This window comes from Gorilla gorilla, chromosome 23 (assembly GCF_029281585.2).
Source record: "Gorilla gorilla gorilla isolate KB3781 chromosome 23, NHGRI_mGorGor1-v2.1_pri, whole genome shotgun sequence".
Classification (NCBI taxonomy): Eukaryota; Metazoa; Chordata; class Mammalia; order Primates; family Hominidae; genus Gorilla; species Gorilla gorilla.
This window is the reverse complement of record NC_086018.1, coordinates 40,529,386-40,668,130: the sequence shown is the minus strand read 5'-3', so window position 1 is coordinate 40,668,130 and position 138,745 is coordinate 40,529,386. Positions and strand designations below refer to the sequence as shown.

Below are 138,745 nucleotides of genomic sequence, written 5' to 3'. Positions count from 1 at the left end.
TCATTTGCCACCATGGCCAGCTAATTTTTTTGTATTTTTAGTAGAGACAGGGTTTCACCATTTTGGTCAGGCTAGTCTCGAACTTCTGACCTCAGGTAATCCACCTGCCTCGGCCTCCCAAATCACTGGGATTACAGGCATGAGCCACCACATCTGGCCCAATATAGAGTTTTTTTATTTTTTTGTTTTTATTTTTTGTTTTGTTTCGTTTTTGAGAGAGTGTCACTCTGTTGCCCAGGCTGGAGTGCAGTGGTGTGATCTCAGCTCGCTGCAACCTCCACCTCCCGGGTTCAAGCAATTCTCCTGCCTCTGCCTCCTGAGTAGCTGAGATTACAGGCATGCACCACCATGTCCAGCTAATTTTTTTGTATTTTTAGTAGAGATGGAGTTTCACCATGTTGGTCAAGCTGGTCTCGAACTCCTGACCTCAGATGATCTGCCTGCCTCGGCCTCCCAGTGCTGGGATAACAGGCATGAGCCATAGCGCCCAGCCCAGGAAATTACTATTGGATGCTGAAGAAAATAAGGCCCAGTTATGTAACCCAAGTGAGATATACTGGAACGCTTGTTTTAATCACCTCTCTTTACTTCATCAGTGCAGGAGGGATTCCTGACCTAGGATTATGGCAATGGCTGAACACAGGACACCCAAATCTGGATAGAAGAGATCCAGAGCAGTTTATGAGTCACATGTACTCACAGCTCAGGAGAGGAGGACATACTCTGCAGGGCCACACAGGGCTTGTGCCTGGTGCCAGTGGACCACAAGAGGCTTTGTAGTATCAAGAGGGTAAGGGTGGCCGGGCGTGGTGGCTCATGCCTGTAATACAAGCACTTTGGGAGGCTGAGGTGAGTGGATCATTTGAGGTCAGGAGTTTAAGACTAGCCTGGCCAAACATGGTGAAACCCCATTTCTGGCTGGGCGCAGTGGCTCACGCCTGTAATCCCAGCACTTTGGGAGGCTGAGGCAGGTGGATCACGAGGTCAGGAGATCGAGACCATCCTGGCTAACACGGTGAAACCCCATCTCTACTAAATATACAAAAAATTAGCCGGGCGTGGTGGCAGGCACCGGTATTCCCAGCTACTTGGGAGGCTGAGGCAGGAGAATGGCGTGAACCCAGTGGGCGGAGATTGCAGTGAGCGGAGATAGCGCCACTGCACTCCGGCCTGGGCGACAGGGCGAGACTCCGTCTCAAAAAAAAAAAGAAACCTCATTTCTACTAAAATATAAAAATTAGCCGGGCATGGTGGTGAGTGCCTGTAATCCCAGTTACTTGAGAGGCTGAGGCAGGAGAATCACTTGAAACCTGGAAATGGAGCTTGCAGTGAGCCGAGATCGTGCCACTGCACTCCAGCCTGGGTGACACAGCGAGACTCATCTCAAAAAAAAGAAAAAAAGTTGAGGTGTCCCCTGGTTTCATGGTGTACGTGATTGGCTTGTTTTTATAATTCCATGGGCTGGCAGGGAACTGAAACCAGCTACTCAGGGGGAAGCAGGAATTGTACCCGGTCCACTTGATAAGGAGGATTGCTTGGCACTTGGCTAGAGTACGTTATGTTGAAATGTTGAAAATGCCAGCTATTTTCTTTCTTTTTTTTTTTTGAGATGAAGTCTCACTCTTGTCCCCCAGGCTAGAGTGCGATGGCGCGATCTCGGCTCATTGCAACTTCTGCCTCCTGGGTTCAAGCGATTCTCCTGCCTCAGCCTCCTGAGTAGCTAGGATTACAGGCATCTGCCACCACCGGCTAATTTTTGTATCTTTAGTAAAGATGGGGTTTCACCATGTTGGCCAGGCTGGTCTTGAACTCCTGACCTCAGCCTCCCAAAGTGCTGGGATTACAGGCGTAAGCCACCGCGCCCGGCCAACCAGCTATTTTCTTTTAGCTGCTTATGATAAAATTCAAGATTATAATGAGTGAAAAAGGAAGGATTCAGGTCTCAGGTAGAATTACGAGGGCATATAAAGGAGCCAGGATTTGCTGGTTTCAAACATATAAACTATCATGTAATTTCTTTCTTTCTCTTTCTTTCTTTTTCTTTCTTTCTTTTTTCTTTCTTTCTTTCTTTCCTTTTTTCCTTCTTTCCTTCTTTCCTTCTTCCTTTTTTTTTTTCCTGAGATAGGTTCCAGCTCTGTCACCCAGGCTGGAGTGCAGTGGCACAATCTTGGCTCAGTGCAACCTCTGCCTCCCCGGCTCAAGCCATCCTCCCACCTCAGCCTCCTGAGTAGCTGGGACTACAGGTGCAAACTACCATGCCCGGCCAATTTTTGTATTTTTGGTAGAGATGGGGTTTCGCCCTGTTGCCCAGGCTGGAATCCAGCTCCTGGGTTCAAGCGATCCTCCCGCCTCAGCCTCCCAAAGTGCTAGGATTACGGGCGTGAGCCACTGCACCCCACCTAATTTCAGTTTTTGTTTGTTTGTTCCTTTTTTTTTTTGAGACCGAGTCTCACTCTGTCGCCCAGGCTAGAGTGCAGTGGCGCGATCTCTGCTCACTGCATCCTCTGCCTCCCGGGTTCAAGCAATTCTCCTGTTTCAGCCTATCAAGGAGCTGAGATTACAGGCACCCACCACCATGCCTGACTAATTTTTGTATTTTTAGGAGAGATGGGGTTTTACCATGTTGGCTAGACAGGTCTCGAACTCCTGACCTCAAGTGATCCACCTGCCTCAGTCTCCCAAAGTGCTAGGATTACAGGCGTGAGCCACTCTGCCTGGCCCTAATTTCATTTTTTAAGCAATGAGGTTAGTTTCTTTTATTATAAACTTAGCCTCGCAGTAAAAGATTTTAAAAAATATCTTGGCAGTTTTTGCGCCTAGAACCTGGCATGGTGCTTATCCACAATGACATCTGAACAAATGCGGTCTGAGACCTGTTCTTCTTCTATTTCTCAAGTTGCTGCCTGCAAACGGACAAGAATCTGTTACCTCGAAGAGAGCAAGAGCAGAGCATGTGACTCCAGCAAAAAGTAGGGCATCTGGGGAGCTGAGATGACTGAAAGCCACCAGGAAGGTACTTTCCAGGCAGTTAAATTTTTTCTTCTGGTATCCCCCCCCCCTCCATCAGCCACAGATTGCTCCCTAGAAGAGGTGATCTGTGATGCCAAGTGGGTGACGCTCAGGGCTGGGTACTGTGATCTTCCTCCAGGTGTCAAGGAACTTGCAGGAAATGGTCAGGCCAATTCGGGCTGCCACGACGAAGCAAGTGAGGCTCAGAAAAGTAGTCACCCAGCCAAGATTTGAACTGTGGTCTCTCTGAGGATAAACTCATGCTCTGTCAACTACATCAGGGGGTTTCAAGCTTTCTCCCAAAGGCCTTGCCCTGTGAATACCAGGAAACCCATAAAAGTCCCAGATCTCAGATGAGGATAAAAATACATGCCATCATTTGCATGTTACAATGCAAAACCTGTGGTACTCACGTGCTTCAGCAAGCAGGATGGTGTGTGGATGCCCTCAGACCACACCAGTCTGACCTGGGTACATCGGAGCAGCTGTGCTGGACCTCTACTCTACAGGCACTTTTGCAGTGTCATTCATTCAACTGTTATTTATTGAGGGCCACCATGCTCCGGGCCCTGGCATGGTGGACTGTACGCAGGGAGGCAGCCTGGGCACAGGGAGGCAGCCTGCGTACAGGGAGGCAGCCTGGGTAGAGGGAGGCAGCCAGTGAGGCCAGACTGCCTGCATCTGCAGCACGTTCAGCTGTGTGATGCTGAGTGTGTGAATTACTGGTCTGTTTTCTCTTCTGTGGGATGGCAGTAACATAGGCTTTCTCCTCCCAGGGTGGCCAGGAGAAATGGATGAGTTAAGGCACGTACACAGTGCCAGGCATATAGCAAGCAGTCTCATTTCTTTTTTCTTTTTCTTTTTCTTTTTTTTTTTTTTTTGAGACAGGGTCTGGCTCTGTCACCCAGACTGGAGCGCAGAGGTGCGATCTTGGCTCACTGCAACCTCCGCCTCCCAGGCTCAAGCCATTCTCCCACCTCAGCTTCCCACGTAGCTGGGACTACAGGCATACACCACCGTGCCCGGTTAGTTTTTGTATTTTTTTGTAGAGATGGGGTTTCACCATGTTACCCAGGCTGGTCTTGAGCTCCTGGGCTCAAGGGATCCACCTGCCTCAGCCTCCCAAAGTGCTGGGATTACAGGTGTGAGCCACTGCGCCCAGCCTCTCATTTCTTTATTACTATTATTTGATAACTGATGGATGGATTTAATTACAAAATTGTAAGATACACAGGAAAGGCCATGGTTAAGCACATTTTACAGATGAGAACAATTGAGGCTTGGGCCATTGAAAAAGGTTGCTGGGAATAGAGTAGGTAGAATTATTCCCACTTTATAGACAAGTAGACTGAAGCTCAGGGAGTTAAGTCACCAGCTCAAGGTCAGTATCAGTGTCAGAGCCCAGGCCCAGGCCCAGGCCCCTCCGGCCTCAGTAACAGCCCCTTCTTTGAACTCTGAACTAATGGGGCAGTGTTTCACAGAAGGCACAGGTGGCCTCAGTGATGGGAAAGGCCCAGGAGGACAGGTGGCCTGAGATAGCTGAGGTCCTGCAGCAGCATGTACTCCTCCAGCTGAATTGGCCTGGGCCTCACCTCCTTGGTCCTCACCTGCTCAGACTCTGCAGGAAGCCCCCTGGGAAACGGTTCAACCCAGAGTTTGTGCTCAGAAAACCCATCTTCCCACCGCCACTGGGCTCAGCACCTAGGCCTGGCTCCATGGCTGACAGCGATTTATTTATTTATTTACTTATTTATTTGAGACAGAGTCTCGCTCTGTCAGCCAGGCTGGAGTGCAGTGGCACAATCTCAGCTCACTGCAACCTCCGCCTCCTGAGCTCAAGCGATTCTCCTGCCTCCGCCTCCTCAATAGCTGGGATTACAAGCATGTGCCACCAAGCCCAGCTAATTTTTGTATTTTTAGTAGAGATGGGGTTTCACCATGTTGGCCAGGCTGGTCTCGAACTCCTGACCTCAGGTAATCCGCCCACCTTGGCCTCCCAGAGTGCTGGGATTACAGGCGTGAGCCACTGCGCCTGGCATTAATAGGGATTTAAACGCGTAGACCCCCAACACCCCTTCCTCACCCAGCAGCTCCCAGAGCAGCCCCTAGCTCCTGGCTGGATTAGAGGCACCTGGCACTGTGCCTGAAATCAACACCTCCTTTGGGTTTTGGGTTCTCATTAGCCAGAACTTTCTCATGAAATAGAAATGATACCCTGAGGGAAAACTGTTAAAAGTTTGTAATTATAGAAGAGGAGGAGCTCCTGTCTTTCTTTTGTTTTGTTTTGTTTTGTTTTTTGAGACGGAGTCTCGGAGTCTCGCTCTGTCACCTGGCTGAAGTGCAGTGGCATGATCTCAGTCGACTGCAACCTCCGCCTCCAGGGTTCAAGCGATTCTCCTGCCTCAGCCTCCCAAGTAGCTGGGACTACAGGCATGCGCCACCACGCCCAGTTAATTTTTGTAGTTCTAGTAGAGCCAGGGTTTCACCATGTTGGCCAGGATGGTCTCGATCTCTTGACCTCGTGATCTGCCTGCCCCAGCCTCCCAAAGTGCTGGGATTACAGGCGTGAGCCACCGAGCCCGGCCAAAAGGACGCAGACTCTGTTTTGAAGGAGGAGGTGGAAAGGGATGGAAGAAACTTCCAGAGCGTGCCGTTTTCTTTGTGACAGGCTCTGTCCTCGGCAGGGGCAGGCGTGACCTCTCTGAGCCCATGAGCGGGAACTGTTTTTGCCCTGGACACCCTGGGATGGGCCCTGCCATGTTGCCCAGGCTGGACTTGAACTCCTGAGCATCCCCTGCCCCGCTGCCCTCTCGGCCTCCATTCGGGAGCTTCACATCCCCCTCCCCTCACCCCCACGAGTCCTGGGGGACCAGCTGGGAGCTCTGCGGGGAGTAACCCCACGAGGGCAAGGCAGGGGAGGGCGCCGCCGAGCGCCCCGTGGGGCTTCCGCCGCCTCGAGGCAGACCCGGATCCAGAGGGCGCCTGGACAAGGTAGGGCCCCCATCCCGCCCTGGCTCCGCGTGCCCTCACAAGAATCACCCGTCTCCGACCGTCACCTCCTCCCGCTCCCGGGCCTCCCCGGCAGCCCCCACGACCGTCCACCCCGGCCCGCCCGGCCCGGGCTCCCGCTCTCTCGGCCGCTCTCCGCGGAGCCCCGCAGCCCAAGGGGCAGCACCCATCCCGGGACAGCGGCCTCTCTTCCCCACCGAGGCGTCTGCAGGGCTCCCCGTAGCGGCGCGGGGCTCGGGGACACGGACTCGAAGGAACCTGAACACCTCCAGAGCGTGGAGGTTGTGGGGGATGAGCCCCAAGAGGCGCACCCCTCCCAGGCTGCCGGGACCCAAGGTGGGCACGGGCCGGGTCCGAGGAAGGGGTAGAGGAGGCAGGATTTGGGGCTCGGCTGGAGCAGAGCAGCGGCAGAACCCCCAGCCGAAGCCGGTGGGAGTGGAGATTTCGGATGGAGCCCGCTGGACCCGCGCCCCGGGCGCCGGGAGCCTTTTCCTGGCTCGGGGGCGCCCCCTGGAGGCCGGAACCTGACATCAAGCGCGCCCAAATTTCTGGGATTACAGACCTGGCGACCGACCGTACCCAGCCCATCCTACTCAACTGCAAACGCCCCCTTTTATACTTAGGTCTATTTCTGGACGCTCAAAGATCCATTGAGATCTATTCTGCATTGGTTGGACAGAACCAGTTTTCTTCATCTACAAATAATAATAGAACTCTTCTTTTTTTTTTTTTTTTTTTTTTTTTTGAGACAGAGTCTGACTCTGTCGCCCAGGCTGGAGTGCAGTGGCGTGATCTCCGCTCACTGCAGCCTCCGCCTCCCGGGTTCAAGCGATCTGGGATTACAGGCATGCGCCACCACTCCAGTCTAATTTTTGCATTTTTAGTAGAGACAGGGATTTCACCATGTTGGCCAGGCTGGTCTCGGACTCCTGACCTCAGGTGATCCTCCCCCCTCGGCCTCCCAAAGTGCTGGGATTACAGGGGTGAGCCACCACACCCAGCCAAGTTAATTCAATTTTTAAAAATAAATAATTTTTTTTTTTGAAACGGAGCTTCACTCTTGTTGCCCAGGCTGGAGTGCAATGGCGCGATCTCTGCTCACTACAACCTCTGCCTCCCGGGTTCAAGCAATTCACCTGCCTCAGCCTCCTGAGTAGCTGGGATTGCAGGCGTGCACCACCACATCCAGCTAATTTTGTATTTTTAGTAGAGATGGGGTTTCACTATGTTGGTCAGGCTGGTCTCAAACTCCTGACCTCAGGGGCTACACCCGCCTCGGCCTCCCAAAGTGCTGGGATTACAGGCATGTACCACCCCACCCAGCCAAAAAAATAAAATTAAAAATATGTAAATAAATAATAATATATATTGTTAAATATAATAAATATATATAGAAATAAATAGGCCGGGCGCAGTGGCTCATGCCTGTAATCCCAGCACTTTGGGATGCCAAGGCGGGTGGATCACATGAGGTCAGGAGTTCGAGACCAGCCTGGCCAACATGCTGAAACCCCCGTCTCTACTAAAAATACAAAAATTAGCTGACCATGGTGGCGGGCACCTGTAATCCCAGCTACTCGGGAGGCAAGGCAGGTGAATCACTCGAACCCAAGAGGCAGAGGTTGCAGTGAGCCAAAATCATGCCATTGCACTCCAGCCTGGGCGACAAGAGCAAGACTCCGTCTTAAAAACGAGAAAAAGAAAAGAAAAAAAAAAGAAAGAAATAATGGACGGGGTTGGGAGAGCTTCTGGACAGCTGAACACTTGCTGGTGCCTGGAGCGTAGTGTGCCTGGAGAAGGCATGGAGGTGCCACACACTTCCCCTTCCCTTGCCCTATGGATCTCTTCCATCTGGTTGTTCTGTATCCTTCTGAATATCCTTTATTTTATTTTATTTTATTTTATTTTATTTTATTTTATTTTATTTTATTTTTTGAGATGGGGTCTCAGTCTGTCACCCAGGCTGGAGTGCAGTGGCAGGATCTTGGATCACTGCAACCTCCACCTCCCAGGCTCAAGTGGTCCTCCCGTCTCAGCCTCTCAAGTAGCTGGGACTGCAGGTACACACCACTATGCCCAGCTAATTTTTTGTGTTTTCAGTAGAGATAGGGCTTTGCCATGTTGCCCAGGCTGGACTTGAACTCCTGAGCTCAAGCAATCCACCTGCCTCAGCCTCCCAGAGTGCTGGGATTACAGGTGTGAGCCATCACACCCGGCCCCTGAATATCCTTTATGATAAACCTGTAAATGTTAGTATTTCTCTGAGTTCTGTGAGCCATGCTACCAAATTAATCAAACGTAAGTGGCGGGTCTTGGGAACTCCAACTTACAGCTGGACAGTCAGAAGTGTTACCAGCACACTGGGTTCTTGTAATCTTCCAGGATAGAAATCAAGAGAGATCACCAGACATAGCAGCAAAAAGAAAGTTTATTTTAGCTTGTGCACAAGGAAGCCAGCACTGAGAAAGGAAAAGGAACGGGCTGCTCCCCAGGGGTGTTGTGTGGGTTAGTTTTATAGCAGTGGTCCCCAGCCTTTGTGGCACCAGGGACCAGTTTTGCAGAAGACAACGTTTCCACGGATGGGGGGCTGAGGGGGTGGTTTCAGGATGATTCAAGCACATGACATTTATTTGCACTTTATTTCTATTATTATTACATTGTAATATATAATGAAATAATTATACAACTCACCATCATGTAGAATCAGTGGGAGCCCTGAGCTTGTTTTCCTGCAACTAGACGGTCCCATTTGGGGGTGATGGGAGACAGTGACAGATCATCAGGCGTTAGATTCTCATAAAGAGTATGGAACCTAGATCCCTCACATGCACCGTTCACAATAGGGTTCACGATAGGATTCTCCTATGAGAATCTAATGCTGCTGCTGATCCGACAGAAGGCGAGCTCAGGCAGTAATGCAAGCGATGCGGAGCGGCTATAAATACAGATGAAGCTTTGCTTACTCGCCCCCCACTCACCTCTTGATGTGTGGTCCAGTTCCTAAAGGCCGTAAACTGGTATCAGTCCATGGCCTGGGGTTTGGGGACCCCTGTTTCATAGGGTTGTGAAAGGAGAATAGGGCCAGGCACGGTGGCTCACGCCTGTAATCCCAACACTTTGGGAGGCCAAGATGGGAGGATCACCTGAGGTCAGGAGTTCTAGACCAGCCTGGCCAACATGGTGAAACACTGTCTCTACAAAAAATACAAAAATTAGACAGGCATGGTGGCACACGCCTATAGTTTTAGCTATGGGGGAGGCTGAGGCAGGAGAATCACTTGAACCTGGGAGGCGGAGGTTGCAGTGAGCCAAGATTGCGCCACTGCACTCCAGCCTGGGTTATAAGAGTGAAACTCCATCTCAAAAGAAAAAAGAAAAAAAACAAAAACCAACACCAAGCAAAGTGAGATGCTTCACACCCACGAGATTACTATAATCAAAAGTCAGATAATAAGTGTTGGTGAGGATGCAGAGAAATTCGAACCCTCCTACGTTGCTGGTGGGGATGTAAAATGGTGTAGCCACTTTGGAAAACATTTTGGTAGTTCCTCAATAAGGTAGACATACAATATATAGAACCCAGCAATTCCACTTCTAAGTATATATGCCCCAAAGAAATGAAAACATATGTCAGCACAAAAGGTACACAGATGTTTACAGTAGCATGATTCATAATAGCCAGAAAGTGAAAACAACTTAAATACCCATAAACAAATAAATAAAGTATATATCCACACCATGGCACCCTGTCACCCAGGCTGGAGTGCAGTGGTGTGATCCTGGCTCACTGCAACCTCTGCCTCCCAGGCTGAAGCCATCCTCCCACCTCAGCCTCCCTAGTAGCTGGGACTACAGGCATGTGTCATCACAACTGGGTAATTTTTTTTTTTTTTTTTTCGAGACAGAGTCTCGCTCTGTCGCCCAGGCTGGAGTGCAGTGGTACAATCTCGGCTCACTGCAACCTCCACCTCCCGGGTTCACGCCATTTTCCTGCCTCAGCCTCCTGAGTAGCTGGGACTACAGGCACCCGCCACCATCCCCAGCTAATTTTTTGTATTTTTAGTAGAGACGGGGTTTCACCGTGTTAGCCAGGATGGTCTCAATCTCCTGACCTTGTGATCTGCCCACCTCGGCCTCCCAAAGTGCTGGGATTACAGGCATGAGCCACCGCGCCCAGCAATTTTTGTGTCTTTTGTAGAGATGAGTTTTCGCCCTGTTGCCCAGGCTGGTCCTGGGTTCAGCTGGGCACAGTGGCTCACGCCTGTAATCCCAGCACTTTGGGAGGCCGAGGTGGGTGGATCATGGGGTCAGGAGTTCAAGAACAGCCTGGCCAACATGGTGAAACCCTGTCCTACTACAAATACAAAAATTAACCGAGTGTGGTTGTGCCAGCCTGTAATCCCAGCTACTTGGGAGTCCGAGGCAGGAGAATCGCTTGAATCTGGGAGACAGAGGTTGTAGTGAGCTGAGATCGCGCCACTACACTCCAGAGTGGGCGAACAAGTGAGACTCCGTCTCAATAAATAAATAAATAAATAAAAATAAAAATAAAGGCATTTCCGTCTTGAAGACCCTTCTTAGCCAGGCTGGCAGGAAACACGACTTCAGTTCTAGAGGCTCAGGAGTTTCAAGGGGAAGGACAAGGTGGGACTAGTTCTTGGTCACTGGTCCTCCCAAGTTTCTGCAGGGCTGCCCATCTTCACAAATCAGCTTGGGACAGCTTACATTGAGCAGCTCCGCACTGTCCTCCCATCCCCCTGGATCCTAATAGCCCATATATACCGGGAAGACCCCTGCTGTCTTTCAGCATTACCCCACCCAGGAAACAAGTGCAGCAAAAATCTTTCCCTTGTTGCACAATAACCCATAGAGGTGGGGAGTGGAGCTTGAAACAGTGTGACTACGTCAGGCCCAGGGAACAGGGGGGCAGAGGGGGGCAGTTCCCCAGAGAGGGCATCTTTCTCTAATTGCAGAAAGGTATGCTACAGGCCAGTAGGAAACCATTCAACTCTGGTTTCCCAGTCTAGCCCTGGCACGCTGTTGACCCTCAGTTAATGATACCTCGTGTGTGTGTGTGTGTGTGTGTGTGTGTGTGTGTGTGTGTGTGTGTGTGTGGTTTTATTTATTTGAGTCATAACTACATCTCCCACGTGGCATGGTTGGGAAGGCCCCTGGACTCCAGGATCTATAGACCTCCCTTAGCCTCCCCCTAATTGCCCCAGTCCTGGTGAGATGGTCTTTTTGAAAATTGTAACAGTGAAGGCCGGGTGTGGTGGCTCATGCCTGTAATCCCAGCATTTTGGGAGGCTGAGGTGGGTGGATCACCTGAGGACAGGAGTTCGAGACCAGCCTGGCCAACATGGTGAAACCCGGTTGCTACTAAAAATAGAAAAATCTTGGCCGGGCGCGGTGGCTCACGCTTGTAATCCCAGCACTTTGGGAGGCCGAGGCAGGCGGATCACAAGGTCAAGAGATCGAGACCATCCTGGCTAACATGGTGAAACCCCGTCTCTACTAAAAATACAAAAATTAGCTGGGCATGGTGGCGGGCGCCTGTAGTCCCAGCTACTAGGGAGGCTGAGGCAGGATAATCGCTTGAACCCGGGAGGCGGAGGTTGCAGTGAGCCGAGATCGCGCCACTGCTCTCCAGCCTGGGCAACAGAGCGAAACTCCATCTCAAAAAAAAAGAAAAGAAAAGAAAAGAAAAAAAGAAACTTTATGAATTTGTGTTGGGCTACATCCAAAGCCATTCTGGGCCACCTGCGACCCGCAGGCCAAGGTTTGGACAAGCTTGGTTTAAATGATCATAGCCTTTCCCCAGAACTGAACCACCTTTGTAAAGCAAACGAAAGACCTACCAGGTTAAGAGGATGAGGAGCCTGAATTTTGCTAACATGTAGACATAAGTCATTACCAGCCATTATTCCAGAGGCCACAAGATTTGCAACTCCCCCAGTTATTTCTGCAGATAACATCCCTACTGCAGAACCTAAGATTTGGCCTTTCAAGATGTCTTCTCAGGCTTTTGCCTTTCTTGTGACCGATGACTCCGCCCAGACCCTGACACCCACAGACTAGTTCCATGGCCACACTCAGAAGTTGACTCCCTGACCAGGCAATCCTTGAAAAACCCTCGCCTCTGAATTTTCAGAGAGATTGCTTTGAGTTGTAACTACACTTCCCATGTGGCGTGGTTGGTTTGGGATGGGTTCAAGCAATTCTCCTGCCTCAGCCTCCCGAGTAGCTGGGATTACAGGCATCCACCTCTATGCCCAGCTATTTTTTTGTATTTTTAGTAGAGACAGGGTTTCACCATATTGGCCAGGCTGGTCTCGAACTCCTGACCTTGTGATCACCCGCCTCAGCTTCCCAAAGTGCTGAGATTACAGGCGTGTGCCACCGTGCCTGGCCTAAACTCTCTCTTTATTGCAATGCCCTACTCTCAGTGAATTGGTTTTGCCTGTTCAGTGGGCAGCAAGAATCCACTGAGGGGTTATCTGGTCAGAGGTGGGAGCCCTTCTTCCTCCACATGTCCTCAAGGAGCTCTGCCCAGGCCAGGGAACTTTCTCTGGCTCACTCCTGGCAAGCTGCAGCTTTCTGCCCCACCACGCCATTTCCCTGGGGCAGCAAACACAGGGAAAGGGAAGCGGAAAATACAGGAGAAAACAGAGAGAACATCACGATCCTATCTCTCCACACAGGCAAAGCACCTGGCACCTGTCAGAAGCTCCGTGTAGCTCATCACAGGGCGCCACCCTTCCTCCATCGTTTGTATAAAATCACAACAGCGTATTAGGTCCTCAGAGCTCAGATGTCACCTCCCTTGATTTCACGCATCAGTGAAGAGCCTGGTGTTCCTCCCCACCGTTTTCAGCTTGGTGTCTATCTCTGGGGACTGAGCCTCTTTCATCTCTGGTTTCCCAGTCTAGCCCTGGGCACACTGTTGACCCTCAGTTAATGATACCTCGTGTGTGTGTGTGTGTGTGGTGGTGGTGGGGGGGGGGTATTTATTTATTTATTTATGAGACAGAGTCTTGCTCAGTCTCCCAGGCTGGAGTGTAGTGGTGCTCTCAGCTCACTGCAACCTTTGCCTCCCAGGTTCAAGCCATTCTCCTGCCTCAGCCTCCGGAGTAGCTGGGACTACAGATGCGCGCCACCATGCTCAGCTAATTTTTAGTAGAGACAGGGTTTCACCATGTTTACCAGGCTGGTCTTGAACTCCTGACCTCAGGTGATCCACCCACCTCGGCCTCCCAAAGTGCTGGGATTACTGCCACCACGCCCGTCCGTGTTTTTGTTTTGTTTTGTTTTGTTTTGTTTTGTTTGAGACAGGGTCTTGCTCTGTGGTCCAGGATGGAGTGCAGTGGCTTGATCTCAGCTCACTGCAACCTCCACCTCCCAGGTTCAAGCGATTCTCCTACCTCAGCCTCCCGAGTAGCTGGGATTACAGGCATGCACCACCATGCCTGGCTAATTTTTTGTATTTTTAGTAGAGACTGAGTTTCTCCATATTGGTCAGGCTGGTCTCGAACTCCGGACCTCAGGTGATCCACCCGCCTCGGCCTCCCAAAGTGCTGGCATTACAGGCCTGAGCCACTGCGCCCAGCCGTGCCCGGTGTTTTTATTCACTCAATCTGGCAACCTAGTTCCTGCACCTCTGACAGGGACTTAGGGGACTGCCTGAGTAATATAGCTCCAACCCAGGCCCAAAACTCTGCCCTTGCCTCTGCCTAGGAGCCTCCTTCCCAAACTCCCCCTCTTGGCCATGGAAGGGCTGGAGTTCAGAGATTCCTGAGCGAGTTGCTCCACTACCCTCCTGATTCTCTGCTCATTCTGGGCCTCATTTTCCTCCTCTAGAAAATGACTGTTTCTCTGCCCCGCCTACCTCCCAGCCTTTCCCAAGGATCAAACTCCTCAGCGGGATGGGTCAGAGATCCTCAGCTAACATGCCCGAAGTAAAAGGGGTTTGTAGGGAGTTTCTGAATCACAGCAGGACTTTGAGGGAATAGGACAAGGGTCTTTCTTTTTTTTTTTTTCTTCCCGAAGCAGTTTGTAAACCAGTTAAACCACTCAATGATAACTGACTCAGGCCAGGATCCTGGCTAGATGCAGAAACCATTATATGAAGTTTATTGGGGATCAGGGCATTCACAGGGTATCAAAGCAAAAGGTTATCTTACATCGGGGAGGCCTGGCAGGGGCCACCAACAATGGGACAAGTTGACATCACATACCTGTATCTCCCGATCCCATCGGTCTCCAGATTAAAGGAGACTAAAGAGACTTTCCAAGTAAATGCAATGCTTGACCTGGGATTAGAGCCTGGGTCAGAAAAAAAAAGAATAGCTAGAAAGGACTTTATGGGGTAATTGGGAATATGGACAGATAATAGCATCGGGTCAATGTTAAGTTTCCTGAATTTGATAATCACACAATGTAGGAGAGCGACCCTGTTCTTGGGAGAAGCGTGGGGAAGTGTTTAGGGGTGAAGGGTCAAGTGTCTGCAACTAATTGTCACATGGTTCACCAAAACCAAATAGAGAGATAGGGAGATAGAGAGAAAAGCAGGGAGAAAGAGAAAGAGAGCTGAAATGATAACCACTGGTGAATCTGATTGTTGTATTTATACTATTCTTGCAACTTCTCTGTACATTAAATATTTTTCCTGAACAAAAGTCTGAGGGAGAATAAATATAAAATATCAGAAGCAGAAGGAGCTTTAAAGCCTCGAGGTCTGCCCGCCCTCTCTCAGACAAGTGCCCTGAGAAGGAAAGGTCTTGGCCTGCGGTCACTCCATGAGCCGTAGCAGAGCTGGCCAGACCCAACCTTGCCAGCTGCAAACACGAGGCCCCAGCCCAGGGTCTGAGAGCTCCCAAGAACAGCAGGCGAGCATCTAGCCAATGTCCTTCCTGTTTCGTCTCCCCGCTCCCCGGGGCTGCCTCACAGTCAGCACCTTGCAGGAGGTGAGCAGCCCCCATGAGCTTCAGGGGAGAAACCTACCCCTCCCTTTCCAAAGAAACTGGACCCCCAACTTCCCTCAACCTGCTCTGCTGACCACACTGGGGAGAAATCCCTACCTCCCTGGGTGCAGGCAGGATTAGACCTCAGGGTAAAAAGCAGGGCTCAGAGCAAAAACGATATTTTTTTTTTTTTTTTTTTGAGACAGATTCTCGCCCCGTTGCCCAGGCTGGAGTGCAGTGGTGCAATCTCGGCTCACGGCAACCTCCAACTCTCGGGTTCAAGCAATTCTCCTGCCTCAGCCTCCTGAGTAGCTGGGACTATAGGCGCCCTCCACCATGCCTGGCTAATTTTTGTATTTTTAGTAGAGACGGGGTTTCACCATGTTGGACCAGGCTGGTCTCGAACTCCTCAGGTGATCTGCCTGCCTTGGCCTCCCAAAGTGCTGGGATTACAGGTGTGAGCCACCAAGCTTGGCAGAAAAAAGGACATTTTAACAGTGTCCCCTGGAAAGCAGCAAGTTCTGGGGCCTCACTTGGCTGTTGCAAGCAGATCCAAACCCCAGAAAGGAAATGTGTTGGGAGCTGAGGCCCAGATCAATAAATGGGCAAAATAAACACCCTTGGCACAGTCCCGTGCCAGGGTTGGTGGCAGCCAGAGGACAGGATTGCTGGAACTAGGGACCAAGCCAGCTGGAGGGTATGGACAATGAGGGATCTCCAGTGACCCCATCTTTTTTTTTTTTTTTTTTTTGAGAGAGAGAGAAATATGCAACTGGACAATTTGTTAGCTTTTCTTTTCTTTTCTTTTTTTTTTTTTTTGAGATGGAGTCTCTCTCAGTGGCCCAGGCTAGAATGCAGTGGTGTAATCTCAGCTCACTGCAACCTCCGCCTTCCGGGTTCACGCCATTCTCCTGCCTTAGCCTCCCAAGTAGCTGGGACTACAGGCATCCACCACTATGCCCGGCTAATTTTTTTTGTATTTTTAGTAGAGACAGGGTTTCACCATGTTAGCCAGGATGGTCTCGATCTCCTGACCTCATGATCCACCCGCCTCAGCCTCCCAAAGTGCTGGGATTACAGGCGTGAGCCACCGTGCCCGGCTAGCTTTTCTTTTCTTCTTCTTTTTTTGAGTCTCAAACTCCTGACCTCAGGTGATCCATTCACCTCAGCCTCTCAAAGTGCTGGGATTACAGGCGTGAGCCACTGCGCCTGGCCTGTGTGTTTTTCTTTTCCTCTTTTTGTTAGTTTTTCAATTAAAAAAAGACACCTAACCCATGTAGTGTCATCTTTCTACAACCAGTGTTCCCATGGGGGTAAAACTATTCAGATTACTTGCACGTAAAAAATAATTTAACCTTTAACATGAAAATATGTGGCAAAACCCAGAAAGATCCATCATGAATCCAAGATACTTTCAGCAAAAAGTTATACCAAAATAAATAAAATAAAATAAAATTGAAATAATGCTTAGCTGATCCCAAGTCAAGATTTACTTTTGTATTCTACGGCAGTAGGTCCCTCCCTCCACACTGCCCCCAGACTTCCCTCTTTAAAACCAGTAGGTGAGCTGGGCACCGTGGCTCACGCCTGTAATCCTAGCACTTTGGGAAGCAGAGGCGGGTGGATCATGAGGTCATGAAATCAAGACCATTCTGGCCAACATGGTGAAACCCTGTCTCTACTAAAAATACAAAAATTAGTTGGACATGCCGGGCGTGGTGGCTCACGCCTATAATCCCAGCACTTTGGGAGGCCGAGGCAGGCAGATCACCTGAGGTCAGGAGTTCAAGAACAGCCTGACCAACATGGAGAAACCCTGTCTCTCCTAAAAATACAAAATTAGCTGGGCGTGGTGGCGCATGCCTGTAATCCCCGCTACTCGGGAGGCTAAGGTAGGAGAATCACTTGAACCTGAGAGGCGGAGGTTGCGGCGAGCCGAGATCGCACCATTGCACTCCAGCCTGGGCAACAAGAACGAAAGTCCGTCTCAAAAAATATAATAATAATAATAATTAGCTGGGCATGGTGGCACGCACCTGTAGTCCCAGCCACTAGGGAAGCTGAGGCAGGAGAATCGCTTGAACCCCGGAGGTTGCAGTGAGCCGCGATTGCAGTGAGCCTGGCAACAGAGCAAGACTCCGTCTCAAAAAAGAAAAAACAAAAAAAAAATAAAACAAACAAACAAAAAAAAAACAGTAGGTCAGGTGGGTGGGTAGGCAGACGGGCATGGTGGCTCATGCCTGTAATCCCAGTGCTCCAGGAGGCTGTGGTGGGAGGATGGCTTGAGCTGCAGTGAGCCGTGACTGCATCACTACACTCCAGCCTGGGCATCAGAGCGAGATCTCTTCTCTGGGTAAATAAACCCAGTAAGTCACTCCCTCATCTACCTAGATCCTGCAGGGCTCCCCATTCTCCTTGACATTCCAGTTCTTTCCACCCGGGGCTCCACATTGCGTCCCCAACGTCACATCGCACCCCAGCTCGGCTGTATCAGCCTCTCTAACCTTGCCCATCAGGCCTCTGTTCACCTGTCTCCACCTCCAGGCCCTGCCAGCAAGGCGCTTCTCCCTTTCTCTGCCTGGTCTGTGCCACGTTGCCTGAACACACAGCCCACCCCATCCCCTCAGAGCACCAGGAGCTCACATCTGGGTCCAAGACCCTACCAGGAGAGCAAGGCGAGAGAATGACGCTAAGGCCCAGCATGAGCCTACACAGAGAAGGTGCCCACTGTCTGTCAAATTCATGCATTCAACAAGTATTTAGGCTGCTCATCGTGGCTCACGCTTGTAATCCCAGCACTTTGGGAGGCCAAGGTGGGAGGATGGCTTGAACCCAAGAGTTCCGGACCAGCCTGGGCAACATAGTGAAACCCGTCTCTACAAAAAAATGCAAAAATGGCCGGGCGCGGTAGTTCCCACCTGTAATCCCGGCACTTTGGGAAGCCGAGGCAGGTGGATCACCTGAGGTCGGAAATTCGAGACCAGCCTCACCAACATGTTGAAACGCCGTCTCTACTAAAAATACAAAATTAGGCCGGGCGCGGTGGCTCACGCCTGTAATCCCAGCACTTTGGGAGTCCGAGGCGGGCGGATCACGAGGTCAGGAGATCGAGACCATCCTCGCTCACACGGTGAAACCCCGTCTCTACTGAAAATACAAAAAATTAGCCGGGCGCGGTGGGGCGCCTGTAGTGCCAGCTACTCGGGAGGCTGAGAATGGCGTGAACCCTGGAGGCGGAGCTTGCAGTGAGCCGAAATGGCGCCACTACATTCCAGCCTGGGGGACAGGGCGAGACTCCGTCTCAAAAAAAAAAAAAAAAAAAAAAATTAGCTGGTTAGCCAGATGTGGTGGCACATGCCTGTAATTTCGGGAGGCTGAGGCAGGAGGATCTGTTGAACCCTGGAGGCGGAGTTTGCGGTGAGCCGAGATCGCGTCAATGCATACCAGCCTGGGCAACAAGAGCGAAACTGCGTCTCAAAAAAAAAAAACAATTAGCCGGACGTGGTGGCACGTGCCCAGCTACTCAGGAGGTTGAGGCAGGAGGAACACTTGAGCCTGGGAGGTTGAGGCTAAAGTGAGCTGTGATCAGGCTCCTGCATTCCAGTCTGGGCAAGAGTGAGACCCTGCTTTACAAAAAAAAAAAAAAAAAAGGTATTTATTGAGCACCTACTATATGCTAGGCTCTGTGTGGCTAGGCTCTGGGGATGTACGGGACTTCAAACCAGACAGGGCCTTGCCCTCCGGAAGCGCACAGTCCACTGGGATGGGGTGGGAGTGGGGAAAACACGCAGGAGGCCTTCAGCTAAGTGGGACAAAGATCACTCCACAGTGGGACAATGGCGTGGGGAGCGGAGGCGCCGCCGGGGAGGAGGCTCCGGGCGGGCCGGGCTGAGACCGCAGCATTTCACCCGGCCCAAGGCAGCTGGGAACAGTGCTGCCCAGGGAACTACAAATTCAAAGGCCCAGGGAAGGGCCGCGCTGAGCAGCTGCAGGCACAGGCCCAGGCCAGGCCAGGCAGGACCGGCCCCTGCAGTCTCGGAGGCCGGGGGAAGATTCCGCCTCTTATTCTCGCTCCCATCCGGGGGGCGCCATCTTGCTTCCTTTATGGCGGCGAACGAGGCCCAGAGAGGCCACCGTCCCGCCCGGGGCAGCACAGCGGCGAGAGAGTTCCGAGCGCAGAGGGGCGCATCCCCAGTTCCCAGTCTCCAGCCCCGGCAGAAGCAGGCGGAGCGATCCGGTCCCCGCCCCCGCGCCCGCCTGGCCCCTCGGCCCCGCCCCTGCTCCGGAGTGACGCGGGCCCGGGCGCGACGGTCTCGGCGGCGGCGGCGGCGGCAGAGCGAGCGCGACGCGGGGCCACCATGGGGGCCCAGCTCAGCACGGTAGGCGGGGAGGGGGCGCCGGGGCCGCGGGGCGTCGCGAGGGACTGGGACCCGGCGGCGAGGGGGCGGGCTGGCCTGCGGGAGGGGACGCGGGACCCGGGCCGCACCCGGCCGCACCCACTTCGCCCGCCCAGCCCGCCGCGCCCCACCCCACCCCACCCGGGCCTGGGCGAGCTACGCGGTGACCGCTACTTACGCCCTGGCAGTCTGCAGCGGGGACCCAGCCCTCCTGCCCGGGGGGCGCGCCAGAGCCCAGCATCCGGGGGCACCTGGGCCCTGCCCTGGCCGCCGTGGGGCCTTGGCTGCTGGAGGGACCCGTGGTTGTGAGCGTGCGTGCCGCTGAGTGTCAGTGTGTGAGCGAGCGTGTGAATGGCTTGAGAGTGAATGTGTGTGTGAGTGTGACCATGGGTGTGAAGGGCGGGCATGGAAACGTGTGATGGTGTGTGTGTGTGTGTACGGGAGTATGTGAATGGGCGATGTCACTGACTGCGACTGAACGTGTGTGTGTGTGTGCGATGTCACTGAGTCAGAGGGTTTTGCACGTTTAGCAACAAGGAACAGAACCCGGATGACACTGGGGCATCCTCCCAATGCTCAGAGGGCCAGGCTCCCAGCAAGGCCAGGCTCCCACTGACCCTGCAAGCTGTGCTGGGGACCTCACACTTTGTGGTGTCAGTGCTGTTTGCCCCATTTCACAGATGGGGAAATGCAAACTAGTCTTGGCCACCATCCCACAACGCCGCCCCCGGAAGGAGCCTGCTCCATGGGGTTTCAAAGTCCACTCTGCTGCTGTCACTCCTGGGCTGGCCTAGAGCCACCTTCCCTTCCCCCCAGGCCACCTTCTCTGCCCAGTTTCTCAAAAGTTGACCATGGTGAGGCTGGAGGCTTGAGTCTGTGTGGACATGTGGAGGCTGTGGCTGCAGAGGGCAGCTCTCCTGTCAACTGTGACCCGCTAGGCGTGGGGAGGCTGGCACAGGAGGAATCAGCCCAGTGCCCCTCCACCTCCACCTCTATGCCTGGCATCTGCCACTTGGAGGGCACCTGGGTCCTCCCTCCTTGGGGAGGACCTGGAGTCTCCTCCTTGGGGAACCAGGCAAAAGGCCTCTTGGCTTGGGTGGTTGCTAAGGAAAGTGTGGCCCAACCCAGAACTTCGGGATGTTCAGACCCCAGGCAACCTTGGCCAGGGTGAACCTGTGGGCATCACCCCAGCCTCCATGCAACACCCGGCCCATTTTTCCCCAGAAAGCATCTGCCTCCTTTATTGTTGAAATGTCCTGCCTGTGTCTCTAAAGCTTCCCCTGGTCTCCACCCAACCCTTCCCTGCTGTTTTTGGTGGTGTTCCTTACCTTCCAGCTGGTGGTTGGATTTATGGCCACATCCCCTGCACCTGGCTGCTCCATACATTTCTTTTTTCTTTTCTGAGATAGAGTCTCTCACCCAGACAGTAGTGCAGTGGCGCGATCATAGTTCACTGCAGCCTCAACCTCTTGGGCACAAGTGATCCTTCTACCTCAGTGTCCTGAGTACAGGCACGTGCCAATATGCCTGGCTAAGTTTTCTTTTTTTTTTTTTTTTTGAGATGGAGTCTCTCTCTGTCACCCAGGTTGGAGTGCGGTGGCATGATCTCAGCTCACTGCAACCTCCACTTCCTGGGCTCCAGCAATTCTCCTGCCTCAGCCTCCCAAGTAGCTGGGATTACAGGCACTCGCCATCACACCTGGCTATTTTTTGTACTTTTAGTAGAGACAGGGCTTCGCCATCTTGGCCAAGCTGGTCCCGAACTCCTGACCTCAGATGATCCACCTGCCTCAGCCTCCCAAAGTGCTGGGATTACAGGAGTGAGCCACTGTGCCTGGCCTAATTTTTTGTATTTTTAATGGAGACAATGTCTTGCTATGTTGCCCAGGCTGGCCACAAACTGAGCTCAAGTGATCCTGCCGTCCCAGCTCCTCAAAGTGCTGGGGTTACAGGTGTGAACTGCCGTTCTTGGCCTCATTCCATATATTTCTGTTGAATGGCTGAGCAGTCCTCTGTAAGGGGCAGAGCACTGCCTGGGAGTCGGGAGACCTCCACCAACCCTCCCCCGCCCAGCCCCATCTCTCCAAGGGTGGGTGGGGATTACCCTTTGTGGGTGCTGCTGGGATCCTCGCTTGGCCCAGAATGTCTCCAGCACATTCTGAGCCAGGCCTCCTGGCTTACGGGCTCCCCACAGTCTGGAGGAGGCTGGCTGGGGGCCTGGTGCTCTAGGTGTCTTATCTAAGACATGCAGGCCCCATGGGAGGCCTCTCCCAACACTTTGTGGGATCCAGGCCAGGGGTTGGTCCTGGAGTCTGCCAGCCACACTGGGAAAACATTGGAGCTTGGTCTGCCATCCTGAACTGTGGTTCTCCTGCCTCCCAGCCCGGCTGTGAGTGCTCAGCGACCCTGACAGGCTGACAGGTACAGTCTGCCGGGCTTTCCTACTGTCCCTGGCAGCCCCATGCTTACTCTGCGGCCCAGATCCCAGCTCTGTGTCCACCTGTTCCTTCTCCTGGGTTCCCTTCCCCTACAGTTCCCAGCCAAGCCAGAGCCCCCCACTGCAGAACTTCCTCCACTCCCTCCCACTTCCTCCCGGTTAGAACAGGACCAGGAGAGAGGTGCCGCTCAGATTCTGGCAGGACCGCTGGCGGGCAGGCAGGGGACAGGTAAGCAAGTCACCCGACTGGCTTGTCTAAGCTCCAGGGCAGGGAGCTGGCACCTGGGGAGGACCGGGCCTGCCAGGTCGGGGGCCCTGGCAGCTCTCTCTGCCCACCCCAAACCTGGCCTGGGCAGAGTGGAGGCCAGGGTCCCAGTGGGGAATTCCAGGGGTGGGCAGCTGCGCAGGGCATTCTATGTGTGGGGAGCAGAGCTACGCAGCCCCTCAGCTATGGTGCATGAGCTGGGGGCTCCCTGGGACTCTGGCACCCTGTGTCCCTCTTCCCCTCTGTGTTATTAGAGGCAAGGAGAGGCGGGTGATGGGTTCCCTGGTGGGGCAGAGCATGGCTTGTGGGCATTAGGTCAGGGGCTGGGAGGTAGCTGTCCCCTGGGCCCCCAGGTGGCTGGGGTGAGGTGGTCTGTGTGTGTGAGTGTGTGTGTAAGTGTGCACGCAGCACAGCTGAGGAGGCACAGGGGTGGGACCTTGGCCTCAGCCATCTGCTTCCTGTTTACTTGGCCCACTGCTGGTGAGGGTGGGGTGGTGCTGTGGACGAGGACGGGGCAGAGCCTGTTCCAACCCGTGTGGGTAGGAAGAGAGTGCACCCCACCGTGTGAGTCTGGCAGGGCCTCTAGCTTTCTGGAGGTGAAACCTTCGCCCCTCCACTGCTCCTGGCTGTGGTGCACCCTCTCTGCCGGTGTCTGTCTCCCTGTCTGGCTTGAACTCGGGTGGGGCCTCCTGGCCTGTGTCCCCCGCATTGCACATGGGACCTGCCACCTTAGTGCCCCTGGGGTTTGTGGACTAAATGACTGACAGACGGTGATGGTCTGCCTGTGGCTGCCTCCCCAGATAAGAACTTTTACCTATAAAAAGCCCACCCCTTCTCTTCAGTGGCCAGAAGGTGTCCCCGGGCTCAAGTCTGTCCCCTGAGGCTTGGTTTCCTCACCTGAAGTGGGAGGAGTCATGAACAGGCTTGAGGACTGAATGAGGTGGCGTGAGCAGAGGCTGTCCGCCTGGCTCCGGGCAGCCCCTGTTGTTGGGAGCGGACACTGGAAGGAAGGTCCCTGACTCTCATCTGCTGCCCACGGCGAGCCCGGCCTTCTGAGTGGTGCCTGACTCCCAGCTCAGCCACGGGAGCTGCGTGTGTCCTCTCTGAGTGTGGAACAGGCGTGGAAACAGCCTGGAGCCGGATCCTAAGCCCACCTCTGAGGCCTGTGCTCTTGGAGGACAAGCGGGCTTTTCTGACAAACAGGACAGGCTGTGCCCCGCCCTCATCCAGGAGTCTGGGCTCTTGTCCTGGTTCTGGAAACTTGTAGGCAAAATAAAAAGACTGGGAGGGTGGGAGCCTGTTGTCCCTTCACTAATTCATTCCACAAATATTTGTTGAGTGCTTTCTGTATGGAGTGTTGGGGATACAGTGGTGACGACAGACACAGATCCTGGGGTCTGCTCCAGGGCCACTTCTGGAGACTTGTGGGGAGCTGGTGGCCTGGGGTTGGAGGCCAGCATTCGGGGACTCGCCATCGGAGCCACTAATACGCGGGTGTCTTTTTCTTGGCCCAGCGCCCACCCAGGCTCACGTCCATGGGTTTAGGTTTAGGGCAAGGGAGGGAAGTGGGAAAGCAACAGAAAATCAGAAACCAGGCTCCACCCTGGGCCTCCTTGAGCTACATTTGTCCCCTCATTGTCACACAGGGAGCCTGGTTGTTCCCACCTTGCACCACTGTGGGAGGGCCAGGGAGGAAATGGGGGAAGGTGCCTCGCAGCCTGTGAAGCCAGCTGCCTGCGGAGGGGCCTTAAGCTGGGCTGTGCACTGACACAGCTGTGCTGGAAAAACAGAACTCCAGGGAGCACCAAGCACAACTCCAGCTCCTAATGTCATTCAAGTTCATTGCCAGGGCCCCCAACAATGGTGATTTCCTGTGAATGTAACTTCGGCCAACTTTTTCCCTAGACTCTATTCCACGTGGGCGTGGTTTCTGTGACTGAGGGAGAGGTCGATAGCAGAGGAATCCTCGGAATAGTACTTGCCCCAGGGAGTTTCCAGAAGGGACCAGGGGCTGTGAAAAGTCTACCAAGGGCCTGGTTAGCTAGGGAAGGGCTCATCAGGGAAGATTTGATGTTTGAGCTAGGCTCTGAGGAATGAATAGGAGTTTGCTGGTTGGATGCATGCAGAGCAAGGACATTTGGGGCAGAGAGGAGAGCATATGCAAACGCCTGAAGCAAGATGGGCTCGATGTTGAAAGAGCAAAGAGCTGGGAGGTGAGTCCAGAGTTGGGGCCATAGAGAGGGTGCCTTCAGGTAGGCAGTGGGGAGCTATGGTGGGTATTTGAGGAGGGGGTGGAGCCGCCTGTTGGTTCGGACCCCCGGGGCTGGGGGCGCGTGCTCAGGCCTCACTGTGGGAGGCAGGATGTCAGATTTGGGCTGTGAGCTCTGTGACTGGAGCAGAAAGAGTGCCCCTGTCCTGGGAGGTGGCTCAGGAAGAGCAGCACTTTGGGCTGGACATTGGGAGTCCACTCCCGGCCCACCCTGAATGGCTACATGACCTTGGCAGGTCACTTCATCTATCTGAGGGACCGATAACAGTGTCATGTGGTGAGCGATGCTTGGAGGGCTGGCTTTGGTGTACTCCGGCCAGGTCACTCCCCTTTCCTGGCCTCAGTTTCCTCACGTGCTGGGATGATCACAATGCCCGCAGCCTAGGGTTGAGGTGGGGAGTATCCCAGGAAACCCACGGCCCCTACTCAGAACAGTGCCAGCTCAGGAGCGCTGACCACTGTGTGCTTCCTTCCTCCCCACCCTCCCCATCCTCCAGGTAGGGCCCGGGGAAGTGAAGTGACTCTCCTGCCATCCTTAGCTGGGACTCAAACCCTGGTCTCTCTGACCCAACTCCACAGCTGCCAACTGGGGCCTTAAAGGAGGCCTGGGATGAGTGAAACACTTGGGCCATGCTGATTAAATGGGTGGTGGCCAGAGACCCCAGCTGGGTGGCCCTGGGCATGGGTGAGGGGTGGGCTAGGCATTCACAGTCCTTCCTTTAGACCCATGGGTCAAATACCAAGGGCCCCATGGAGCGAGGACTCAGCTGCACCCAGCATGGAGGCCCTGCCTGGGAGAGAGGCCTTTTGTTTTAAGCCCAACAAAGGACCTGTAACTGTAGCCAGGCAGCTTGGAGCTGCTGGGCCGTTGTGGGGGGGGGGGGGGGGGGGGGGCGGGGGCCAGGCCTGGTGTGAGGTTGTAGCACACTGCCCTTCCTTCACTTGGCTATTCCACTCCTCTCAGTTGGTAGTGGCCCCGTGAGGGTGGCAGGAAAAGCTCCTGTGTGTGAGCCGGGACTTCCCAGGTTATAGACCCCTACGTGACCTGGGCCCCAGCTCATTTCATCTCACATCGCTTCAAGGAGATAGGCCAGGCAGTGGCCCTCGCTTTCTACAGACAGGACACGTGGCTCCACCAGAGCACCCTCCTCAAATTGTTGGAGAGTAGGGACTCCTGGTAGTGTTTCCAGAAGGGGAGGGGCAATGGGGCTAGGCCTTGAGAGGTTAGGAGCATCTTACCTGGCTCTGAATAGAGCAGAGGCACTTGTCTGTGTTCTGCAGGATACACTACCTCAAGGGGCCCGTAGCAGGTCCCACAAAGGAAGTAGAGAGGCCTGCACGCATGCAAGGAACTTGTTTCTCAGCTTCTTGGCACTCAAAGTGAAAAGGGAACTTGTAGGGTAATGATAAGAGAACACACGTGCACATTTGCTGGGAGAACTACAGTCAGGGAGGTATATGGGGAGGGTGTATAAACAAGCTCTGAAACAGCTTTCTTGAGAGCCAGTGTTTTGTATGAACTTTGGCTTCTCAGCCTCTCTAGTTGAACTACCAGTATGGGCTTCACACACTTTTTATTTTGAAGTAATTTCAAAGTTACTGGCCGGGCGAGGTGGCTCATGCCTGTAATCCCAGCACTTTGGGAGGCTGAGGCGGGCGGATCACGAGGTCAGGAGATCGAGACCATCCTGGCTTACGCAGTGAAACTCCGTCTCTACTAAAAATACCAAAAATTAACCGGGCTTCGTGGCGGACGCCTGTAGTCCCAGCTACTCGGGAGGCTGAGGCAGGAGAATGGCGTGAACCCAGGAGGCAGAGCTTGCAGTGAGCTGAGATCGCGCCACTGCACTCCAGCCTGGGCAACAGAGCGAGACTCCATCTCAAAAAAAATAATAATTTCAAAGTTACTGTAAAAGAGCATTTATGGGCTGGACGCGGGGGCTTATACCTGCAATCCTAGAACTTGGAAGGCTGAGGCTGGCTGTTGGCTTGAGCTCAGAAGTTTGAGATTAGCCTGGGCAACATGGTGAAACCGCATCTCTACAAAAAATACAAAAAAATTACCAAGGCCTGGTGGTACGTGCCTGTAGCCCCACCTACTTTGGGGACTGAGCTGGGAGGATTGCTTGGGTACAAGAGGTCAAGGCTATAGTGAACTGAGATCACGCCACTGCATTCCAGCCTGGGTGATAAAGTGAAACCCTGTCTCAATAAAAAAAAAAAAAAAAAGAGCTCTTATGTACTCTTCACCCAGATGTACCTAATGTTATTATTTGCTACATTTGCTTTATTTCTCTCTATACAGTATATATCTAATGTATGTTAAATATATTAGATACTACATGTGTGCATATCCATACAGTGGACCCTTGAATGGCATGGGGGTTAGGGGCTGACCTGTATAGTTGACAGTCCACGTATAGGCTGGGTGCAGTGGCTCATGCCTGTAATCCCAGCACTGTGGGAGGCTGAGGCGGGTGGATCACTTGAGGTCAGGAGTTCGATGAGACCAGCCTGGCCAATGAGAAAAAACCCCGGCTCTACTAAAAATACAAAAATTGGCCAGGCGCTGTGGCTGTCTGTAATCCCAGCACTTTGGGAGGCCGAGGCAGGCAGATCACCTGAGGTCAGAAGTTCGAGACCAGCCTGGCCAACATGGTGAAAACTCGTCTCTACTAATGATACAAAAATTAACTGGGTGTGGTGGTGGGCGCCTGTAATCTCACCCACTTTGGACGCTGAGGCAGGAGAATCGATTGAACCCGGGAGGTGGAGGTTGCTGTGAGTTGAGATCTCACCACTGCACTCCAGCCTGGGTGACAGAGCCAGACTCCATTTTCAAAAAAACAAAACAAAACAGAAAATAAAAATTAGCCAGGTGTGGTGGCGTGCGCCTGTAATCCCAGCTACTTGGGAGGTTGAGGCAGGAGAATTGCTGGAGCCCAGAAGGCGGAGGTTGGAGTGAGCCAAGATCGTGCCACTGCACTCCAGCCTGGGCCAGACCTGTCTTAAATAAAAGAAAAAAAAAAGAAAATCCATGTATAACTTCTGGTTCCCCCAAAACTTTCCTACTAATATACTGTTGACTAGAAGCCTTACCAATAACATATTTGTATATTGTATGTATTATATACTATATTTTTACAGTAAAGTAAGCTAGAGAAAACTGTTATTTTAAAAATCATAAGGGGCCGGGTGTGGTGGCTCATGCCTGTAACCCCAGCACTTTGGGAGGCCGAGGCAGGAGGATCACCAGGTCAGGACTTCAAGACCAGCCTGGCCAACATGGTGAAACCCTGTCTCTACTAAAAATACAAAAATTAGCCAGGAGTGGTGACGTGCGCCTGTAATCCCAGCTACTCGGGAGGCTGAGACAGAAGAATTGCTTCAACCTGGGAGTTGGAGGTTGCAGTGAGCTGAGACCGTGCCACTGCACTCCAGCCTGGGTGACAGCAAGACTCCGTCTCAAAAAATAAATAAAGAGAAAAAAAATCATAAGGAAGAGAAAACATATTTACTATTCATTAAGAGGAAGTGGATCATCATAAAGGTCTTCATCCTTGTTCTCACGTTGAGAAGGCTGAGGAGGAGGCAGGGGGTAGTCTTGCTGTCTCGGGTGACAGAAGAGGAAGAAGATCCTTGTATAAGTGAACCACACAGGGTCCTGGCCGGGCGCGGTGGCCCACGCCTGTAATCCCAGCACTTTGGGAGGCCGAGGTGGGTGGATCATGAGGTCAGGAGTTCAAGACCAGCCTGGCCAACGTGGAGAAACCTTGTCTCTACTAAAAGTACAAAAATTAGCCAGACGTGGTGGTGCTCACCTGTAATCCCAGCTACTCGGGAGGCTGAGGCAGGAAAATCACTTGAACCCGGGAGGCGGAGGTCACAGTTAGCCAAGATCACACCACTCTACTCCAGCCTGGGTGATAGAGTGAGACTCCATCTCAAATAAATAAATAAATAAATAAATAAAGTGAGCCACGCAGGGTCCTTCCGGGGGGTGACCTTCAGCTGGCCATTCGGGATGATGGACTTTCCATCCCAGAACCATGGCTCCATTTGTCCGTAACCTTGTGGAGAAGACCCCAGCACTGGTGAATGCTGCTGTGACTTACTTGAAGCCTCGATTGGCCGCATTTTGGTACTACACCACGGTTGAGCTGGTTCCTCCCACCCCTGCTGAGATCCCTAGAGCTATTCAGAGCCTGAAAAAAATAGTCAGTAGTGCTCAGACTGGTAGCTTCAAACAGCTCACAGTTAAGGAAGCTTTGCTGAATGGTTTGGTGGCCACTGAGGTGTCGACGTGGTTTTATGTCAGAGAGATCATAGGCAAGCGTGGCATCATTGGCTAGAATGTTTGAAGACCAGTCTTAACATCTGATTATATTTGATTTATTATTTGAGTGTTGTTGGACCAGGTGTGATCAGACTGCTATCTGAATAAAATAAGATTTGTCAGAAATTCCAAAAAAAAAAAAAAAGTGAATCAAGCAGTTCCAACCTATGTTCAAGGGTCAACTGTGTCTATATTTTGAACCATTTAAGAGTAAGTTGCCCCTTTGCCCCTAAATATTTCAGTGTGTATCTCCTAAGAACAAGGACATTCTTTTGCGTAACCACAGAATAATTACAGGAAAGTAACATTGGTACAACACTATTATCTAATCCACAAGCCTTATTCAATTTTTTTTTTTTTGAGATGGAGTCTTGGCTCTTGTCACCCAGGCTGGAGTCCAGTGGCATGATCTCGGCTCACTGCAACCTCCGCCTCCTGGGTTCAAACAATTTTTTCCTGGCCCAGTGCTAACCTAAAACCATATGCTGGAGTTAGTCCTTCTGTCTCTTTGGCCTCTGTACTAGTTTACCAGGGCTGCCATAACAAATTTTCTGCAAACCAGGCAGCTGAAGACAACAGAACCTTATTCTCTTACAGTTCTGGAGGCCAGAAGTCTGAGATCCAGGTGTCCGCAGGGCAGGGCTGTGCTCCCTTTGAGGTGTAGGGGAAGATCCTTCTACCTCCTTCAGCTCCTGGAGGCTGTCAGCAGTTTTTGTTCTTTAATTTTTTTCGTTTTTTTTTTCTTTGAGAGGGAGTCTTGCTCTGTTGCCCAGGCTGGAGTGAAGTGGCATGATCTCGGCTCACTGCAAACTCCACCTCCCAGGTTCAAGTGATTCTCATGCCTCAGCGTCCTGAGTAGCTGGGATTGCAGACGCCCGCTACCATACCCAGCTAATTTTTGTATTTTTGGTAGAGACGCGGTTTTTCCATGTTGTCCAGGCTGGTCTCCAACTCCTGACCTCAGGTGATCCACCTGCCTCGGCCTCCCAAAGTGCTGGGATTACAGGCGTGAGCCACCGTGCCTGGTCCCCCCCCCCCCCCCCCCCGCCTTTTTTTTTTTTTGAGACAGAGTCTCGCTCTGTCACCCAGGCTGGAGTGCAGTGGCACGATCTCAGCTCACTGCTACTTCCGCCTCCCAGGTTCAGATGATTCTCCTGCTCCAGCTTCCTGAGTAGCTGGGGTAGCCTGCCACCACACCCAGCTAATTTTTGTATTTTTGGTAGAGACGGGGTTTCACCATGTTGGCCAGGCTGGTCTCGAACTTCTGACCTCAAGTGATCTGCCTGCCTTGGGCTCCCAAAGTGCTCAGATTACAAGCGTGAGCTACAGCGCCTGGCCTTTTTTTTTTTTTTTGAGATGGAGTTTCACTCTTGTTGCCCAAGCTGGAGTGCAATGGCACGATCTCGGCTCACTGCAACCTCCATCTCCTAGCTTCAAGCATTTCTCCTGCCTCAGTTTCCTGAGTAGCTGGGATTCCAGGCATGCGCCACCACATCCAGCTAATTTTTTGTATTTTTAGTAGAAACTGGGTTTCACGATGTTAGCCAGGCTGGTCTTGAACTCCTGACCTCAGATGATCCACCTGCCTCAGCCTCCCAAAATGCTGGGATTACAGGCGTGAGCCACCGCGCCCGGCCTTTTTTTTTTTTTTTTTTTTTTTTTTTTTTTTTTTATGTGGAGTCTTGCTCTGTCTCCCAGGCTGGAGTGTGGTGGTGCGATCTTGGCTCACTGCAACCTCCTCCACAGGCAACCTCCTGCCTCAGCCTCCTGAGTAGCTGGGATTACAGGCATGCGCCACTGTGCCCGGTCAGGGATTCAGGTTTTCTAACCAACTTTTAGGGTCTTTTTTTTTTTTTTTTTCCAACAGAGACAGAGTTTTGCTATGTTGCCCAGGCTGGTCGCGAACTACTGGGCTCAAGCAATCTTCTGCCTCTGCCATCTGAGTAGCTGGGACCACGGGCGTGTGACACTGTAACCAGCTAACTTTTTTTTTTTTGAGATGGAGTTTCACTCTTGTTGCCCAGGCTGGAGTGCAATGGCATGATCTTGGCTCACTGCAACCTCCGCCTCCCAGGTTCAAGCGATTCTCCTGCCTCACCCTCTCAAGTAGCTGGGATTACAGGCACCTGCCACCACACCTGGCTAATTTTTGTATTTTTAGTAGAGATGGGGTTTCACCCTGTTGGCCAGGCTGGTCTTGAACTCCTGACTTCAGGTGATCCACCCACCTTGGCCTCCCAAATTGCTGGGATTACAGGCGTGAGCCACTGCACCGGGCCTACAACCAGCTAACTTTTTATATTTTTTGTAGAGACGGAGTTTCACCACGTTGCCCAGGCTGATCTTGAACTCGTGGACTCAAACTGTTCACCTGCCTCCGCCTCTCAGAGTGTTGGGATTACAGGCTTGAGCCACTATGCCCAGCCCCCTTTTAGGGCCTTCATGAGGCTGAGATGTCGGGGGCAGGGGCTGGGGAGGAACAGCCTCTCAGGGCCGTGTGGCAGGGTCCACTTGGGCCTGAGGTATCCCAGCATGGTATAAGGGATGGGTGGACTCTGGGTCAGCTCCTCACCTGCCAGCTGTGTGACTGGGTGAGTCGCTTTGCCTTTCTGGGCTGTTTCCTCATCTGTGAAATGGTGGTGGTGACAGTGCCTACCACACGGGGTTGCTGCGAGGGCCGTGCCTGTGTGGTACCCGACGTAGCCCTGGGATCCCAGAGGCTGTTGGCTTTGGTGATCTGAGCTGTAGGGTCTCAGCTCTGGGGGCCTTGCAGATCACCTGGTCCACTCCAGTTGAGAGGGGAAGGGACTTTCTCGGGGTCACACAGCCAGTGACCTTCCCAGTGCCTGGCTCAGTGCTTCGCTTCCCCTTACACCTGATGGCAGAACCCCAGGGCTCAGGGACACTCATGGATGTCATTTGGGGGAAGTGGCTCAGTTTACTCAGCTTCACTGGCTTGTTCTAGTGTGCTCTGTGGGAGAGCAAAGAGGAGAGCATCAATCCCAGTGGCCCCAAGGGACTGGATTTAAAGGTGCCATAGAGCCATTTGGTCAGTGTAGGCCTTTCATATAGATTCTGAGTTGGGGTTATTATTTGTCTGTTTGTCTAAATCAAGCTAGAACTTGACATCACTTAATAAGACCGGGGAAGTTGACTGAAGGAAGCAAGAGAAGGAAGGAGCACAAATACATTATGCTCAAGATTAATTTTACTCTGAGCTTCCTGGTAGCCAAAGTGAAAAAGGATATGTGCTTACACCCACAGCTCTTTTTGGTCCTGGCTCTTCAGAGGAAACGGAGCTTTTTCTCGTGGTACTGAGCATAGAAGCCCGGGTAGTGCTCAGTGACAGGTGTCATGAGGCTGGTCTTTATAGCTTCTCCTAGTGGGCACCAAAATGGATGATGAAGCTTTCTGGATGAGGGTGGTGGGGAGAGGATGCTCCTGGCAGAGGGGGCAGCGTGAGCAGAGGCCTGGTAGTGTGGACAAGCCAGTGTGTTTAGGGAAAGGCAGGCTCCTGCACTGACCCCGCGGGTCCTGTCATTTCAGTTGGGCCATGTGGTGCTCTTCCCAGTCTGGTTCCTGTACAGTCTGCTCATGAAGCTGTTCCAGCGCTCCACGCCAGCCATCACCCTCGAGAGCCCGGACATCAAGTACCCGCTGCGGCTCATCGACCGGGAGGTGAGTGCCGGCAGCCGCCGCTGCCTCGTCAGCATCACAGCATTGCCCAGCACCTACTCTGTGCTCAGGGCATGGTCCTGCTCTGAAGTAGGTACTGTTGTCCACCCATTTTACAAATGGAGAAAGCAAGGTGATGTCTCTTGCTAAGGCCACCAGGAAGTAGCAGAGGAATTTAAACCCTGGTCTCTCTGTCCACAGAGCCCCTTCTCTGAACCACACTCACTGCCTCATGGAAGGTCAGAGTGGAAGGAACCCCTCAGAACTTTTAGGTTCAATCCCCCATTTATGGGGTAGGAATGCAGGGGGTGAGAGATTTGAAGATAAGGTCTCCTCCCTCCTCCCCCTCCCCCAGCGTCATTCCCCACAGCCTGGTACTGCTGGACCTGGACACCTTTCACATCTGTGCAGATTCCCTGGGTGCTCTGAGCTGTGTGGGCTTCCTCTGCCCTGTTTGATTCTTACTTTCTTTCATTAGTTAGTTCATACTTTTTTTTTTTTTTTGAGACAGAGTCTTGCCCTGTGTCCCAGGCTGGAGTGCAGTGGTGCGATCTCCGCTCGCTGCAACCTCTGCCTCCCCAGGCTCAAGTGATTCTCCTACCTCAGCCCCCTGAGTAGCTGCGATTACAGGCGTGAGCCACCGCGCCCAGCCTAATTTTTGTATTTTTTGTAGAGGTGGGGTTTCGTCCTGTTGCCCAGGCTGGTCTCAAACTCCTGGGCTCTAGTGATCCCCGCACCTCCACCTCCCAAAGTGTTGGGATTACAGGCATGAGCCGTGGTGCCCGGCCTGACTCCTTTTTCTCAAAGCTCTGATTATGATTTAAAACCGTCCTCTCCCTCTTTTGCCTTGCCCCAAGTAAAGGCTGCTTCCATCGGTCACTTGCCCTCTTCAGAGCCCCTCCCTTGCTCTATTTCTGGCCACCCCCAGCAGGCACAGGAGGGGTGTGGCAGGGAAAACTGAGTCACAGCAGAGAACATCATCTGCCAGGGCCCAGGGCCCAAGTCTCCACCCTGGGCTTGTGCCTGGTGCCTCTGACTCAGGCTTCACAGGAATCTCAGGCTTCCATGGCACGGAGCTGGCCGTTTCCTGTAACTGTTGGGGCAAGTGTCTGTAATTGTCCCAGGAGCTCACAGAGAAGTTGACAACCAGAGAGAAGCAAAAAAATACAAAATGAAAAGTAAATTATCGGCCAGGCACGGTGGCTCATGCCTGTAATCCCAGCACTTTGGGAGGCCAAGGCCGGTGGATCACCTGAGGTCAGGAGTTCAAGACCAGCCTGGCCAACATGGTGAAACCCCATCTCTACTAACAATACGAAAATTAGGCCGGGCGTGGTGGCTCACGCCTGTAATCCCAGCACTTTGGGAGGCCGAGGCGGGCAGATCATGAGGTCAGGAGATCGAGACCATCCTGGCTAACACGGTGAAACTCCGTCTCTACTAAAAATACAAAAAATTGGCCGGGCGTGGCTGGGCTCACGCCTGTAATCCCAGCACTTTGGGAGGCTGAGACAGGCGGATCACAAGGTCAGGAGATCGAGACCATCCCGGTAACACGGTGAAACCCTATCTCTACTAAAAATATAAAAAATTAGCCAGGCGTGGTGGCGGGCACCTGTAGTCCCAGCTGCTGGCGAGGCTGAGGCAGGAGAATGACGTGAACCTGGGAGGCGGAGCTTGCAGTGAGCCGAGATTGCGCCACTGCACTCCAGCCTGGGTGACAGCAAGACTCCGTCTCAAAAAAAAAAAATTAGCTGGGCGTGGTGGCAGGCACCTGTAGTCCCAGCTACTCCGGAGGCTGAAGCAGGAGAATGGCGTGAACCTGGGAGGTGGAGCTTGCAGTGAGCCGAGATCGTGCCACTGCACTCCAGCCTGGGCTACAGAGCAAGACTCTGTCTCAATCAATCAATCAATCAATCAATCAATATGAAAATTAGCCGGGCGTGGTGGCAGATGCCTGTAATCCCAGCTACTTGAGAGGCTGAGGCAGGAGAATCGCTTGAACCCGGAGGCAGAGGTTGCAGTGAGCCAAGATCACACCATTGCACTCCAGCCTGGGTGACAAGAGCGAAACTCCGTTTCAAAAAAATAAAAAATAAAAAGCAAAAAAAAGTAAATCACCACCTCCCAGATGAGACCACACTTAACCTTGCGATATGATTTTTTGTTTGTTTGTTTGTTTTTGAGATGGAGTTTTGCTCTCGTTGCCCAGGCTGTAGTGCAATGGCGTGATCTCAGCTCACTGCAACCTCTGCCTCCCAGGTTCAAGTGATTCTCCTGCCTCAGCCTCCCAAGTAGCTAGGATTACAGGTGCCCACCACCACGCCCTGCTAATTTTTTTTTTTTTGTATTTTTAGTAGAGTTGGGGTTTCAACATGTTGGCCAGGCTGGTCTCAAACTCCTGACCTCAGGTGATCCACCCGACTTGGCCTCTCAAAGTGCTTGAATTACAGGCGTGAGCCACCGTGCCTGGCCCTGTGATATGTTTTATACTTATGTAAGCAGGCACACATGTTTTTTTCTTACCCAAATGAAATAATAACATTTTGAAACCTGTTTTTTGACAGTATTTTCCCTTGTTATTGTTATTGGTGGGTTGTTTTGTTTTTGCTTGTGTGTGTTTTTTAGAACAAGGTCTCACTCTGTCACCCAGGCTGCTTACTGCAACCTCAAACTCCTGGGCACAAGCCTTCTGAGTAGCTGGGACCATGTGCATGCACCACTATGCCTGGCTCTGTTACTGTCGTTCCTTTTTGTTGTTGTTGTTGAGATGGACTTTCGCTCTTGTTGCCCAGGCTGGAGTGCAATGGCACAATCTCGACTCACCGCAACCTCCACCTCCCAGGTTCAAGTGATTCTTCTGCCTCAGCCTCCCAGGTAGCTGGGATTACAGGCATGCGACACCATGCCCAGCTAATTTTGTATTTTTAGTAGAGATGGGGTTTCTCCATGTTGGTCAGGCTGGTCTCGAACTTCGACCTCAGGTGATCCGCCCGCCTCGACCTCCCAAAGTGCTGGGATTACAGGCATGAGCCACCGCGTCTGGCCCTACTGTTTCTTAATTCCAGAAATAATGTATGATTTATATGTGCTCACAGCAAAAACTCTGTAAGGTATGACCTCCACCCCTGCCCCATTGCCGCATCCCAGGGCCCCGTGCAGAGGGCCCAGGTCACAGCTCAGCGTGAGCCTGCCAGACCCTATGTGGGTATCACGTTCATACACGGGTGTGTGGAGGTGCGGGTGTGTGCACACTCAGTTTTTTTTTTTGATAACCTGGTTTTTTAGCCAGCCATACAACGTGGATCCTTTTAGTATTTCATCATAGGGATGTTACACAAGGGAGCATGTGGCAGATGTCCTAGGATTGCAGCTTTGCCCCCTCGTTGTGCCCATGGTGGCTTTGCGGGGTCTGCAGCGGGCCTGCTCTGGGTGCTCTGTGCTTTGCCCCACCCGGCTGCCCTACTAGAGGTTGACCAGCACCATAATTGTTCGTCTCTTGTCCTCATTTCTATTCTTTTTTTTGAGACAGAGTTTCACTCTTGTTGCCCAGGCTGGAGTGCAATGGTGCGATCTCAGCTCACTGCAACCTTGCCTCCGAGGTTCAAGTGATTCTCCTGCCTCAGCCTCCTGAGTAGCTGGGATTACAGGCATGCGCCACCACGCCTGGCCATCTCATTTCTATTCTTCCTCCAAATATTTTCTGGTACATGGGTGTCTGACCTTGACCCTTAGGACCAGTTGATAGTCCTGGAATCCACTTCCAGAAGGCCTTGGGGCTCTGTTTGCCCCTAATGCAGAAGCTTCTGGTAGAGGCAGCTCTGAGGCCTGGGCTGCCTGGGAGAGGTTGGTGGGCCCCCTGCACACCTGATCCTGAGTGGCGTTTGCACCGTCTTTCCTGCGATTTGCCTCTGCTCACACGTGTAGGGACGGGTCTCTCCTTGAGGCAGCTGCTCTGTGCTGGAACACTGCTCAGGTTGGAGAGTTCTCGTACTGAGCCGAGATGGGCATCTGTGATGTCCTGCCCTGTTGGAGAGGTCTGTTGTCCCCCTCTAAGTGATGACACCATCCACATGTGGACTTTGCCACGTTTGGATGTGAGCGCCTCTGCAGCGCCAACCTTCCGCATGGCTTCTTCACACTCCCTCTCCTGGCCATGCTGGGTACTGGGGACCCCACAGGGAGTGCGCCCTCAGGGCGCTGGGTTTGGTTCCAGCTCCAACTGGAACTGATTATGTGACTGTCCCTGGCCTGAGTGTAAGACCCACTTAACAAGACCTCAGGGGTTTTAGTCTCAGCTCCTTCCCTGGCCCAATCTGGCTCTTAGCCAGCCCCCCTCCTCCTCTGCCGCTGTCCCAGCCACTGACCATGCCCTGGGTGCCCACCCTGTGCAGGGTGGAAGCCTGGCTTTGGGCTCTTGGAGTTCCTGGGCAGGGAAGGCTCCCACTTTCTGCCCTGTGAAGCCTACCTCAGTCCTGGCTGCCCCATTTCCCAAGGGGCTCTCAGGTGCAGTGGCTTCTGCAGCCCCTCTCTTGGGATGCAGGCCTGGGCACGTGCAGCCTTGTCTAGCTCTGCCCCAGTTTGCCCATCCAGCCCCCGAGTTCTTCCTGCCCCTTCAGGCCACTGCTTGAGCTGATGGCAGAGATGGATTCCTCCCTCCCCATCCTGTCTGGCATCCTCCCTTTGGGACCCTGGGTTTGTTCCCTGCTCTGGCCACCTTGTTTGTGGCCCCTCTAGGCCAGCAGGACAGACACACCCAGCATGCGCCTGGCCTCAGCACCTCACACGCAGCGTGCATGTGTGTGCATCTGTGCTTGGCGTCGGCGTCACGTCTTACAAGGACAAGCAGGCACTGGGGAAGGGTGGGGACACAAAGGAGGAATGGGATGGGGGCTCCGAGGCCTGGGAGCTGCCCTGGGAGGCCTCTGCCCTGGGGACCGCTCAGCAGCTTTGGGCCTCTCTCCAGATCATCAGCCATGACACCCGGCGCTTCCGCTTTGCCCTGCCGTCACCCCAGCACATCCTGGGCCTCCCTGTCGGTGAGTCACGCTCCTGCTGGGCCCACTCGGAGCCCGGCAGGCTGCTGGGGCACTAGATCAGAGAGATGGGAGCTTCACATTTCCACCAGGGAGAGCGGGGAAGCCTTCAGGAGGAGGTGACAGCTGCCCTGGGCCTTTGAGGGCGAGTCTGTTGGAATGAGAGTGGGAAGGCCCAGAGTCCCTGGCAGTGGCACCAGCAGGAGTGAAGGCATGGAGTCAGGAAGCTGGGACGTGAGGGGAATCCCCGGGAGGGGTGGGAGGGGGCCGTGGGAGCTGAGGCCAGGCCAGGCTTTGAATGCCGGGTGGGGTGCAGGGGAGTGGGTTGACAATACCCAGGGGTCACCCGCAGGATGATCTCTGGCCCAGAGTGACCCCGTTCTGTCCTGCAGGCCAGCACATCTACCTCTCGGCTCGAATTGATGGAAACCTGGTCGTCCGGCCCTATACACCCATCTCCAGCGATGATGACAAGGGCTTCGTGGACCTGGTCATCAAGGTGAAGCCTCTGGGTCATGACTGTGGAGGGGGTGTGGGTGGGTGGCCATGGCAACAGCCCATGTGGACCCCCTGGACAGGGAAGTCTCCCACTCCCGCCCTGTGCAGCCCAGCCTCGGTCATGGCTGCCCCACTTCCTCAGGGGCTTGCAGGGGCAGTGGCTTCTACAGCCCCTCTCGAGTCCGCGTCCCCCCGCAGCCCGGACTCCAAAGACCCGGTGCTCCCTTGTGCCTGGTTTCTGAGTGAATAGCACGTCATCATTTACCAACAAAAGCCAAAGAAGGGGGTCTTGGCAGAGAACAGGGGCCAGGGTTCAGGGCAAGTGCCTTCAAACAAGGACAGGTACCTGCAGCAGAGGTTCCAGGAAGGCCGGCTGGCGGTACAGACGCCCCTGCTGCGAGGTGTGACGGCGTAGTCCCATCCCTGCTCTCACGCTGGGAGATCCCTGGGAGTTGGGTCCCGAGTGTGCGGGGTGAGGCAGCCACTCCACCGTGGTCGGCGGCCGGGCGTCTGTGACACGCAGGCCCTGTTCTTACTCGTTTCCCTAAGAAATGTCCCTCAGGCCTGCTAGGGAAACATGTGAGGGGCTCGTGGGGTGTTGTCTGGGAGCTGGGGTGATGGGCTTTCTGGGGTCTGCTGCGGGGTTTGAGGTGGAGGTTCACAGGAGAAGATGCAGGCGTTAGGGGCAGCAGCCCGGAACCTGAAACACACACGCCGAGTGGGAAGTAAGAGGCAGCATGACGGCCACAGCAGGGACGTTTTTATGAAAATTAGAAATACAAGCTTTCAGCCAGGCACAGTGGCTCACACCTGTAAGCCACTTTGGGAGGCCAAGGCGGGTGGATCACCTGAGGTCAGGAGTTAGAGACGAGCCTGGCCGACATGGAGAAACCCCGTCTCTACTAAAAATACAAAAAAATTAGCTGGGCATGGTGGTGCGCACCTGTAATCCCAGCTACTTGGGAGGCTGAGGCAGGAGAATCACTTGAAGCTGGGAGGCAGAGGTTGCAGTAAGCCAAGATCATGCTACCGTACTCCAGCCTGGGCAATAGAATGCGAGCCAGTCAAAAAAAAGAAATACAAGCTTTCCTGCAGAACAGAGGGTGAGAAACAGCCTAGACCAGTGGGTATGTGGGGTGTTGGAGACCCTCCCCAATCAAGGCCAAAGCCCTATAGCCTCCCCAGCCCAGCACCCTCAGGTACCCCTGGAACCCCCTTACTGGGCCGCAGCTGAGGCCCTTACCTTGCCAGGTCTGGGGGCAGGCACTGGATCTCAAGGGTGGGAGGGGCCCTAGCCCAGGCCTGGCCTCAGGAGCCCGTCTTTGGCTGGAGGACGGACACTGGACACATAGTCATGGGGAAGCCAGTGCTCCCTGCAGGGGACAGGTACCTCCGACCGAGCTTCCAGAAGGGCCACCAGGAATGGGTGGGGTTGGCTGGTGAGAGTGGCTCCCTAGCAGGTGACAGTGAAGGCGAGATCTGGGGCTGAGTAGGCACTGACCAGGTGAAGAAGGAAGAAAAGGAGCTTCAGGTGCAAAGGCCCTGAAGTCAGCAGCAGGCTCAAGGATCGAAGTGGCTGGAGGGTTGGGGCAAGGGGTGGGAGAGGTCAGTGGGGCCAGACAGGGCCTTGGAGGCCCCAGTAAGGTTTGGGGCTTTGTCCAGAAGCACAGAGGAGGTGGTGAGGGCTCAAGCATCTGTTCACGTTGAAGTCTCTCTGGCCAAATGTGGAGAAGCTATTAGGAGGATTCAAATTGAGGATGAAAAACTCACAGGTGACCAGGCCTCTCCTGGCTTGGAGACCTTGCTGGCTCCCTTGGTCCTTGATAAAGGTTAGAGTCCTGGCCTGGCACCCAGGGCCCAGGACAGTGTGCTCTGCCTGCCTGTCCCTGGCCCTCCACTCCCCTCTGCCTCCACACCCCGTAGCCACCCTCTGTGCTGAAGCCACAACAGGCTCCCCTCCCTGAGGCACTGTGTACACGCTATCCCTCCCCCAGCCACCTTCCCCTTCTCCATCCATCAGACTCCTTGGGCAGGGTGAGCCGCTCCTCCTCTGTCTCCCCGTTTCTTTGTAGGTGTCGGATTGAGGCCCTTCTCTTTCCCAAGACAGTAATCCTAGAGGGTGCAGGGCAGGAAGTAGTCCCAAGAGTGAGAGAGGTTTTTAGCGACAGCCCAAAACGGAAGGGACTGAGTGTCCACCAGGAGGAGTGTGGCTGAGTGGGCCTCCCAGAGCCTTGACTTTGCTGACGGGTTCAGTGTCTCCCGTTGGGAGGGGGCCCCGGAGACAGTTGGTGAAATGTGAGCGCATCCAGCCCTGGAGTTGGTTGGCCTTGTACACGAGGCTGGTGGTTTGCTTTCCCCGGATATGTCAGGTGGAGGCTGACTCCTGGGAGGACGGGGTGAAGGACGGGGTGCAGGACAGGTACGATTTGACGGCTGGGTGGATGGGGCTCCACAGGAGAAGGCCATGTGTGGGCCTCAGAAGAGCTGCAGAAGAGGCACTTGTCTCCTGCTGTGGGCAAGAGCTCGCCCCTGAGACCTGGAGCTGGGGACTGAGGGCTGCGGGGGTGTCTTGCAGGTTTACTTCAAGGACACCCATCCCAAGTTTCCCGCTGGAGGGAAGATGTCTCAGTACCTGGAGAGCATGCAGATTGGAGACACCATTGAGTTCCGGGGCCCCAATGGGCTGCTGGTCTACCAGGGCAAAGGTGATTCGGGTCGGAATCCCTTGGTTACACGGCAGGCTCAGAGAATTGGAGAGCTTGGGGGTGCTTGGTGCAGGGTGCAGGCCCCTGGCTCTGTGTGGATGGGTGACTCTCGTCAGGCCAGCTGTCCCTCTCTGGGAACTGAGTCTCCCTGGCTGTAGAGGGGGTAAGTTGCTGGCATAGGGGTTGCAGACAGGCCACTCCTGGGGGCCACGTCTCACCCACTGCCAGCCTCCATTTGGCTTTCTCAGCATCTGAAACAAGCAAGAAAGAGGACAGAGCTGAGCCTCCGGGTTCCCAGCCTCTCCACTGCTCCTGCACCTTCCTAATGGCTCGCGTTAGAATGGCAGCTGCCTCTACCTCGGACCTCACAGTGGGGGCAGGTTCTCCAGCCCCCTCTCCAGCCTCTCCAGCCACCACACATGGCATGTTTGATGGCCGGGCCTCACCCCTTCTCTCTCCCCAGGGAAGTTCGCCATCCGACCTGACAAAAAGTCCAACCCTATCATCAGGACAGTGAAGTCTGTGGGCATGATCGCGGGAGGGACAGGTACATGGAACCCCCCACTGAGGCGTCCGGCGGCTCATGTTAAGGGTGGGGTTGGGGTGTGGGTGAGGCGCAGGTTCTGAGTGCCTGGGAGCTACCGGAGGTCAGGGGCCCAGGCCCAGTGGTCCTGGCCCCTCTACCCCAGTACACCTGGGCGGGGCGGTGCCTGTGAACAGGCCTCGCTCAGCACGTGCGAGGCCCGGCCGGCTGTTTTGCAGGCATCACCCCGATGCTGCAGGTGATCCGCGCCATCATGAAGGACCCTGATGACCACACTGTGTGCCACCTGCTCTTTGCCAACCAGGTCAGTGGGCATCCCCATGATGGGCAAACTCAGCTTACCCTGAGAGGGGACTTGGGGCCTGGTCAGGTGCTGTTCAGGGGTCTGCACAGCTCTGCTGAGATTCTGGGGATGACCGGGATGGGGGGGCCCTGAATGTTCTGTGCACTGGCGGCCTTGGCAGCAGCACGGCGGGCAGGCTTTGTGGTGCAGCGCCTGTGTCTGGCTGAGGGGGCTGCCTTGCAGGGAGCTCCCTGAGCACCCCCTCCCCTGGCTGCTTCCTCCAAAGCTCAGAACTCTCTTCACCATGAGCACGGTGTGGAACCCACTGGTAGAGTGGGAAGAATGCTGGCCTGGATATGGAGGGGCCCATCTTACAAATGACCAGACATTTGCACGAAGCCCCTGAGCTACAGGGTGTCAGGGCAGGATTTGAATGTTGGTGTTTCTGGCTCCTGATTCATATCCTTGTCCACGAGCCCACTGCCTGCCTGCCCTGGCCTGCTGTGTGGTCTTGGACGAGCTACTTTCCCTCTCTGAGCTTCACTCCCTCATCTGTAGAATGAGCTGATGAAACTGGGTTGTTGCAAGGTCTTTTCAGGTTAGTGTTTTGTGACTGATGACGTAGATTTGGGGGAGAAGATGCTTGCCTGAGGTCCTTGGATGTGGGTCCTTGCCGCACCCTGCCTCCCCGCAGCTGCAGAAAACTGCCGCAAGGCCAACCGAGATGGCCTTGCCAGGCCCAGGGGAGAAAGAGCCAGAAATTCTAAGCTGGCTGGTGTGGAGGGAGGGAGGGCAGCAGTGAGACTTGATGGTGCTGGTTCAGAGTCTGTGGAGGCCGTCAGACCGTCTGTCACCTGTACAGGCCATCTTTGCAGCTGGTAGCGAGGGCAGTGTGATCGCCTCATCTCGTACCTCCGAACACAGGCTCCGGGAGGGGCTTGACTGTGCATGTCTCGTGGGAAGTGCTGAAACCAGGATGCAAACCAGGGTTTTATTTATTTATTTATTTTGAGACAAAGTCTCGCTCTTGTCCCTCAGGCTGGAGTGCAATGGCGCAATCCTGGCTCACTACAACCTCCGCCTCCCGGGTTCAAGTGATTCTCCTGCCTCAGCCTCCCGAGTAGCTGGGATTACAGGATGTGCGCCACCATGCCCGGCTAATTTTTATATTTTTAGTAGAGATGGGGTTTCACCATGTTGGCCAGGCTGGTCTCGAACTCCTGACCTCAGGTGATCCACCCGCCTCAGCCTCCCAAAGTGTTGGGATTACAGGCGTGAGCCACAGTACCCAGCCTATTTTTATTTTTAAAAAACTATTTTAGAAAACATCATTCTGTTTTATGTTTTTGCAAACCTTGGAATGTCTGGCTTCATAGGACAGCTAGATTCCTGTGTTTGTTTCTACATCCCATCTGTGTGATGTTGCCAGTCACGCAGCCTCTGGAAAGTGGCCCCATCTACTGAGAGAGGAAGAGTGAAAAATACCAGTGTCTCAGTATTATATGAAAACCATTTGGCCTCAGGGATCCTCTCCAGGGTCCCAACCCCAGGGGTCCCCATGCTACACTCTGAGAACCGTGCCAGTTGGGTCATTGCTGCTCGTTTCCTCTCCTTCCTTCCTCTGTGACCTCAGTGCCTGGTTTTGAGCTGGGAGCCCCCTACCCTTGAGTAGCAGCCCCCCAAGGTTCCATCCCTCTGTTCTGTCAGGTGGGTCGCGGCGGTGGCCACCTCTAAGGATGGTGGTGAGGATTAAAGCATGAGACACACTTTAGCTCAGAGAGGAAGACATAACTTTTTTTAAAAAAATTGAGACGGAATTTCACTCTTATTGCCCAGGCTGGAGTGCAATGGCGTGAATCTCGGCTCACTGCAACCTCCGCCTCCCAGGTTCAAGCGATTGTCCTGCCTCAGCTACCTGAGTAGCTGCGATTACAGGTGCCCGCCACCATATCCAGCTAATTCTTTATATTTTTAGTAGAGACGGGGTTTCACCATGTTGGCCAGGCTGGTCTCAAACTCCTGAGCTCAAGTGATCCACCCATCTCAGCCTCCCAAAGTGCTGAGATTACAGGCATGAGCCACCATGCCTGGCCTAAAAAAGAAAGTTACACATAGTTAATAGAAAAAAAAAAGTGAAAAGATGCACACAAAAATCCTAACAGTCATTATTTCTGAAGGGTTTCAGGTACTTTTTCTTCCATATTTTCTGTATTTTTTTCCTTGAGTTCATCTAACCCAAAGCCTGTCCCTGTCCCTGTCCTCACCCCATTAGAGCAGAAAGGGCTCTCAGCCTCCCACCCTCAGAAACTGGAAAAACTGTTCAACACCCCGTGTTCCCTGGGATGTGTTGAGGCTTATGCCCCTCACACAGCTCGTCTGCTGGAGGGGAGCACCAAGGAGCTGGACCTGCGATCCCCAACCCTGGCGATTCCCGTATTCAGGCACCCTTGGGCTACGCGGAGGGTGGGTGCAGTTCCCCGGCCCTGGGAACAGAGGAGTCACGTCTGTGGCTGCCTCCTGGGGAGAGTCCACCCCGCCCTTGCCCAGCCTGGGAGCTCAGTAGCGATTTGTTAGTGGGCAGCCCTTTCTGGGTGGCAGCGCTCTTTGGCCCCTGGCTTCTTTGAGTTCCATGAGGTCAGGGACACTGCACACTGACCTAAGGAGCCCCTTCTGTCCCTGTGTGACCTGCAAACGCTGGGCAGCAGCCTGTGATGTGATCAGAGGTGGAACGGGGGTGGGGGGTGGGGGGCGGGGAGTCGGGTGGGGGATTCAGGGGGAGATCCCTGATAGCCCCTGGAGGGTCCAGGAAGCTTTCCTGGAAGGGATGATGCTGGACTGAGTTCTGTAGGGCTCTGTGACAGCCGGGTGGGGGTCGGGGAGCCGCAGGCCAGCCAGGAGGATGGGTGTGGGCAAGGCCCAAGGGGGCCAGGTTGGGTGGGGGAGTGGTGTCTGTACTTCCTGGTTTCTGGAGGTACAACCTGAATGAGATCCCAGAACGCAAAAAGACTTGCTGGAGGGCTGAGGGTGCAAACCCTGAGCCTTCTCACGGGGCCATTGCTTATTGTATGTGTTACACCCGCTCCCGGGCTGACCCCCTGGAGTATCTTGGCACATTTCCCGTCTCTTCCCTTTTTGCTGTCGCGCAGCTTGGCCGCCTTTAGTTTTTTCCATTTTTCCCACTCTCAGGACATCGAGCCCATTTCCTCACAACAGCAGAAGCAGTTGACACACTGAGTTTCTAGCGAATGCCTTCGCCCCTTCGGCAGCAGCTTTGAGGGGCTCCTTAGGCTAGACAAGGAGAGAGGGGTGCCAGGGTGATCTCTGGCCGAGTCCCCTCCTGAAAGCTCCGCAAGCGTGTGGCCTGCAGGCGGGCGCGATGACGAGGCGCGTCTCTGTTGAGTGTCTCCAGGGGCAGTCTGCCACCCATCCTTCCTGACCGCCTGGCCCTGTCCCCTGCAGACCGAGAAGGACATCCTGCTGCGGCCTGAGCTGGAGGAACTCAGGAACAAACATTCTGCACGCTTCAAGCTCTGGTACACGCTGGACAGAGCCCCTGAAGGTGAGTGAGGGAGGCCCCTCACTGGGTGGGTGGGAGGTGCCAGCCCCCAGTTCACCTTTGCCCAGCTGTTTGTGGCGTTGAGCCTTTGGACGACATGTGGCACTCACTATGGCCCTGTGGGAGGCAGGTGGTGTGGCCCCGTCTCACAGATGAGGAACAAGGGCTCACTGAAGCCACACAGCCGGAAACCACCATAGCCCGGCCTGAAACCCAGGTCCTCGCCTCCAGAGGCGGAGTCCTTTCCCGGGCGCACTGCACTGCCCAGCTGGGCAGAGAAGGCCAGCATCCCCTCGCTGGGCGGGGCTCACTTTGGGGCAAGTCTCGGGGCAGCGGTGGCGGCTGCTGCTTCCACATCCCAGCGTGCATACTCTCAGGTGCTGCTGAGTATACCAAGGCCATCTTCTCTCCCATTGTCAGCCCTGGGGAGTGGGCTGGGCCGACGTTGGGGTTACCCTTGTTCCACCTGTCCAGTGGCTGAGCTGCTTGCCAAGGGAGTTGTGGGAGAGCCAAGCTGGAGGCAGCGAGTGAGGGCCGCCCCACCCCCACCACTTGCAGTGAGGTTGCCTCTGGGAGTTAAAGCGCCCTTCCCTTTTCGGCTTCAGATAGAGATGTAGGTATAAGTAATATCTCAATTTCTTCTTTGCTGTAAGAAAAGCAGAGCTCAGCCTTCCCCAGGAATCATTCTGGTGATGTTTAGCTTCAGGGCTGAGAGACTAGGGAGTGGCGGCAACTGCGGTAAATGGGAGCGCATCTGCCTGGTCCAGAGGACACAGCCCCATCCGCTGTGGGCAATCCCGCTGTGGAGTATAGCCCTGTGTGGCCAGGGCCTCTGCTTTTCAAGAGAAGCTGGGGACCTGCATTTTCTGGGAAATTTCTAAGTGTTGGAAGCACCATTTTTGAACACCCGTGTGAGCACCAGTTTGGGGTCTCATGTCCTGCCATCTGCCCCTGCTTTGCCTCCGGCATCTCCTACGGCCCCACAGTTTCCTCAGGACTAATCCATGGTGGGGGGCGCACACCCTCTGCTGATGATCCATGGCAGGGGGTGCATGCCCTCTACTGAGGAAGGAGCTCTGTCCACACCACCCTCCACTCCTCCCAGAAAGGAGCACATGGGCTCCGGGACTTGCACCACCTGGCTAGCACCTAGGAGCTGGGTCACCTGGGCCCATCCCTGAGGGAGCAGCCGCCCTTCTCAGATGACCAGCTTGGGTTCCAGGCCTCCAGGCTGAGAGACCCAGGCCTGGAGGGGGTGGTGGATGTGTGGGTTGTCACCGTGTCCGGCCTCTGGCTGGACCTGCTGTCCTGGGTCAGCCCACCCCCTCCAGGTCGGCTGCTCCACCTGGTGTGCTCAGGAAGCCAACCTGACCCCGCAGCTGACCTTCCAGTGGGGGAGGCAGAGGACTAATGGGAGCAGGTTTCTTAGTAAATTATAGCGCGGTTATGGTGGCGGGGTTCCTGTGATGTGGGGGGCCAAGCAGAGCCAGGCAGCGGCTGGAGCGGAGGTCAGCCAGGGCACTGGCTCTGGGAGTCTAGCTGCTGTTTCTCTTCTACTAACGAAAGGAGCAGGCCGGGCGCGGTGGCTCACGTCTGTAATCCCAGCACTTTGGGAGGCCGAGGCAGGCAGATCACGAGGTCAAGAGATCGAGACCATCCTGGCCAACATGGTGAAACTCTGTCTCTACTAAAAATACAAAAATTAGCTGGGCGTGGTGGCGCGTGCCTGTAGTCCCAGCTACTCGGAGGCTGATGCAGGAGAATGGCTTGAACCCGGGAGGCGGAGGTTGCAATGAGCCTAGATGGTGCCACTGCACTCCAGCCTGGCGATAGAGCGAGACTCCGTCTCAAAGAAAAGAGCTTTTTATCCTGTACCCATGTGTCAGTCTAAAGGGAGGAAGTGATAGGCTGCTTTGCTCCTTTCTGACTGCAGTTTCTAATAGCATGGGCGGGGCCAGCTTGCTGCGAGGCAGGGTTTAGCCCCATCCCAATTCCAGATGAGTGATCCAGATCCCTGGTGCGTGCAGGAGCCCCTGCCCTGTGGCCAGAGCGAGGCCTGGTCCCCCAGGGAGGGGCCAATGCTGACCCCTGGTGGCAACAGGCAGCAGCACCTGCACCACCACCACGGGACAGTTACCTGCCAATGAGAGGAATAGTTGGGTGATCTCCTAGCATTTTTCGTGTACATTTGTTGCCACTGTGACCCACAATTCAAGATTAGTTGAGGTACTGCTGTAGCATTAAATGTAAGCTGAAATTCCAGAGGTTGAGAAAGAAAATGGTAACAGGCCAGTCTGGCTGTACCATAGCTAAGCGAAGGATGAGGAGAGCCCCAAGGACTCCAGGGAGGGGCAGTGACTATTTCCCCCATAGAGCCACTTTCAGGACAGGTAGAGAGAAAAATACATTAAGCCATGCATGGTGGCATGCACCTGTAGTCCCAGCTATTCAAAGCTAAGGCAGGAGGATCACGTGAGCCCAGGAGCTCCAGGCTGGAGGGCATTATGATCACACCTGTGAATAGCCACTGCCTGCCAGCTGGGGCAACATAGCCAATTCCTGTCTTTTAAACACACACATACACACACACACACACACACACACACACACACACAAAAAGAAATCACTGTGAAATTGAAAGGTGTCTTACATACCTGCACATTGTGTACACTAGCAAATACAGTTTATGCCCATGCAGTTTTTACAAGGTACTTTCAGATCCACTTCAGATCCATTGCCCAGCTACAAAACTATTTCTGTGCCTTGCCTTGTTCCAGAGGGATTTTAGGAGGCTTACAAAGACTCATCTGGGGAGTCAGAGTGGCACAAATGGAAAGCGGGAGTGAAAGAAAAACAAGTGCAGGGCTGTAAAATGAATGGAATCAGGACTGGGGTTTGTACAAAAACGGACTATAATGCACGCTTGCTGTGAATGGGCCACGCGTATCACTCCAGGCTTCCCAGCAGCCAAGGTGAAAAGGGAAATGTGGTCAGTTACTTAGCTCATGGAGTCCATGAGATAAAGAGGACCCCCTTGCTCAGCACGGTAGACTCTTCCTGGTTCCAGGGCAAGCTGGGACTGCTTTGGCCCCTCCCCGTCAGGACCTTCGTAGCGTGGAGTGTATGCTGTCAACTTGGGCCATCTAGGCAGGGTGTCTGTGTCAGCCAGTGCCAGCCCTCCTGGCCTGAGGCTTCAGCAGCTTTTCTCTTGGTGTTGAGGGCTGTGGGGTGGTTGTTTCTGGTTACTAAGGATAGAGACCAGCCATATCATCGTGGGCGCTCAGGGCTCGAGGGGGCAGGACACACAGCTGTGGATGAGACTCGGTTCCTCATGGGCCGACATTCTTGGGGAGTCACAGTGGGTTCATGGAGGTGGGGACAGTTAGAGACTGTCACCCTGAGAAGCCTGGGGCAGAGCACCAGCCTAGGGACCTCTGGATCCTGGAAGGTACATCTCATTCGTGTCCCTGCCTCACTGTGTGATCTTGAGCAACTCAACTCTGGGTCCTCTGGGCCTCAGTTGCCACATCTGTAAAATGGGATTCATATTCCCTGCCCTGTCCACCCACTGGGTTGTTCCAAGGGACACCCCGGAGGCCAAATGGAAGCAAAAGGCTTTGCAAACTGTAAAGTGCAGTCAGGGGAACCATGATGGGCTTTGTACACTGGTTTCAGGCTGCAGGGCCTGAGGCCATAGGCTTGAGTCAGGGTTGGGGGCAGGGGGTCCTGGTGACAGTTTGCTGGGATCAGCCTCTCCATTCTTCAGCATTTAAGGAATTCACCGCCTAGGGTTGGTCGGTCAGCAGGTTGGTGACCACATAGCCACACGTCAGCTTACCTGGTCTCTCACCCCACAGCCTGGGACTACAGCCAGGGCTTCGTGAATGAGGAGATGATCCGGGACCACCTTCCACCCCCAGAGGAGGAGCCGCTGGTGCTGATGTGTGGCCCCCCACCCATGATCCAGTACGCCTGCCTTCCCAACCTGGACCACGTGGGCCACCCCAAGGGGCGCTGCTTCGTCTTCTGAGGGCCGGGCATGGTCACACGGCCACCCGCCCCACGCACCCCACGCCCTGTTCACGCTCACCCGGTCACCTCCCCACATCGCACACTGGGGCCCCGGGTTCAGCCTGGCCTGCCCGTGCCCTGGTGAATGACCTGGCTGAGCAGGCCCCCTGGAGCCCCTTCGGGAGCAGGGCTGTGTCCCAGGTGGGCCACAGCTGAGCCTTCAGAGTAGGTCCTGCCTGGCACTTACTGGTCCTTACCAGAGACGCCCAGCCCCATCCCTGTCCTCATAACCCCTCGTCCACCCCACACACACACTATAAGGCTGAGGGCTGCCAGCAGCCCCGTCTGCCCACCATTCCTGGCCGTGGACCATAGTCAGGATGTTAGCAGACACACATGGGCAGCCCAAAGCTGCAGGTGCCAGGGCCCACCCCAGCCTCGCCTGTCACCCCCACTCCCGCCTCAGGGCCAGGCCCAGGCCTCACCACCTGACGCTGCATGGGACGTTGACACCAGAAAGCCCTCTTGGAGGCACTGCTCCCTACCCCAGGGCCCTGGCCAGCCGGGAGCTTGGCTCTCCTCTGGCTAGAGTGTGAAGAGGGGGCTGGCCATGGGGCCCTCCCAGAACCTCAGCATTTCCTTCCAGCGCATCCAAACACTGAGGCAGCCTTGGGGAACCCCGAGCTGGGGGGTCGGCAGCCCGCTGCACCGCCTTAGGGTTTTGGGGTCCTGAGCTGGGGCCACCATCCCTGATGGCAGAACTCCCACAACCACATGTATTTATTCCTCTGTCCTAAACCGTCCCCTCCTTCCCTCACCCCCAGCACAGGGGGATTCTGAGCAGTGCCTCTTGTCTGAGGGATATATCAGTGACCTCGACGTTGCCTTTAGACTACAGTTGTGTTAGCCTCTTGCGTATCGGCTTTTTCAGAGTCATTTATGAGCAGAAAAAAAAAAAAAGTAAAACTTTGCTAATATTAACCCTTCTCTAGCTCCTCGAGGGTCTGTGACCTGCAACACAAGGGGCGGGGTCAGGAAAGGGCTGGGGAAGACCTAGCATTTTGTTTTTCTTTCTTTCTTTTTTTTTTGAGACGGAGTCTCCCTTTGTCACCCAGGCTGGAGTGGCATGATCTCAGCTCACTACAACCTCCACCTCTCGGGTTCAAGCGATTCTCCTGCCTCAGCCTCCCAAGTAGCTGGGACTAAAAGTGCCCACCACCACACCCAGCTAGTTTTTGTATTTTTAATAGAGACAGGGTTTTGCCATGTTAGCCAGACTGGTCTTGAATTCCTGACCTCAAGTGATCCACTCACCTCGGCATCCCAAAGTGCTGGGATTACAGGCGTGAGCCACTGCGCCCAGCTCCAGCATTTATTTTTGATGTATCTTTGTGGTAGAAAATTTGGAAAGTGCAGAGAAGTATACACAGGAAGAAAAATTCCCAACCCCCAGAGGCAAACCAGCTGAAACCACGGAACCCCAGTCACCCCAATGCACCGCGAGGCTGCTGCCTCCTGTCAGGGTCAGATGAGCCTCGAGGCTCAGGAAAGTCAGAGGATGCCATCTGCATGGTGGTAAATTACAGAGGTGATGAGGCAAGGTGGGTGTGGGGCTGTTCTTAAAATGGGGCAGCAGGAAGTCCCCAAGGAGATGGATTTGGGCTGGGACGGTAAGAGAGAACTGGCCCTGCTGGGGTGGGTGGGTGTTCAAATGGTGGAAACAGCAGACACAAAGGCCCTGCCGTTGGAACCAGCTTGTGGAATAAACTTTCAGAAACAGATCGAAGAAGGTAGGTGGCTGGAAGGGGCAGCAACGATGAGGCTGGAGAGGGAGGCGGGGCTAGGCTGGTGCTCGGGCGACTTGCTGGGTGGCCCTAGGAGCACAGTGAGGCCAGTGTGGCTGGAGGGGAGTGGGGAAGAAGAGGGGACGGGGCAGGTTCACAGGAAGGAGGGCCCAAGACCAACCTCGGGGACTAGGAGAGCCCTGTCTCCTCTCACTTCGCATTTTCCATTCTGTCTCTGGCCACCTCACTACCTACAGGGGCAGGAAAAGGAATCTCAGACCCAAAATGGCCTTCACACTGTGGCGGGGGACTGCTAGCAATGGACACGCGTTAGGTTTCATCCTCATTTCTGTCCCTGTCTGAGGCTGAAAGGCACAGGATTTGAACACAGGCCTGCCTGAGCCCACAAGAGGCTGCCTCCAGGACCTGGGAAAAGGGGATCAATTGGACCCGATTCCCACCCTCTCCAGGTCTGTTTCCCCATTCAGAAAATGGGAGAGGGCTCTAGGGCAGCGATTCTCCATTCAGACTCGACACCTTTATTTATTATTTTTGAGACGGAGTCTCGCTCTGTCTCCCAGGCTGGAGTGCAGTGACGATCTTGGCTCCCTGCAACCTCTGCCTCCCAGGTTCAAGCGATTCTATTGCCTCAGTCTCCGGAATACCTGGGGATTACAGGCGTGCACCACCACACCGGCTAATTTGTTTGTATTTTTAGTAGAGATGGGGTTTCACCATGTTGGTCAGACTGGTCTGAAACTCCTGACCTCAGGTGACCCACCCTCCTCAGCCTCCCAAAGTGCTGGGATCACAGGCGTGAGCCACCATGCCCGGCCAACACCTTTAAAATAACAGTTGTAACAGGCCCTTTACGCTGCAGAATTCACAGGCAGTATCACCTACCTATGCGAAGAATTTTAAAAATCAACACAGCTCTAAATGAGTTATAAAAGAGCAAGAAAGGAGGCCGGGTGCTGTGGCTCATGCTTGTAATCCCAGCACTTTGGGAGGCCGAAGCGGGTGGATCACCTGACGTCAGGAGTTCGAGACCAGCCTGGCCAACATTGTGAAACCCCCGTCTCTACTAAAAATACAAAAATTAGCTGGGCGTGGTAGTGCGCGCCTGTAATCCCAGCTACTTGGGTGGCTGAGACAGGAGAATCGCTTGAACCCGGGAGGCGGAGGCTGCAGTGAGCTGAGATTGTGCCACTGCACTCCAGCCTGGGCGACAGAGCGAGACACCGTCTCAAAAATAAAAATAAAATCGTCCTCCGCATCTGCCCTACACTGCCGAGCTGACCCCACTGGCCAGCCTGTCCTCCTCCCACCTCTCGCGCGTTCCTCCTGGCACGCCTGGAAGGGAGGAAAGGCTTAATGGTCCCGTTCTATGGGTGAGGAAAAGAGGTCTGGGAAGGAGCCCGGCGTGGTGGGGCGGGCCTGTAATCCCAGCCACTCAGGAGGCTGAGGCAGGAGGATTGCAGGATCGCTCTTACCCAGTTTCTTTCTTTCTTTCTTTTCTTTCCTTTTTTTGAAACGGAGTCTTGCTCTGTTTCCTAGGCTGGAGTGCAATGGCGCGATCTCGGCTCACCGCAACCTCCGCCTCCCGAGTTCAAGCTATTCTTCTGCCTCAGCCTCCTGAGTAGGTGGGATTTCAGGCCGCGCCACCGCGTCCGGCTTTTTTTTTTTTTTTTTTTTTTTCAGTAGAGACGGGGTTTCTCCGTGTTGGCCAGGCTGGTCTCGACCTCCTGACTTCAGGTGATCCACCCGCCTCAGCCTCCCGAAGTGCTGAGATTACAGACATGAGCCACCGCTCCTGGCCTCTTACCCAGTTTCTGCACGGAGCTCCTGATGCCTGATGGCCAAGAGGACATAACCCCACCTGTTCTAAGGGCATGGAGTGTATTTTTAGAGTGATTGGACAAAATATGTGCCGAACACCTACCTCAGGCCTGGCGCATGCTGGAGGCTGGGGTTATATCAATGCAAAAGCCATTCCCTGTATTTAACACGTAAATGAATTAGTCTTTTTAACTCTCCCAACGCCCTATAAAGTATTTGCTCCATTTTACATATTAAACGCTGTCACGAACTGAGCTGCTGTGTGAGGCCGGGGCCGGACTTATCTTTCTGAAGCACAGAGAAGCGGTTATACCCGGAAGTTTGGGAGAACTGGGTAAGGCCGCACATAGGGAAATTGCCAGTTTCGTGGGTCACAACGCCAATACTGTGGGCAACCTTAGACCGGCTCAAAGCACAGTTGGGGACAGTGATCAGGTGCAGGGCGTCCCCGGCCAGCAGCAAGACTGCCAAGCAACTGGCAACGTCGGTAACAGAAAAAACAGATAAAAACGTACTCACCACCTACCAACAAAAAACAAAAACACAGCCACCCCCGCACTCAGTCTGCTTTTTAGGTGTGAATGGGGTCGGGCAGATCGCAACTCCCAGGCATCCCGCAAAGTAGGCGGGTCACCTCAGGGGCGACCTTTACCCGCTCAAAAATTCGTCTCACATTAGCAGTGAGGATTCGGGCGTCACCCCGAATCGTTATTTTCCTTACTCATAAGTTTAAGGCATAAGAAACCCTTTCTTTTATTTCCTAGGTAATGAATTCTATTCTCATTAGGCGTATGATGACTATCATAGTTGACTGTTGAGGTCATGATCCAGTTCCATTGAAGTTTTTCTTACTTGTTAGTAATGTATTTTGTTGCTTTTCATTTAATTTTTTTCCGTCGAGGAAAATAAATAATTCATAATGTACCCAACTTCCGTATGCAGATGAGCAGCCAGCCCCGCGAAGGCTCACGGGGAACGTCCCCGCCCCTTCCGGTTCTTGCCTGTTTTGAGCTGGCTGTCGCGAGAGTTGGTCCGCGGACGCCGGAAGTCGTTCGTCGCTCCCTAGCGGCCGAAGGGGCGGGCTCGCTGGCTCGCGGGCTGGGGGTGTCTCAACTGCTTTCGGCTTGCTCGGCGGAGCAAGATGGCGGACATCTCCCTGGACGAACTCATCAGGAAGCGCGGGGCGGCGGCGAAAGGACGGTGAGAGGCCTTTCCTTTCTTCGGGGTTTAGGGTCCGCGGCCTAGTGGAGCTCGAGGCGGGGTAGGTAGCGGTCCGGGAGCGACGCGGAGGACCGGGTGCGCCCGCCCCCAACCACAGCCGCGCTCCTCATTGGCCGGCCGCCGCCGTCGCCGCCGTCCCCGCCGTCCCCGCCGCGGCCCCGACCGCCCGCCCACTGGCCGAGGCACAGTCCCTCTGGCGGGCCTGGGAGGCCGACGGGGCCGCGGCGGGGACAGGGTGCCGCCTCGTGGACCTGAGGGGCTGCCCCCTGGGGCCCCCGCGTTCCGGGGTCCTGGGGTCTCGGCGGCGCAGCCTCCTCGCCTGTCTGGACTGGCATTTGGGCCCCGCTCCGTGATCTCGGCGCTGCCTGGTCTCCACCCATCTTAGAGTTGAGACAACCGAAGTTTAGTAGCAGGGAAGTGACTTGCTCCGACGGCCGAAGCTGAGGCGCAAGCCCAAATCCCCCTCCACGCGGCCCCTGTTAACACTCGCCTCCCTTTGTGCGGCGTTTTAAGTTTTCTGAGCCCGTTCATATACACGATGCCTCATTTAATCTTTTACAGTACTGTTGTCTGCTAGCTATTCATGTTACCCACCTTTTACTGATGGGGAACTTGAGGCTGGAAGTGGTAGAGTGACTTGCCCGAGGCCACGGAGAACTGAGCGGCGGGCTGAGCGCGATTTAATTGCTGGCTGAGTTGGCCTCCTACGTGGGCTTGAAAAACTGGTGGGTTGGGCAGGAGAAAGTGCTTGAGCTGGCTGAGGAGCCATGGAAGTGATTTGCAGTCATGTCTCCCAAACTTCCCCCAAACCCTTAAATGTTATTAGTCATTTCAAGCCTTTGTGAGCTGAGTTCATCTGTATAAAGAAGTGAGAACTTTGCCCAGTAGTTTCCCAACACACATTAAGTTTAAATGTTTTTGTAAATAGCCAGGATGTAAATATGTTAGATATTGTTTTCTCAGACATTTGTTCTTTCAGCAGATGTTTATTTTTATTTTTATGTTTTTTTTGAGACGGAGTGTTGCTCTGTCGCCCAGGCTGGAGTGCAGTGGTGCGATCTCGGCTCACTGCAACCTCCGCCTCCCCGGTTCCAGCGATTCTCCTGCCTCAGCCTCCAAAGTAGCAGGGACTACAGGTGTGCACCACCACGCCCGGCTAATTTTTGTATTTTTAGTAGAGATGGAAGTTTCACTGTGTTGGTCAGGCTGGTTTTGAACTCCTGACCTCAGGTGATCCTCCCGCCTCGGCCTCCTAAAGTGCTGGGATTACAGGCGTGAGCCACCGGCCCGGCCATTCGGCAGATGTTTATTAATACCGTCCATATGCCTGTGGCTAGGTTTTTCTCTTGATGTCTGAAATATATCCCTCACCTCCTTCCCCATCCTGGATACTTGTATCAACTACAATTGCCACCACCACCTCATAATTCGCAGCCAGCACTTACCTGGCTTCTGGTTCATAACGGGCACACAGTCAACTACTGACTGTGAAAGCTCTCTCAGATCTCCATCTAGTGACTGATGTGAAGCTGGTGCTGGCTCCTCTGGCCACTTCTAAGTCCATCCACATTTTGTAGGTTCCTTTGGAAACGACAGAATGATCCACCCCAGGTTCTTCTCTCTCTGAGGTCACTGCCCCAGTTTCTGACTGCAGGTGGACTGCACTGTAGTCTATTTGATCTGTATGTTTTTGGGTTTAGTGTGTGCAGAGTTTTGGGCAGTAGGTGGGGCTGCAGGAATGGGGGGTGGGTATGTGTGGATCCACAGGAACAGGGGCCTTGCAGCTGGATACACCTGGCACCTGCCACTGTTGGGTTCTGTTTCCCTGGCCAGGGGAGTTCTGAACTAGGCAGTTTCCTCACTTGTAATGGTGATTCCTGGTTGAGGGGGATTAAATGTGAGAAGGGTTTTTTTTGTTTGTTTTTTTGAGAGGGAGTCTCACTGTGTTGCCCAGGCTGGAGTGCAGTGGCACAGCCTTGGCACACTGCAACCTCTGCCTCTTGGGTTTAAGCGATTCTCCTGTCTCAGCCTCCCAGGTAGCTGGGATTACAGGTGCCCGACACCACGACTGTCTAATTTTTGTATTTTTAGTAGAGATGGGGTTTCACCATGTTGGCCAGGCTGGTCTCGAACTCCTCACCTCAGGTGATCCACCCCCACTCGACCTCCCAAAGTCCTGGGATTACAAGCATGAGACACTGCACCGGGCCAGAAGGTATGTTTTAAAGTTTGTGCCATGTGGCAAGTGTTCAGCAAAGGCTGGTAATTATTTTGGACCTTTCCTTAAAGGCATAGAAGCACACAACGCCCCTGGAGCATAGGTGAGCACTGGGACTCTAGAGGCAGACCGCCAAGCTTCCAATCCCTGCTTCTCCCACTTTCCCTAGAACCGTCTGCAAGTTACTTAACCATTCCTTGCCTTTCTTTCCTTATCTATAAAACATGAGTAATATCTACTTTATTAGGTTATTGTTAGGACTGAGTGAATTAATATACCTAAAGTGCATTGAAAAGTTCCTGACAACGGGTACTTAAGTGCTTGATAGACGTTAGCTTTCGTTATTGTCATTGAAGGCTTCTTAAAGTAAAGGAGTAACATGATTCAATTTTTAGCTTGAAAATATTTCTTTGCCATTGTGTGAGGATTGGATTGGGGCAAAGAGTGCAGGCAGAGAGACTAGCATGGAAGAACCTGGAGTGCATGCTGAGTTTGAGTTAAATCTTCTGGAAACTCCGTTTTTATCTCACTTGCACAGCCAACAGAGAAAAACTAGATCCAGTGGTCCCTGTTAAGATAATGTGAAAGATCTGAACAAATTCAATGAACAGATGTCATTTCCTGCAGTAAGTTTATTTTTATTTTATTTCTTTATTTTTTTTGAGATGGAGTCTCACTCTGTTGCCCAGGCTGGAGTGCAATGGCATGATCTCAGCTCAGTGCAACCTCTGGCTTCCGGGTTCAAGCGATTCTCCTGCCTCAGCCTCCCAAGTAGCTGGGACCATAGGCATGCGCCACCACGCCTGGTTAATTTTTTTGTATTTTTAGTAGAGGTGGGGTTTCACCGTGATGGTCAGGCTGGTCTTGAATTCCTGACCTCAAACGATCCACCCGTCTCAGCCTCCCAAAGTGCCACCGTGCCTGGCCATACATTCTATTTTACATACTGCCTAGAAGAATCTGCATACTTGGAACTTTGGTTTTAATGTTGCATGGATATTCCAGGAAGAATTTTGTTGTTTAAGAAAGCTTTTTCCTCTTAGTAGAAATAGCCAAAGATCCAGCTTGCGGAAATGTAAATAACCTCTTTCCCCACCACTCTGCTCACTTTGTTTCCTGTGATCCCAAGGATCACTTTTGTGGAATGTGCTTGTTCTCAAAAGCAGCCATTCTGTTTTGTGTTCCTCACACCTTGTGAGTCAAGAAAAGGGTCATAGCTGGATGCAGTGGTTGCTCATGCCTGTAACTGCAGCTGTGTGGGAGGCTAAGGCAGGAGGATTGCCTGAGTTCAAGGCTGCAGTGAGCCATGCTTGCACCACTGCACGCCAGTCTGGTTGACGGAGCAAGACCTCATCTCTTTAAAAAAGAAAGAAAAAAGTCATTACCATTATTATTACCTATGCATCCAATTAATTATTAAAAGATTCCTTGACTAATGGGAAATGATTGAACCAGAAGAGGGTGGTTTTGAGTGATACCTTCCTCCATGGTGAGGTGCTATCTTTCCTCACCACAGCACATCTCCAATGACTTTAGTTGTGAAAGATCCGTAGAGAGTCTCCTCAGGATAGCATTAGGTACCAGTTGCAGTGCTGGCCTGCCCCTCATGTTGGTTTTCTCCTTTATTTATTTGAGACAGGATCTTGCTCTGTCATCCAGGCTGGAGTGCAGTGGCAAGATCACAGCTCACTCCAACCTCTGCCTCCTGGGCTTAAGCAGTCTTCCTGCCTCAGCCTACCAGGTAGCTGGGACCACAGGCATATGCCATCATGCCTGGCTAATTATTTTTGTATTTTCTGTAGAGACAAGGTCTCGCCATGTTGCCCAGGCTGGTTTCGAACTCCTGGACTCAAGCAGTCCTCCTGCCTCTGCCTCACAAAGTGCTGGGGTTACAGGTGTGAGCCACTGTGCCCAGCAGTTTCTTCCTTTAGATATGAGGGCATCCCCAGTTAAGTCAGTTGACATGTCCGCTCTTGTTAGTTCGATGAGTTTAACCCTCAGCGGATAGCTTTCTGTCAGCTGCCTCCAAGCAGTTCAGTGTGGCAGCCTTGAATGTGCTGGAGGCTGGAGTTGAGCAGCTCTCTGGGCCAGACGCCTCATCTGGGGAGTCCTTGGAGCTGGAGGTGGGAGGTTGTTGGGGGACAGGGTGGATTGTAAACTTTGCAGTTCAGCCCAGGACTCTGGTCCTGGTACTGATTGCTTGTTTCCTTGTTGAAATAAGATAAAGGAAATAAAGACCTAAACACAAAAGGGAGGAAATGAGTTATTACATAACTCTAGGGAACGAATTATGTTTTAAAATGAAACATCTGCACAAGACTCTTGGGTAAGGGGATAGTATTTTATTTTATTTATTTTTGAGACAGAGTTTTGCTCTTGCTGCCCAGGCTAGAGTGCAATGGCGCCATCTCAGCTCACCGAAACCTCCACCTCCTGGATTCAAACGATTCTCCTGCCTCAGCCTCCTGAGTAGCTGGGACTACAGGCATGTGCCACTACGCCCGGCTAATTTTTTGTATTTTTAGTAGAGACGGGGTTTCACCATGTTGGCCAGGCTGGTCTCAAACTCCTGACCTCAAGTGATCCGCCCATCTCAGCCTCCCAAAGTGCTTGGGATTACAGGCGTGAGCCACCTCGCCCAGCAGGGGATAGTATTTTAGTGTCTTGTTTTTCTTTGTGTCTCTTAAACACCTAATTCAGAGTTGACCCTCAGTCATAGTTAGAATTAAGCTGTTTTCGCTCTATAAAAATGACCTAAACACACACCTAAACGAACACCCCCCAACCCAGAAGTTTTTTTGTTTGTTTGTTTTTATAAGACGGAGTCTTGCTTTGTCACCCAGGCTGGAGTGCAGTGGTGCGATCTTGGCTCATGGCAACCTCTACCTCCCATAACCCAGAGGATTTTAAACCCATGGGTTAAAATCTGCTTTATAATAATCCAGGGCCCCACTTCATGGGCCTGAATCCTTTGGACTGGACATCTGTCCAGAATGGGCTGTAGCCCTGCCCTCCCTCGACAGAGCCAGGAGGGTGAAATATTCCTATAGCCCAGACAGACCCTCCCTGGTCATCACACCTATGCCAGGTTCCCGTAGGGGGTATAGGGGAGAGAATTTGGGGTCCAGGGAACGTTTGCCTTCTCACCTGCCAGCAGCGCTCTTGCCAGGACCTCGCGGAATACCTGGTGAAGCCCTGGAAGCAGTTGCAGAGCTGTAGTTTCGGTGCGATGGAGGTGGGGCATTACGAGACTCAGTCAAAACCTTCCTCCTTCTCCCTCCCAAACATTTACTGAGGATAGAAGTGCAGGATGTGTTTGGGGAATGTCAGTAGTCACTCCAGTGGGGAGTAAGGCTGCAGCCATAAGCTGGAGCCAAAGCCGAGGCCCCCCCAGGGGTTGGGCTTTGTTAAGGAGCCCCCAGCAGTTCTAGAAGCGGGAGGGTAACATAATTGAGTCTATGTTTTAGAGACCTACCCCTGGCAGGAGTGTTGATTTGAAAAATTTCCGATGACTAATGCCTGCCTGAAACCAGTACTGCTGCCTGCTGGGATGAATAGCTGTCTTTTCATGCAGGAAGAGCAGCTGTGATTATAAAAAGCCTGAACACTGAAGCCCCCTCAAGCTGTTCACGAAAGAAGTTGAAAGCACTGGTGGAACCAGGGAACTGAGTGCATCAGATTGAGGGAAATAGCTTACTCCCTCCCACCGTGAGGAGCTCCTACTACATCCTCAACTACCGTTAACTCCCACCCCTAAATGTGCCTTTTAGGCTGTTCAAATAGATAAAAATGCCAGCACAAAGCATCTTGGTGGTCCTTCCTGCCAGGCAGGCATTGTGGTATGTGAGTTCTCAGTGCGTGCACCACCCGCTCGCCTCGCTGCTTGTGCTCACCCTTTGGTTGCTAGAGAGTGCTCCGTATCCCTGGGCATGACCGGAGTCCTAAGATTTCTTCAGCCTGCGGACTGTTCATCCTTCCTTTATATATATGTATAAATTTTTAAGGGTTTAACAACATATTGAAACTGAAATACCAGACAATAATGATAAGGAAGATTGTTTCTTTTTGTTTTGGTGGTGGTGTTTTTTGTTTTGTTTTGTTTTGTTTTGATTTTTCAGACAGGGTCTTGTTCTGTCTCCCAGGCTGGAGTCCAGTGGCGTGATCTTGGCTCACTGCAGCCTGGACCTCCTTGGCTTGGTTGATCCTCCTGCCTTGGCCTTCTGAGTAGCTGGGACTACAGATGTGCATCATCACTTGCAGCTAATTTTTTTTGGGGGGGGGCGGTAAGGTTATAGATCACCAGCATCCCAAGGCAGAAGAATTTTTCTTAGTACAGAACAAAATGGAGTCTCCCATGTCTACTTCTTTCTACACAGACACAGTAACAATCTGATCTCTCTTTTCCCCACATTTCCCCCTTTTCTATTCGACAAAACCGCCATCGTCATCATGGCCCGTTCTCAATGAGCTGTTGGGTATACCTCCCAGACGGGGTGGCAGCGGGGCAGAGGGGCTCCTCACTTCCCAGACGGGGTGGCTGGGCAGAGGCGCCCCCCACCTCCCAGACGGGGCGGTGGCCGGGTGGAGGCGCCCCTCACCTCCCGAACGGGGCGGCTGCCGGGTGGAGACGCTCCTCACTTCCCAGACTGGGTGGCTGGGCAGAGACGCTCCTCACCTCCCAGACGGGGTGGCGGTCGGACAGAGACGCTCCTCAGTTCCCAGACGGGGTCGTGGCCAGGCAGAGGCGCTCCTCACATCCCAGACAGGGCGGCGGGGCAGAGGCGCTCCCCACATCTCAGACGATGGGCGGCCGGGCCGAGACGCTCCTCACTTCCTAGACGGGATGGCGGCTGGGAAGAGGAACTCCTCACTTCCCAGACTGGGTGGCCGGGCAGAGGGGCTCCTCACATCCCAGACGATAGGCGGCCAGGCAGAGACGCTCCTCACTTCCCAGACGGGGTGGCAGCCGGGCAGAGGCTGCAATCTCGACACTTTGGGAGGCCAAGGCAGGCGGCTGGGAGGTGGAGGTTGTAGCGAGCCGAGATCACTCCACTGCATTCCATTCCAGCCTGGGCAACATAGAGCACTGATTGAGCGCGACTCCGTCTGCAATCCCGGCACCTCGGGAGGCCGAGGCAGGCAGATCATTCGCGGTCGGGAGCTGGAGACCAGCCCAGCCAACAGGGCGAAACCCCATCTCCACCAAAAAATACAAAAACCAGTCAGGCGTGGCGGCACACGCCTGTAATCTCAGGCACTTGGCAGGCTGAGGCAGGAGAATCAGGCAGGGAGGTTGCAGTGAGCCGAGATGGCGGCAGTACAGTCCAGCCTCGGCTGGGCATCAGAGGGAGACCGGGGAGGGGGGAGGGGGAGGGGGAGGGAATTTTTTTGTATCTTTTGTAGAGACAGGGTTTTGCCATGTTGCCCAGGCTGGTCTCGAACACCTGGGCTCAAGCGATCTGCCCGCCTTGGCCTCCCAAAGTGTTGGGATTACAGGCATGAGCTACTGCTCCTGGCGTTTTTTATTTTTTTTTTAAGTTTTTTTCTTAACTCTTCCAGCTCTGGTGTTTACTCTTGACCCATGCTTATTTAATTGATGCTTGAACCAGGTACAGTGAAGTTCAAGTCCATTCCTCACCCCTTAGTAGCTCTTGGGATAGTTAATCTCCTTGGTTCTGAGTTTCCTCATTTATAAAATGTGAACAATAACCTGATTCACGGGGTTGTAACATTTAAAGGATGTCTAAAGCTGGGCATGGTGGCTCCAGACTTAGAAGGCTGAGACAGGAGGTCAAGGCTGTAGTGAGCTATGATCACTGCACTCCAGCCTGAGCAGCAGAATGAGATTTTGTCCTTTTAAATTTTTTTAAATATGTTTTTGAGACAGGGTCTTGCTCTGTTGTCCAGCCTGGAGGACAGTATCATGATCCTGGCTCACGGCAACATTGCAGTCTGGGGCTCAAGTGGTCTTCCTGCTTCAGCCTCTGGAGTAGACTCATGCTGCCATGCCCAGATAATTTTCTGCTTTCATTTTTATGGAGATGGAGTCTCACTGTATTGCCCAGGCTGGTCCTGAACTCCTGGGCTCAAGCCGTCCTCCTGCCTCAGCCTTCCAAAGTGCTGAGATTACAGGTGTGAGCCACCATGCCCAGGGAGTCTCGCTATGTTGCCCGTGCTGTTCTCGATCTCCTGGGCTCAAGCCATCCTGCCATTTGGCCTCCCAAAGTGCTGAGATTACAGGCATGAGCCACTGTGCCCAGCCTTCTTTCTTAAAAAAAAAAAAAAAAAAAAAAAGTCTGTGCGAAAAATTGTCAACCTGTAGTGAGTAATACTCAAAAGTTTTCATTGATCATGTCCTTTATTTTTTTTGAAACAGAGTCTTGCTCTGTCGCCCAGGCTGGAGTGCAGTAGTGTGATCTTGGCTTGCTGTAACCTCCATCTCCTGGGTTCAAGTGATTCTCCTGCCTCAGCCTTCCGAGTAGCTGGGATTATAGGCGCGTGCCACCACGTCTGGCTAATTTTTGTATTTTTAGTAGGGACGGGGTTTCACCATGTTGGCCAGGCAGGTCTTGAACACCTCACCTCAAGTGATCCATCAGCCTCGGCCTCCCAAAGTGCTGGGATTACAGGTGTGAGTCACTGTGCCTGGCCTAGCTGCAAGTTTCTGAGGTCACCCCAAAGCATAGTCCCAGTTTGTCTATGGCTTTGTAGGCCATGGAACACGAAGCCTAGGGTAGCCCAGTCCTAGGGAGGGTGGATGCCATCTACCACATACAACCATTTCTTTCTAATCGTGCATGCCGGTCCCCTGAACACCCCCTTCCTTTGGCCCTGCTTTCTCTAGTGCCTCCATCTCCCAGAGTCCTCACATTAAAAAAATAGGGCAGGAATGGGCAAGTAAACCTTAAGCCTTATCTGATTAATTGTATAAATGACCCTTCTACCCAGAACCCACTGGAAAATCTTTAAATCTGAATTTGCCACTCCAAAGAGAAAAATGATAGCATGCATCACTGCCTGTTTTAGTCCGTTTAGAAAATACCCTAAGCTGGGTAACTTATAAAAAACAGAAACTGCCGGGCGCAGTGGCTCACGCCTGTAATCGTAGCACTTTGGAGGCCAAGGCAGGCGGATCACGAGGTCAGGAGATCGACAGCATCCTGGCTAACACGGTGAAACCCCGTCTTTACTAAAAATGCAAAAAATTAGCCGGCCGTGGTGGCGGGCGCCTGTAGTCCCAGCTACTTGGGAGGCTGACGCAGGAGAATGGCATGAACCCGGGAGGCGGAGCTTGCGCCAAGATTGCGCCACTGCACTCCAGCCTGGACGACAGAGCGAGACTCCGTCTCAAACAAAACAAAACAAAACTGAAAAAAAGAAACTTCCTTGTCACAGAGAGTCTGGGAAGTCCAGGATCAGGATGCTGGCAGATTCCATGTCTGATGAGGGCCTGCCTGCTTCCTGGTTCTAGATGGTCTTTTTGCTGAGTCCTGACATGGTGGAAGGGGCCAAGAAGCTTTCTGGGGCTTCTTCCTTATAAAGGGCACTAATCCTGTTTGTGAAGTGTCTGTCCTCATGACTTAATCACTTCCCAAAGGCCACCACCTCCTACCAATCACATTGCAGATTAGGCTTCAACAGAGGAATTTTGGGGGGACACAGATGTTCAGTCTGTATTACTGCCTTAGGTTTGGTACTGGCATATTGGAGGCAGCAGGTGTTTTTCCATTATTTGAGGGATAACAAGATGAAGGTCCACGTTTGCTTTTATTGGTACCAGGTAGACTCACCTTTGGCTGCACTTCTGGTATTTATTAGCAGAGGAACTGACAGCCAATCTCACTCCAGCCACTGGAATGCAGCAGTGGGAGAGTGCCAGTGACTGACCCAGTATGAGAGATGCCTCCTGGGAGGTCCAGGCGGTGAAGTGGGAGGCAGTACAGGAACTCGTTTATGCAGCAGAGTTTACCCTCTAACAGCAGGTCAGAGATCCTCAACATGGCTCTTCTCCAGAATCACCCATGGAGTTAAAAATGCAGATGGCCAGGCCTTGCCCCAGATTTTGGATTCAGTATCTAGGGTGGGATCTGGACATCTCTGTATTTAAGAAGCTCCACAGGAGTTTCTGACACTCAGCCAGGGCTCGATGCTGCTTAGGAGGTGCTGGGCCCTGCAAAAGGACTGAACCCCATTCTCCTCCCCCCGCCCCACCCAGGGTAGGGAGAGAAAAAAGGAAACAAGCAGGTATAATAATAGGCACAGAGGAGAGTTGGCCTGGAGAAATCCGGGAGGGTTTCCCAAAGAGCACCCGTTGACATAGGAGTCCGCAGGCAGAGCGTCTGCCGCATGAGTGGCCATTGAGGGTACCTGTTGTAGAGAGGCCTGAGGGTGGGAGGCGACAGAAGAAGCCCAGAGACCTTGGGGAGGATCTCCAGCGCTGTACTCAGGAGGGCCTTGTGTTCACTTTCAAGCCACTGTAGGCCAACAGAGGAACCCAAGAAAGAGACCGGGGCCTGTTTATGGAGTTTCATTCATTTCCAATTAAAAAAAATATATTTTATTTTAAATTCAGGGGGTACATGTACATGTTTGTTCCATGGATTATATTGCATACTGGTGAGGATTAGGCTTCTAGTGTACCCATTACCCAAATAGTGAACCCCGTACCCGATCATTTCCAATTTCAGTGGTTTCTGTATTTGATATTTTTGCTATTGCAACTTTTTCTTTCTTTCCTACCAAGTCTTTGTGTTTTCTGTTTTCTTCTAGCTCTAAGCCAGACCCATATGTTTGCTCTCTTGGTCTTAGCCCAGTAGATGGTGTCTGCCTTCCTTAGAGACACTCTTTGTTAATCATTGAGCCTCTCCAAACCTGCTTCTCCCACTGTAAAGTGGGCATAGTAAGTACTTCTCAGGGTGCTGAGAGGGCTGAGTGAGAACATGGATGGGGATGGGCCTTGGAAACTAAAGTTACTCCTCAGATAAGTGGGATTAGATTTGGTGGATGTTTATTTTATTTGACTGGCATTGTTGGGAAGTTATTGTCCATGTTGGTGTCTCAAGACACGTGGTCTAGGAAGCAAAACAGTCTTAACTAGCGATAAAACTTGCCAGCCCCTCTCTCTTAATTTTGCTTAAAATGCAAAGTTAAAAGCCATCATGAAACCAGGAAAGGAGTCATCATGTAGGCATAATTGTTTACTCAGTCACAGGCAAGGAGCCGCTTTCTGATTCTCCAGGGCCGCCTCTGTCCCCAGTGTTACCACAGTTCCACTTTCATAGACTGCTGTTCATACCCAGATCCACTTAATATTGATTGCAATTTATATTTACAGGCTTAATGCCAGACCGGGAGTTGGAGGTGTCCGATCTCGAGTTGGGATCCAGCAAGGCCTTCTCAGCCAGTCAACACGCACAGCCACCTTCCAGCAGAGATTTGATGCCCGGCAGAAGATTGGCCTCTCAGATGCCCGGCTCAAACTGGGAGTCAAGGATGCCCGGGAGAAGCTTTTGCAGAAAGATGCCCGATTTCGAATCAAAGGGAAAGTGCAGGATGCCAGAGAGATGTTGAACTCTCGCAAGCAGCAGACCACGGTGCCCCAGAAGCCCCGCCAGGTTGCTGATGCCCGGGAGAAGATCAGCTTGAAGAGGAGTTCCCCTGCTGCCTTCATAAACCCACCCATCGGGACAGTGACCCCTGCTCTGAAGCTCACCAAAACCATCCAGGTAAGTTGTGGCTTTTGTCATGAATTCCCAGGAAGCTAGTAACAAAGGTAGATTTAGAGGCAAGGTGCCAGGAATGATTGGGCAAAAATACTGTCCTCTCAAGTGTTGGTATAATACACACTTTGCTCCTTACAGAGGCTTTAAGTACGTTATAGCCAAGGAACTATACAAGGAAGGAAAGGTATTATCTCAGTTCTAAAAAAAAGAAAAAGGAGGCCCATAGAAATTTGGTGACTTTCCCAGGTGAGATACTGGTGGAAGAAAGAGAGAGGAAAGGACAACAGATTTATTGAACACATGCTATGTGGCAGGCTGTTAACATCTGTGACCTTACAGTCCTCACTCCACCCCCAGGCCCAGTGGGATTTGGCCCCTAGGCCAAGGCCCTGGCCACCCTTCACAGCTGCCACCCCAGAGGGAAAGGAAACAATGTCATTTAACCTTCATAGCAGCTTTGGTAATAGGAACAGCAGCGGCCACAGCAAACATTTACTGAGCCAAGTCCATTAAGCCCTACATGTGCATTACCGGCATGGTGTCTGGATTGATGATTCTTCTGTTACTTGCTACTGTGGAGGATAAGGCCCTCTGTAGTGCCTTTTACCAAAGACCAAAGCTGCATGCCAACCATGTATCAAGTTCAGTAACCCCCTTCTTCTAGAGAATGCATGTGGACCCTGTGGGGTGGATTCTGACCACTGAGTGTTTCCAGGTTCCACAGCAGAAAGCCATGGCACCACTTCATCCCCATCCTGCCGGAATGAGAATCAATGTTGTCAATAACCACCAGGCCAAACAGGTAGAGTGAGTGAGTGAGAGAGAGAGAGAGAATCTGTGTGTACATAGCGAACATGTAGGTGTGCACGTGTTTTGATGAGGCCTACTTGGGTGGATGGACTGAGGCTTGCTCAGTTGGTAGTTCCCAGTTGGTAATATTGGAGGCAGGGTTACAGCGAAACTTTTTGCAATTTGAGTTTAAAGAAGAAATTTTTTATTTTTTTTTATTTTTTGAGACGGAGTCTCGCTCTGTCGCTAGGCTGGAGTGCAGTGGCATAATCTCGGCTCACTGCAGCCTCTGCCTCCCGGGTTCAAGTGATTCTCCTGCCTCAGCCTCCTGAGTATCTGGGACTATAGGCGCGTACCACCACACCTAGCTAATTTTTGTATTTTTAGTAGAGATGGGGTTTCACCATGTTGGCTAGGATGGTCTCAATTTGTTGACCTCGTGATCCCCCCGCCTCAGCCTCCCAAAGTGCTGGGATTACAGGCGTGAGCCACCACACCCAGCCAAGAAGAAACTTCTTAATAGAGGAAGGGAGGCATAGGGGGCAGAGAGGCTAAAAAAAGTTCCGTTTTTTTTTTTAATTTTTTTAAATAAAAGTTCTATGTGCTTAATATAGAAAACTTGCCAAAAAGTCCCTCAAGTTCCTATTCTCCAAAGCCAATCACTGTTGAAATTTTGCCGTAGTTCCTTACATGTATGCTTCTTTTTTTTTGATACAGGGTCTCACTGTGTCCCCCAGGCTGGAGTGCAGTGGTGCAGTCACGGCTCACTGCAGCCTTGAGTTTCTGGGCTCAAATGATCCCCCCACCTCAGCCTCCTGAGTAGCTGGGATCACAGGTGCATACCACCACATCTGGCTAATTTTTGGAGTCTTGTCATGTTGCCCAGGCTGGTCTCAAACTCCTGGGTTCAATCGATCCTCCTGCCTCTGCCTCCCAAGTAGCTGGGATTACAGGCATGAGTCACCGTGCCTGGCTAATTTTGTATTTTTAGTAGAGACGGTGTTTCTCCATGTTGGTCAGGCTGATCTCGAACTCCTGACCTCAGGTAATTCGCCCACCTTGGCCTCCCAAAGTGCTGGGATTACAGGCGTGAGCCGCTGTGCCCAGCCCCAGTCTGTTTTTTACTTAACTCATAGTTGTGGTTGTGGTTATATATTCTTTTTTTTTTTTTTTGAGACCGAGTCTCGCTCTGTCACTCAGACTGGAGTGCAGTGGCGCGATCTTGGCTCACTGCAAGCTCTGCCTCCCGGGTTCACACCATTCTCCTGCCTCAGCCTCCTGAGTAGCTGGGACTACAGGCGCGTGCCACCATGCCCGGCTCATTGTTTGTATTTTTCGTAGAGACGGGGTTTCACCATGTTAGCCAGGATGATCTCGATCTCCTGACCTCGTGATCCGCCCTCCTCGGCCTCCCAAAGTGCTGGGATGACAGGCGTGAGCCACTGAGCCCAGCCATGGTTATATTCTTATCCAATTTTGTATCATTCTTTTTTCACTTTGTAACTCAAGCATTTCTCTGTGACATTTCACATTTACTGTACATGTTTTAGTAACTGCAAAATCCATATAGTTGGCATTCCAGTTTTATTTAAACCATTTTCCTGTCATTTTCACTGTTAGAAATCCTTCTGCTATGAACATCTTTGTAAATAAAGCTCTTTCTAGGGTTTGGATTTATTTCTGTAGGTCATATTAACAAGGATGGACTTTCCAAGCCAAAGGATATAAAGAAACATTTTAGGGACTCTTGGTACATACTGCCCACTGGGAAAAAGGGACTTCTGATGTATCTGGAAGTTGTAGGACTTTCACTGGGCCCTTGTTGACAGGGAGTTAGCCTGTGAAGACTTGGGCCCCAGTCTTTCCAGGCACCGTCACCCCTGTGCCCACTTCTCCTTGGTCCCTTTGTTTCTCCAGCAGCCATTTCCTTGCCATGCCTATTCTAGATGTCTGTTGAGGGCCCAGATGCCACATTTGCTTATATTTCTTTATATTCTCAGAATTTATATGACCTGGATGAAGATGATGATGGTATAGCTTCCGTTCCTACTAAACAGATGAAGTTTGCAGCCTCAGGCGGCTTTCTCCACCACATGGTATGGCATTTCATGTTTTCTTACACTGCGTGTCTGATCAGGCAGGTGGGAGAGGTTGTGTTGAATAGAACCTGTTGTTTTTTTGTTTGTTTTTTTTGTTTTGAGACGACGTCTCGCTCTTGTCCCCCAGGCTGCTGGAGTGCAATGGCGCAATCTTGGCTCACTGCAACCTCCGTCTCCTGGGTTCAAGCTATTCTCCTGCCTCAGTCTCCCTAGTAGCTGGGATTACAGGCGCCTGCCGCCACGCCCAGCTAATTTTTGTATTTTTAGTAGAGATGAGGTTTCACCATGTTGGCCAGGCTGGTCTCAAACTCCTGACCTCAGGTGATCCGCACGCCTCGGCCTCCCAAGGTGCTGGGATTACAGGCGTAAGCCACTGCGCCCAGCGTGAATAGAGCCTTTCAATGCAGAAATATTTCTTTGTTTGGGCCGTAAGATTTTCAGAGCTGGAACTAGTCCAATCCCTTAGTTTTATAAACGCTGAGACACTGGGGTGCCTTCTGATTTGTTCAAGGTCCCACAGCAAGTGAAGTACAGGGCTGCAGCTCCTAGGTGCTGTGTTTGAGACACTATAGGGAAAATGTGAGTGATCCCACAGTGGGGAGTCTGTGTTCTTACCTTGGTGGCTGGCCATTCTGCATGCTTTGTAACCCTTTGTGGTCAGCAGCTCTGGCGCTGCTCTTGGAGTCTGGATTCTGTTGGTTGACATTAGCAGGAATACATCTCACCTGATGTGTGGGCTCTACCAGGTGCAGCCTGCATGCAGGGAAAGCTTGCTAGGCTAGAGTGTTGGTCAGACATCATGCAGAGAAGGAAAGAAAACAACATCTGGGATCATCAGGGAGGTCCATGCTGCTCAGCTCAGTGGTACAGCCAAGTGTCAGACAGGGAGGCCAGTGGGCTGCCTAGGTGGGTCCTTGTGGCAGCCACCTCTTTTGTTTTTCCTTCAGACGCTCAAAGACTCAGTTTTGGTTACTGTCCTGAGTATGTGGACCAGCCTCCTGGTTAGTAATTAAGAGAAATATGGGCCAGGTGCGGTGGCTCACGCCTGTAATCTCAACACTTTGGGAGGCAGAGGCGGGCAGATCACAAGGTCAGGAGATGGAAACCATCCTGGCTAACACGGTGAAACCCTGTCTCTACTAAAAAATACATAAAAGTTCGGGCGTGGTGGCTCACGCCTGTAATCCCAGCACTTTCAGAGGCTGAGGTGGGTGGATCACGAAGTCAGGAGATCGAGACCATCCTGGCAAACACGGTGAAACCCCGTCACTACTAAAAATACAAAAAAATTAGCCAGGCGTGGTGGTGTGCGCCTGTAGTCCCAGCTACTCTGGAGGCTGAGGCAGGAGAATGGCACGAACCCAGGAGATGGAGCTTGCAGTGAGCCGAGAGGCGCCACTGCACTCCAGCCTGGGCGACAGAGCGAGACTCTGTCTCAAAAAAAAAAAAAAAAATATCCGGGGTGTGGTGGTGGGCACCTGCAGTCCCAGCTACTCGGGAGGCTGAGGCAGGAGAATGGTGTGAACCTGGGAGGCAGAGCTTACAGTGAGCCGAGATTGCGCCACTGCACTCCAGCCTGGGCGACAGAGTGAGACTCCGTCTCAAAAAAAAAAAAGAAACATGAAGCTGGCTCGGCATGGTGGCTCATGCCTGTAATCCCAGCACTTTGGGAGGCTGAGGTGGGCAGATTACCTGAGGTCAGGAGTTGGAGACCAGCTTGGCAACATGGTGAAACCCCGTCTCTACTAAAAATACAAAAATTAGCTGGGCATGATGGCGCGTGCCTGTAATCCCAGCTGCTCGGGAGGCTGAGGCAGGAGAATTGTTTGAACCCCGAGGTGGAGGTTGCAGTGAGCCAAGATTGCGCCACTGCACTCCAGCCTGGGTGACAGGGCGAGACTCCGTCTCAAAAAAAAAAAAAAAAAAGGAGGTCGTGAAGCTCAATGATGCCAGTTTGTTTCTTTACAAAGGGACCAGGCCTCTCCAGTAATTAGACTGCTCAAGTCTGCTATCAAGGGAACTATCAGCTTGCTCAGTGAGTCTCTATCCCTATTTGATACCCTAATTCAATAAATGCCATATTTATACTCATGCATCTTGTACCCTGTGAGATGGGTACTGTTGATTACCCTCGTTGATGGATGAGGGACAGGCATGGAGAGGTGAAATAAGCCTGTTCAACATCACCCAGCTGATGAGAAGCAGTGGATCTAGGAATGGAGCCCGAGCAGTCTCGCTCTCAGGGCCCTGTGTGGAGTCACTGTGCTGTCCCAGCTCTGGAGACGCAGAATTCCACGTGAGGAATGTGGAATTCAGCATGGGGATGACGCTGCTTCACCCAGACTTGGAGAAGTGTGGTGAATTGCCCCTGCCCATGCTCTGATGTGCCTCTCTGGCCGCTGCGTTCCTCCTTTCTCCCTGCCCTGGGTCAGTGCCTGTAAACACTAAACCAGCAGGGCCCCCGTCACTTCTGCTTTATGCACCTTTTTCCTCAGACACATTAATACAGGGGAGTTTTGTTTCCAAGGGACCACATCCAGATGGAGGGGCTGTTTTTGGTGATCTGCACTGCCAAATGCCCGAGTGTCCCTGACAGTCTGGGAGCTGATGAGGCCAAGGCTGTGTGTGGTTCCTCTGGATGGCCAGAAGAGGAACCAAAACACTGAATTCTGGGCCTTCTTAAGAGTGGTGATCAGCACATTGTGATAGAAGCATATCTGGGAATGAACTTGGCCTCAAGCTTTTGGTCTTTTAATTTTTTTTTTTGTAAGCAAAAGCAGCTTTATTAAGAAAACAAAGGAATAAAAGAATGGCTACTCCATAGGCAGAGCAGCTCTTTTACATTTTTTGTAGAGATGAGGTCTCACTGTGTTGCCCAGGTTGGTCTTGAACTCCTGGCCTCAAGCAGTCCTCTCACCTCAGCCTCCCAAAGTGCTGGGATGGCAGATGTGATCCACTATGCCTGGCCAAGCTTTTGGCCTTCTGACCAGCCTCATCTTGTAGAATTTTTAGAAAGTCTAAGTGGTGTGGGTGAGCCTGTGGCTCCTGGGTAATTTTCCAGGTCAGGGCTGTATGGAAGCTTCCTGCCAAGAGCTTCTGGCACTGTGGGGAGTGGCTTCTGTGAGTGTGTGCTCAGGCTGTGTGTTTTTCTCTCCCCCTGCCCCTTCCCTATGGGATGTCACTGGCAGCCGGCAGCTGTTTTGGCTCCAGACCTCTAATAGAATTAGAGAGCTGGGAGGCGTCGAGGGTTCATGCTCTCAGCAAGTTGTCAGCCTCTTGGGGCTTCTTCAGAACATTGCGGGTCTGGCTTCTCAGATTCTTTTCTGTCTCTTCGTTTAGGCTGGGCTAAGCAGTTCCAAGCTTTCCATGTCCAAGGCCCTCCCTCTCACCAAAGTGGTTCAGAATGATGCATACACAGCTCCTGCTCTCCCTTCCTCTATTCGAACAAAAGCCTTGACCAACATGTCCCGGACTTTGGTGAACAAGGAAGAACCCCCCAAAGAGCTGCCATCTGCTGAGGTGAGGTGACGGTGGTGACTGCAGCAGTTGGGGTCAGGAGGGCTGTATGCTTATATGTATCTCATTGTGTTCCCCACAACGCCTTTGTGAGGTGGGCATTGCCACCCCCATTCTACAGATGAGCAAACCAAGACCTAGGGACTCTTACCGTCAAAGACCTTGCAGGCTAGTGGGGACGGCAGACCTGCTGAGAGATTGCGGTATCTGGTGATATGTTAGACTCTCTCAGAAGAAAGCTATTAGGAGGGCTGAGGACAGATTATCTCATTCCAGTTGGGAAGTCTGGGAAAAAGGGCTCTTTTAGCTGAGTGGGTCTGGAAGCATGAGTAGCCTTCCAGGTAGAGGCTCAGGGCCTGAGAGGCTTGCGTATTTGGGAGATGGGAGAGGGTCCATGCTTTTAGCATAAAGTGATGGGGGGTGTAGTGGACACTGAAGTTCAGGGGGCCCATTTGTGGTAACTCTCCATGGAGCTTTCCTCTGGGCCTTCCTAGTCACGTGCCTGGAGGAATTTCTGTTGTGGGAATGCTTATCAGCCATCTGGCTTCTGATAACGCTCTTGTCTATGTGGCAGCCCGTTCTCAGCCCATTGGAAGGCACCAAGATGACTGTGAATAATCTGCACCCTCGAGTCACTGAGGAGGACATTGTTGTAAGTACTGTGACCTACCAAACATTTAAATCTCAAACCGTCTCTGTGGCAAAGGTCTCTTAAGACCCACCCTCAGGTTTGATGACTGCTAGGACTCACCAGACTCAGCATACAGTCACGCTCAGGGCTGAGACTAATGACAGCAAAAGGATGCAGAGCAAATGGCTCATGGGGTGAAGTCGGGGGGGAAACGAGGCACAAGCCTCCAGAGGCCCCTCCCAGCAGAGTCGCACAGGATGCTGGGTGCAACTCGCAGCAAGTTGTGACAATACATGTGACACCAGGGAAGCTCATTAAAGAGTCAGTACCCAAAGGTTTTACTGGGGGCTGGTCACTTCGGCATTCTCTGTGTAGCATGTACCAAAATTCCAGACTCCCAGAGGGAAAGCAGCTGTTGAGCAGAAACCATGTTGTTTGCACAGTCCAGGCACAGTGAACTGTGGGGTGGCAGGAGCCCTCCTGAGATCCGAGTTCCCAGATGCCAGCCAAGGGCCACCCCTGGAATCGGACCTTTCAAACAATAGCAGTCAGCCCAGCTGCTTCACTCTTGTGCACAGCTTCTAGCCAACGCCAGGTGCCTGGCCTGAATCTCAGAGTCAGGGGATATCTATGCTATAATGGGTCCTAAATGGGATCCTTTAGTCTCACTGGGCAGTATCCAGTAGTTGTGTTTTCCTGTGTCCTTTGGAGGTATTACAAGATGATTCCAAAGTGAAAAAAGTGAGATGGATTGGTGGTATCCACCTTCCTGGTCCATCCCGTCCCACCCATGGCAGTCATGGGCAAAACCTGTCAAATGTCTGTAAGCGGGGTTCTGGATGCAGCTAGGACTTCTTTTCAACATCATTTTCATTCAGGCACCCAAAAGAGCCATTAGTTTAGAAATCCAGGCATCCTTTGAACTGTCAGATCACAAAATGAATACGTTTGGAGAATCCAGCCTCTCCCTGCAGTTGAGTCCCAGACTAACAGACTGCACTGGTCACTACATTTGTTAAATCTTTTTGTTTTGTTTTGTTTTGTTTTGTTTTTGAGATGGAGTCTCACTCTGTCACCCAGGCTAGAGTGTAATGGTGTGATCTCGGTTCACTGCAACCTCTGCCTCCCAGGCTCTAGCAATTCTGCCTCAGCCTCCCGAGTAGCTGGGATTAGAGGCGCCTGCTACTACGCCTGGCTAATTTTTGTATTTTCAGTAGAGGCAGGGTTTCACCATGTTGGCCAGGCTGGTCTCGAACTCGTGACCTCAAATGATCCACCCGCCTCGATTTGTTTTTTTTAAAGATGGAGTCTTGCTCTGTCGCCCAGGCTGGAGTGCCAGTGGTGCGATCTTGGCTCACTGCAACTTCCCCCTCCTGGGTTGAAGTGATTCTTATGCCTCAGCCTCCCTGGTAGCTGGGATTATAGGCGTGTGCCACCACACCCGGCTAATTTTTGTATTTTTCAGTAGAGATGAGGTTTCACCATGTTGGCCATGTTGGTCTTGAACTCCTGACCTCATGATCTGCCTGTCTTGGCCTCCCAAAGTGCTGGTATTACAGGTGTGAGCCACTGTGCCCAGCTGAGGTTAAATCTTAATTGTGAGACACACACATGCCATGAGATGGGTCACTTGTATCCCCTTCTCCTTTAGCAGGGACAGTGCTGTGAATGGTGCACGTGAGGATGGAAATTGTAGCCTATTTTGTGTAATACTTGACAAGTCATTAAGAATTAAAGCTGATTGCCGGGTGCAGTGGCTCACGCCTGTAATCCCAGCACTTTGGGAGGCCAAGGTTGGTGGATCACCTGAGGTCAGGAGTTCGAGACCAGCCTGGCCAACATGGCAAAACCCTGTCTCTACTAAAAACAGAAAAATTTGCCAGGCGTGGTGGCACGTGCCTGTAGTCCCAGCTACTCAGGAGGCTGAGGCAGGAGAATCACTTAGAACCTGGGAGGTGGAGGTTGCAGTGAGCCGAGGTCACGCCATTGCACTCCAGCCCGGGTGACAGAGTGAGACTCTGTCTCAAAAAAAGAAAAGAATTAAAGCTGTTAAGAAGCGTAATAACAACTGCCATTTACTGAGTACTTGCTATGTGCCAGTCACTTTAGGCAGACTCTTGGAAGATACATAATGGTGGAAAACTAAACACCAGTCATGATCAGTGCTCAGGGGAAATTGCTAGTAATAATCACCCTCGCTTCTCTTTTACCCAAATAGGCAATGTTAAAAGGACAATGGTAATAAAATTGGAATTACACCTACTATTTATAGTTGGCCCTCCATATCTGTCGGTTCTGCATCTGTGGATTTAGCCAACCACTGAATGAAAATACTCAAATTTTTAAAAATAACACTATGATGAGAAATAATACAAATTTTAGAAATACAGTATAACTATTTAGATAGCATTTACATTGTATTTGGTATTATAAGTAATGTAGAGATGATTTAAAGTATAGTGGATGATGTGCGTAGGTTATGTGTAACTACTACAGCATTTTATAGCAGGGACTTGAGCATCTACAGATTTTAGTATCTGCGAGCGGTTCTGGAACCAGTCTCCCGCAGGTGCAGAGGGGCATCTTGTTTTGATATTTACCATTAAAAACAAACCATGTCAAGGACCTTTTCATAAACCTTCTTTTGGCCCTCACAGCAACCTTGTGAAGGCAGTTGCAGGTGAAGAAATGGCGTGAGTGCTAGTCAGCCTCTGTCCATCTTCACATTTTGCTCCCTCTCTGGCCTTAGTCGTCTTGTCTGTAAAATGAGGTGGAGATCGGAGTCAATGATGTGTGCAAAGCACTGCCTTAAAAATTATCTCAGTTGAGCTTTCCAGTAACGCTGGGAAGTAAGCTAGTCCTTTTTATTTTCAGAGGAGGAAACAGGCTCAGAGAAGTTAAGTAATTTGCTAGACGTCTCATAGCAGATAGAAAGCAGAGCCTGGGGGATCAAACTCAGGTCTGACTTAGAGTGACCAACTGTCCCTGTTTTGCTGGGGACTCTCCTGGTTTCATCACTCAAAGTCTCATGTCCAGGGAAACCCTTCAGTCCAGCCAAACCAGGACTCTGGGTAGAACTCCAGAATTTGTATTTCTAACAGACTGTTAGGTGACATATTAGCAGCTGTCTTTCTTTGTATACATGTATTCTAATGACAGGGCTCTTTGCGAAAATTTTCATAACTGTTTTATCCCTGTTGAGGTGGGCACTGAAGACTTTGGTGGTGGCTTGCTGGGAGATCCCAGGTGATCCAAGCCTTGTAAGCCCAGCCCCTTTCCCACTGCTAACCTCATCTGGTGCTGTGTTGAGGCCTGTGGATGTCTCCAGAGCACCACCTCACGTGGAGCCTCCCTGCAGTCTCAGGCGCAGGGCGCATTTAGCTGCAGCAGAGCCACCACACCCCAGGGCCTTCAGAGTGTGTGAGCGGCAGGTGCTGAGAAATCCTTCCCCAATCCCAACCCCTCTTGTTGTATGCAGGAGCTTTTCTGTGTGTGTGGGGCCCTCAAGCGAGCTCGACTGGTCCATCCTGGGGTAGCGGAGGTGGTGTTTGTGAAAAAGGACGATGCCATCACCGCATATAAGAAGTACAACAACCGGTGTCTGGACGGTAAGTTAGGGAGAAAGCAGTCCCCTGACCCTCCCACTCATCTCTACTTGCTGTCAGGTAGCAGGCCTTCCAGGAGAAGTCTCTGTGAGATGGGTGGAACCCATCTCTGGGGCCTCGTCTGCACCAGGAATGCTGTGCAGTCTCTGAGTAGTCCTGAGCTGTGGGTTACACAGGGCCCTGGATTTTCACCCAGCCCTTAAGCTTTTGAGCCCAGCGAAAAGGAAAACAGCATTTCTCCATGGATGGTTCTCTTAAGGGGTCTTGCCAGGGAAGCCAAGAGGCACAGCTGTTGCCTCCCAGATGTTGATCTGCTTAGTGCTAGGGCAGAAGTTCCTCCAAGCCCTGGAGTTTTGTCTGAATGTTGACACCTGGGTGAGAGCTGCTCCTGGTGGGTAAACAACAGACTTTATTGACTTGAGGTTCATATTTTTCATCTCCAGACAGCCTGTAGAGAAGAATTCTGTCTGCCATGCTCCTTTTCCACTCATTTGTTCTTTCAGTATGTATTGAGTGCCTACTGTGGACCAAGGCCCTGTGCTAGAAGTGGAGAAGCAGAGACTAATAAAACAATACAACAATAAAAAAATTACAAATAAAAGACCTGGAGCCTTGGCTAAATCTTGGCACCTGGGTGAACTCCCCTGGGTGAGTCAGTGGAGTTCTGATTTGCATTTCCCCATGGCTAATGGTGTTGAGCACCTTTTCATGTGCTTATTGGCCATTTGTATGTCATTAAAAAAATTATTTTTAATTTTGTTTTGAATTTCTGTTCTTTTTTTTGTTTTTTCTTATTTTTTGTCATATGTTTGGATGTGGAAAGATACTTATTTTCCTTTTTCTTTCCTTTTTTTTTTTTTTTTTTTTTTTTTTTTGAGTTTCTCTCTGTTGCCCAGGCTGGGGTGCAGTGGCGTGATCTCAGCTCACTGCAACCTCCGCCTCACCGGTTCAAGCGGTTTTCCTGCCTCAGCCTCCCAAGTAGCTGGGACTACAGGCACACGCCACCAAGCCCAGCTAATTTTTTTTGTATTTTTAGTAGAGATAGGGTTTCACCATGTTGGCCAGGCTGGTCTCAAACTCCTGACCTCAGGTGATCTGCCCACCTTGGCCTCTCAAAAGTGCTAGGATTATAGGCATGAGCCACTGTGCCCGGCTATCTTTGGAGAAATGCCTGTACAGAATCTTTGTCTGCTTTTTAATTAGGTTCTTTTTTATTACTGAGTAGTAAAAGTACTTTACATATTCTTAAGTCCCTTATTAGATAAGTGATTTACCAATATTTTCTCCCATTCTGTAGGTTTTTTTATTTCTGCTTTTTAATGTATTCATATGCAGTATAAGGACTTTTTGGTTAACAGCAGACCACATATATGACAGTGGGCCCATAACATTATAATACCATATTTTTACTGTATTTTTTCTGTGTTTAGATGTACAAATACAGTTGCCTACTCTACTCAGTAGAGTAACATGCTGTACAGCCGGGTGTGGTGGCTCAAGCCTGTAATTCCAGCACTTTGGGAGGCTGAGGCAGGAGGATCACTTGAGCCTAGAAACTTGAGACCAACCTGTGCAACGTGGCAAGACCCTGTCTCAAAAAATAAATTAGTTGGGCGCGCGGTGGCCTGTGCCTGTAGTCCCAGATGCTGGGGAGGCTGAGGTGGGAGGATCACTTGAGCCTGGGAAGTTGAGGCTGTAGTGAGCTGTGATCGTGCCACTGCACTCTGGAACGTATTCCCATGGTTAAATGATACATGACTGTATGTGCATTTACAGCTATATATTCTAAGCATGGCTGTAACTGCATTCCATGTTTTGGTATATCATGCCTTCATTTTCATTCATCTTGAATTATTTTCTAATTTCCCTTGTGATTTCTCCTTTGACCCATTGGTTATTGAGGATTGTTTCAATTTCCATACATTCATGAATTTTCCAGATTTTCTTTTCTTCTATGAGTGTTTAAGGAAAATATGTATTTTCTTGTTGTTAGGTGGAATGTTCTGTACATGGCTATTATGTCTTGTTGCTTTGTAATGTTTAAGTGCTGTTTCATTGTTGATCTTCTTGATTCTATCTAGTGTTGAAAGTGAAATACTGAGGTTCTGTTTTTTTTTGTTTGTTTGTTTTTTTTTTTTTGATACGGAGTCTCCCTCTGTCACCCAGGCTGGAGTGCAGTGGCATGATCTCGGCTCACTGCAACCTCTGCCTCCCGGGTTCAAGCAATTCTCCTGCCTCAGCCTCCCAAGTAGCTGGGATTACAGGTGCCCACTGTCATGCCCAGCTAATATTTGTATTTTTCGTAGAGATGGGGTTTCACTGTGTCAGCCAGGATGGTCTTGATTTCCTGACCTCATGTTGGCCAGGCTGGTTTTGAAGTCCTGACCTCAAGTGATCCGTCCACCTGGGCCTCCCAAAGTGCTGGGATTAGAGGTGTGAGCCACCGCACCCGGCGAGATCTTTATTACTGTTGGTCTGTTCCTTTCACTTCTGTGTATTTTTATTTTATATATTTGAGGTTCTGTTGTTACTTGCATATATGTTTGATTGTTTTCTTCCTGATGAATTGACCCTTCAATCAAATTTAAATCTCTCTTTACCTCTAGTCACTTTTTTTGTTGTTTTAAAGTATATTTCATTTTATATTACTAATAGCTAATAAGCTAATAAGTAAAAGACCAGCTTTCTTAGGGTTGCTATTTGAGTGATATATCTTTGTTCACTTTTTTTTTTTTTTTTTTTTTTTTTTTTTTTTTTGAGACGGAGTCTCGCTCCATCACCCAGGCTGGAATGCAGTGGCATGATCTTGGCTCACTGCAACGTCTTCCTCCCAGGTTCAAGCGATTCTTGTGCCTCAGCCTCCTGAGTGGCTGAGACTACAGGTGTGCACCACCACACTCAGCTAATTTTTAGTATTTTTAGTAGAAATGGGGTTTTTGCCATGTTGGCCAGGCTGCTCTCAAACTCCTGGCTTCAAGTGATCTGCCCATCTCAGCCTTGCAAAGTGCTGGGATTACAGGCATGAGCCACCAAGCCTGGCCCACTCTTACTTTCAATCTTTTTCTCTCATCGACTGTAAAAATGTGTTTCCTAGGCTGGGCACAATGGCTCACTCCTGTAATCCGCCAGGCGGATCACCTGATTGGGAATTCGAGACCAGCTTGACCAATATGAGGAAACCCCATCTCTACTAAAAATATAAAATTAGCCAGGCGTGGTGGTACATGCCTGTAATCCCAGTTACTCGGGAGGCTGAGGCAGGATAATCGCTTGAACCCAGGAGGCGGAGGTTGCCGTGAGCCGAGATCGCACCATTGCCCTCCAGCCTGGGCAATAAGAGCGAAACTCCATCTCAAAAACAAAAAAAAAAGAAAGAAAAATGTGTCACCTATAGAGAGTGTATAGTTAGATCTTACTGGTTTTTTTTTATTTTAATTCAATCTGACAATCTGTCTTTGGATTGGATTATTTAATCCATTCATATTTAATATTGATAATTAGGTTTATTTCTTCCATTTTACTTTTTTTTTTTTTTTTTTTTTGAGATGGAGTCTTGCTCTGTTGCCCAGGCTGGAGCTCTGCTCACTGCAAGCTCCACCTCCCAGGTTCACGCCATTCTCCTGCTTCAGCCTCGTGAGTAGCTGGGACTACAGGCGCCCGCCACCACACCCAGCTAATTTTTTGTGTTTTTAGCAGGGACGGGGTTTCACCGTGTTAGCCAGGATGGTCTCGATCTCCTGACTTCGTGATCCACCTGCCTCGGCCTCTCAAAGTGCTGGGATTACAGGCGTGAGCCACCGCGCCCGGCCCCATTTTACTTTTTTGTTCCTCTTCAGTGGCTTTTCTTTCACATTTTTTCCCCAATATTTTAATTCCTTTAATGATGTATTCACTAACTTAACTCGAGTAAGATATGGAAATGTTACTCCCACATGGCCCTGTTCCTTCTTCCTCTTTTTTGTGCTATTACCGTTACACGTTATGCTTTGTATACAGTGGGAGTGTGGTCTTCCTAGTGCTTCATCCTTTGTAGACAGAGTAGAAGCCTGTACGTAATGCTTTTGATCATCTTTTCACTGAATTTGATAGCATAAACCTTTTCCCTTACTACTTGGATGGCTTCACATTGAGTCTCGTTTCTCCCTCACTTCCCACTCATCTCTTCCTGTATGAAGCAAGGTTTGTGGCCACTTTGCCTCTTGGTGCTCCACTGCTGAGGTTTCCTCACGCCCTGGGATTTTCTTAGTGTCTGGCTTGACTGGAACCTAGCAGCCCCATCTCCATCTGTGGAGCCAGAACTGCCAGTGGTGGGTGCTTTGACCATTGATAATGGAGGTACAGCCCTTGTCCTCTTGTGTGAGGAGCCGAGGTCTCATAGCAGAGCCTTTTTCTTTCTTTGGTTTTTCAGGGCAGCCAATGAAGTGCAACCTTCACATGAATGGGAATGTTATCACCTCAGACCAGCCCATCCTGCTGTGAGTTCCAAAGGCGGGGTGCTGGGGAGAGGGAGCTCCGTCCATCTCTTTTTGTTCTAATGGGTAAACTGCCTGCATCACAGCTCCCCTTCATCCCCCCATTCCGTTTCCTCTGTTCTAATGGCAGCTGGTCGTTTCATATGCTTAAACTTGACCAAAATGGTTTGCTTTGTCATTTCCCCAGGGGTTGACCCTATAGGGGCTAGCATTATGATCTCATTCTCAGCTTTCTGATTTAGAAATATCTGAGTGGAAGGTGGACGGGGAGGCTGCTTGGGTCTCCTAGCTGTGTGCATCATCCTGGGAACAGAGAACTCCACCTCATGATTGGCTCTGATGGAGACAGTGCCAGATGCTACCCCTTATTTTGTTCCCCAGTGAGGTTTTTTGTTTTTGTTTTTTTGTTTTTTGCTTTTTCAGTTATTTTGAGAGTCTCACTGTGTTGCCCAGGTTGGTTTCAAACTCCTGGGGTCAAGCAACCCTCTCCCCTCAGCCTCCTGAGGACCTGGGACTATAGGCGCACACCATCACGCCCAGCCGGATTTGGCTTTAAGTACAGTGGGAAGCCATTGAAGGCTTTTGTTGCACACAGCTGAGTATACATGCCTGGCCCAGGACTGAGAGATGTTTTGAAGCCTGAGATGCATAAAATGTTGAGACTGTGAGGACTTCACGTTCTAGATAAGGAAGCAGATACCAGGGAGGAGGTTAGACTTGCCAGGGTGAGTGGGATAGTGTGGGGCAGGCCTGAAATAGACTTTGAGATTTAAAAAGACTAGGATTTGAACCCTGGGTAATGAATTATGTGATTTGGATAAGTTCTTAAACTGTGTTCAAGGAATAAGAAATACTTCTTAGGGTTTTGTAACCTAGTAAGTTTGGGAACCACTGGGCTAAACAGAGTTACATCTGTTTCACTTTCGGGCTTCTCAGATTGTGTAATATGCTAATGTATGTTACCATCCAGAAGGAACATGCAGTGTTTCCTAAACTTAAAACCACAATTAGCCAGGTGTGGTGGCATGCACCTATAGTCCCAGTTACTTGGGGGGCTGAGGTGGGAAGATCGCTTGAGCCTGGAAGATCGAGACTAGTGAGCCATCATCATGCCACTGCACTTCAGCCTGGGTGACAGAATGAGATTCTGTCTCAAAAAAACCCCACAAAACCCTAGAACATACAGCACTGCCTGCGTCTCCATTTTCTCATCAGTAAATAAGAAAAACGCAGCCTGGGCCACATAGCGAGACCTGGTCTCTACAAATAATTTTTAAAAATGAGCCAGGCTTGGTGGTACACGCCTATAGTCCTAGCTCCTTAGGAGGCTGAGGCAGGAGAACTGCTTGAGCCTGGGAGATGGAGGCTGATGTGAGCTGTGATTGAGTTTGCTGCAAGGTGGAATGAGATGAAGGGGTATGGAAAGTGTTACACCCAGTGCCTAGCTCATGACAGATGCCCAGTAAATGGTGGGTCCCCTCCCCATCTAAGGAAAAACTGACAAGAATTTTTGACCCTTCTCTGCTCTCCACAGGCGGCTGAGTGACAGCCCATCAGTGAAAAAGGAGAGCGAGCTGCCTCGCAGGGTGAACTCTGCCTCCTCCTCCAACCCCCCTGCTGAAGTGGACCCTGACACCATCCTGAAGGCACTCTTCAAGTCCTCAGGGGCCTCTGTGACCACGCAGCCCACAGAATTCAAAATCAAGCTTTGAGCAGGGGAGTGAGGCAGCCAGAAGTGGGGGCAGAGGAGGGTGGCTCTGTTTCCCCAAGGCAAAGCTTATGACCAATGGGCCATCGGACTGGAGACCCCTGATTGTGGGAAGGGTTGCCAGGGATAAAGAGCTTCCTCACTGGATGGGACCCGCCTTTCTGTGTTGTGTTCTGCCCTGTGCTCTTCTCTCTACGTTAACGTTTCCTGTAGTATGTTTCTTCTCCATCTCATCGCCAAGGTAGGCTTGTGTTTTTCAGTGTGTGCCTCCCTGAGCCTCAGCCCCAAGCTGATTTCTTATCTGGAAATGGTACACTGAATTCTCTGGGTGGCTTTCTTGTGGCCCCATGGGAGGCAGCGTGGGGGCTGTCTGAAGGACCCTGCTTTTTCCAGTGGCCGAGGGGCTGCCTTTCCTTTGTGTGTATTAAGCTTTTCAAACAGTGGAGGGGATGGAAAGCCCTGGTGTCCTGACGGGAGCCAGGTCGGCCTGAGAGCTGTGCCGCTCCTCTGTCTTGTCAGTGGAGGTGCCTGGGTGGGGAGCAGGTCTCAGGCCTCTTGTCCTCTCCCCAGTGGCTCCAGGCCTCACTAGTGGCAAGGGCAGGATGAGGCTGCACCGCTGGGAAGAGTCTATCTAAGCTCTTGGCTTGGAGTCCCGTGTCGTCTCTGCCCAGAGGAAGTTCTCCAGAGTTCACCTTTCCCTTTTCCTTGAGTTGTGCTGAATGCCCCACCCCAGCTCTCTTTCCCTTCTGGGTGTCTCTGCTGGGAGGGGGCTGTGTTGTGAGCCCTCCCGGTTCTCACCTCGCCTGGCACTTAACCACACCCTGGTTTTGTGTAGCCGCCAGCTCTCTTCTGTTTGGGCCTTTGAAAGGCTCAGCCTCCCATTGTGCAGTGCTTGGGTTTGGAGCTTATTTGAATGGAAGAGGTCAGTTTGTTCCTGGCTCTCCATTTCTGGCCTCAGTTGTCTACAAGACAGTGGTCAGGGATGCCTGGAGGCATATATCCAGCTGCCACCAAGGGGCACTGTTTGTTCCCACTTGTGTGAGTGACCCATCCATCCATGACCAGAGGATTATTTTCCTGCCTTGGCAGAGGAGGAGGAGTCAAGGGAGCAGGGCAGCTCTACCAGGCAAGGTGTTTCCCCAGCATAGGCGCAGGCAGTTGGGACAAAACTTCAGAGCCCAGGCAGTCCCTGAATGACCAGGCCAGTGTTGTCACTGAGTGGTCCCCTGCTGGTTGGGAGTGAAGAGAATCCAGGCTGGCAGAGCTGGAGCCAGTTGGGGAGCACGGTTCTGGGAGCTCTGCAAAATCAGTAGCAAGTGCTGGGAAAGGCGCATGCTGAAGATACTCAAGAGCTCCCAAGATTTGCTTGAGGCTAGCCCAGTGAAGAAAAACCAGAGACTCATGTTTCCAGCGGTCAGTCTGTCAGGCAGGAAGGACCCAGGGTTTGAACCCAGCTTCAGTGTGCAGGCTCTGAGGCTGCCCAGGACGGGAAAGTCCAAGGAAGGGGCCTGGTGGTGCTCCACTTGCAGTTCTTTAAAGAATGCTGCTTTTTATTCTCCTAACCCTTTCAAGTGGGTGCAGACTTCTCGTTAGCAGCTGGAAGACATTCCTCCCACACTTTACCCTTCCTGGCCCAAGAGAGCATCCAGAAGGCAGTAGGACCTGGTTTTTCAGGTACTGGGAGCAGGGGGCTCACTGCTTGCACTCTGCTTAGGGTAGGGATGGTAAATATCCTGCCTGCATGGCTTTACCCTCCCTCTCATCCCAAAGCAGGTATCTTCTGGTTGTCACAGAGTTTCACTGAGTCCAGCTGCAGCCACGTGGCCATCTGGAGCTGGTGCTATAGGTGACCATCTGGTACATTGAGGGGACCTGTTTGCCTCCTCCGCTCTATAAGCAGTCATCTTGGGAGACCGGGAGGAGAAGGTGGTGGGCTAGTCCTGTGTCCTCCATTTCCCATGCCTCTATGTTACCCATCTGTGTCTCCTGTGCAGAAGGAGAGGAAGGGGCATTAAGAGATGAAGGGTGATTATGTATTACTTATCCATTTCTGAATAAACATTTGTTATTCCTACCTTTGAGTTATCTTTTTTTTTTTTTTTTGAGACAAAGTCTCACTCTGTTGCCAAGGCTGGAGTGCAGTGGCACTATCTCGGCTCACTGCAACCTCCGCAGCCAGACTCAAGTAATCCTCCCACCTCAGCCTCCCAATTAGCTGGGACTGCAGGCATGCATCACCATGCCTGGCTAATTTTTGTAGAGATGAGGTTTCACCATGTTGCACAAGCTGGTCTTGAAATCCTGACCTCAGGTGGTCTGCCTGCCTCGGCCTCCCAAAGTTGGAATTAACAGGCGTGAGCCACCACGCCCAGCCAAGGGTTTTAATCTTGCAGGGATTTCAACATTTGGGGTGCAACTTAATTATTTAAATAATAGAGACAGATTCTTGCTATGATACCCAGGATGGTCTTGAACTCCTGGGCACAAGTGATCCTCCTGCTTCAGCCTCTCAAAGTGTTGGAGTTACAGGCATGAGCCACTGCTCCCCGCCAGGGATGCAAATTACTTGATACTCCTCTCCAGAAGGTGGGGTCCTGTGCCCCTCCTGAACCCAAGTGTGCTCTGTTACTATGACCAGATGTGACTCTGCCATTTCTGTGCCTAGGCTTTTAAAGATGGTCACTTCTCCATTTCCTGTGCCTGGAACATTCTCTGGGAGCCTTGACACCACATTTGAAGTTGCCTATTGGGGCCAGCATGGTGGCTCACGCCTGTAATCCCAGCACTTCAGAAGGCCGAGGCAGGCAGATCGCATGAAATCAGGAGTTTGAGACCAGCCTAACCAACGTGGTAAAACCCTGTCTCTACTAAAAATTACAAAAATTAGAGGGGGGTGGTGGTGGGCGCTTGTAATCCCAGCTATTCAGGAGGCTGAGGCAGGAGAATCACTTGAACCCGGGAGGCGGAGTTTGCAGTGAGGTGAAATCATGCCACTGCACTCCAGCCTGTGCAACAGAGCGAGGCTCTGTCTCAAAAGAAAAAAAATAGTTGACTATCGGTTTGGCATGGGGGCTCATGCCTCTTGTCCCAGCACTCGGGATGCTGAGGCAGGAAGATTACTGGAGCTCAGGAGTTCGAGACCAGCTTGGGCAATATAGTGAAGCCCTATCTTTGCAAAAAACGAAAAATTAGCTCAGCTACTCAGGAGCCTGAAGTGGAGAATCATTTGTGCCCAGGAGGCAGAGGTCCCGGTGAGCTGTGATCATGCCACTATACTCCATCCTGGGCAACACAGTGAGACGGCAGAAAAAAAAATAGTTGACTACTGAGTCTCATATCTGATTGCCCACCTGACATCTCCCCTGAGTGGCCTAATGGGCATCTCACCACGGCCCACAGAGAACTGATCTACTCCATTTTCCCTAAGCTGGCCCCTCTCCTGCAGTCTTCCCATGTCAGTCAATGACAACACCATCCTCTTAGTTGCTCAGACTGAAAACCTAGCAGCCATCCTGGATTTCTCTCACACTGCCTATTCAACGTGTGAATGCATGAGCGGAAAGCTGAGTTCGCACTCGTGACTGGCCGGGGTCAACTCTTGACATTCGCTCCCACTTTGGCGCGCTGATTGGCCTCTGAGCGGATGAAGGTTGGGCCCTGGCGGGCGGGGCCGGGGAGGCGGGCTTGGAGCGAGGGGGCGGGGCAGGCGCCACGAAAACGCGTTCGCGCCGGCGCCGAACCGCAACTCCCGGCGACTCGCGCTCCCGGGTGGCAAGATGGTGGCGCGCAGGAGGAAGCTCGCGGCGCGGGACCCGGAGGACGGTATCCCGAGCTCACCGTGCTACGCAGGTAAGGGGCTCCGGAACGCGAGACCGGGGGCGGCCAGCATCGCCGGGAGGTGTTTGGGGGCTGGCGGCGGCCGGGGGTCCCCAGGAGCGGCCGCACGGTTGGGTGTGAGCCCCGGTGGCCCCTGGCCCCAGGCTCCGCAGGTCTTGAGGCTCCGGGGTCCCGAGGACCCACGCGGCGCCCTTCTGCCTGCTCACTTTCCCGGGGCGAGCCCAACTTGGTCCACGCTTCCCTTGGGTGAGCCCGCCTCTGTGCACACTCTCACCCAGGGCAAACCCATTTCCGTCCACACCCGCTTGTCCAGGTGAGCTCATCCCCTTCTCATCGCCTCTGCTCCTAGTCCAGCCCCCATCAGCTCTTACCTGGGCTGTTATAGGCCCTCCTACTCGGTTGCCCTCCTTCTCCTCTTGCCCCTGCTTCTGTTCTCCACCCACGTGCCAGAATGTTCTTTTAAGGACATTTAGATTCGATCATGTCTGCCGCGCCCACGATAGGCGCCACACCCACTGCATTCCCTCCAGTGGCTTTATCAGGTAGCTTCTAAAACAAAAACCAGACTTCTTAACCTGTGTGGGCCAGGTGGTCTGGCTGGTGCCGACCTAAAGCTCTTTCTGTTCCTCTGAGGGAACATGCTTTTTCCCCCCTCCGGGTTTTTGCACGTGCTGTGCCGGTTTGTTGCACAGTGGCGTTCTGTTCTGAGCTTTAATGTTGCTTCCTCAAAGAGGCCATCCGTGATGGCCTATGGAAAGAAGACCTCTGCCACCCCATCACCCTGTAATGTTTCTTTCACAATTGATACAAGTTTGCTGTATGCTTACTTGTTAATTGCCTTCTCCGTTATTGCAACTGAGCTTCCTGAGTTCAGGGACCGCAGCTCTATGCCAACCGGTACTCTGACGGAGGTGTGAGAAAAAAAGAAGCAGTTCCTAACTTTATGAGGATTACAGTCATGGGTGTGCCAGCGATTAACCAAAGAATCTCATCAGTATAGCCTCCAGACTGTTAAGAGAAGCTGTGAAGGCACAGGCAGTGGGATCTGACCTGGCAGGAGGGGCTGGGGGTGATGCTAAGGCTCTCCTGAGGAAGCGAGGTTTGAGCTAAACCTGAAGGTTAGCGGGAGGGAAGAGGGTGACAGGCCAGGTAGAGAGGCCAGCATGTGTGAGGCCCTGGTGTACCCAGGGGAACAGGGAGAATCCAAGGTGGTGGGGGAAGATGGTACGAGAAGAGGTCACAGTGACAGGCAGGGTCTCACGGGGCTTTCAGCCATGGTTAGGATTTTGGTGTTGACTCCAAGAGCTGCAGGGTTCGAGCTTCCCTCTCATTGCGCCCCCATCTGTAATCATTGCCCATTTATCTTCTCTCTCCCTGCACCGCCTTGGGAGGCCGCACAGGCTTTGCCAAAGGGTAGGGTAGTGGGAGTTGGTGAAGGGATGGATGGATCCATGAACAGATAGGACTAGACAGGGATGTGGAGAAAGGAAGTTGTGTGAGTGTCTCGCTGACCTCAGCTCAGGGTAGCCTGGCCATCTCTCCCCTCCCATTTCCTTTCCAGCTATTCCAATCAAGTTCTCTGAAAAGCAACAGGCTTCTCACTACCTCTACGTGAGAGCACACGGCGTTCGACAAGGCGCCAAGTCCACCTGGCCTCAGAAGAGGACTCTTTTTGTCCTCAATGTGCCCCCGTACTGCACAGAGGTGAGCTAGTGTCTGGGAGGGGACCTGTTGGCTCAAGGTCCCATGGCCTCCACCGAGTCCTTGGTGGTGAGATGGACATAGCTAATGGGAGCCCCAGAGGAGAGTGTCAGGAGGGCTACCGTGATCTCCAGTCAGGAAACTGGCTTTTTAAAGATGTCTTTAAAAGTATAATCCTGCCAGGCACGGTGGCTCATGCCTGTAATCCCAGCACTTTGGGAGGCTGAGGTGGGCGGATCACCTGAAGTGAGGAGTTCCAGACCAGCCTGGCCAACATGGTGAAATCCCGTCTCTACTAAAAAATAAAAAATGAGCCAGGCATGATGGTGTGTGCGGGTAGCCCTGGCTACTCGGGAAGGTGAAGCATGAGAATCCCTTGAACCCGGAAGGCAGAGGTTGCAGTGAGCCGCGATTGTGCCACTGCACTCCAGCCTGGGCAACAGAGTGAGACTCCATCTCAAAAGAACCCAAAAAACCCCAAAAATTAGCCGGACGTGGTGGCGCACGCCTGTAATCCCAACTAGTTGGGAGACTGAGGCACAAGAATTGCTTAAACCTGGTAGGCAGAAGTTGCAGTGAGCGAAGATCGTGCCACTGCACTCCAGCCTGGGCAACAGAGTGAGACTCTCAAAACAAAAAAAAAAGTATAATCCTAAGTAGCCCAAGGCTTTTTTGCATATTACCGAAAGTTGTTTGAATTACGTGTTTTCTTCCAGATTGTACATGTCCATAATTTAAAAGTAGGAAAGTATAAGAAAATAAAAACTGCCTCTAATTCTATCCAAACACAACTGTTAATTTTTCTTTTTTTTTTTTTTTTTTTTTTTTTTTTTTTTTTTTTTTTTTACAGAAACTAAAGTAAGGGAATTGCTGGATTTTCTTTTCTTTTTTTTTTTTTTTTTTTTTTTTTTTTTTGAGACAGAGTCTCTCTTGCTCAGGCTGGAGCACAGCGATCACGACTCACTGCAACCTCCACTTCCTGGGTTCAAGCGATTCTCCTGCCACAGCATCCAGAGCAGCTGGAATTACAGGCGCCCACCACCATGCCCGGCTCGTTTTTGTATTGTTAGTATAGACAAGGTTTCACCATGTTGGCCAGGCTGGTCTCGAACTCCTGACCTGAAGTAATCCACCCCCTTCAGCCTCCCAAAGTGCTGGGATTACATGCGTGAGCCACCGCCCCGGCCAAGGGAATTGCTGGGTTTGTTTTCAAAAAAGAAACCCTAATTTGTAAAAGATTCCTCTAAACTTAGAGAAAAAAAGAAGCATGTAGAAGAGGGGGTGTGAGTTCTGACCTTTTTTGAAGTGCAGCATGTGTGCCGGGAAGGGCCCCAGTGGCAAGTGTCCAGCTCGCTGCATCCCAGAGACAGAACATACCTGTGTAGTCAGCGCCCAGGTGGAGACACAGCAGCACATCCCAGAACCCCCGCTGCCTCCACCACAGACAACCACCATCCCAACTGTCACAGCATAGGGTCACTACTGCTGATTCAGGTAGTAAAACTTGTCACAGGAAATCAGAATAACAGCAAGAATGTCCCCACCTGTCTCCAATGAGAGAGAGCAGGAATGTGCCGGCCACAGTGGCTCACGCCTGTAATCCCAGCATTTTGGGAGGCCGAGGTGGGCGGATCACCTGAGGTCAGGAGTTCAAGACCAGCCTGGCCAACATGGCAGAACCCTGTCTCTAACTCAAAATACAAAAATTAGCCGGGTGTGGTGGTGGGCGCCTGTAATCCCGGCTGCTCGGGAGACTGAGGCACGAGAATCACTTGCAACCTGGAGATGGAGGTTGCAGTGAGCTGAAATCACTCTACACACTCCAGCCAGGGCTACAGAGCAATACTCCAACTCAAAAAAATTAAAAAAAAAAGAGCAGGAATATCGACCTCCATATTGTCCCTGGGGAACAGGTCGGAAGGCCATGGTGCCCACAGGCTCCCGGCTTGGGCAGATGTGGCTGTGGCTCTGAGTCCTTCAGCGGCGCTGGACCCCTGGCAGCGCCACCCGTGGTGGAGGGAGGCTTTGGGATGGCCCTGCGGATGCTCACACTTGGCTTCCGTCTCCCTGCGGCAGGAGAGCCTGTCCCGCCTCCAGTCCACCTGTGGCCTCGTCCAGTCTGTAGAGTTGCAGGAGAAGCTGGAGCTGGCTGGGAGTCAAGGTCGAAGTTTTTTCATCCAAAGCCAGTTCCGGTGAGCCGCCAAGCCCGGGGTTCCACTAGAGTGAGGGGGGTGGGGCACTGTCCCCAGTGTGTTAGGGGAGCTGGCAGTGGGACGTCAGAGCATTCTCTGGTCCTGAGCCCATCCTCACCGTGTGTGGTGTAGGAGACTGTCCGGGTGACAAAGCCTGCGATTCCTTCCCAGATTTGCCACATCCTTGCACTTCCTGCCTGGCTTTTTCCGTCCCGTGTTAAAGCTCAGGGACCGTCTCTGCTGGCCGCCTGCAGGGCCTTCCCCAGCTTCCCTCCTGCTTCCCCACTGAGGGAGCTCCTTCCCCAGGCTTGGGGGCCGGGTCTCCAGGAGCACTGTTCTTCACAGCTTTCCCAGTGGCCCTGGAGCCCACACCTCCTCCCCACACAGTGGCATCTGGCATGGTGTGTGTGCCCAGGCCTGGGTTCCAAAAACCTGCCGTGGCCCAGGGCGACCCCTGCATTTCACCGCATCACTCCCGTGACTGGAAGAAAGGAAGCCTCTGTATCCTCTCTTCCTGGGGAGGAGTTGGGAACAGCTGTCACTTCCCGCAGAAGCAGGATCACTGGAAGTGTGGCTGCCCCTGACCTGGATTATGGGATGGCCTGTGGTTCTCTTCATGGCTCAGGAATAGCCTAGCACCGTCTCCCCTGGTATAGCTACCACCTAGGCTGAGGGCAGGCCTGGAGACCTTGTGCCAGACGTGGGAAGGAGCCGCCAACCTCTGACATCTCTCTCTCTTCAGGGTTTCCAGGTAGCCTACGTGGTGTTCCAGAAGCCAAGTGGGGTGTCAGCGGCCTTGGCCCTGAAGGGCCCCCTGCTGGTGTCCACAGAGAGCCACCCTGTGAAGAGTGGCATTCACAGTTAGTACTGCGAGAGGTGTCTGGCGCCTCCTTTCTGGGCTCCGGGTTGGCAGGACACTCTATGGGGACAGTGTCTGAATGTCACAAGCCAAGTCCATGCTCCCTGAGAGCAGCGTGTGGAGGCCTGGGCAGGAGGACCATGGGGCTGTGTCTGGGTCCCCAGGGAGTCGTTAGCCTGAGCCCCTGGCACAGAGCGGCACAGGCATACTGGGCAGGCAGAGCGAGGGCCCAGCTTGCAGCCCCTGGGCTCTCCTTAGCACCTGCGCCCCGGGCCCTGTGGGAAAAGGTCCCAATTTGCCTGGCAGGCCCTGGGGTGGGGCCCAAATGCCAGGCCTGAGGAAGCCCCGTTTCCTGGCTCCCTTTTCCTCAGAGTGGATCAGTGACTACGCAGACTCCGTGCCCGACCCTGAGGCCCTGAGGAAGGAAGTGGACACGTTCATGGAGGCATATGACCAGAAGATCGCTGAGGTAGAGGCCCCGCGGGGTCGGCCGAGCACCGCATCGCCCGTGTGGCTGTGGGAAGGTGGCGCCCCAGAGGGAGGGCGGTGGTGGCCTGTCCTTGGCCACTCTGTAGAGGCCAGGCTCCCTGTTTCCCTGCTGGATCCTGGGCTGCCTGGCTGGGTGACACACGTAGTCTCCACATGGTCTACAGTGGAGAAGGAGGCAGCGCCGGCAGGTCCGTGCCCTCCCCGCCATCCTTAGCCCCAACACTGTGCTGGGAGGAGGGGAGCAGCCCTCCCCTGCGGGGGCTCAGGGTGGTTCTGACTTTGGGAGGAGGGCGTGGAGGGCGCGCTGCTGGAGGCTGCAGGAGGTCCCAGGCGCCCACCGGACGATGGGATCACCTTCCTTGCAGGAAGAAGCTAAGGCCAAGGAGGAGGAGGGGGTCCCTGACGAGGAGGGCTGGGCGAAGGTGACCCGCTGGGGCCGGCGGCCTGTGCTCCCCCGGACTGAGGCAGCCAGCTTGCGGGTGCTGGAGAGGGAGAGACGGAAGCACACCCGAAAAGAGTTGCTCAACTTCTACGCCTGGCAGCATCGAGAGAGCAAGATGGAGCGTAAGCCACCCCCAGTCCATCCTCAGACCCCTCGGCCTTGGCCCCAGCCATGGATGAGGCCTGTGGCCAGTGCTCCTGAGGGCGGGCGCTGGACTTGGTGGTCGAGGAGGGAGGGCGTCCCTAAGCACAGGGCTCGCACCAGACTCTGTGGAAAGAGGCCCAGCCTGGCAGCACCCTGTGTGGCGCTTCCCCATCACCCCCCAGGGGCAGATGCATTTGCTCAGTGGGTGGGGACCCTAGGTCATCAGTGCCCACCTCTGGGTCCCTGTGCACTTAGTGCTGGCGCTCGTCAGCCTCCAGCTCACAAGGAGTTCAAGTGCAGAGGGGGCTTCTGAACCCACTGTGGGTGCAGAGAAGGTGCTGCAGAGTATGTGTGTTGGGTTGGTGGTGGTGGTGGGGGTGTGTGTGTGTGTGTCAGGTGGCCCCGCACAGGACCCTCCCATGCCTGTGGGCCCGATCGCCTGTGGCCCACTCCTGGTGCTGCGGCTGAGCCTCCTGCCCCACTGCCTGGTGTCCCTGTCTACAGAACAGCTTCCCTGTGGGCCCAGGGGAGGGTTCTCCTGGCCCTGGCTAGGGCACAGGGACGGGCTCTGCGGCAGGCCCTGAGCCGCCCGCCCAGTCACTGGTGCTTTCCCTGCCTGGCTGGCCCTCCTGGCTCCCGCTCGTGCTCGCTCTAGACCCTCAGCTTCCCCCTCAATGCCATCAGCCTCCCACTGACCTAGGCCACCCGGTGACCAGAGTTGCCATCTGCATTCACCAGCACAAGGGCTGGGGTCCCTTTACTGACTCTCAGGGTTCTCCAGGCCGAGCGGTCAGGACTCCTTCCTTCCCCCTTGTGCAGGGATGGGGGTGGGGGCGGGTACCTTTGCTTTGTCGCTAGGGCTTCATCTCCAGGCTGGGGGTGCCAGTATCTCCCACTTTGGCCTTGCCCTTGGACTCGGCCTGCTGTCGGGTTCTGTTTACTGACAAGATCCAGACCCTGCCCCCACAGCAGAGCTGGGAGGAGGATGGGCTGGTGGGGGAGACATAGCCCCACCCCCACAGTAACTGGGAGGAGGGGTGGGGCATGAGCAAGCCAGCTTCCCCGGGGGCGCACTGTCTGACCCTGCCCCGCGCCTCCTCTCACCCCCAGATCTAGCGCAGCTGCGCAAGAAGTTCGAGGAGGACAAGCAGAGGATCGAGCTGCTGCGGGCCCAGCGCAAATTCCGACCCTACTGAGCTTCGAGAGCCGCAGTGGATGGCTGGAGGTGCAGGGCCAGGAGGAACATGAGGTGAGGCAGGGCCTGCAGCGGTCTCTGAGAGGCTGAGCTCTGGCCAACGGGCCCCAGGTTGAAGGCCACCGCGTCGAACAGCCCCATCAGAGTCCACACAGGCCAGGAGTGAAGGACCAGGCCACCCCTCGGGTCTTGTGCTTCAGCAGTCCTGGGGACCCAGGCGTGCCCAGAGGAGGACTTGCCCTTCCCGCCTCTTGCCTCCACACCCTCCTCTCAAGGACCCTGGATGAATCTGTTCTGTGCTCCCTTTTCCCTCAATGCAAAAGCCCTTGCTGGCAACGAAAAAGCCTCAAAAGCAGTGAGAATACAAGAACCTTTTATTTTCCATCCAGTTGGGCAGCAGGGAAAGGCTAGGTGGGTCCAGCCCGCCCTTCCTTCCTCCAGCTGGCTGGAGATTATTAGCCAGGAGACAGCAGCCCTCGAACCCAGACTCTGTCTCCCCCTTGAGGTCACAGATGTTGAAGTTGGAATCTCGTTCCTTCCCCTGACTACCATCCTAGGGTGAGCCTCAAGACTAGTGAGGCCTGTCCCCACCATCCCTGGCCTTGTTGTGGGGCTCAGGAACTCAGAGTCCCAGCGTTGAGTCTGGGAGCACTAGGTCTTCATAGTTCCAGGCCCAGAGCTACAGCTGGGAGCGTGTGTGTGCGCTGTAAGAAGGAGCTGATGATATTGGCCACATGCTGGGGTTCGCTCATGTGGACACAGTGATTGCCTGGGACTTCCACAAACTGGAATCGCTGGAGAGGGGAGGGGGTGGGTAGTGAGGTTGGCCAGAGGAGCCTAGGGAGCTCCATGGGCCCTGGGGTCAGGGCCCTCCCACAGCCTTCCAGCTCCCTGCAGGTCAGGAGCGCCTCCCACAGTGAGTTTCCCCCACACTCGGCTCCTTGGAGCCCCGACAGTCCATAGCACCCCAGGAGGTGTCTAACCCTAGGGACTTGGAGGCCTCCCAGGGGTCTAGGCCAGCTGAGTTGTGAAGTTGCATGGCAGGGACAGGGCGGGGCTGAGGCCAGGGTTGCTGTGATTGTATCAGAAGACGTCCCCGTGAGAAAAGATAATGAGATGGGGGCGTGAGCAGCCTGCAGACTTGTGTCTGCCTTCAAGAAGCCAGACAGGGCCGGGCGCGGTGGCTCACGCCTGTATTCCCAGCACTTTGGGAGGCCGAGGTGGGCGGATCACGAGGTCAGGAGATCAAGACCATCCTGGTTAAGACAGTGAAACCCCGTCTCTACTAAAAATGCAAAATATTAGCCGGGCGTGGTGGCAGGCGCCTGTAGTCCCAGCTACGCGGGAGGCTGAGGCAGGCGAATGGCGTGAACCTGGGAGGTGGAACTTGGAGTGAGCCGAGATCGGGCCAGTGCCCTCTAGCCTGGGCAACAGAGCGAGACTCCATCTCAAAAAAAAAAAAAAAAAAGCCAGACAGGAAGGCCTTGCCTGCCTTGGCCCTGACCTGGCAGCCGGCCAGCCACAGGTGGGCTTCTTCCCTTTGTGACAATGCCAAGAAAGCTGCAGAGGCCCCAGGGTCAGGTGTTCGTGGGTAGGTGACCATAAAACACCACGTGCTCCCAGGAACCTGGGGGAAAAGCCACCTCTGGCTACAGCCAGCACGCCCACTGTCATGATGGGTGCAGAGGGATGAGGCAGTCGGGTATTCTGCTGTGGTTTGGGAGCCTGTAAAATGTGCAACTAGGCCGGGTATGGTGGCTCCCATCTACAAAACCAGCACTTCGGGAGGCCAAGGTGGGCGGATCGCCTGAGGTCAGGAGTTTGAGACCAGCCTGGCCAACATGGTGAAACCCCATCTCTTAAAAATATAAAAATTAGCTGGGCATGGTGGCAGGTGCCTGTAATCCCAGCTACTCAGGAGGCTGAGGCACGAGAGTAGCTTGAACCTGGCAGGGGTTCCCCACCAAAGGTCTCTGTTTCCTTAATTCTGATTACTTAATTCTGATTACATGTGTCCCCAGGCCTCTAGGGACTGACCACAGTGGAGCATGAGGCCTGATAGATCCTGGTGGTCACTTGTTGGGCCTGGGGGCAGATCCGGGGTCTTCCCAGTGCATGAGAAGAGATGGGTGAGGTGGGACCAGAGTGGGCGACCAGCTGCCTGAGCCCCGCCTTACCTCTTTGAGGGTGGATTTCATCGTGTCTATCATGAACGACAGGGACTCCTCAGAGTAATTCTCTCTTGGATCAAAATATCCATGGACTGCTCTGGAAAGTGAGGAGTTGGGGGTTGTTGGGGTTCATCTTAGAACCGCCTCCCAGCACTGCCCCCATCCTGCCCTGGGTTGAGGCCTCTGAGGAGAAATCAAAGCCTGGGCTACCCCAACTCCCACAGCTGGGTCCCTTGACCCTGGGTTGGATTTGAGGCTCAGTTAAGCTCAGCTCACGCTCAGCTGCCACAAGCCAGGCGCAAGCGAGTGCTGAAGGCACAGCCTTGCTGGGGCGCAGGGAGTTCAGGACTCGGCCAGTCAGCCCTGAACAGCAGAGCTGGGATCTGAACAGGCGCTGGAGCCCACACTTGCTCTGAGAGAGAATTTACGTATTCACAATCCTCCCGTTGAAAGTCTACAATCCTGTCGTTTTTAATACATTGAGGCCATCGTCACAATTACAGGACATTTTCATCGCCCCCAAAGAAATCGCGAACCTCTGAGCTTACGCGTGCGCGCACACACACACACACCCCGCACCCCCCCTGCCCCCAACAGGCTTCCGGTCCTGAGCAACCATGACCTGGCTTTGTCTGCAGTGTGCCCTATTTGGACTTGAACGTGAATGCAGCCATATAACACGTAGACGGTTGTGTCTGACTTTGTCCACTTAGTGCGATGTTTTCAAGGCTCATCCATGCTGGAGCCCGTGTCAGTGCTTCGTTTCTTTTTATGGCTTAAAAATCGTCTATGGTGGGCCACGCACGGTGGCTCACGCCTGTAATCCCAACACTGGGAGGCCGAGGCGGGTGGATCATGAGGTCAGGAGATGGAGAGCAGCCTGGCCAACATGGCAAAAACCTCGTCTCTACTAAAAATACAAAAATAAGCCAGGCCTGGTGGCGGGCGCCTGTAGTCCCAGCTACTCGGGAGGCTGAGGCAGGAGAATCGTTTGAATCCAGGAGGCAGAGGTTGCAGTGAGCCGAGATTGGGCTCACTGGTTATGGAGCCTTACCTGGGCATGCCCCCCGCTGACACCTGTGAAAAGGCATGGGAGAGCCCCGGCCCAGCCCCTGCTGCCTGAGCCCTCCCCTCCTCTGACCTTCCTCCTTCCATGACCCTGCTGCCAGGGGCACTTCCCAAAAAAGATCTTGAGCCTCAGCGATGTGGTCGACATGCAGAGAACTTGGAGCCTCATGCCAAGGCCCCCTCCCGGAGATTCCTGGTGCCCATGTCTCCTTGGTGACTGAAGGGGATGGGTCCAGACTCACTTGATCAACAGGACGTGGGCCTGCAGCTTCCTGATGTAATGCGCACACAGCTCCCTGCTGACGTAGTCAATGCTGTTCTCTACCTGCAGAGACAAAAACGTGAATTCTCGTCACAAGGCACAGGCACTCTCGTGGGCATGAAACCCATCTCTGTTGGGGTGGCTAAGCCCTGGCGAGGGCACCTTAGCCACCCACCCTGGGTCTGAGCCCAGGACCCCACCACATCACTGCCTCATCGAAGGCTCTTTAGCCCCTGGTGGCCAGAGACTCCTGCCCTCTCCAAGTCTGTTCTCCCCTCTTCCTGGGCTCGTGGCTACCCAGCCTGACTCCATTTCCCATACTCCTTTGCCACCGGGTATGGCTGTGAGATTAAAGGCAGAGAAGTGAGTTGGGCCACTTCTGGGCCTGGATTTTAGGACTTAGGTGTGGCCCTTCCACATCCGTTTCCCAGTCCATAGGCTGCACTTCAGACTGTCCCCTGCCAGCCTGGGACAGGCTTCTTGCCAGGAGGAAGTAACTTGCTGGGACCACAGTTACAGGATGCGCACTCCATGATGGCCCCTGCCGTCCTCCTCTGCAGCCCTGCCTGCCCTGTCTTGTGACTGTTTTACGTCTGGATGGCGGGGATGTGGCCAGCTTGAGTGAGATGTGCTATAGGTGTGACACGAAGCTGGATTTGGAAAACTTAGCATGCAAAATAATGCAATCAAGCTTTATGTTGATTACATCTTAAATCACATTGTGGATGTTAAAATATGAGAACAATTGTTAGAGCCTTTATTTATTTATTTATTTATTTGAGACCAAGTTTTGCTCTTGTTGCCCGGGCTGGAGTGCAATGGCGCGATCTCAGTTCACCGCAACCTCCGCCTCCTGGGTTCAAGCGATTCTCCTGCCTTAGCCTACCGAGTAGCTGGGATTACAGACATGCACCACCAGGCCTAATTCTGTATTTTTAGTAGCGACAGGGTTTCACCATGTTGGTCAGGCTGGTCTTGAACTCCTGACCTCAGGTGATCTGCCCGCCTCCGACTCCCAAAGTTCTGGGATTACAGGTGTGAGCCACCACACCCGGCCTTGGGCCTGTTTTAATATAGCTGCTAGACAAATGTCAAGTTCTGTGAGGCTTTGCTTCCATTGGACTGTGCTGCTCTGATCTGGGGACTCTAAGGGCAGGAGCTCTCAGCATTTTCTCTATCCCTAGTTCTCAGCACATGGAGTGCAGAGGAGAAGCTTCATAAATGCAACTGAGTGGATTAATTCCGGGAAGCTCCCGTAAGGACCAGCTCCACTAAGTCACACCCGATACTCCTCCACCATTGTGAATATAAAATTGCTATGAACACACACACACACACCAGTGAAAACTCACTGTCCTGTTTCCACCCTGGCCCTCCAGCTATTTTCTGCTTCTCAGACTAAAATGACCTGAAGTGCCTTCCCTGAAACGGGTTCCCATACTGTTCCCATATGTGTTCTCATATGTCAGCTGCCACATCTCACAGCGGGGTGTGACCAAGCCTTTCGGGACTGCACACAGGAGGGGCTTCCTGGGCACAAGGTGAACAGGCAAACTTGACCCTGTCTCTACTAAAAATATGAAAATTAGACTGGGCACAGTGGCTCACGCCTGTAATCCCACCATTTTGGGAAACTGAGGCGGGTGGATCGCCTGAGGTCAGAAGTTCAAGACCAGTCTGGCAAACGTGGTGAAACCCCATCTCTACTAAAATTACAAAAAATTAGCTGGGCCTGGTGTCAGGCGCCTGTAATCCCAGCTACTCGGGAGGCTGAGGCAGGAGAATTGCTTGAACCCAGGAGGCAGAAGTTGCAGGGAGCCAAACTTGGGCCAGCGCACTCCACCCTGGATGACAGAGTAAGACTTGGTCTCTAAATAAATAAATAAATAGAATGTAGGTGCTTTGCTTCAGCAGCACATATACTGCTAAATTGGAACAGCAAAGAGATGATTAGCGTGGCCCCTGTGCAAGCATGATACGAAAATTTGTGAAATGTTCCTTTGCAAGAAAAAAAAAATTCACATCACCTGAGGTCAGGAGTTCGAAACCAGCCTTCCCAACATGGCAAAACCCTGCCTCTACGAAAAATACAAAAAATTAACCCAGCATGGTGGAGGGTGCCTGTAATCTCAGCTACTTGGGAGGCTGAGGCAGGACAATCACTTGATCCCAGAAGGTGGAGGTTGCAGTGAGCTGAGATCCCACCACCGCACTCCAGCCTGGACGACAGAGTGAGACTCTCTCAAAAAAAAAAAAAAAGAAAAAATTTATGAAAATGATTTTTTTTTTTTTTTGAGACAGGGTCTCACTCTGTCTCCCAGGCTGGAGTGCAGTAGTGCGATCTCAGCTCACTGCAATCTCCACCTCCCGAGTTAAAGCGATTCTCCTGCCTCAGCCTCCTGAGTAGCTGGGACTACAGGTGTGTGCCACCACGCCCAGCTAATTTTTGTATTTTTTGGTGGTGAAACGCTGTCTCTATGTTGGCCAGGCTGGTCTTTAACTCCTGGCCTCAAGTGATCTGCCCGCCTTGGCATCCCAAAGTGCTAGGATTACAGGCATGAGCAACTGCAGAAACTTAAACTTAGCTGGCCAGAAACCTAAAAAATAAAAGAGAATTTTGGGCCACCTCCATCTTGTAATGTGTATCTTCTGCAATTTAGTTTATGTCCTAACGAAGTCTTTCCATCCCTGGGAAGCCTCCTCCTTCCAGCATTATGGGTGATCACAGCTCCCACTACAGAACAGGTCACATAAGACATGGTCCCTAAGGACAGGGAAGGGGGCATCTCCAAAAGCCAGATTGACTAGGATCTGGCAATAAACTCCCACCATGAAGGTCAGCACACACAAGGGACAAACCACCAGTGAGTGAGCCTCGGTGGGTAGGGAGGACCACCCAACAGCTGGTATTGTTCATCTAGAAAAACAATTACGATGGCTGGCTGCAGTGGCTCACACCTGTAATCCCAGTATTTTGGGAAACTGAGGCGGGAGGATAGCTTGAGCCCAGGCATTCAAGACCAGCCTGGGCAACACGGCAAGACCCTGTCTCTACAAAAGTAAAAAACTTAGCTGGGTGTGATAGTGCACACCTGTAGTCCTAGCTACTCGGGAGGCTGAGGTGGAAAGATCACTTCAGCCCAGGAGGTTGAGGCTGCATGAGCCATGATTGAGCCATGGCACTCCAGTCTGGGTGACAGAGGGAGACCCTGTCTCTACAATTCAAATAGACTGAACACTGTGGCTCATGCCTGTAATCCCAGCACTTTGGGAGGTCGAGGCAGGCAGATCACCTGAGGTCAGGAGTTCGAGACCAGCCTGGCCAACATGGTGAAACCCCATCTCTACTAAAAACACAAAAATGAGCCAGGTGTGGTGGTGGGTGCCTGTAATCCCAGCTACTTGGGGGCTGAGACAGGAGAATTGCTCGAACCTGGGAGGCAAAGGTTGCCGTGAGCTGAGATAGTGCCATTGCACTCCAGCCTTTGCAACAAGAGCGAGACTCTGTATCAATAATAATAATAAAATTAAAGAAAAATCGAACTTTTAAAACAAAAAAGAAAAGAAAATGAATCACTACCTGACACCATGCTCAAGAACAAATCCCACATGATCAAAGACAAACACGTTAACATTCCCGGACCATCGGCTGACGCCCTGGTCCAAGCCTCATCTCTTGGTCTGGGCCTGGGCAGCAGCTCTCAGCGGTCTCCCTGCAGTTAGAGCGTCCCCACCTCTAATGACAGTGTCTCACATGTGTCCAGTGTTCTACCATTTTTTAACAATCACAAAATAGCACCGGCCATGAGCACCTGAAGCGACAGCACTGTGGAAGGCCACTCAACACACATGACCTCACCTAGTCTCGACAACAACCCTTCAAAAGCAGGCCCAGGGCTTGGCTCCCCTAGCCAAGCTGCTCATAAACCAGCTGAGCGAATGAAAGCACTTTCTTTTTGCACGTGAGACAACCAAGGCTCAGAGAGGGTAAGCACCTTGCCCAAGGTCCTACAGCCCCTCACTGGCAGAGATGGCCAAGTTTCTATTAATACAAGTGCTCCAGTGACACAGGCCTCCAGGTGGGACGCTGTTTTTTGAGAACCTTGGTCATCCTGCCCCTCCCCTCTTTAATCTTCACAGCCTCTATCAGGAATCCCCCCTCTCAACAGATGCACCGAGCTGACTTCGAGCTTTTCCCTGTGCAGCAGCCAGTGCCTGGCATGTCTCCCTCCTCTCCTCACCTCCATCGACGGTATTTAATGCCACTGAAGTGCACACTTACCAACGGTTAAATTGACAATCATTATGTATTATGTCAGCTATGTAATTTCTTTTTTTTTTTTTCTTTTCTTGAGATGGAGTCTCGCTCTGTCGCCCAGGCTGCAGTGCAGTGGTGCTATCTCGGCTCACTGCAACCTCTGCCTCCCATTCAAGCGATTCTCCTGCCTCAGCCTCCTGAGTAGCTGGGATTACAGGCGTGAGCCACCACGCCTGGCCTGTAATTTTCAAAAACGACAAAGACGCTAACAGGCAAACCTTGGCGGGGGACCCGGAGGCAGCGGTACTCACCCAGGAGAGCCTCTGGTCTCTGTTCAGAACCAGACCTGGAGGCGGAAGCACAAAGACAGCGGCGTCAATGCTGTCCATCAGGGTCAGGGGACGCTCCGTGACTTTGCTGGAACCCCCCAGGCCTTTCCAGCCAGGGCCCATTTCTCCCACCTGCCCCCAACGTCCTCAGCTGCCCAGGACTCCCTGTCCTGGGGTCCAGCTGGAGCAGGGCTCGACCACGGCCACCTGGCCACAGACCTGTCAGCCCACATGGGCCCTCACCAGCCACCCCAAAGGGCCGGTGCAGAATGAGGGCGAGAGCTTAGGCTAATAGCCTCGTGGACGGTGGAGCTCTCGTCTCTGAGAAACTCCTTCATTCCTTTAGTCACTATAAAGAAGCAAATAAGTACCAATGGTGTCACTGGTTGTGGTGAGCTGAGATCGTGCCACTGCACTCCAGCCTAGGCGACAGAGCAAGACTCTGTCTCAAAAAATCAAACAAACAAAAAACACTAAAAAACCATACATATATGATATACCAACAAGATTTTTTTGGTGGGGGGCCTAAACCACCTGATTCTAAAGTTCACGTGGAAAAATTACACAGGTAAGAATAGCAGGAGGTCAGGCACCTGTAATTCCAGCACTTTGGGAGGCCGAAGTGGGAGGATCACTTGAGACCAGCGTGGGCAATGGAGCAGGACCCCATCTCTACACAAAAAAACTAAAAAATTAGCCAAGGCCGGGCATGGTGGCTCAAGCCTGTAATCCCAGCACTTTGGGAGGGCGAGGCAGGTGAATCACGAGGTCAGGAGTTCAAGACCAGCCTGGGCAATATGGTTAAACCTGGTCTCTACTAAAAACACAAAAATTAGCTGGGCATCGTGGCGGGTGCCTGTAATCCCAGTTACTCGGGAGGCTGAGGCAGGAGAATCGCTTAAACCCGGGAGGCAGAGGTTGCAGTGAGCCGTGATCCAGCCACTGCATTCCAGCCCAGGTGACAGAGTGAGACTCCGTCTCAAAAAAAAAGAAGAAAAGGATGTGAGGGTGATCTGGCTGCGACATCTGTCACCCCATTGATTGCCAGGGTTGATTCGGCTGATCTGGCTGGCTAGGCGGGTGTCCCCTTCCTCCCTCACCGCTCCATGTGCATCCCTCCCAAAACTGTGCGCTCGGTCGAAGAGGACGACCATCCCCGATAGAGGAGGACCGGTCTTCGGTCAAGGGTATACGAGTAGCTGCGCTCCCCTGCTAGAACCTCCAAACAAGCTCTCAAGGTCCATTTGTAGGAGAACGTAGGGTAGTCATCCCATCACCCTTTGCTCTCTTTTCGGACTCGGCCCGCCTGCACCCAGGTGAAATAAACAGCCTTGTTACACACACACACACACGCACACACACACACACACACACACGTAGGGTAGTCATCCCATCACCCTTTGCTCTCTTTTCGGACTCGGACCGCCTGCACCCAGGTGAAATAAACAGCCTTGTTACACACACACACACACACACACTCGCCGAGCATGGTGGCATGCTCCTGTAGTCCCAGCTACTGGGAAGACTGAAGTGGAAGGGTTCTTTGAGCCCGGGAGGCAGAGGCTGCAGTGAGCCGAGATCCTGCCACTGCAATCCAGTCTGGTCAACACAGCAAGACCCTGTCTCAAAAAGGAAAAGAAAAAAGACTAGTAGAAAAACTCTGTTAAAGAGCCATGAAGTGAGACGGTCCCGTCAGATATGAAAATCCTCAGGCCGGGTGCGGTGGCTTACGCCTGAAATCCCAATACTTTGGGAGGCCGAGACAGGTGGATGACCTGAGGTCAGGAGTTCGAGACCAGCCTGGCCAACATGGTGAACCCCATCTCTACTAAAAATACAAAAATTAGCCAGGCGTGGTGGTGGGCACCTGTAATCCCAGCTACTTGGCAGGCTGAGGCAGGAGAATTACTTGAACCCAGGAAGTGGAAGTTGCGGTGAGCCGAGATTGTGCCATTATACTCCAGCTTGGACGACAAAAGCAAGACTCCGTCTCAAAAAAAAAAAAAAAAAAAATCCTGTGTCGGGCCTCAGTTTAAAATGTGTGGTACAGTAAGATCATAGACAGGCAGTCAGAGACAGACCCAAGTACAGATGGGCATTCAGTGTCTGACCAAGGCAGCCCCTTACATGAACAGGGTAAAGATAGACTTGTCTAAAAATGGCATTAGGCACCTGAGGAGCCATCTGGAAAAAGATGAAGTCAGATGCAAACCTCACTCTGTATACAAGATAAGGATCCAATGTAGTAAATATTTAAATGCTAGTGCTAGACCCAAAATAATATTAGTATCAAGCATGACCTTTTAACTATGACTCAAATTCCAGAAGCCATACAAAAGACATATTTTCTTTTCTTTTCTTTTTTTTTTTTTTTTTTGAGACGAAGTTTCACTCTTGTTGCCCAGGCTAGAGTGCAATGGTATGATCTCAGCTCACTGCAACCTCCACCTCCCGGGTTCAAGTGATTCTCTTGCCTCAGCCTCCCGAGTAGCTGGGATTACAGGCATGCGCCATCACGACCAGCTAATTTTGTATTTTTAGTAGAGACGGGGTTTCTCCATGTTGGTCAGGGTGGTCTCGAACTCCCAACCTCAGGTGATTCACCCACCTCAGCCTCCCAAAGTGCTGGGATTACAGGCATGAGCCACTGTGCCTGGTCTAGAAATCTGTATTTTTACATAAAATCTTTCTATTTAAAATAATAGCCCTTCTGCTCTGGCCCTTGGGCCCTTCCTCCAAAAAATAAAAAGAGTATAATAAAAAATAAATAAAATGTGGGCAATCTATTCAAAATTCCCCCCATGCCAAATGTTTTTGATTCAACTGCACAAGTTAAACAAATTATTATCTGCAACCTGTATGCAGTCCAGCTTATGAGAAAGATTTGAGCCTCCCCCACAGCACGGGGCTTCAGGGGCCAGATATTTTTGTTTTGTTTTTAAGACAGAGTTGGCTGGGCATGGTGACTCACACCTGTAATCCCACCATTTTGGGAGGTCGAGTCAGTAGGATCGCTTGAGTTCAGGAGTTCGAGACCAGCCTGGGCAACATGGCGAAACCCCATCTCTACAAAAAAATACGAAAATTAGCTAGGTGTGGTCTGCACACCTGTGGTCCCAGCTACTCAAGAGGCTGAGGTAGGAGGATCGCCTGAGCCCATGAGGCCAAGGCTGCAGTGAGCCATGGTCACGCCACTGCATTCCAGCCTGAGTGACAGAGCAAGACCCTGTTGAAAACAAAAACGACAACAACAACAAAAAAAAAAAACAGAAAAAGATAGGGTCTTGCTAGAGTGCAGTGGCACAATCAAGGTTCAATGCAGCCTCCGACTCCTGAGCTCATGTGAGTCTCCCACTTCAGCCTCCCAAGTAGCTGGGACCACAGGTGTGCCACCATGCCGTTTATTTTTGAATTTTTTGTAGAGATGGGGGTGTCTCCCTGTATTGCCCAGGCTGGTCTTGAACTCCTGGCCTCAAACAGTCCTCCCACCTGGACTCCCAAAGTGCTGGGATTACAGGCATGTGTGAATACGCTGGGCCAGACTGACACAGACTGTCCCTCTGTCCTTAGGGCACCCCAGGCAGAGTGGGCTCCTCCCTCCTTCATGGGAACACCTCAAGATGGTTTCCAGAAAGCCAGTATTGTGGGGCTTGAACTTATTTGAGAAGATAAAGAGCTCATCTCTGCTGCTCTCTCCCCATCCTGCACCACCAGCTCACACCTCCAGGCCTGTCCTGCCAGCTCCTTTCTCCTCCTGGAGTCCGTGGGAGCAGCTCCCGTACCTTCACTGCTTTGCTCAAAAGTCACCTTCTCATGAGGCCCACCCAGACCCTCCTATTCAAAAGAGGAAGTGGAGCTGCAGCCTCTCCAACAATGCTCACTGCCCTCCCCACTCTGCGTCCTCCACGAGCCCTCCCCTTCTCACGCACTCTGTAACCCACCCAGAGAACCTCACACACAAGCCAACGGGCTCCTGAGGCTCCCAGCAGCCAGAGAGGTGGGAACAGATACTCCCTCACAGCCCTCAGAAGGAACCAGCCCTGCCGAGGCCTTGACCTTGGACCCTGAACTCCGGAACTGTGGGGGAATGTGTCTTGGTTGTTTAAGCTCCAGATTCTGGAGGGATCAGGTTGGATGATGGGGGCGGGGAAGGGAAGTTATCCCAGTTCAGAATAGAATGTGAACTCTCAGGGGCTCTGGGGTTGGAGGGAAGCATTTGGGAGGAACCTACATTGTCCTTGAGGCACTGGGTGGGGGGTTCTGGCTGGGTACTGTCTTCTTTTAGGTTAATGCTGGGTCCCAAAAGGCCACAACTGCTGCAGAGGGCTTGTCTGCACACAACGTTCCAGCCAGCTGACCACTTCCCCAGACCCAGGGGTCACCTCTTTCTCAGCCCTCCCTCTTGCCTGTTCCCTCACCCCCCTGACACCCACATAGGGGTGCCTGGTCAGCATCCTGCATTTACTGTTTCCTGTGACCTGTGCCTAATCGAATTCCCCAGCCTCATTCCAGATTAGCTCACTTCTGTGCCTGGGGCTCCCTAGGTCAGCCATCTGTGAGGCATGTCCAGGAAGCCTGGGCCCGGAGTCCTTGACCTCCCCTCCCCATGATGGGTTTCCAGGGAGGCAAGATAAAGGTTCACCCAAGATGATCACGAAGACCCAACTGGTCCCAAACTGGCGACCCGAGGCCAAAACAGCCCACAGGTGCCGCTCCTTAGACCCTCAGGGGATGCTGTCCATTTCTGGACTCAAGACAACTAAAAATACTCACCTCAGCAGATCAACTGCAGAGCTGAGCAACTCGTAATCCTGGCCACACGAGACTGAATTCCCACTTGATTAGCACCGGCCCAGCTGCCTACCAGGGTGGGCTGCCTCCAGCTCCAAAGTCCCTACACAGCCCATAGCCTCCCTCCCGGCCTGCACCCTCAACTCCACGACACGCCCCTACCCCCACCCCGCCCCCAGGTGCTGGAGTTTCTAACCCCCTGCCTCACTCAGCACTTTATAAAGGGAAGGCACATGCCCACCTCACCTGGTCCAATGAGCGCAAAAAACCCAAGACCTTGTTTGTCACCTGAGCAAACAAGGGGAGTCTAAAAGGGAAGGGACTGTCCCAAGATCACTGAGCTGGCAGTGTCAGGAAGCCAGGTTGTGTTGCCCAACTTAGCACATTTTCCATCCGACGACACCATCTCCCTCCAGCTGTTCCCTCACCTTGGGAGAGCTGCTTCCTGGACCACTGCTCTGAAGCAGGCCCCGCCATGAGTCTCTTCTAGAGCACCGTGTATTTCCTTCATTACATCCAGAGAATGTCTAACCGCTCATGTGCCTGTTCACCTGTTTATCATCTGCTTCTCTTCCAAGAATCTAGGCTTCTGCCCAGACTCTTCCTTACTCAACTCCAGGGGGCGCCATTTGTGCGCAGCAGCCCCTGGAATTGTGGTGCAGGAGGTCTGGCCCCACTGAGAGGGACAGTCGGCTCTTGCTCGCTGCAGCCTCACTGAGCCGGGCCTGTAGCAGACCCTTAGAAAACATTTCTTGGGCCAGGCACAGTAGCTCACACCTCTAGTCCCAGCTACTCAGGAGGCTGAGGTGGGACGATCTCTGGAGCCCGGGAGGTGGAGGCTGCAATGAGCCATGATGGTGCCACCGCACTGCAGCCTAGGTGACAGAGCAAGACCTTGTCTCATAAGAGAAAAGAACGAAAGAAAAAAATTCCTGGGTAAAAAGCAAAGTACACAAATCGCTTGTGCCAGAAGCTGCTCTGAAACCAAGACACACCAGCTCCACCTCTCCATTGTGAAAAGCCTCTCCCAAGTCACTCAGCCCCTGGGACGTCCTCACAGCCTGCCTCTGGCACTGGGCACCCACCCCAGATCCAGCAGAGCATGGCCATGACATTCACCAACATTTAGTCCAAGACACCTGACCAAACTCTCCCAGAGCGTGGCTTTCTGGGATGTGCAATAGCTGTATGGCCTCACCCGGGTTGCTTGGCAATGCTGAGCCTTGGTTTCTCCTGCTCTAAATGGGATGACGGTGAGGCAGGAGGGGGATTCAGTGAGATGCTGTTTACAAAGCGCTTAGTATCCTGCCTGGTCTAAGGCAAGTCCTTGACATCCTCGGTAAGAATAGTGACAAATATAAAATGGCCTTGGACAGCAGAGTCCCTTACCTGTGGCCACCTTCGTGGTTCCTCTTTGCAGGAGAAGCTCCCCGCACTCCTCACTCAAGTGGCTATTGCTCTTCAGTAACCTGGGGGGAGACAGAAGGATGCTGGGTGCCTGGAGGCCAATAAAAAGGAAGTCAGATAAAAAGGAGAGGAGGGCCGGGGACGGTGGCTCATGCCTGTAATCCCAGCACTTTGGGAGGACAAGATGGGCGGATCACCTGAGGTCAGGAGTTCGAGACCAGCCTGGCCAACATGGTAAAACCTCATCTCTACTAAAAATACAAAACTTAGCTGGACGTGGTGGCACGTGCCTGTAATCCCAGCTACTTGGGAAGCTGAGGCATGAGAATCACTTGAACCCAGGAGGCAGAGGTTGCAGTGAGCTGAGATTGTGCCACTGCACTCTAGCCTGGGGAACAGAGCGAGATTTGGTCTCCAAAAACAAAACAAAACAAAACAAAACAAAACAAAATGGAGACAAGGGCAGCAAAAGGGAGGTCACCCACAAAGCGTGCATGTGTCTCGTGATTTTTTTTTCTTTTTTTTTTTTTGTGAGACAGAGTCTTGCTCTGTTGCCCAGGCTGGAGTACAGTGGCGCCATCTGGGTTCACTGCAAGCTCTGCCTCCTGGGTTCATGCCATTCTTCGTTACATCTAGAGAATGTCTAACCCCTCTTCTGGATAGATATTCAGGCGCCTGCCACCACCACGCTTGGCTAATTTTTTTTATTTTTTAGTAGACACAGGGTTTCACCAGCTTAGCCATGATGGTCTCAATCTCCTGACCTCGTAATCTGCCCACCTCGGCCTTCCAAAGTGCTGGGATTACAGGCATGAGCCACCGTGCCTGGACCTTGTATTCTTTTTAATTGAGACAGGGTCTCACTCTTGTCACCCAGACTGGAGTGCAGTGGCATGATCATGGCTGTCTGCAGCCTCGACCTCCTGGGGCTAAGCAATCCTCCCAACTAAGGCTGCTGAGTAGCTGGGACCACAGGCGTGTGCCACCATAACCAGCTAATTTTTTTTTTTTTTTTTTTTTAAATACAGGGTCTCGCTATCTCTCTCAGGCTGGTCTCTAACTCCTGGGCACAAGCTATCTTCCCACCTCAGCTTCCCAATGTGCTGGGATTACAGGCGTGAGCCACTGCGCCTGGCCTGTGTCCCGTGTCTCGATGTCACGTTTACAGCGGCAGGGTGTGTGTGTGTGTGGGTTTGTGTGCGCATGCGTGTGGTGGGGCAGTGGGGGGCTTCTCCTCCTTCAGACAACAAATATGTGTGGAGCTCTGACCTACTAGGCCCACTGCCAGATGCAGGAGACACAAACATGACCAAATCAGCCATAGTGGGGGTTGCGGGGTTCACACGCCTCGGGAAACAGAGGCTTCAATAGGCTCTTATTGGACGGTGTGTTTACCTGCAGGGCAGGGAGGGACAGCTCGCCTTGGGGTGTCAGGGCAGGGTTCCCAGCTGAGGCCCCAAGGAGTGGGGAAGCCAGTGAGCAAGCACAGGGGAGAATTCCAGGTAAGGGAGCCCAGGCTGGAGTCCCAGAGGGGAGAGAAGGCGTGGAAGCAGCATGTGCTTGGGGGAGAGGCGGGTGCGTGAGAGGTGTGGGGAGGGTATTGGAAGTAAGGTGCATGGCTGGAGCAGGGGCAGAGGGAAAGGAGATAACGTCCCTGAAGACCCTGGGAAGCCTGGTGCTCAGCGTGACCCCAGGGAGAAACAGGCTTGTTGGGTGAGAGGGAGAAAGAAGCTTCCCCACGTCTCATGGGGTGTCCTCCCCTGGACCCCACAAGCTCCCCGTCCACACCGGGCACCCACCTCTGCAGCAGCTGCTTCAGGCTGAACACGCGCGAGAGCTCCTGGGAGGCCTCTACCTGCAGCATGTGCTCTATGGCTCTCCGCTTGTAGGTCAGCAAGTTCTCCATTTCCTAAGGAGGCACAGTTGGCTGATGACCAGGGATCCAGGCTGCAGACGAGGTCTCTGCCCCTCCTAGCCCTGCCCTCTGCTCTCAGCTGAGCCCCTCTCGGCAAAGGGGCACACAGCCCCAGCCCTGGCTAGTCAGCCCCACGATTCTGAACGAGTCTTTGCTTCGCCTCAGTCACAGCCAGCCTGGTCTTGCCTGCGACCAGGGACAGTTGAAGAGGTCAGGTGGGATGATGGAGAGGAAGGGGAATCTCTGTCAACTGCCAAGTGCTTTGCAAAGGCATGAAATTAGGGTCCGGAGGCCACGAACCATCTGGGGTTGGCAGTTTCATCTGGTTCAACGAATGCCATCATTCTCGGTTGCAGAAAGGGACTGGCAGAAAGGGCGCAGTTCTGGGGCTTCCAAGCTCCCCCACGATGTGTGGCTCACTCTGTGAGGACAGCCTCAGGTCCACTGCCTGGGGCTGCAGAGGGGGGCAACTCCCATCTACCCACCCCTGAGAATGGAGGACAAGAGAACTAAATGCCCCTCTTGACTCACCCAGGAGGAAACTCCTGGGGGCACTGCACTTGTCAATTCAGTGGGTGAAATGCAGAAAAAAGGGAGTGTCTGCTGTCTGCCATCTATAAACTGGATCCTTACAATAGCCCCTGAGCTAGCTGAGCTCATGCAAGGAACATTTACTGAGCCCTTACTAGGTGCCAGGATTGGGGATGTGGTGACAGAGATGGACATGATTTTTGTCCTTATGGGATCTGCGGTCATTTTTTTTTTTTTTTTGGAGACGGAGTTTCACTCTTGTTGCCCAGGCTGGAGTGCAATGGCGCGATCTCGGCTCACTGCAACCTCCGCCTCCTGGGTTCGAGCGATTCTCCTGCCTCGGCCTCCCGAGTAGCTGGGATGACAGGCATGTGCCACCACGCCCAGCTAATTTTGTATTTTCGGTAGAAACGGGGTTTCTCCATGTTGGTCAGGCTGGTCTCGAAATCCTGACCTCAGGTGATCTGCCCGCCTCAGCCTCCCAAAGTGCTGGGATTACAGGCTTGAGCCACCGTGTCTGGCCGATCTGTGGTCATTCTATGGACAAGAAAACTGAAACTGATGAGACTTGTGTCACAATTGAGAGGCTGAGACCTTGGCAAGAAAATGACAGGATGTCAGAGCTGGCCAGGTCATTGAGTCCAACCTCATTTTACACGTGCGGGAACTAAGGCCCAGAGAGGCAAAGTAACTTGCCAAGGGTCACCCAGCAGGTAAACCAGGCCAGGACTCAGATGCAGAGACAGTACTGGTTATGGGTAGTGGTGATCAGAGGGGTCAGTACTTGTTCCTTCAGTTCACATTTAGGGCTGTCATGTGTGGTGGTGCAATGTGGACACAGTGCAAAGGCATTCGACTGGGTGTGAGTGCAGTGTGCCGGCCCAGCTGTGTGCCCTAGAACATCTTCCACCTATGGCTGCTGCCCTCCTTCCACTGCCTGCCACTGTGTGATCAGCCTGGCATTCTGCAGATCCCAAGCCACACATCCAGTTTCCAAGGGGTCCCCCCACACCCCTTCTCCTGACCACTGCTAGGGGTATAAAGCAGCAGAAGGCTGTCCTCTGTTGGGGAGCGTGTCCCTGACTCCTCTTTCCCACCCTCTGTCACCTCCTCGTGCTTCCCTAGTGTCCACCAAAGGAAGCAGGGCTGGAAGCACTGCCCGGGGCCCAGGTCCTCCCTAATGACAGCATGCACGAAAGCCCGCTTCTCACATTTGATTCCAGGAGAAATACCAGTGTGTCCAGCAAGATAAGTTTATCCACCATCTCGGGAAAGGTACAGGAAAACTGTGAGGATGCCAAAAGGGGAGAATGAATAGGGGGAAGAAGGAAAGGACACTCCCGCCTTTCCCTGGGGACCCTGGAGTTCCCCGAAACATCTTTTAGGCTGGGGGGAGGGTGCTGACCAAGAGGCCAGAGGAGAATCTTCTATCCTATGGTGTGCCTTCCCCCACCACCCCTAAGTCTGCACCCAGCACTGAGCTCCAGACCTTGGTGATGGCTGGACTCCAGGGTGCTGTGGGACCGGGTATGGGGGTGTGGAAACATGAACTTACCAGGAGTCTCCACCGTTTACACCAACTTCCTGGTATAACGACTATCACTGTGACAGGAGGAGGCACTTTCTGTCCCAGGTACCTTCTCCTTCCTCCTCTGTGCTCCCCTCCCCACCCCACCCAAGGGAGCCCCAGTTGGCCAGACAAAGCCATCTACTCACCATTCCGCCCACGACGCCACCTGGGGGACAAAAGAGCTGTGGGTGACATTCCCTCACTCCCTCCCCAGCTGCATACCTTAAAGCTTCTTCCCGAGTGAATAAGAGAGATGAGCTCCCTCTCCCTCTGCTCCCTCTCCCTCTCCCCAGGGTCTCCCTCTCCCTCTCCCTCTCCCCAGGGTCTCCCTCTCCCTCTCTTTCCACGGTCTCCCTCTGATGCCGAGCCAAGGCTGGACTGTACTGCTGCCATCTTGGCTCACTGCAACCTCCCTGCCTGATTCTCCTGCCTCAGCCTGCCGAGTGCCTGCAATTGCAGGCGCGCGCCACCACACCTGACTGGTTTTCGTATTTTTTTGGTGGAGATGGGGTTTCGCTGTGTTGGCCGGGCTGGTCTCCAGCTCCTAACCGCGAGTGATCCGCCAGCCTCGGCCTCCCGAGGTGCCGGGATTGCAGACGGAGTCTGGTTCACTCAGTGCTCAATGGTGCCCAGGCTGGAGTGCAGTGGCGTGATCTCGGCTCGCTACAACCTCCACCTCCCAGCCGCCTGCCTTGGCCTCCCAAAGTGCCGAGAGTGCAGCCTCTGCCCGGCCGCCACCCCGTCTGGGAAGTGAGGAGCGTCTCTGCCTGGCCGCCATCCCATCTAGGAAGTGAGGAGCGTCTCTGCCCCGCCGCCCATCGTCTGAGATGTGGGGAGTGCCTCTGCCCCGCTACCCCGTCTGGGATGTGAGGAGCGCCTCTGCCCGGCCGCGACCCCGTCTGGGAGGTGAGGAGCGTCTCTGCCCGGCTGCCCCGTCTGAGATGTGAGGAGACCCTCCGCCCGGCAACCGCCCCATCTGACAAGTGAGGAGCCCCTCCGCCCGGCAGCCGCCCCGTCCGAGAAGTGAGGAGCCCCTCCACCCGGCAGCCACCCCTACTGGGAAGTGAGGAGCGTCTCCGCCCCGCAGCCACCCCGTCCGGGAGGGAGGTGGGGGTCAGCCCCCCGCCCGGCCAGCCGCCCCGTCCGGGAGGGAGGTGGGGGGGTCAACCACCCGCCCGGCTAGCCGCCCCGTCCGGGAGGTGAGGAGCACCTCTGCCTAGCCTCCCCTACTGGGAAGTGAGGAGCCCCTCTGCCCAGCCAGCCGCCCCGTCCGGGAGGGAGCTGGGGGGGTCAGCGCCCCGTCCGGGAGGGAGGTGGGGGGGTCAGCCCCCTGCCCGGCCAGCCGCCCTGTCCAGGAGGTGAGGTGCGCCTCTGCCCGGCCGCCCCTACTGGGAAGTGAGGAGCCCCTCGGCCCGGCCAGCCGCCCCGTCCGGGAGGGAGGCGGGGGGGTGGGTCAGCGCCCCGTCCGGGAGGGAGGCGGGGGGGGGTCAGCGCCCCGTCCGGGAGGGAGGGAGGGAGGGAGGGAGGTGGGGGGGTCAGCGCCCCGTCCGGGAGGGAGGGAGGGAGGGAGGGAGGGAGGGAGGTGGGGGGGTCAGCGCCCCGTCCGGGAGGGAGGTGGTGGGGTCAGCGCCCCGTCCGGGAGGGAGGTGGGGGGGTCAGCCCCCCGCCCGGCCAGCCGCCCCGTCCGGGAGGGAGGTGAGGGGGTCAGCCCCCCGTCCAGGAGGGAGGTGGGGGGGTCAGTCCCCCACCGGGCCAGCCGCCCCGTCCGGGAGGGAGGTGGGGGGGTCAGCCCCCACCCGGCCAGCCGCCCCGTCCAGGAGGGAGGTGGGGGGGCCAGCCCCCCGCCCGGCCAACCGCCCCGTCCGGGAGGGAGGTGGGGGGGCCAGCCCCCCGCCCAGCCAGACGCCCCGTCCGGGAGGGAGGTGGGGGGGGTCAGCCCCCCGCCCGGCCAGCCGCTCCGTCCGGGAGGGAGGTGGGGGGGGTCAGCCCCCTACCCGGCCAGACGCCCCGTCCGGGAGGTGAGGGGCGCCTCTGCCCGGCTGCCCCTACTGGGAAGTGAGGAGCCCCTCTACCCGGCCACCACCCCGTCTGGGAGGTGTACCCAACAGCTCATTGAGAACGGGCCATGATGACAATGGCGGTTTTGTGGAATAGAAGGGGGGGAAAGGTGGGGAAAAGATTGAGAAATCGGATGGTTGCCGTGTCTGTGTAGAAAGAAGTAGACATGGGAGACTTCATTTTGTTCTGTACTAAGAAAAATTCTTTTGCCTTGGGATCCTGTCGATCTGTGACCTTGCCCCCAACCCTGTGCTCTCTGAAACATGTGCTGTGTCCACTCAGGGTTAAATGGATTAAGGGTGGTGCAAGATGTGCTTTGTTAAACAGATGCTTGAAGGCGGCATGCTCATTAAGAGTCATCACCACTCCCTAATCTCAAGTACCCAGGGACACAAACACCGCGGAAGGCCGCAGGGTCCTCTGCCTAGGAAAACCAGAGACCTTTGTTCACTTGTTTATCTGCTGACCTTCCCTCCATTATTGTCCTATGACCCTGCCAAATCCCCCTCTGCGAGAAACACCCAAGAATGATCAATAAAAAAAAAAGAAAAAGCTTCTTCCCACCAGTGGTGGAGGGAGAGGGGGGCTCCATATGGGTGGCTGGGGGCTCAGCATCTGGGCCATGATGGCCCCTTCATCAGACCTGACCACTCAAAAGACCACATTTCCCTCATCCCTGTGTCCCTTGCGGCAGTTGCCTGAGGTCAGAGGGTACAGTGGTCAACCTCTGACTGACCCTCTCATCTCTCTTTGCAGATCTCATAAGTGCAGGGGAAAGGGGTGGGGCAGCAGCTCCTATCCTTCCCTCCCAGCCCTACTCAGGGCCCGGTCAGCTCCTGGCCAGTGTACTCACCGAAGCTGTGGCCCAGAATGGAGAATCGATTCCATTTCAAGGCTGGAAATGCAAGGAGCCAGAAGGTCCGGCTGGGCACAGGCTCAGCCCACGATCTTGCTTCTAGTCCCCAGGCTCAGGAAATCCCTTCCCAGCATCTGGGGTGTCCACCCAGAAGACTAGCTTGGGGGACCCACTGGAGGAAGCGAACTCTTCAACTTTCCCAAGATCTCCCGTGAATTGCTGGCAGACCTGGGGCCAGAGCCCAGGCCCCACTCCCAGGCCAGTGCTGCTTCCTGGATCCTACCCCAACTCCAGTGATAAGAGGGGGTGCCCTAGGGCACCCCCCACACCGCCGAAAATACACACTGTTTCTTACCTGCCACAACTCTTCGGATCTCACTCACAAAAGTCTGGAGGTAATATGGGACACCTGGGCTGTAATGGGACGAGAGCCCATGACCTCCGAAATCCATGGCAACGTAATAAAAGTCTGAAACAGAGAGAAACGGGTTGGAGGGTAGGAAGAGGTGTCTATGCCAGCTGTCTCCCCGCCCTCCTCATTCCCCTGCAGGCCTCCCCCCTCACCTTCTTGCCCACTTTCCCCCTGGCCTTCCCTTCAGCCCCAGCCTCACACCTTGCGGGAGAAGAGGGATGAGTCTGTCGAAGGAGTTGGCATTGTCCAGCCAGCCGTGCAGGCAGAGAACTGGAGGGCCCTGCAGGGAGCCCCAGGCTTTGGCTGCGATGTGGCCCCAGGGCACAGCCAGCTTCAGCTCTGAGATCAGACCTGAAAGACACAGCCGGGTCTTTCATTCCTTCATTCATTCATCCATGAAGCTGGTGCTCCCTGAGCCCCTTATCTCTGCCTGATGTGCTTGAGCCAGGGGCTCATGTCCAGAGGGACTCAGACCCTTAGCTGCCCCAGAAGGTTATGGGGAGAGAGTCAGACATGGGAGTGGAGACTCCCAGAGGAGGGACAGAGAAGCTAAGCCGGAAAAACCTGGGACAGGCCTCACAGCATGCACCCCATTTAAACTGGGGCAGAACCTTCTAGAATGTGCTGGGGCTGGGGCACTGTTCAGGCCTGGACCCTACCAGTTGCTGGCTGGGTAACCTTGGACGAGTTACTAAAACGTCTTGAGCCTGTTTCCTTTCCTGTAAAACCGGAGTAAAGAAACAGTCCGTTTCCTAAGCCTTTCCCAAAGGCCAGAGGGGTGCCAAACCCTCACACATGCAGCAGGTGGGACCACTGTCACTCTCCCTCCACAGAGCAGGAAACTGAGGCACTGGGAGCTGCAGTACATGCCCAAGGTCACACTGGGCGACAAGGGCGGAGTGGAAATTTAGGGCAGGCGGTGGGACTCCAGGACCCACCGCTGCCCCCACATCTGGCAGCGTCCTCCGTCTCTGCAAGGCTGGAGACTTGCGCACCCCCGACACCCACGCGCATGCTCGGCTAACTCAGGGGCTCCTGGAACCCTGGGAGGCCACGTGCGGCCGTGTCCCGGGACCCCCAACTCCTGGCCGGTCGCGCTCTCATGCCCCGGGACTGCCGAGGAAGGAGCTGCGACACCCAGGAGGGCGACGCGGTCGTCGAACCCTCCACTCCATCCCGCCCTCTTCTACTGTCCCAACCAGGTGGGTGGGCAGTGGCACAAGGCCTCCTCGTCAGACCTGGTGCGGCGTTCTCACTCATCGCTCTCGTCCCGCGAATGCGCTGCTGTCACTCCCTCACGCCTGGCTAGGTCGTAGGAGCAGAGTGACGCCCGCAATTCCGGGCCCTATCTCTAAGCTGTCCTGCCCCGCCCCACCCCAGGCAGGCTACACCTCCACACCTCACGCCCTGCCTTCACCCCGCCCTCCCTGCGCCCTGGCAGGTCCCGCTCCCACGGCCGCCGGCCTCACCCCTAGGCCGCCCCGCCCCACCCCAGGCAGGCCCGCCAACTCCAGCAGTCCCCGTCCCCACTCAGAAGGCCCCGCCTTCCCACCGCCCTGCCCGAGCCCCGGGGGGGCCCTGCTCCCACAGCCGCCGGTTCCACCCCAGGAAGGCCCACCCCCACTCGCCAGGCCGCGCCCCCACCCGCCAGGCCCCACCTTCCCGCCACACTGTCGGCGCCCACCGGCTTGGAACCCAGCAGGGCGCCAACCCCCGGGCAGTCCTGATGGCCGCCCCCACGTCCGCGCGGGACCAGACCCGGGGAGCAGCCACAGCGAGTTGGGCCTCTGAATGCTCGCTGGCCCGCGCCACAGGGCTGAAGATTACCCTTTGTTTAGTGGCTTACTAGCCCCCTTGACGGACAGCCTGCGTCCGTGTCCCCACTGTGTCCTAGGATTCTCAGCAGAGCCTGGCACAAGCCAGTCTTAATAATTGTTGTACAAGCCGGGCGCGGTGGCTCACGCCTGTAATCCCAGCACTTTGGGAGGCTGAGGCGGGCGGATCACAAGGTCAGGAGATCGAGACCATCCTGGCTAACATGGTGAAACCCCGTCTCTACTAAAAATACGAAAAATTAGCCGGGCGAGGTGGCGGGCGCCTGTAGTCCCAGCTACTATGGAGGCTGAGGCCAGAGAATGGCGTGAACCCGGGGGGCGGAGCCAGCAGTGAGCCGAGATCGCACCACTGCACTCCAGCCTAGGCGACAGCGAGATTCCGTCTCAAAAAAAAAAAAAAAAATTGTTGTACAGGTGAACAAATGAATGTATAAATTGGGGACGTGGAGGAACCCTCCAGGTGAGGGATTATAAACAATATCTGCCTGGAAAGGATCGAAAACCCCAAGTTATGAAGAGGATGTTTGGGGTGAGCAGATTCCTGCACTAAATCCTACAATGAAAGAGGGAAAGTGCACCCTTTGAGTCTGAAACAGTGGCAAGTCTAAGACAAATAAGTACTGGTAGTGAATTCTTTTTTTTTTTTTTTTTTTTTTTTTTTGGAAACAGAGTCTCGCTTTGTCGCCCAGGCTGGAGTGCAGTGGCACGATCTCGGCTCACTTAAACCTCCACCTCCCGGATTCACGCCATTCTCCTGCCTCAGCCTCCCTAGTAGCTGAGACTACAGGCACCCACCACCATGCCGGCTAATTTTTCTTGTATTTTTTTTAGTAGAGACGGAGTTTCACCGTGTTAGCCAGGATGGTCTCGATCTGCTGACCTCGTGATCTGTCTGCCTCGGCCTCCCAAAGTGCTGGGATTATAGGCGTGAGCCACCATGCCCGGCCAAGTACTGATAGTGATTTCTTATAATTTTATGTTGCCTTGGCATCCATTTTGATAAGATTCAAATTTTTCCTACCAGAAGCAGGGCTCAGTCTGTGGGTGGCAAGCCACCCAGGTGCCGAGGCAAGAGACCGAGGGCACAAGCTGTACCAGTATAATAAAATATATAAAATAAGAATAGTTATACTAGATATAGATCATAGATATGATTATATATGAATACCATTAATCATTAGTTTGTAGCAATTACTCTTTATTCCAATATTATAATAATCCTCGCTCTACAATCATAACCTAGGAAAAATCAGGCCATACAGGGATAGGAGCTGAGGGGACATAGCGAGAAGTGACCAGAAGACAGGAGTGTGAGCCTTCTGTTATGCCCAGACAGGGCCACCAGAGGGCTCCTTGGTCTAGCGGTAATGCCAGGGTCTGGGAAGACGCCCGTTGCCAAGCGGACCGTGGTCTAGCGGTAACATCAGTGCCAAGGAGAAACACCTGCTACTTAGCAGACCGGGAAAGGGAGTCTCCCTTTCCCCGGGGTAGTTTAGAGAATACTCTGCTCCACACCTCTTGTGGAGGGCCTGACTGATCGCCCACAGTTATCTGGAGGCCTAACCGTCTCCCTGTGATGCCGTGCTTCAGCAGTCACGCTCCTGTTTCACTTTCATGTTCCACTCTGTACACCTGGCTCTGCCCTCTAGATAGCAGTAGCAAATTAGTGAAAGTACTAAAAGTCTCTAATATGCAGAAATAATGGCGTAAGCTGTCTCTCTCTCCTCTCTCTCTGCCTTGGCTGCCAGGCTGGGAAGGGCCCCCTGTCCCATGGACATGTGACCCACGTGACCTTATCTATCATTGGAGATGGCTCACACTCCTTACCCTGCCCCTTTGTCTTGTATCCAATAAATATCAGCACAGCCTGGCATTCGGGGCCACTACCGGTCTCTGCGTCTTGGTGGTAGTGGTCCCCTGGGCCCAGGTGTCTTTTATCTCTTTGTCTTGTGTCTATTTCTACAATCTCTCATCTCTGCACACGGGGAGAAAAACCCACTGACCCTGTGGGGCTGGTCCCTACACAGTCACCCTTGGCAGTTTCCAGGTCTACACCACACCCAAAGGACTGCAGAGATAAGAAGTTAGAGGCCTGACAGGGTGGGAATAGGCTCAGGTCTGTAATCCAAGGCAGGAAGATTGCTTGAGGCCAGGAGTTCGAGACCAGGGCTGGGCAACATAGTGAGACCCACCCACCCCCACCACCACAACCACTAAAAAATAAAATAACGCTTAGAGGCATCTCTTCTGCCTAGCAGACTGCACTCCTGCTTTTCTGGTGCTTCCTTTAAAAAGAACAGTCAGGCGTTTGGTCAGCAAACTTATTGACCCATGATCATTCCCTTCTATCTGCTGTTAGTTGCCACGCATTCTTTCTGCCTGACTCTTCACTCCTGCCTCCCGTGACCAGGGACGAGGACTTCCTTCCAGTCTCATTACACTTTTCCTTGCCCAGGTTCTGTATTAAAAATCTTTGGACTTGTTTCCTCCTGCGGTGGTGGGTTGAATTTGCACTTTCCATCAGAACAACCAGGGGCTGCCCTAGGCCGGGCTCCCGGTGCCAGAGCAATGGTCAGGCAGCATAAACCGGACATGGGTCTCACCAGAGCCACTAGGGCCTTTCCCATGTGAAGGACTTCTGGTCATAGGTCAGACACTAGGCATGAGGTTGTCCACTAGTTACAAGAAGTATCCTGTGAAAGGTGTACTGCACACATCCACGTCTAGCCCCCTACCTTTCTGCTTAGGGCAGGTTGCTGGCTGCTCTGGTACTGGAAGCCCAGTTTAGCTGGGGGCTCTCAAAACAGGACTTCCTGTTCCTTCACTACCGTTTGCTAGTTGGAAGCTCTGGGAGTAAATGGGATGTGGTCCCTCGGGCTCCAGTCCAGCAGCGCTCATGAGTGGCGAGCTACAGTACAGCACGCTAAGGTGGGGAAAGATCTTTACAGCGAGTTCTCCCTGGACCGGGACAGGGGAGCCAACCCCTGGAGACAGAGAAGACCTTGGGCTGCAGAAGTTAAGGGAGCTTCCCGGTGGAGCTGCAATGCAGGGAAGGTTGTCAATGGCTAGAAAAAGTGGGCAAGGGCGGATGATGGACTGGAGCTTGGTATGGCATTAGGTTACAACGGGCCTTGCATGTGGGGCCGAGGAGCTTGGCCCTTATTCTGAGTGGTGAGGCCCTGGGGAGGCTAGAGGCTGGGAGATGACAAGACTGCTTCTAGAAAAGTCCATGCATGGTACAGTCCATCAGCTCAGTAAACAGTTTGGCTTTCTATGGGCCTGGACCCTTTTACAAGTTATACAAGGGGTCAAATATCCTGGAGTGACAGAGGCATTGAGGACATGACCCCTGTGAGGTGGGTTGGTCTCTTTCCTCTTCTGCCCTGAGGACCCATTGGCAGACCCTCTTCACTGATGACACCAAATTTATGCCTGGGCGCCAGGCTCCAGCCTGACTCCGGGGTGGGGACCTGACCTCCATCTCAATCTGCTGTGGCTCTACCAGCCCCTTCAACACAGACGCACCCACCCCCTCCTCTGTCCAGCAGATTCGCGGCCTCAGTCCCCCACTTCCACCGCCCCCCTGCCCCCATCCTCATCTTCACACTCACATCCTGTTATCACACCTCAGCCTTTCCCCACCTGCCTCTCTTCACTTTCATTCCTGTGACCCTCCCCGCCTCCCACCCCCTGGGCTGGCTAGCTCGTCGTCGCCCCAAGAAGACAAGAGAAATCACTTTGCGCCATGCCACCAGCAACCCCCTGGAGCTCAGCTGTAGCTCCGATCTTACTTCCCTGTGTGGGAGTCTCCGGTGCTTCACACCGCCTGCTGGAGGGAGGTGGATTCCTGCCCCGGCATGGAAAGCCTTCTCTGGAGCCCCTCTCTCCTTTATACCACGTTCAACTCCAGGAATGTTGGGCTGTTCATTCTATGCACCTGCCCCCAGTTTTCACACTTCTGTATCTTTGCTTACGCTGCTCCTTCAGCCCGGAACACAGTTCCCCTTTGCCTTTACCATTGAAATCATACCCTTCTTTTAAGGCATAGTTCAGAATCACCTGCTCCAGGAAGCGCTCTACGATCCTCCCAGGTGAAATGCATCTCCCCATCTCCATTACTGCTGCTGCCACCTGCCCCTCACCCCTACGTGGTGTTGCAGTCCATTGGGTCTGGCTGCCTCTCTGGCTGGATGTCTGCCCTAAAAAGTGGAAAAAGGTCTCATTCAACTTTGTTTTTCCCCATAGCGTCTACCAGAGGACCTTGCACACAGTAGGGCCTCAATCAATGTCTGCAGGTTGAAGTGGCTGAGAACTGCTAAGAACATCCTCTCCCAGTCTCCTTAAAAGGGCTCACAAAAGCAGCAGCAAGCGGGGGTGGGGGAGGGCGTGGATTCTGGAGGGCGTGGATTCTGGCGGGAATTCTTAAGATCTTATCTTCTCACCCCTTTTTTATGTTAACATAGTAGCCACATCCAGAGACATAGGAGTGTATGAAGTGTTCACATAACCACTTGTGAGAGACAAATGTTTCCCAGGAGTTCCTCCTTCATCAGCAAGACAAGGCCCCTAAGCTAAGTCGGTGAAATAAAAACTGACACTAAATGCAATGTGGTATTCTGGACTGGACCCTGGAACAGACATGGCCAAGAACATTAGGTTTATTATTTTTTTTTTTGGTGAGACGGACATTTACTGTTGTTGCCCAGGCTTGAATGCAATGGCGCGATCTCGCTCACTGCATTCTCCGCCTCCCAGGTTCAATCGATTCTCCTGCCTTGGCCTCCCGAGTAGCTGGGATTACAGGTATGTGCCACCACGCCCGGCTAATTTAGTAGAGATAGGGTTTCACCGTGAAGAACATTAAAGACAAACATACACAGGGGGTTAGCAAATATGTGTACTGTGAAACGTGCAGTCATTTATTTATTTTTTTGAGACATAGTCTCTCTCTGTCGCCCAGGTTGGAGTGCAGTGGCGCGATCTCGGCTCACTACAACCTCCGCCTCCCAGGTTCCAGTGATTTTCCTGCCTCAGCCTCCTGAGTAGCTGGGATTACAGGCACCCTGCACCACGCCCAGCTAATGTTTGTATTTTTAGTAGAGATGGGGTTTCACCATATTGGCCAGGCTGGTCTCAAACTCCTGACCTCAGGTGATCCACCTGCCTCGGCCTTCCAAATTGCTGGGATTATAGACGTGAACCACCGCCCCTGGCCAAAATGTGTAATGCCCAACCTTGTTTTTTTCCTTATTCACCTGGCCTTGTTTCTCCCTTAGCTAAGAGAACCAGACAAACTCCATCTTGGCTCTTTCACTGGCAGCCCCTTCCTCAAGGACTTAACTCGTGCAAGCTGACTCTCAGCACATCCAAGAATGCAATTAACTGATAAGATACTGTGGCAAGCTGTATCCGCAGTCCCCAAGAATTCATCTGATTGATAATGCCCAAAGCCCCGCGTTTATCACCTTGTAATAGTCTTAAAGCCCCTGCACCTGGAACTGTTCACTTTCCTGTAACCATTTATCCTTTTAACCTTTTGACTACTTAACTTCTGTAAAATTGTTTTAACTAGACCCCCCCTCCCCTTCCTAAACCAAGATATAAAAGTTAATCAAGCCTCTTCCTCAGGGCTGAGAGAATTTTGACCGTTAGCGGTCTCTCGGCCACCGGCTAATAAAGGGCTCTAAATTCATCTCAAAGTGTGGCGTTTTTCTAACTCGCTCAAGTACAACAAATGTACAGTCATTAATGAGAGTGTTAATGAGCATGTTTTGCTTTGCTTTACCTTTTTTTTTTTTTTGAGACACGATCTTGCTCTGTCACTCAGGCTGGAGAGCAGTGGCTCAATCACTGCTCACGGTAGCCTTGAACACCTGGGCTCAAGGGATCCTCACCTCAATCTCCCAGGCAGCTAGGGCTACAGGAATGGACCACGATGCCCAGCTAATCTTTCAAGAATTTTTTTTTTTTTTGTAGAGATGGGGGTCTGACTACGTTGCCCAGGCTGGTCTCCAACTCCTGGCATCAAGCAGTCCTCCTGCCTCACCCTCCCAAAGCTCTGTGATTATAGGCATGAGTCACTGTGCCTGGCCTACTTTAATTAAAAAAATAAATTTTGGCCGGGCACGGTGGCTCATGCCTGTAATCCCAGCACTTTGGGAGGCCGAGGCAGGCGGATCACCTGAGGTCAGGAGTTCGAGACCAGCCTCAACATGGAGAAACCCCTTCTCTACTAAAAATACAAAATTAGCCGGGCATGGTGGCGCATGCCTGTAATCCCAGCTACTTGGGAGGCTGAGGCAGGAGAATTGCTTGAACCTGGGAGGCGGAGGTTGCGATGAGCACCATTGCACTCCAGCCTGGGCAACAAGAGTGAAACTCCTTCTCAAAAAAAAAAAAGAAGAAATTTTATTTCCCAGTCATGTATTTATCTAAAACATTTTTATATTCAATTTTCTTGCTTGCTTTCCTTTCTCTCTCTCTCTTTCCTTTTTTGAGACAGAGTCTCGCTCTGTTGTTGCCCAGGCTGGAGTGCAGTGGTGCAATCTCAGCTCTCTGCAACTTCTGCCTCGTGGGCTCAAGCAATCCTCCCACCTCAGCCTCCCAAGTAGCTGGTATTACAGGCATGTGCCATCAAGCCCAGCTAATTTTTCTATGTTTAGTAGAGATGGAGCTTCACCATGTCGGTCAGGCTGGTCTCGAACTCCTGACCTCAAGTGATTCGCCTGCTTTGGCCTCCCATAGTGCTGGGATTACAAGTGTGAGTCACTGGGCCTGGCTAGTTTCTTTTTCTTTTTAGAGAAAAGGTCTTGCTCTGTCACCCAGCCTGAAGTGCAGTGGCACAATCACAGTTCACTGCAGCCTCAAACTCCCAGGCTCAAGCAGTCCTCCCACCTCGGTCTCCAGAGTAGTTGGAACTACAGGCATGTGCCACTACACCCAGCTTCAACACATGCATTAATGCTCTAAGTTTCTTTTCTTTTTCTTTTGAGACAGGGTCTCATTCTATTGCCCAGGCTGACTGCAGTGGCACAATACCGGCTCACTGTAGCCTTGATCTCCTGGGCTCAAATGATCCTCCTACCTCAGCCATCCAAGTAGCTGAGACTACAGGCATGCACCACCACACCTGGCTAATTTTTGACTTTTTTGTAGAGATTGAGTCTTGAACTCCTGAGCTTAAGCAATCCCTCCACCTTAGCCTCTCAGAGTGCTGGGATTACAGGAATGAGCCACCACATGGGCCTAATGCTCTTTTTCAAAAAATTTGTAGCTGTGTTCCATATAATTTGACATGCTGTATTTGCATTTTCATTGAGTTATTTTATTTCATTATTTTTGAGACAGAGTTTGGCTCTGTTGCCCAGGCTGGAGTGCAGTGGTGTGATTGTGGCTCACTGCAACCTCCACCTCTCAGGTTCAAGCAATTCTCCTGCCTCAGCCTCCCAAGTAGCTGGGATTACAGGTGCGTGCCACCAGGCCTGGCTAACTTTTGTATTTTTAGTAGAGATGAGGTTTCACCCCGTTGGCCAGGCTTGTCTCGATCTCCTGATCTCAAGTGATCCGCCCGCCTCCACCTCCCTAAGTGTTGGGATTACAGGTGTGAGCCACTGTGCCTGGCCTAATTTTTGTATTTTTGGTAGAGACAGGGTTTCACCATGTTGCCCAGGCTGGTCTCAAACTCCTGAGCTCAAGTGATCTGCCCACCTCAGCCTCCCAAAGTGCTGGGATTACGGGCATGAGCCACCGCGCGCAACAGGGCTACTTTGTTTTTACCCTGTCCCTGTCCACCCTATTTTCACCACCTGCTTTAAGAAACTTCCTCTTTGGCTGGATGTGGTGGTTCACACCTGTAATCCAGCATTTTGGGAGGCCAAGGCAGGCGGATCACCTGAGGTCAGGGGTTCAAGACCAGCCTGGCCAACATGGCAAAACCTTGTCTCTACTAAAAAATACAAAAATTAGCTGGGTGTGGTGGCGCATGCCTGTAATCCCAGCTACTCAGGAGGCTGAGGCAGGAGAGTCACCAGAACCCAGGAGGCAGAGGTTGCAGTGAGCCTAGATTGCGCCATTGCACTTCAGCCTGGGTGACAGAGCGAGACCCCATCTCAAAAAAAAGAAAAAAAAGGAGGTTGGCTGTGTACGCTGTTCTGCACCTTAGCAATATATTCCTGAGCTTCTCCTATATTTGTCAAAAAAAAAAATCACAAAGCTGCCTCACTCTTTTTTATACTTGTGAAGTCTTCTGCTGGGTGACTATTCCACGGTTGTATTTGTCTACCCTCTACAGAGAGAATATTGGAATCTTGCCCATGTTTTGCTTTACAGACAATGCTCCAATGACTAGCATGGTCAGAGATAACCATGAGAGAACTTCCCAGAGGTGGGAGAGCCAGGGCAAAGGCTAAACACGTTTGTCATTTTCTAGATGTTTCCACATCACCAGACTGTCTTATTCTGCCTCCCTCCTGCAGTAGACAAGCCTGCCTCCTTCCCTATGGCCTTGACAGATGACAGTATCCAGCTTTTGAAATTGTGTCAATTTGATAGGTGAGAAATTGTATCTTACAGTGCTTGGAATTTTTTTTCTTTTTATAAATTGGCTTAATCATCTTTTTATATATTTAAGGATCAGCTGTATTTTTTTTTTTTTTTTTTTTTTTGGAGACAAAGAGTCTCACCGTGTTCTCCAGGCTGGAATGCAGTGGCGCGATCTCGGCTCACTGCAAGCTCCGCCTCCCGGGTTCACGCCATTCTCCTGCCTCAGCCTCCCGCGTAGCTGGGACTACAGGCGCCCGCCACCACGCCTTGCTAATTTTTTTTTTTTTTTTTTTTAGTAGAGAAGGGGTTTCACCGTGTTAGCCAGGATGGTCTCGATCTCCTGACCTTGTGATCTGCCCACCTTGGCCTCCCAAAGTGCTGGAATTACAGGCGTGAGCCACTGCGCCCGGCCCAGGATCAGCTGTATTTGTAATATCCTTTCCCTACTTTTTCTTTGTTCCCCCCCTGGATTTCTTAGAACTTTTTTTTTTTTTTTTTTTTTTTTTTGTGAGACAAGTTCTCGCTTTGTTGCCCAGGCTGGAGTGCAGTGGCGCAATCTCAGCTCACTGCAACCTCTGCCTGTAATCCCAGCACTTTGGGAGGCTGAGACAGGTGGATCACCTGAGGTCATGAGTTCAAGACCAGCCTGGCCAACATGTTGAAACCCTGCCTCTAGTAAAAATACAAAAAATCCACCAGGCGTGGTGGCGCATGCCTGTAATCCCATCTACTTGGGAGGCTGAGACAGGAGAATTGCTTGAACCTGGGAGGCGGAGGTTGCAGTGAGCCAAGATTGCACCATTGCACTCTAGCCTGGGCGACAAGAGTGAAACTCCGTCTCAAAAATAAATAAAATAAATAAATAAATAATAAACCATAAAAAAATAAGCTCACTACTCGTGTTGCTGGAGTGGAGCCCATACCTTCCTTTTGGTTTGGTGCTTTGTGATTCATGAATTTGTTCTTTGCTCAAATAAACTGTTACATTTATTTTGTCCAAAGTTCTTCTTTTAAGACTGTGAAGGTATTTGATAGCTTTGATCAAAGTTTCCAATCAGTAGACATTAAGTAGAGATGGCCCTTCCTAACATGGTGGGCTTCATCCAGTGAGGTGAAGACCTTAAGAACAGGGCCGAGTGCAGTGGCTCACACCTGTAATCCCAACACTTTGGGAGGCCAAGGTGGGTGGATCACTTGAGCCCAGGGGTTCAAGACCAGCCTGGACAACATAGTGAGACACTGTCGCTAAAAAAAAATACAAAAATTAGCTGGCATGGTGGTGCACACCTGCAGTTCCAGCTACTCAGGAAGCTGAGGTGGGAGGATCACTTGAGCCTGGGAGATTGAGTTTGCATTGAGCCATGATTGCACCATTGCACTCCAGCCTGGGTGACAGAGTGAGACCCTGTCTCCAAAAAAAAAAAAAAAAAAGAGAGAGAGAGAGAGAGAGAGAACAAAAGCACAGGTTCTTGGAGAAGAAGAAATTCTGCTTCAAGTCTGTTCAAGACTGTGACATAGAGATCCTGCCTGAGTGTCCAGCCTGCAGCCTGCCTACAGATTTCAGACTTGCCAGACCCCACAATCTGTGAGCCAGTTCCTCAAAATAAATCTCAATCTCTGTCTGTTTCTTTCTCTCTCTCTATATATATATAATACACACACACACAGAGTTGGTTCTGTTTCTCTGGAGAACCTGGAATGATACACTTATCTAGTCATCTTGCCATCTAGATCAAGTGGCATATAATGGGGAAAAATGGCCATTCAAGGTTTTCATAGGGCTATGGACTGAATTGTGTGTGACCCCCCCCCACCCCCCCCAAATTCAGGTGTTGAAGCCCCGATCCCCAATATGATTGTATCTGGAGACTAGGTCTTTAGGAGGTAATTAAGGTTAATCAAGTCATCATGGTGGGGCCCTAATCCAATAGGACTGTGGCTTTATAGGAAGAAGAAGATCTCCGTCTCTCCTCACCTCCCCCACGTGGAGAAACAGCAAGAAGGCAGCAGTCTGCAAGCCAGGGAAAGAGTCCTCACTTGAACCTGACCCTGCTGGCACCTTGATCTTGGACCTACTATCTTTAGAACTGTGAAAAATTAAATTTAGGGTTTTTAAAATCTGCTCAGTCCACGGTTTTCATTATGGCAACCTGAACTGATAGAGACACAGCAATACTTTCTGTCAGAAAAAACTGGAATAATACATTTAGGATACTCAAGGCAAACACCAGCTGAGCCAGGATTTTATATCTGGTCAAACTAACTTTTTATTTATTATTTATTTATTTATTTTGAGACGGAGTTTCTCTCTTGTCACCCAGGCTGGAGTACAATGGCGTGATCTTGGCTCACCACAACCTCTGCCTCCCAGGTTCAAGTGATTCTCCTGCCTCGGCTTCCCGAGTAGCTAAGATTATAGGCACATGCCACCATGCCCAGTTAATTTTGTATTTTTAGTAGAGACGGGGTTTCTCCATGTTGGTCAGGCTGGTCTCGAACTCTCGATGTCAGGTGGTCAGCCTGCCTTGGCCTCCCAAAGTGCTTGGATTACAAGCGTGAGCCACCGCACCCGGCCTGGTCAAACTAACTTTTGAGTATAAAAATAGCAGTTGTTGGCTGGGTGCAGTGACTCACGCCTGTAATCACAGCACTTTGGGAGGCTGAGGCGGGCAGATCATGAGGTCAGGAGATCGAGACCATCATGGCTAATACAGTGAAACCCCGTCTCTACTAAAAATACAAAAAATTAGCCAGGCGTGGTGGCAGGCGCCTGTAGTCCCAGCTAGTCGGGAGGCTGAGGCAGGAGAATGCCGTGAACCCGGGAGGCGGAGCTTGCAGTGAGCTGAGATGGTGCCACTGCACTCCAGCCTGGGCAACAGAGCAAGACTCTGTCTCAAAAAAAAAAAAATAGCAGTTGTCAAGCCAGATGCAGTGACTCATGCCTGTAATTCCAGCACTTTGGGAGGCCAAGGCAGGCGGATCACTTGAGGTCAGGAGTTCAAGACTAGCCTGGCCAACATGGCTAAACCACATCTCTACTAAAAATACAAAAACAGCTGGGCGTGGTGGCGCACGCTTGTAATTTCAGCTACTCAGGGGGCTGAGGCAGGAGAATTGCTTGAACTTAGGGGATGGAGGTTGCAGTGTGCCCAGGTCGCGCCACTGCACTGCAGCCAGGTGACAGAGTGAGTTACAAAGAAAAAAAAAATAGCAGATTGTCACCAATGTGCAGGAACCCAGAGAATATTATTCCCAAAGACTTTCCTGAGGAATTACGAGAAAATAAGCGTCAAACAACCAAAGAGACTAAAAAGACATCGACATTAGCCTGGTGTGAACATTAAAGATACATTTACATGGAGAACCAAGAGAAGATGAAGAGTTAAAGGGAGAGTATGGAGTGTAATGGTTACATTCGCCAACAACATAGACAAAGTTTAGCTATAAATAGGGGGAGAAAATGGTGTGGGAATATCTTTAAAATGTTTTTTTTTTTTTTTTTTTTGGCCACGCACGGTGGCTCAGGCCTGTAATCTCAGCACTATGGGAGGCCGAGGCGAGTGGATGGCTTGAGGTCAGGAGTTCGAGACCAGCCTGGCCAACATGGTGCAACTTCTTCTCTACTAAAATACAAAAATTAGCTGGGCGTGGTGGTTGGTACCTCTAATCCCAGCTACTTGGGAAGCTGGGGCAGGAGAATCACTTGAACCCAGGAGGTAGAGGTTGCAGTGAACCAAGTTGGCACCATTGCACTCCAGCCTGGGTGACAGAGCAAGACTCCGTCTCAAAAATAATAATAATAATAATACTAAAATAAAATGTTTTGGAACTGTTTTTAGTGATCATATCGACTGGTAATGTTAAATTTTTATTCTAAGAATGTTTTCGAACATGGGACAAAGCAATTAGTAATTATGTGATATTCAAATTCTATCATCCCCAGTGGCCAGAGAACTGAATTCTTGGTGTAGGGAAAAGGAGTTACAGATGTGAAATAGAAGAGAATGAGTAACATCTTCTCTCCTAAATTTGAATCAGAAGTATCAGTATATTTCAGGAGGCATCTTATCTTAAAAAAAATACACAAATTCACATATACACACACACACAAACACCTTGTAGCTGTGTACTTTGAAAGAGTCTTAACAAAAACATAAAAAGCTTAATCTGATTAACACTCTAGATGCAATGATCAATTTACAGGAAGAAAAAAGAAACCTGTTAACCTATACCGCAGGAATGTAACCAGCAAAATCCAGACTATGGGAAGCGATACAAATTAACCATCCCAAATTTTTCAATAAAAAATTAAGAGAGAATAAAAAGATGCAGGGGGAATCTATAGATTGAAAGAGACTCTTAAAAGCAGGCAGTACTAACTATAATATTTAGGGAGACTATATTAATTTTCTGTGCTGTGCAACAAGTTACTACAAATTTAGCAGATTTTTTTCTTTTTTTTTGAGATGGAGCCTCACTCTGTTGCCAGGCTGGAGTGCAGTGGCGCGATCCCGGCTCACTGCAACCTCTGCCTCCCGGGTTCCAAGTGATTCTCCTGCCTCAGCCTCCCGAGTAGCTGGGATGACAGGCATGCGCCACCACATCCAGCTAATTTTGCATATTTAGTAGAGACGGGGTTTCACCATGTTAGCCAGGCTGATCTCGAACTCCTGACCTTAGGTGATCAGCCCGCCTTGGTCTCCCAAAGTGCTGGGATTAGGGGCAGGAGCCACTGCTCCTGGCCCTTTTTTTTTTTTTTTGAGCCAGAGTTTCGCTCTTGTTGCCCAGGGTGGAGTGCAATGGCACAATCTCAGCTCACTGCAACCTCCGCCTCCTGGGTTCAAGCCATTCTCCTGCCTCAACCTCCCGAGTAGCTGGGATTACAGGCGCCCACCACCACACCCGGCTAAGTTTTTGTATTTTTAGTAGAGACGGGGCTTCATCATGTTGGCCAGGCTTGCTTCAAACTCCTGACCTCAAGTGATCCACCCTCCTCGGCCCCTGAAAGTACTGGGATTACAGGGGTGAACCACAGCACCGGGCCCAGAATCCATTCTGAAGTGGAGCCAACAGGATTTGCTGCTGGGTGTTGTGAGAGTGGGAGGAGTCAGGGATGACCCACGGGTGTTGGCCTGAGCAGCTGGAGGAAGTGAGTTGCCGTGAGCTATGGGCACAGCCAGAGCTGGCTTTGTTGACTGTTTTATCTGATGCTGACCAGCCACTGACCTACTCTTCCTACAGATACGTTGAGACTATCACACCGAGGGCCCACGGGCTTCGGTGGTCCGAGACCAAGTGCCCTTTCTCTTGAAGTGTTTGCATAATGTCTGCTTCAATGCACTGTAGGTGGTGTGCACTGTAGAGTTTCACTCTCAGGAGGAAATTTATTCCACAACTGTAGCTGCACGTGTCTACCCAAAGATATTAACTTGCTGTGTTACCGACTCCTAGCATTCCTTACGACTGTGTGGCTTTGAACTTCATCTGAGGCTTCTACACTCTGTGGCTTTGACTTGGCCCTCCTCTGCTACCTGTGGTGATTCTTAGGGGCTGGTACAATTCTTTTTTGTTGTTGTTGTTGTTGTTGAGATGGAGTCTTGCTCTGTTGCCCAGGCTAGAGTGCAACGGCGTGTGATCTTGGCTCGCTGCAACCTCTGCTTCCTGGGTTCAAGCGATTCTCCTGCCTCAGCCTCCCGAGTAGCTGAGATGACAGGCATGTGCCACCACATCCAGCTAACTTTGTATATTTAGTAGAAATGGGATTTCACCATGTTAGCCAGGCTAATCTCGAACTCCTGAACTTAGATGATCCGCCCGCCTTGGTCTCCCAAAGTGCTGGGATTAGGGGCATGAGCCACCGCGCCTGGCCCTTTTTTTTTTTTTTTTTGAGACAGAGTTTCACTCTTGTTGCCCAGGCTGGAGTGCAGCAGTGCAATCTCGGTCCACTGCAACCTCCGCCTTCCTGTTTTCAAGTGATTCTCCTGCCTCAGCCTCCGAGGTAGCTGGGATTGCAGGCGCCCGCCACCATGCCTGGCTAATTTTTTGTATTTTTAGTAGAGACAGGGTTTCACCATGTTAGCCAGGATGGTCTCGATCTCCTGACCTCGTGATCCGCCCGCCTTGGCATCCCAAAGTGCTGGGATTACAGACATGAGCCACTGCGCCTGGCCTTTTGTATTTTTTAGTAGAGACGGGGTTTCACCATGTTGTCCAGGCTGGTCTTGAACTCCTGACCTCGTGATCTGTCCACCTTGGTGTCCAAATTGCTGGGATTACAGGCGTGAGCCACGGCGCCCGGCTGTTTTTTGTTGTGGGTGGTAGTGGTGGTTTGTTTTGTTTTGTTTTGTTTTTGAGACAAGATCACCCAGGCTAGGGTGCCGTGGAGCAGTCATGGCTCACTGCAGCCTTGAACTCCTGGGCTCAAGCCATCCTCTTGCCTCAGCCTCCTGAGTAGCTGGGACTACGGGCACACACCATTACACCAAATTCAGTAGCTTCAAATAACACCCATTGTTAGCTCACAATTCGGTAGGACTGTAATGGATTGAATCGTGACTCGTTCTCCCCACCAAATTCACATGTTGAAGTTCCAACTCCTACTACCTCAGAATGTCATCTTATTTGGAGATAGGTTCTTCTCAGAGGTGAACAAGTTAAAATCAAGATATCAGGCTAGGCCATATTCCAATATGACAGGTGTCCTTAGGAAAAAGGGAAATTTCATTATACACATCCAGAGAGAACATCAAATAGAAACGATGTGGTTATTTATTTATTGAATCAGAGTTTCACTCATGTTGCCCGGGGTGGAGTGCAATGGCACAATCTCAGCTCACTGCAACCTCCGCCTCCTGGGTTCAAGCCATTCTCCTGCCTCAACCTCCCGAGTAGCTGGGATTACAGGCGCCCACCACCACACCCGGCTAAGTTTTTGTATTTTTAGTAGAGACGGGGTTTCATCATGTTGGCCAGGCTTGCTTCAAACTCCTGACCTCAAGTGATCCACCCTCCTCGGCCCCTGAAAGTACTGGGATTACAGGGGTGAACCACAGCACCGGGCCCAGAATCCATTCTGAAGTGGAGCCAACAGGATTTGCTGCTGGGTGTTGTGAGAGTGGGAGGAGTCAGGGATGACCCACGGGTGTTGGCCTGAGCAGCTGGAGGAAGTGAGTTGCCGTGAGCTATGGGCACAGCCAGAGCTGGCTTTGTTGACTGTTTTATCAGATGCTGACCAGCCACTGACCTACTCTTCCTACAGATACGTTGAGACTATCACACCGAGGGCCCACGGGCTTCGGTGGTCCGAGACCAAGTGCCCTTTCTCTTGAAGTGTTTGCATAATGTCTGCTTCAATGCACTGTAGGTGGTGTGCACTGTAGAGTTTCACTCTCAGGAGGAAATTTATTCCACAACTGTAGCTGCACGTGTCTACCCAAAGATATTAACTTGCTGTGTTACCGACTCCTAGCATTCCTTACGACTGTATGGCTTTGAACTTCATCTGAGGCTTCTACACTCTGTGGCTTTGACTTGGCCCTCCTCTGCTACCTTTGGTGATTCTCAGAAGCTGGTACAATTTCTTTTTTTTGTTTGTTTGTTTTATTTTTTTGAGACAGAGTCTTGATCTGTTGCCCAGGCTGGAGTGCAGTGGTGCGATCTCGGCTCACTATAAGCTCCGCCTCCCGGGTTCATGCCATTTTCCTGCCTCAGCCTCCGGAGTAGCTGGGACTACAGGCGCCCGCCACCATGCACAGCTAATTTTTTGTGTTTTTTAGTAGAGACGGGGTTTCACCGTGTTAACCAGGATGGTCTCGATCTTCTGAGCTGGTAATCTGCCCGCCTTGGCCTGCCAAAGTGCTGGGATGGGAGTCTTGCTCTGTCGCCCAGGCTAGAGTGCAGTGGCGCCATCTCGGCTCACTCCAAGTTCTGCCTCCTGGGTTCACGCCATTCTCCTGCTTCAGCCTCCAGAGTAGCTGGGACTACAGGCACCCGCCACCACACGTGGCTAATTTTTGGTATTTGTAGTAGAGATGGGGTTTCACCGTGCCCGGCCATAGTTATTCGTATGTTTATTGTTATTATTTTGTCTTTTTTTAATTTTTAGAGACAGGGTCTTGCTACATTGCCCAGGTTGGAGGGCAGGGGCTATTCATAGGTGCGATCCCAGCCCACTGCAGCCTCGACTCCTGGCGTTGAGCGATCCCCCGACCCCAGCCTCCCAAGTAGCTGGGATTACAGACACATGCCACTGTGCCCAGCTTGTATGTGTTTTCTGGGGTCATCCATTCCTTTAGCAAAAATGTGTTGAGCGCCAGTGGAGCAGCAGTGCACCTGCCCAGGAGGCCCGTGGCATGAGGCCGAGTGCAAACAGAAAGGGAGAGTAATTTCATGGACTTTTACGAAGTGAGGCCCAAGGTTTGAACAGAATGCCCTGGTGAAAGGTTAGCTCATAGACCCCCGTGTGAGTTGAACTCTTAACCTTGTGGAGCAATAAATGAAGGCCTCCAGATATGAAATGATTTGCTCGCTGTCTCCTGCCTGCAACCTGTACATTTTTCTTCTAGAACATGCCTATAGTATTCTTGATTTTTTTAAAGAGACTATTTTGGGGAAACAGTTTTAGGTTCACAGCACAATTGAGAGGAAGGTACATTTATATGATTTTTAAACCTTGGAGGAAGAGGAGTTTTTTTTTTTTTTTTTTTTGAGAGAGAGTCTCGCTCTGTCACACAGGCTGGAGTGCAGTGGCATGATCCCGGCCCACTGCAACCTCCGCCTCCCAGGTTCCAGTGATTCTCCTGCCTGTAATCCCAGCACTTTGGGAGGCTGAGGCAGGCATATCGCTTGAGGGCAGGAGTTCGAGACCAGCCTGGCCAACATAGTGAAACCCTGTCTCTACTAAAAATACATAAATTGCCCAACATGGTGGTGCACAACTGTAATCCCAGCTACTCGGGGGGCTGAGGCATGAGAATTGCTTGAACCCGGGAGGCGGAGGTTGCAATGAGCCCAGATTGTGCCATTGCACTCCAGCCTGGGCAATAGAGCAATACTCTGTCTCAAAACAAACAAACAAACAAAAAGTCTCAGAAAGGGAAATGAGCCATTGCAGAGAACAACTGTGTTTTGTGAGCAGGTCCCAACAATGCCACCACCGGGAGCGGGTGCCACCTGCTCGGCCCGTGCAGAGCCGGGGACCTCAGAGGAAGGGGTACACGTGGCGGGGAGGGCCGGGCTGCAGATGCAGGGACTTATTTTGTTTCCTTGTAAAGTGAATTCCCCAAAGGGTTCTGATGCTTTTGCTTGGCAGAGCAAGGGAAAATAAGACATTTTAAATGGATTCCATTGTCTTTCCTGGTGACAGAGCAGCCTCCCCAGCGTGTTTCCGTGTCTCTGTAGCCCCGTGAGAGCAGTTGCTCCCTTCTCCTCTTAAAACGCGGCAATAATGAGTCAGAAGAAAAAGTGCTTGTTGCCAAAGGCTGATTATTATAGGTCTCCGAGCATTCTGCATCCACCTGCTGAGGAAATCATGGCTTTGAGTGTGCAGAGATTTATTGCCATGCAAGTTCATTTGCAAGTTTAGAAGATAGGAACAGACTAATATTGAACTACAGAGGCAAAGATGGTAGAGTGTTTGAAGGGGTGCAACATAATTTTAAGATCCAGACAATTCTCCCTCTCATCTCTCCTTCCCATCCCAAGGGCAATAACATCCCGCATCCCCAGGGCCATGCCCTGCATAGCTCTCTATAGTTGGCACATTTTCTAGGACTTGAGGTAACTGGAGCTTGGGGTCCTTGGCGATGACAAGCATGATATGCAGGGCAGCTCTCATCTCACAAGACCAGCTGGTAGGAAGCCCTTCCAAGACGTGGGTGGCCCTGAGCTTGAGCTTAGCTCAGGCAAAGTGGGAGATTGGAAAGAGAAGTGGAGGCAGGCTGGCCATCTTCCTTTTCTCACACACCTGCTGTGGCCTTGAGGAAGTCCTGTAAACTTTCAGGGCCCCAACTACCTCCTTCTCCAAATGGCTAGTGGCCTCCTTGAGCTCCTTGAGTAGGGCCACAGGCCACAGCAGTGAGAGTCCGCTGGGGGGTGATGAAGTTTTAGGGAGCCCAAGGCAAAGCAGCACACCGTGTGAAATACCATTTCATAGCATGAGCTTGTGTGTATGCCAATTAGTTGGTATAAAGATCAAGGCCAGGCATGGTGGCTCATGCCTGTAATCCCAGCACTTTGGGATTCTGAGGAGGTGGATCTCTTGAGCCTAGGAGTTTGAGACCAGCCTGGCCAACATGGTGAAACGCTGTCTCTACAAATAATAATAATAATAATAATAATAATAATAATAATTAGCCGGGCATGGTGGCAGGTGCCTGTAACCCCAGCTATTTAGGAGGCTGAGACAGGAGGATCACTTGAGCCAAGGAGGTCAAGGCTATAGTGAGCCATGATCACACCACTGCACTCGAGCCTGAGACTCTGTGTAAAAAAAGAAAAGAAAAAAAGACGGCCAGGCGCGGTGGCTCACGCCTGTAATCCCAGCACTTTGGGAGGCCGAGGCGGGTGGATCACGAGGTCAGGAGATCGAGACCATCTTGGCTAACATGGTGAAAACCCATCTCTACTAAAAATACAAAAATAAATTAGCCGGGGGTGATGGTGGGGGCCTGTAGTCCCAGCTACTCAGGAGGCTGAGGCAGGAGAATGGCATGAACCTGGGAGGCGGATCTTGCAGTGAGCCAAGATCGCACCACTGCACCCCAGCCTGGCTGACAGAATGAAATCTTGTCTCAAAAAAAAAAAAAAAAGAAATTCCCTCTGCAGTTATGTTAAGGGTGGCATGGAAGTAAGTATAAACTTCCATGCAAAGCGAACAAATAGGATATAATAAGGATTTTGGGCTGGGCTGAGTGGCTCAAACCTGTAATCTCAGCACTTTAGGAAGCCAAGGTAGGATTGGTTGAGCCTGGGAGTTTGAGACTAGCCTGGGCAACACAGTGAGACCCCATCTCTTAAAAAAAGAAAGAAGACTTTTTGAAAGTGTTACTAGGCCATTACTGTTGATTCCCCATTATTCGGGATTCGATCATCCAGTCTGAGGATCACTGAAGCCTTTTCTAGGCTGTTTTGATTCATCTTTGTGTGTGTGTGTGTGTGTGTGTGTGTGTGTGTGTGTGTGTGTGTGAGACAGAGTCTCGCTCTGTTGCCCAGGCTGGAGTATGGTGGCATGATCTCAGGCCACTGTAACCTCCGCCTCCTGAGTTCAAGAGATTCTCCTGCCCCAGACTCTTGAGTAGCTAGGATTATAGGTGCGCGCCACCACGCCTAGCTACTTTTTATATTTTTAGTAGAGACAGGGTTTCACCATGTTGGCCAGGATGGTCTCGATCTCTTGACCTCGTGATCTGCCCGCCTTGGCCTCCCAAAATGCTGGGATTACGGGTGTGAGCCACCATGCCTGGCCTTGACTCATCTTTTCATTCTTTCACTAATCTTGGCATTTCCTAATATTAATGAAAATAAAAGGAAATGAGAGTGAAACAACAGGTTTACTTTCCTCTGATAGCTTCTGAGGGAAAAGGAACAGACAAGAGCAGGTTGGGCGACCAGCTGGCATTTGCCCCTCTGTCAGGTGACCTTGACATACCCACATTGCAGAAAGGACCCTGAGAGCTGACCTTGCCTGTGTGTGTCTCCCCAACGAAACATTTTAGCAAGTCTGACTTACAGACCACTAGAAACCCGATCGCGACCCAGAAACCCCACTCCCAGGTATTCACCCAAGAGAAGTGAAAACTTCCATTCACACAAACACCTGTGCGTGAATGTTACAGCAGCTTATTCATAATCGTCGAAACCTGGAAATCGCCCACATCCTTTACTTGGTGAATAGGTAAATAGACCACAGTCCATCCAGACAGTGGAACACTTCTCAGCAATGAAAAGGAACCACACAACGATGTGGGTGAACCTCAAACCACGATGCTCAGCGAAAGAACCAGGACTCGCACGATTCCACTTTCAGGACTCGCTGGAAAAGCAACGGGAGAACAGAGCAGTGGTTGCCAGGGGCAGCACGGGAGTTCTGGGAGTGATGGGATGTTCCCTATCTTGACTGTGGTCATGGTGATAGGACTCTATGCATTTGAACTATATACCAAAAGAAGTGAATTTTACTGTGTGGACATTTGAAAGTATTTTTTAACCATTAAAAAAGAAAAATTGAGGCTGGGCACAGTGGCTTATGCCTGTAATACCAGCACTTTGGGAGGCTGAGGCAGGCGGATCACGAGGTCAAGAGATCGAAACCATCATGGCCAACATGGTGAAACCCTGTCTCTACTAAAAACACAAAAAGTAGCCGGGTGTGGTGGCGGGTGCCTGTACTCCCAGCTACTCAGGAGGCTGAGGCAGGAGAATGGTGTGAACCCGGGAGGCGGAGCTTGCAGTGAGCCGAGATCACACCATTGCACTCCAGCCTGGGTGACAGAGTGAGACTCCATCTCAAAAAAAAAAAAAGTGACTTCAATTTTTCCTTCTCCTCCTCTTGGCTTGTAAAATGGTTACCCCTGCGTGGCTTCAGAGTGTTTAAAATCGCTTACCTCCTCTTGAGGAGGTTTAACATTCTTTCTTTTTTTGAGACATAGTCTTGTTCTGTCTCCCAGGCTGGAGTGCAATGGCTTCATCTCAGCCCACTGCCACCTCCACCTCCCAGGTTCAAGGGATTCTCTTGCCTCAGCCTCCCAAATAGCTGGGATTACAGGTGTGCGTCGCCATACTCAGCCAATTTTTGTATTTTTGGTAGAGACGGGGTTTCATCATGTTGCCCAGTCTGGTCTCAAACTCCTGGACTGAAAAGATCCACCCGCCTCAGCCTCCCAAAGTGCTGAGATTACAGGTGTGAGCCACTGCGCCAGGCCTCAATATTCTTTCTAATAAGCTCACTTGGGTTCTTATTCAGTGTATTCCTTTTCCCAGGCTGCTGTAACAAAATAATATAAACTGGGTGACTTAAGACAACAGAAATTGATTTCTGGAGGCGAGAAGTCCAACACCAAGGTGTCGGCAGGGCTGTGCTCCCTCTGAAGGTTCTAGGGTAGAATCCTCCCTCACTTCCTCCGGTGTCCAGTGGCCACAGGCATCCCTTGGCTTATAGCCTCACCATTGCCATCTCTGCCTCCATCTTCCTATGGCCCTCTTTCCTGTGTGTGTCTCCTAGGCATCTTATAAGGACACCAGCCATTGGACAAAGGGCCCACCCTAAATCCAAGATGATTTTATCTTGAGT

At 52.5% G+C, this 138,745-nt stretch overlaps 5 protein-coding genes and 2 non-coding genes across 18 annotated transcripts; 5 read left to right on the top strand and 2 right to left on the bottom strand.

Annotated features, from left to right (window-relative positions):
• Positions 1–19,086: 19,086 nt before the first annotated feature.
• On the top strand, positions 19,087–49,971 carry CYB5R3 (cytochrome b5 reductase 3). Of its 3 annotated transcripts, none has more exons than XM_004063580.5 (9): positions 19,087–19,357; positions 32,229–32,360; positions 37,324–37,396; positions 37,786–37,892; positions 40,467–40,596; positions 41,060–41,143; positions 41,359–41,444; positions 44,883–44,982; positions 48,837–49,971. In XM_004063580.5, exons 1-9 carry the CDS (start codon positions 19,337–19,339, stop codon positions 49,007–49,009), a joined length of 906 nt encoding a protein of 301 aa, XP_004063628.1. In that variant the 5' UTR covers positions 19,087–19,336; the 3' UTR covers positions 49,010–49,971. The 3 variants fall into 3 exon arrangements, with proteins under 3 accessions (XP_004063628.1, XP_018873786.1, XP_004063630.1); XM_019018241.4 differs by lacking the exon at positions 19,087–19,357 and adding an exon at positions 21,725–21,796; XM_004063582.5 differs by lacking the exon at positions 19,087–19,357 and adding an exon at positions 24,006–24,290.
• On the top strand, positions 25,289–29,709 carry ATP5MGL (ATP synthase membrane subunit g like). The gene has a single exon (XM_055374786.2). It carries the CDS (start codon positions 28,396–28,398, stop codon positions 28,696–28,698), a length of 303 nt encoding a protein of 100 aa, XP_055230761.1. The 5' UTR covers positions 25,289–28,395; the 3' UTR covers positions 28,699–29,709.
• Positions 49,972–53,201: 3,230 nt separating the features above from the next.
• LOC115931982 (U12 minor spliceosomal RNA) lies at positions 53,202–53,351 on the bottom strand. Its single transcript, XR_004068374.1, has one exon. It is a non-coding gene; the product is annotated as a U12 minor spliceosomal RNA (small nuclear RNA).
• Positions 53,352–53,382: 31 nt separating this feature from the next.
• POLDIP3 (DNA polymerase delta interacting protein 3) lies at positions 53,383–84,668 on the top strand. Of its 7 annotated transcripts, none has more exons than XM_019018239.2 (10): positions 53,383–53,467; positions 53,556–53,813; positions 65,387–65,777; positions 66,490–66,576; positions 68,564–68,659; positions 72,002–72,181; positions 72,753–72,830; positions 76,288–76,417; positions 80,823–80,889; positions 82,421–84,668. In XM_019018239.2, the coding sequence occupies exons 2-10, from the start codon at positions 53,755–53,757 to the stop codon at positions 82,596–82,598; spliced, it is 1,266 nt and encodes a 421-aa protein (XP_018873784.2). In that variant the 5' UTR covers positions 53,383–53,467; positions 53,556–53,754; the 3' UTR covers positions 82,599–84,668. The 7 variants fall into 7 exon arrangements, with proteins under 7 accessions (XP_018873784.2, XP_018873785.2, XP_055230754.1 ...); XM_063704769.1 differs by lacking the exon at positions 53,383–53,467 and adding an exon at positions 64,822–64,951 and having other exon boundaries at positions 53,727–53,813; positions 66,439–66,576; XM_055374777.2 differs by lacking the exon at positions 53,383–53,467 and having other exon boundaries at positions 53,635–53,813; positions 66,439–66,576.
• Positions 84,669–86,309: 1,641 nt separating this feature from the next.
• On the top strand, positions 86,310–93,805 carry LOC101145825 (ribosomal RNA-processing protein 7 homolog A). Its single transcript, XM_004063578.5, is given in 8 exon segments — positions 86,310–86,443; positions 87,993–88,135; positions 90,209–90,281; positions 90,284–90,324; positions 91,067–91,184; positions 91,555–91,652; positions 92,038–92,236; positions 93,369–93,805. Coding segments are annotated over 8 exon segments (831 nt in total). The 5' UTR covers positions 86,310–86,370; the 3' UTR covers positions 93,455–93,805.
• A 4-nt stretch (positions 93,806–93,809) lies between these two features.
• SERHL2 (serine hydrolase like 2) lies at positions 93,810–121,131 on the bottom strand. Of its 4 annotated transcripts, none has more exons than XM_055374782.2 (12): positions 120,976–121,126; positions 115,283–115,432; positions 115,025–115,138; positions 114,667–114,708; positions 111,902–111,921; positions 111,397–111,471; positions 109,539–109,648; positions 107,722–107,801; positions 101,524–101,558; positions 96,935–97,017; positions 95,631–95,721; positions 93,810–94,247 (listed from the first exon to the last, which is right to left on the bottom strand). In XM_055374782.2, exons 1-12 carry the CDS (start codon positions 121,016–121,018, stop codon positions 94,113–94,115), a joined length of 978 nt encoding a protein of 325 aa, XP_055230757.1. In that variant the 5' UTR covers positions 121,019–121,126; the 3' UTR covers positions 93,810–94,112. The 4 variants fall into 4 exon arrangements, with proteins under 4 accessions (XP_055230757.1, XP_055230758.1, XP_055230759.1 ...); XM_055374783.2 differs by lacking the exon at positions 120,976–121,126 and adding an exon at positions 116,320–116,468; XM_055374784.2 differs by lacking the exon at positions 114,667–114,708 and having other exon boundaries at positions 120,976–121,131.
• LOC115931997 (U6 spliceosomal RNA) lies at positions 98,852–98,956 on the top strand. Its single transcript, XR_004068388.1, has one exon. It is a non-coding gene; the product is annotated as a U6 spliceosomal RNA (small nuclear RNA).
• Positions 121,132–138,745: the final 17,614 nt, after the last annotated feature.

Excerpts from the sequence above, each read along its gene's own strand:
- POLDIP3 (XM_055374777.2), top strand. The coding sequence starts at position 53,755 with ATGGCGGACATCTCCCTGGACGAACTCATCAGGAAGCGCGGGGCGGCG. Across the intron at positions 68,660-72,001 it reads GCGGCTTTCTCCACCACATG|GCTGGGCTAAGCAGTTCCAA; the intron begins GTATGGCATTTC and ends CTCTTCGTTTAG. Across the intron at positions 72,831-76,287 it reads TCACTGAGGAGGACATTGTT|GAGCTTTTCTGTGTGTGTGG; the intron begins GTAAGTACTGTG and ends TGTTGTATGCAG.
- SERHL2 (XM_055374782.2), bottom strand. The coding sequence starts at position 121,018 with ATGCATTTCACCTGGGAGGATCGTAGAGCGCTTCCTGGAGCAG. Across the intron at positions 111,472-111,901 it reads GTGGCGTCGTGGGCGGAATG|TTTTCCTGTACCTTTCCCGA; the intron begins GTGAGTAGATGG and ends GCATCCTCACAG. Across the intron at positions 109,649-111,396 it reads TATTTCTCCTGGAATCAAAT|GAAATGGAGAACTTGCTGAC; the intron begins GTGAGAAGCGGG and ends GTGCCTCCTTAG.
- CYB5R3 (XM_004063582.5), top strand. The coding sequence starts at position 24,171 with ATGAATAGGAGTTTGCTGGTTGGATGCATGCAGAGCAAGGACATTTGG. Across the intron at positions 32,361-37,323 it reads TGCGGCTCATCGACCGGGAG|ATCATCAGCCATGACACCCG; the intron begins GTGAGTGCCGGC and ends GCCTCTCTCCAG. Across the intron at positions 40,597-41,059 it reads GCTGGTCTACCAGGGCAAAG|GGAAGTTCGCCATCCGACCT; the intron begins GTGATTCGGGTC and ends CTCTCTCCCCAG.
- ATP5MGL (XM_055374786.2), top strand. The coding sequence starts at position 28,396 with ATGGCTCCATTTGTCCGTAACCTTGTGGAGAAGACCCCAGCACTGGTG.